Source organism: Epinephelus fuscoguttatus, linkage group LG10 (genome assembly GCF_011397635.1).
Source record: "Epinephelus fuscoguttatus linkage group LG10, E.fuscoguttatus.final_Chr_v1".
In the NCBI taxonomy this organism is placed as follows: domain Eukaryota; kingdom Metazoa; phylum Chordata; class Actinopteri; order Perciformes; family Serranidae; genus Epinephelus; species Epinephelus fuscoguttatus.
The window spans coordinates 19,859,854-19,977,647 of NC_064761.1; the positions used below are offsets into that span (position 1 = coordinate 19,859,854).

A 117,794-nucleotide genomic window follows, 5' to 3' on the forward strand; every position below is an offset into this window, starting at 1 on the left:
CTTTGTGAAGCACTTTGTGACTTTGTTGAGATAAGAGCTTTACAAATAAATATTATAATGTTATATTATCATAAATTAAAGCAGGATTCGCAAACAGGCTGGCATCTAAACAGGCAGCCGAGACCAAAGGGACAAAGCAGGCAGAAACAAGAAGACTAGTGGTTCCCAGCCTGAGGACCACTAAGTCTATTACAGATGTGAGGGGTCATCTCATGATTACAGGGGTGAAATAATTATATGTGTAAAAGTAGGTATTATTTTTCATATAGCTGCTTATTCTAACAAAGTATTGATTGCTTTCATCACTTTGGGCTTCTGAAGTTTTCTACAGGAAACCACATGAGAAGGACAAATGACTCTTTTGCTCGAGTGTTCATCATTTAAATGTTGCCGTTAGAAGATGCAGCAGCTCGCAGCACAGTTGTGGAACAGCAAGTTTTGGTTTGTTTATGAGAAACCTCGGTACAGTAGAGGTGGGTGTTATGTTGTGCAAAGTGCAACAGGTAGAGCACAGCAGCAAACATGCACACTAACAAAAGACAGATGAAGTCCGGCTTCACCTCAAAGGAGTGGGAGGCAGCAACCGTCTGCTCGTGCGATTATCTTCAGCATTAATCACACTCACAGTCGAGGCACTTACTCCTTCAAATACTGAGCTGACACATCAGATATTTATGTTATATTCTGTGAAATGGAAAAATGGATTGTGTCACAAATATTTAAGTGTCCCTTCTACTTATTGTTGCTTCGCTTGCATGTTTGACCTTCGCTGCACAGAATCATATACGTACGTGATGCTGCCTTCAAATGAAACTTGTGAGCTTGTGGTTAATACACGGAAAGTCATGCACGCTATACGCTCGCCGTTGATGTCGTGAGGACACCGCTGCTAGGCAACAGCATCTAGATGGCATCAGGGCTAACAGCTTAGCGAGCTAGCGAATGCGTAACATAATGCAGGAAATGAAAGGCGTGATGACAGAAGGAAAAGATGAGGCTGTTGAGAATATCGACATTTTCCTTAGACATATCATAAAATTATAACCATTGTTGTATAAAGCAGAAAATCATTGCACACAGCTGGTGCCTTTTTGAGTGACAGCCAGTAGTACTGCCTTGCCCTGGGCTGCTGTGTGAGTTAGTTTGTGGTCATTTTATTTACCACAAATTGGTTGAGTAATACACAGCCGTGGCTGCTTTGCCCAGTTTCTAATCCAGCCTCCTCTGTGATTACGTTGTAACCGACACGTCTTTTTGTTTCCTTTGTCAAATGACTATAGAAAGTATCAAAATAAAGGGAAGTGAGGAATTTTGGGGGGTTTACCCTTTTCTACATGTCTGAGCTGTGAGAAATGAGCTGAGAAAAATGGCTGGCCACTCATTCAGTTAGCTTTCTTCCTCTTTTTTTCCCTTACGTGGGCTGTTTATCCAGTTTTCCCATGAAATGAAACGGTCACATGCAGCTGTGCTGGTTGTTGAGTTGCGACAGGGCTGACTTCAGCCTTTTAAGGGGCTTTGTGTGAAATCGAAAGCACTAATCGTACAGACTTTGTGGTGTTCATATCTAGGTTTCAATGTATTAAATGCTGAACTAGCATCTGCACCTGGGACCTGGGCTGCACATAAAAACATGTGTGGTGGAGTTATAAGTGATTTACTTGGGCCAACCCCACAAGCGCACTAACATTAGCTCCTGCATGAGAACAACCCTGTCAGTATGGTAAATCAGTATTGCAAAGAATTGTGGTTTTTAAATGGTATTTAAACCTGGACCCTATCTTCCCATGTTTATGTGTTTAAGTGACTAATGGGAACAATCATTTTTTAAATTAGTCCAGTATTGAGTGACAAGGCTGCAGCTGCCAAACAGGCTGCAATATAACCACTTGGGGGAATTAACCATCATCAATTTACATCTAATAAAGGGCTTGTTTTGCCATTTAGGATATTGTTTTAAGTGTCTGACAACATTGTGGAAAGGAAACCTACAGAGGTGGACCAAGAGTAACTACACTTTTGTTTAACCAGAAACAGCCTTGAAATCCCCACCAGACTTAATTACACTTTATGATGTGAAAATATGCTGGCTCTATACATGCTTAGATTACTGTTTATTTAAATGGAGTGTGAGGATTTGGCAATTTCATAAAAAGAATCTTACTCCTTAACTGTGTAGGGATTCTTCTCATAATGTTGTCAGACACTTGGAATGATAATCTGGGTCCAGGGTGAAAAATACCCAAGTTGTAACACAATCGCACAGAAATAAGACATGGAAATGATGTCGTAACAACACATCACATGGTGGTGGTCACAAAATGTGTTAAAATTATGTGCTGGCAACATGAAAACAATGCCAGTGTAATGTCTGTTAGAAGCTGGCAGAGTTTTGCTATGAAACGGTTGCAGTCTGGTTAGGTTTAGGTGAGGAAAACACTTGGTTAAAGTTAGAGAATAGAAAAAAAATACTTGGTTAAGGTTAGGAAAATAAAATAAAGTGACTTAAACTACATATTTTGCAAAGTTTGGTTAAGTACCTATGTGAAGTACTTTGTGAAGTTGCGTAAGGTCTTGCTCTGCATGCCTAATTCATGTGTCTACCATGACAAAATAAATCCTCAGGGACTTTGCATTAGAATTGTTTTTCATGTTGCCAGCACTTGAAATGCTTTCACACCTGCCCTGTTTTGTTCGGTTCAATTAAACTCAAGTTCGTTTTCCCCCGAAGTGTGGTTCATTTGGGCAGGTGTGAACACAACAATCACACTCGAGTGCGCGCCAAAACAAGCAGACCAAGGTTCAATCCCAATTCTCTTCCCTTAACCTTACCCCTGGTTTCAAGTGCACTCGCCAGATAGATTCCCCTCAAAGACAAAAGGGTAGTGTTGAGGGGTAGGGAATTTTACCTACGAATTGGGACGCCACTTCATGCAAATTAGCGTAACAGACGTCTTCACCTACGTCACGCTTATCATCGACGTAGGCTTCAGCATTAAATGCTTCACGAAGAAGTCTGTAGATATTCATGTCGGCTACATCGTGAATTAGCGATTTTCAAGTGTTCATATTCTAACTCCGCGCTTACAGATTACAATGCATACACAGAAACATAACACATTCCGACATATTTTGGAATTTTTGCATGTTTATTTGCGAAAAAATTTTTGAGGGGAAGTGTGAGTATTGGGACGGACCCCAAGACCTTCTTGAAGAGGTGGTCTCGGTCCAATTACAAACGAACTTTGGTGCAGTTCGTTTGTGGTGAGAACATGTTCTGACCTCGATCCGAACCAATTACAGTCGCATTACACAGTGTTTGGGTTAAACATGAGCATGTTACAGTCCTGGAGGATTATTAATGTGCGCCTCCTCCTGTTCTGCCTTAATATGCACATTCAGCACATCCAGTGCATCAAAACATTGTTTCAAACTGTATGGTTTGACTAAAATGACCAACGACAGCAATATAATACACGATGACCAGCGCTAAAATCAACCTGTGTAGTTGTCCCTTCACTGTGACATTAGAAAGTGTCACATTTATCTTGCAAGTGTACTCTTCTTCACCGTGTTGTTTACTTCCTGGATTTTTCCTGCATGGAAATTCTGACCAATCAAGAGCAGCGTTTTTGTACAAGGCATTTTTTCTGGTCCGCTTGTAAATGCTGCCATGAGAACACAAACCAACTCTAGGCAATTATGCAGCTTTGTAACTAAATTAGTCCCTGATTCGGACCAAAGCAAGACAACTCTAGGTCTGAAAGCACCCTTAATTTTAGCGCATTTCGTGCCCACCACCACGTAATTCACTGTTAGACATCATGTCCATTTTAAGTATATCTGTGAGACCATGCTGGAAGTTAGCCTTTCAGCTCTACCTGCTTGAGGTTTAACTCAACCAGTGTAATTATGTCTGCCTGGAGAGCAACCTAACTTGGCCTTTGACACCCAGGTGCACATGCAGACAAAGACACGGGGGAATCATTATTGTGAAACATTTATTCAGGACACCAACAATTCAACAAGCTGCGCATGCAGTAAAACATTTTAATTTTACAACCAAAACACAAAGAGGTGCATGCACAATGTGTTCTTTTAAAATCACATTTAAACATGCCTTGAATATACCACCAAAACAAAATGTGTTTTCTGTTACTTACATGAAACTCATAGATTCAATACTAGTGAACTAAGGACATTTGCACACAAAAATAAAGTTTATTACTGTATTTTGACATTCACTTCTGCATTTCAAGAAAAAACAGTTGAGTAGTATGTGAAATAATAACACCAGACAGGACAAGAAACTTAGTAGATTTCAAAATGCACTTTTGCTATTTCATCAAGACATTTTTCAGAGCAGAAAAGAAAGTTAGTCTGTGTTTGGCTGCATTCCCTGTGGCCACCTTTTTAAAAAACATGTCATCATTTACCAGGCTGGCTGATTATTTTCCTTCCTACATAACAACCAACATCCGTGACAAATAAAGAACCTGCTTCTCTGCCACTGGTGAACAGATGAGTCGGTTGAGTTAATATATGGATATCACACATTAATGACACCAGCACGTGGCACTGAGAACATAAATCAAATCTTTGTCTCACAAATCAACAAGCACCTGCCAAAAGAGAACTTCAGAGACCATGCAGTGGAAAATGGCAGTGAGATAGTGTCAGATAGATTGTATGTGTTAAACTGGTGTGACAGTGTCAAACTGTCGCACCATACAGTAAATGGAAAATCACCCATGCAACCTGTGAATATACAGTACTGTTGAGCTGAGACGTCTAAACTTCAAATAAAATGTCACCATTTCCTAAGACTGTTTCATTTCACTTATTGTTCTTAGTTTTGTTTAGTTTAACAGTGGAAACACTGTGTCAAAACTGTGATAAACGCAATGATGAAAAACAAATCATTGACAGAAAAGATAAAGTGACTCAACCTGAAACCCAGAGGGAGCTTTTAAGGATATCACACCTCCTCGCTGAAGATAAGAATATTAATAAACAAGTCGTAGATGTCACTACAGCGCTGGAATGCAGATTTAATCTGGAGAGGAAAAGTTGAAGCAAAAACGGACAGAATTTTACTTGGAAAGTGAACTTGTAAAAAAACAGTTTGTGATTGCTTTTAATATCTTGTCAGTCATCTGTCATCTGTCAACACCCTCAGAAATGTTTTTCTATATTTGAGACAGTGCTAGCAACATGTACTTTAGCTTAACTGTGGCTTAAATGATAAGCCTAGCTTTTTTCTATATTTTTGTTATCAAGAAATCCAAGAAAAGACCAAAAACATCAATGTGTTCACCCAGGTTTGGGCTTGGGGGTCCTGTGCCAGAAAAAAATGTGAATCAGACATTTAATTCTCTGCATTCTGGTGAATTTTTATGTACAAATTTGTGCTTTTTCTGTTTTAATTCAAAGTGTAAATGTCTTTAATTTGATCACAATAACAGTCCTCTGCCACCTTTATGTATTTATTTGGGGGGACAATGCACCAGCCACTGAATTATAACACTTGGGCAGTGACTTCCTGCACCAGACACCAATGAAAAAAGCCGTCCTTTCACGCCAGCATGATACGCGGCTTTAAAAAACATCAATTCGCAGTGTTTTAACAATGTAGTATGTTTATTCAAAAAGAGACTATATGCAAATTTTACATTTCCTGTGTGTTTTTAAATCACCCAATGCACTTAACAGGACTGAAGCTGACACAGCGACCCAGAAGGTCAACAACAAACATATCTAAAGTACCTTGCATGTTGTATGTCGACATGGAAAGTCCATGACGAAACGTTGATATGAGTAAGAATGTGTTGATTGCACATGTGCTAAATATCAAGGGGGACATGTCCCTTACGCCTACGTGACTCTCAGTACTTTCCCACCCTGTGTGTGGCAATCAGGTGTGAGCCCATTTGATCTTACTGAAGACAAAAATATATGTAAAAAAAAAAAACAGCTCAAAATATATTGTTTAATTGTTATATATATATTACAAACACACCCAGTATTCATTAAAGAAGCTGGGCACTGTAGCTTTTAAGAAATATTACTCAAGCAGGATTATACAGTGGGTTTTTTTTGGGACTATTTTCAGTGGCGTATTAATACACATTTGGTGCTCCAGTGATTATTCGCAGCAGCAGGACAATGTTTGTGGCACCCAAAATAAACTACAGTGCCCATGTTCATCTCAACAACAGTACCTGTCACCCAGTGCATTAATGTGTAGTTTTTGGATACCAATTGAGTCTGTGGCACAGAGGAGTAACATAAATCGAGCCTGACTACACAGGACATACGTTTTAGTAGGATCAACGCATTGTTAGTTTTGGTCTTCGTATGGCATTTTTTAACGACAGCAAAAAAATCTCACCAGACTTTCCCTTTTAGGGTTTAGAGGCCAGATGACCCTTGAACAAATAAAAGCAAAGAAAAAACAAAAGTGTGTCATTATGTGCGCCAGCCTGTGGTTTGTCGCAGCAACTGTCACGACCCCAGAAACAAAGTGACACCTACGTACTTCCGACCCAAGCAGAACAATGACTCTTCCCCTCTAAACTCTTTTGTTTGAAATTATTGCAAGAAGCCTACAGGCTGTCAGGATTCATCACTGTGTTACAGAAAGCATTTATCATACTTACTAGACATATAGTTTTAGATATAAGTCATCTTGCGTACCCTTGCCCAAACCAAGAAAGACAGCTGGTTTACATTCAGCTGCGCGTCACCTTTGCTGATTTTCGGGAAGATAACTGACAGCAGCGTATTCTGTATCACTCGGATTAATCTCCAAAACTGCTGAAGGTCTTTTGGGGAAGTCCAGGACGCTGTAGACCAGAGGGGGTGCAGGGACAGTGTTGGTTGCCTCAATTGTTTCCTGCAAAGACAGTCAGAGTCAAGCTGAATAATTTCTGTAGATGATTTTAATATTTACTTTGACGTTTACATCGTAACAGACAGGAAAAGATGAGCGTGTTCTTACTTGTACTGTGGGGTTAGGGCTTGCTTCTGGTTGCCGCTGTTGAGTGTCTGTGTAAGAAGCAAATCAGGTAAAATTTTGAGTCACTCAGGCAAATAATCAACTTAATCATCGCAACACATGGATTTGAATTTACCACTAATCTAAGATTGTCAAAAGTGCTGATACTTTGATACTTTTTCAATACCACTTGCTTATAATTATAGGATCTCTTTTAATTATACATTCAACAGTATCAGTATCAGTACCTGTGCAGGACTCTGCTTCAAGTATAATGCACAGAAATGGGAGCTGATTGATCTTCTGGTCTAACTCAGGAAATGCCAATACCAGTAAATGTTTAATCAGTTTAAACGACAATAGCAGTGCAAATGCTTAATGATAAACGGCAAACATTTTGTGTCAAATTATACAGAGGTTTATTGGGCTAAACTAAGTCTGTTTTTATTTTCTTTTAACAAATATTGGTCAAAATATGTTATATTAAGGTAAAATCTATTAACTCTGCCATTTACTTTTAGCATTTATACACATCAACACTAACGGTATAACGGTCTGGTGGTGCAAAAAAAAAAAAAAAAAAGGTGCTAAGGAGCACAGATTGTCTCCACCATCTGTGAGTTTGCCAAGTTGTGACATTTGAACACTTATAGCCCTATCTGTGGACAACGGTTGGACCAGGTTAGCATGACATGATACAAGAGCGCACCGTCAGCAAAACCCTGCATTTGTACACACGTACGGGAAATCATCAGGTGTGGTTTCTGAGGTTGCAGAGGCTGTCAAAATATTTCAAAGAGGCAATGTTCCTACTCAAAGTAGGCCAGAGGGGTTTGTCTCTGAAGTGAAAGCGGTCTGGTAATAGTGAACAAGTAATGCAAGTGATATTTTTTCCACCCATTGCTTTGTGATAGTAGATATGCTCACATTTGCATGCACCGAGGGAGGATTTCTTTTCAAAAGCTGTGAATCATCATCTATCAAAAGGAACTGAAAGTGCAATCTGGTTTGCATTTTTGAGCATCTAACCACACAACTGCACTTTTTTTTCCACAGGATAACAATTATTTCTCACCTTGCTTGAAAAACACAGAAAATACCACTGACTGTAGCTGTGAAAAGGTAATTTAACGCCGACTGTTCCCATGTTTAAATGAAAACTTACACAAGATTTGATTAAAGTTTCCCAGTGTATTAAGTCAGACATAAACATTTTATTTTAGATTTTAATAATTCAGCTAACACAATACCCCTCAGGTCCCTGAATTATCAGTTCAGACAAGTAAAGCAAAGAAAGACTATTTTTCATTTCCCCTACCTTTGGCTCTCAAGAGACACCAGATCAACCAGGGAAGTACTGCAGCCATCAGCACCACAGGTGAAACCACAAGGACAGTGACGATGTGAGAGGAAAAGAAACTGGGACTTCCACGGTCTTTATTTGTTGTGATGTCATTCGGCTTTGGAGACACTGTAGGAGTTAAAAGGAATTTTTGAAAATATACACTCATATCTCTGCAGAAGATGATTTCCTCTCATCAACATATCTAAACTACATGGTTATTTATTCATATATTTGTTCAGAAGACACTGAATTACCATAAATCACAAATAAAATAACATTGTTTGACCATATTTTTACTGTACAATTAGACTTTTTTTTTTTTATTAAATACAAGATGAGCCTCTAACCAGCACAGACACTAATACACTGTGACATGTCAGATAGCACCTCTGATGTGAGCCGAACAGAAGGTGTAGCAGCTCTAAACCATTATTATTTTTCTTACTGTCAACAGCCTCCATGGTAAGACAAAAACAAGCAATCACTACTGTCACTAATTCATTAATGTCCAACCATCTCTTTGGAGGCTGATTTCTTCCCACTGAAGATGTAAACCTTTTTAAAAGGTCACAAATATATATGGTGAAAAAAGCTCAGTAATTTCATAAATCAGCTCGATATAGAGTAGCCTAGTTTTCACCATGCTAGCTGTGTGGCTCTATGGTTATACTGATCTCAGAGTACCTCTTTGGTCCACACTTAAATATCTCAACAACTGATGGATGTATTGCCATGATATTATGCTCAGACATTTATATCCCCCCTTAGGATGAACTGTAATAACTTTATTGATCCCCTGACTTTTCATCTAGAGCCATCACCAGGTCAATATTTACATTTTCCTTTGGTTTATGACCAAATGCCTGCAGAACTAAGCACATTCCCTCAGCCATAACAATAATGTGAACATGGTTAACAGTAACTTTGGGCAGACTTTAGCATTTGTGCCTCAGTACAGTCTCACAGAACCTCTAACATGGCTGCAGACTCTCAGTCTTACCAGCAAATGTTGCTCAAACAGGATGTTTGGACACTATAAAGGCCTAAAGCTGTAGATTAATACACATGTAGGTCACGAAGTGTTTACAGCAGCAGGAAGTTGTATGCAGTTGGTTGGGCTATATGCTGATGACATCATATAAATGTTTTTTAATATGGGAAGTCTTGCCATAGGCTTACAGTTTATGGCATCTATGATTTAATTGTCTCTGGTTGTTTTAGACATTTGTGTTCGATATTACAAATAAATGAGCAGGACTGCTCTATGGAAATATAGGCTAATTTTATGTACATTGTGCATCAATATGACAGAATACCATTGTTAAGTATTTAATTTGTCTGATTAGTTTTTCAGTTTTCCATAATAAGCTATACAATAGTGTTTTTTTTAATAACAATGGAGCTCTATGGAACAGAGGAATACTTAAGCTGCTATATATCAGTTTTTGTTATGTGGAAAATACTTGTTAATGGGACCAATTCATTAATGGTTTTGGTCTCTTTGTTGGTTTTCTTGATAATAACAAAATAGGGAACACTGCCAGCCTTATCCTTAAAAAGATATTGGGAGGGGTCTGGTAATATAGGAGTGGTAGACAAACAATGCAACAAACAATGTACTCTTGTAAAGGGCCTAGCCACTTTGTTTACAGTACATAGGAGGTGAAGGTGGCTGTTCATCTAGAAAAGGTCCAAAATCACCTAAGTAAATCAGCTATGTGTATAGTAACATTTAATTTTTATGTTGCATAAATCTACCGACAATAATAAAGACTACATGATAATGATCTATGCTGGTGTCACTATCCTTATCGTAGAGTCTGATCTTACCTGTGCTGTTTCTGTGCTCCTTCTCTTCAACAGTCAGCTGCACCCGAAGACTCTCTAGGGCGAGTCCTGAGTCCAACAAACTGGCCCAGTAAATTCCACTATGATTTAGTTTGAGATTTGTAATGTGGCAAAACACAGAAGTTTTGTTAGGGTAGATGATAATGTCACCATCTTCTGGAAAATGTCTTTGTTTTGAATACTCAGCAACCTTTGTTTGGGGTTCTTTATAACATGCAAGATGCTTTTCTGTGACAGTGACGTTAAATTTGAATTGAAGGGTGATGTTGTTGCCCATGAGCCCAGTGTATGCTCGGCTGAGGCCTGTATGGAGACAAAACATAGGACGCGTATGAGTAAGAGATAGCAATGAGTATTCTGACCTGTAAAGGCAAAATGCACTAAGTACAAAACAAGGCTAAAAACTGTTCTCTGGTTTATTAATCTGTAGCCTATAACCCCACACTTACTGCACTACATGCCACAGATAAACGTTATTTCAAGTGAAGCTAGCTGGCGAGATAGCCACGAACCAAAACTAAATTATTCATGAACAACCAGGGGTGTAGCATCAAATTCTGGGCTCTATGCTTACAGTAAGTGGTCTCTTTGGGGCCCCTGCCCTTCCCATCTCGAGCCGGTCTTGCTTTCTTTACTTCCCTTTTTTTTTTTTGCAACCCTGATTCTCCTTTCTTGGGCATAGGCATGACAGTGTACGTTCATGCCTCAGCAACATGAGCAGTCACTCATTTAGATTTAGCTGCGTTTGGAGAGGAAACCTTGCAGAGAAGCAGACTAAGCCATTTTGTGCCTTTAAGCATGGGAGGGGCCTCAGAGAGCTTCCACTATTTTTAGACAAAGTCCGCTCTCATTACCAATTTATGATGCCAATTTTTGATTTAGTTATGGGATTAAGTACTCAAACCACTCCAACACCCTTGTGAACAAAATTTTGGTAATTCAGTTTGTTATCCCACAAATGGGAAAAATAATGGAGGATAAAAGGAGTTCATGCAGGTCCTATGTTCCCAAGCTTAATATTCCCTTAATATAACACATAACACGTGGTTTACATCTGTCTTCCTGGTGATTCCAAAGATTTACAAATACTTATATGTATCTCTTCATATGAACTAACATCATTATAGCTTTGTAAGGGCTATCACAGTCCAAATTGGAAACGCACAGTAGGAGATATATGTTTTTAATGCAGTTAAATCCATTTCAGACACTGTGGAGAATTCAACGTCTGAAGTCAAGGAGTGAAACATCAGTCAGATATAAGCTGTAGGTGAGACCCAGGGAAACTTGAACATTTGACCCGGGGAAAAACGTAGCTGAGAATGTAAAACCCTTAATGTGTCATATTAAGAGGATATGGGAAACACAGGACCCTGGGAACGTAGACACACTCCCGATAAAAGCCTAGCTAAACTTATGCTAAAGCTAATTTGATGAACGTTAGCTTAGCAGTGTCAGTTAGTGCTATCTCAGCTCTTAACTTCAGTAGAATTCATGGGGTTTGGTGTGATTAAACTACTTTTGAATCCCAAATTAAATCGGTTAAATGTAATGAATATAAGAAATGGAGATAATTCATTGTACGTTATGTATTTCAGTATGAATATTAATAGTAGCCCAGATGTAACGTTAGCTAGCTACCCGTACTGTAGATAAACAAAGATGCATTTTATTCCTATGAAATGTGTATCAAAACTGTATCAAATGAAAGTTAATTTTCTTGAACAAACTAGTTAAGATGGACAAGAAATGTGACAGAAAGCATTATATTGAGAATTCAAAGCTAAAGTGTAGCATCTGTCTGTTTAGGTATTATGTAGCTACCTTTTTTGGGTCAAATTAGCCTAAAGGAAGCACAACGTTAAGACATTACAAACTTTACATCTGCTCACAAGTTACTGTCCAACTAAAGAACTTTAATTTGTATCATAGCGTGTTTTTTTGAGGACACACTGTATGTGATGTTCGTCGATATGTGCTGTAAGAACTGAGTTATTTGTTTAAATGTCTGCAAAACGTAGACTCTGGTAAAACATTAAGAATATTTCCTGCATATTATACCACAAAAACCATGTATCCTTTCCTGTCACTCTAGCATACACATTATGAGCCAGAGTTAGTTTTACATATCAAAGAAACGATTCAAGACTTTTCAAAAATGTGTATTACCTTATTTCACATACAATATCTCAATATCAAATTTCACGACATTTCAAAGTCATGTTCCTTCTTATTTAACCTTAAACACAAGCATTCAACAGATTTATGAGGACGATGTGATTTTAATGTTCTCAATGTGCAGTGCCAAAACAATAAAAGACACCACTCTGACAACACCTTGCCTCAGAAGCACAGTTACCAGCGAATTAAATAATGGCACAAACCATGACGGTGTGGAAACTGGAGCATCATTAGCAGCATAATAACAAGTGTTGTGAGAGCAGGCAATAACTTTTACATCAGAACGAAGAAAAAACACCAAAAAACAGGTCAAAGAAACCAGTAAAAATGAACCTCTAGCAGGTGAAAACCCACAAAAGCGTAAACCATCAACCACTAAAAAAAAGACAGCTTACCGTTGAATACCATGTGAGCTGTGATGATCAAAACTAACCCGAGAGATTTTAAAACGATGTTGTCAACCATGATAGAAGCACTGTGCTGCTTGCAGGCCTGGCGAGGTGGCCCTTGGCTCTTACTGATTAATATAAAATACCTTAGTACACTGAATCCTTTGGCTTGATATTTCTGCTAAAGTAGCAGTTTGTGTGCCTGAGAGGAGGAAACTGCAGACAGGAACTCGCACAAACACCATTTATCTACCTACAGAATCACAAGCACCTCCTGCAACGGAAGTCTTCAAAGGGGTTCATGGACATGTGGTTCAGACTGTGAGGAGCTCAGCTGAGGAGGCTGTCGCACACATAAAGTGTGGAAATTTAGGAAGATCAAATCGCTTCCTTCATGTTTAAGAAAATGGTTACGCAGAAAATGGTGTCAAAGATCACCATAGAGTGAAATTTGCTCAAGCCAGGTTTCACTTTGTTATCCAAAAAGGAAAATACTCAACATTATATGAGACAAAACTCTTAAAACACTTTTAAGAAAGTCAAGAGCAGCTTGTCTTATACGAAGCAACTTTGAGTAATCCACGGACGTCACTGTAAACACTGAATTGAAACTAAAAACATTGTCACAGTGGAAACAGTGCAGGCTTACACTCAACCTTTAACCATTCTCACTGTCTGTCCCTTTTTCTGTCACTTTACCCTTTTTAATATTACAAATTACATTTTTGCAGTCAGAGTTTTGCATTGTTGGTTCTTACATTTGTTTTTTGTTTATTCTGTAACATTAAAAAAAATACACCTTGTTTTTTACATTTTATTTATTTATTTAAAAAAATTCAGTTTGGACTGTTAATATTGCAGACAGATTTTGCTATGTCAGTGGCGATATCGGTAAAATCAGTAACATACACACACACACACACACACACACACACACACACAATACACGAGGCAACACTTTAACCACAGCAGAGGAAGTTGGGGGCTTTGATGTAACAATTTGATGACTTTAAGACAAAACAGCATGCATCATGGGGGGATTTTGTTGGTTGGATGCTTGGTTTCAGTGGTTGATGGGGTTGGTCATTTCCTTGTGCACAATCTCAGCATCACCACTTCTGACAAAGACCCTGTGGCTCGAACCACTAAAGCTGATGACTCAGCAGTAAGGGGCATAAACTTATAGAGGATGTAATCCACCTTCTGTCAGTCACAGCCATGTAGGAGGGCCTCACCTCTGAGGCAAAATGTGTTAACAGCTGAATGTGTTTGTCAAATGCAGCCCACAGCTTCACTAGTCTCTTGTGCAGACCTCCCATACAGCTGCAATATCTGTGCTAGTTTTCAATAGGCAGGAATGGTAGGGGGAAAGCTTTTGCTTATCTGAGATGAATATCTGATGGAGTTGCAGACAGTGCCTGTTGCCTGCAGCTCTTCACCTAACCAGCTGACTGTGACTGCTGCCCTGCTGCTACATTCATTACATTTAAAGTGGTCTGACAACAGAAAACACAGATAAATGTCCATGTACGAAGAGGTCTTGCTGTCTACACCAGGTGGACAAGGATAACTTTGGTTTGTGTTAGCAGTAGCTTAACATAGAAATAGGCATCTCCACTCAGTTGTTTTCCCCCAAGCAAGACCAAAAAAAATATTGGAAATGTATCAGTCAGATATGTTAAGGTGCAACTACAGTGTTCTACTCATATTCAGATCTCTCAGCTGTGCATCATCTAAAATGACATCCAGTTGTCCATAGAAGGACTAGTGAAGCTCTAGTGAAAGTTCAGTCAGGAAGAAAATACCTTTAATGCTTAGGCTGTAATTTTAATTTCTCACCCTGCCATTCACTCGTTGCATGCATGCTCACTTTCTGTCTCTAACTGTCATTGTCAGGGGCTATCAATTGAGTCATCATCATTAGCAATCAACCAACAGCACAGCTATCATCTTACTGGTTCTCGTTTTAAATATGGTTCTTTTTTTTGCCCATAGCTCTCTCATGGTGCAGCCATGCGCACCCTCCACCTCCCCATCACCACATAGTCTTCCCAGATTCATATGCCTCATCAGCCAGAGTCATCAGCCACCTCCACCAGTGTCTGGACTCCATGGGGGAATTTATCTTGCTGCCGCTTAGATATCCCTTGATCACAAAAAACTATCCCTCTGGTGTCCAAGCGCCAAAGACTTATCAGACTTACAGAATCTTAATCAGCTCAAATCATCTATTCATCTGTACACTGTATTAAATGTTATCTTTACTTGTGTCTGTCTCTCCTGATTGAAATGCATCTAGGAGAGAGAGCTAATCTCTATAAACAGATATCTGCACGTATAAGCAGAATCCGTAGGCAACAGGACAAGATTTTGCTATCTGGAGCAATCTGGTTTCTGTTTGTAGTCTGAGTAGTATTGACAAATTTAAGCAGGCTTTGGTGATCAGTCCATGTGGAGAATAAAAGCGGCGGACCATGTTGGCTGAAATGCAATCTTGAATCTAATCGGTCTGACAACACTTTCATTTTTATTAGCTTTTTCTAATTTATCTGCAATCATAAACAGGTATCTGTCTAGAGAGATGAGCCGAAATGTTGTCTGGACCTGTCACAAGTTGCTAATCGAATAGTTAACAATGAGCAGTGCGCAGAAGATGAAGTCTCCGGAAAGACTGAAATTTGTATAGCTGCAGCCACATTACATTTGAAGCCTACATGACACACCCCTACAAATCCACAAGTACAAGACAAACCCACCAACACAATGTTTTTTTAAGCACTGTTTCAACAACACTTTGTAATGATTCCATATGAGGCTAAACATTGCAAGAACCCACTTCATTCATTTACTTTCTTATTATATGTGAAGATGTGATTCATCTTACAAGTACCAAGATGTAACTGTTACCCTTGCCCTAACCCTAACACTTCACCTTACACTTCATAGCTAGCTAAATGCTAACTTAGCATTTTCCTCTGGGCTTCCGCTTCTGGATCAGCAAAGGGGGCTGATTGTGGACTGATGGTCATGTAGCTGCTCCAGCCACAGCTCAGAAAGCCGTCGTCCCCAGGCCATAGCCAACGGCTGACGGATCCCGAGACTGGGAGAGAGCCTCTTCTCACTTTGCAGTTGTTGTGGTGGAGTTTCACACAATGAAGCTTAAGAAAAGGTTTTTTTGTAAATCAAACAGGCAATTTTGTTTTGTAAGTTTAAATTGTTGTTGAAATTGTTCTCATGCAACTCATTTGATTCATTTCTTGTTATTAGTTTGTTGTGTTATTGTTGCCAGTCTCTCAAGACCACTTTGGGCAGTAAAACATCAGGCAGGATTCATCTAAAACTCAATTTAACAGCAATTTGCTGCTATTGGGTCTGCACCAGGGTTGGGCCTTTGGGACAATTTTCAGAACACTTTGATATTAAGCCAGGCACTGGACCAATAAACTAAATTCTTCCACAAGTGTTGCACTTGACTCAGCAGCTGCTCCTGAGTGGAGCATACCCTGAGGAAACATTTTACCACTTACAATAATCTTATCTCTGTCTCATCAGAAAAAATCAGCTTCATATTTGGAGATTACTAAATTCTGATCTGTGTCTCCTTTATGACACAAATCCATTCATTAAATCAGACAGTATATCAAACTGAGATCTACAGTATCAGGATTGTAAAACAGATGCACTGATGCTCCTCTGACGATATAGACATTTGCTTTATAATGACTTAAATACTATGGGCTGCACATGAGAACTCCAACACATCTCCTGACTTCTCCCACAACAACCTTATTTCTGGCAGACTGTTGTAACACTGCCGTGCTCACTGCAGCACGACCAGTGTGGCTCAAACACAACATTCCTGTGTTTTGTTTTACCGCAGAAGGCCACAGATTATATTCCTACATCCATCATGTGTCCATCAGGGGCCAATACAGGGCCGACCTTAGACTTTTGGGAGCCCTATGCAGGATTGTTATCTCATTGAAACGTGTTACTGCATCACATGGCACTGAACCAACTTGTTTATATTGTAATATTAGAAGCACATATAATGTATAAATAAGCATGTAAAGACTAAAGTGGGATCTATTAGCAGCAACCCTGTCTTTAAAGAGACTACGTTAAAAACAGTATTTGTCTGTCTACCACAGCTATTTAACCTAAATCATGGGCTGTGGGCAAACTGTCAAAGAATAGCTAGTAGAAGTCTGGTGAAGGTATTTGTCGCAGATTGTGCTGACTTTTGTATTTGGCTTTTTCATTTAATTTATTAAACTTCATCATATCTAAAACAAACATAAAATGGGATTATTTTTTCATCACAGAATCCCAGGAGTGCCTCTTTTGTAGGAGACAGTAAATTACTTTTTTCAATCTCTGCTTCTCTGAGCTTCTTGTTATTCACTTAACTTTTTTTTTGCAAAAAAAAAAAAGGCACTAAATGTTCATTTTTGTTTAGGAAGCTCAGTTTTTATCTTGTTTGTGTCTCTTGTTCATTTAAAAAAAAAAAAAAAAATCTAGTGGGCCCCCAGAGAAAAGGGGGCCCTCAACAGCTGCTTATATCGCCGAACAGGTAGTGCCGGCTCTGGGGCAATATGTCCAGTCAGAATGCTCATGAACTACAAGAGCAGTTTCTGTCTGCTCACACATTTTAGTTCAGCTAGACTGTACATCTCTGACAACAGACACCAAACACTGCTGACACTGCTGTGATTATTCCGCTCTCATTATTGTATTTTTGCGCCACCTTGTGGACTGCATAGTACAATGCAAATCCCTTACAAAGCACCAGACACGTGAGCACACAAACACCTCCCTTTTTTCCCTCTCACACTCACAGACAAAAACACACATGTTCACACTTATTGTCACTGCCTTCCCCTGTGATGTTGTTGACTCGTTTCCAGCAGCACAGTTAATTGAAATCATGTCCCTCATGTATCTCTTACACCATGTTATGTGCTGTTGTCACCTCAGTTTCCTTTGTACAGCAACAAAAATACAACCTTTTTGCGACACTCCTTTTAGTTTCATCACTGTGGTGAATATGTTTCTGTTGTTTAAATTCTGATACGTGTCATCACGTGTCGTCTTTTGTTGTTAAATAGGGTGTGATGTCATTTTCATAAGCCTTCATCTTGCTACTGTATCCTGCTGCTGCATCTATCCAACTCACTCTATTTGCAGTAAACACACCACAGACTAGGTTTCAGTGCTTTTGTAATAGCCCAGAGTCAGTGAAGAAATAAATGAAGGTCTCAGGATAAGTGCTTCCAGTGCCTCAGCTGAAGGCTGGAGCATTCGTTATGTCATCAGGGGAAGCACCTTCAGTTCACCATGCACGTACTTCTGGCATTACTGAGACACTTACTGATGTGGAGGTCCTTTCAAACCTGAGGCATCAGTTGTATGGAAGTAAAGGAGGACACAATTAAACCTGTATGCGGATGCCACAGAGCAGCGTAAACAACATGCTTTCAGGGTCAGTTGGAAGAAAAAGACGCTGGGCAGATTTTTAGTTGGCAAGCTTTGCTTGTTTTGTACATGGTGAACACTAATGCTGTTATTATCTTTGTTTAACATAGACTATTTGCATACTGTTAATCTACTCTGGTTAGCATTAATCATCTGATGGGCGCATGAGTTATTAGTCATGTTCATGGCGTCAATCTCCAGTTATAGTCTCCTCTTTTCCTCTCCTCCCATGCAGCAGCACTGGCTGAAACAATACCTCACCTCACGTTGCTCAGGTTTTGGTGCGCAGTGATAATTCCTGCCAGAGTTTTCTCTGTTGTTATTGAAGCCCTCAGTATCTGTGGGTGAGATTATGGATGTGTGTGAGCCTCACGGTTACCCAGAAAGCCTTACTCTGAGTTTCTGTGGAAACACGTTCCTCTTTTATTTTTTTATTTATTTGTTTGTGCTGTACGCATAACCACATTGATCATTGTTGGTGTATGATGTTGACAAGCATTTTTTCCCAATATTGTGCATCAAAATAGGTCTTTCTGCTCATATAAAAACATGTTTAGCATGATTTAGCATTCATTTACTTTCACTACAGTACTCCGCAGATATTTCCACTGTACCAGAAAGATGGAATATAGCACTGACTTACATTTTTGCAATCATTAACAGCATTCTCTTGTGTAAGCAGCATGGCAGACAAAAAAACATGATGTAATGGTAAAACAGTCCAGTTCACTGGATTAAAGCATATTCAACCCACAAATCTGACTGCCATTTGCTGAGGGACATTTGTTGAAACAACGTTTAGCCAAGCTTCATCTCACACAGCAGAGATGGGAGGAAGCACACACACAGACTGATGGAAAGGGAAGAGCAGGAAAGCCCTTATTGCCATGGTAACCGAGAAACCGACTCTCCTATTAAATGCTGCTCTAACAAAACAATTACCAAGCAATCAGGAATGGGAACCCCCCCCCTCCCTGTGCTCATTAGGTTCATCAGGTGGTTGCAGATGTACAGGCAAAGCCTTCGCACAATTTTCATTTTTCTAATATGTGAGCCCCAGAATGACAGATGATGTTAAGGAGCAGGCATGATACTAAGTTCTTGAACAAATACATGTATCAATTTTAAGTTGTTGTATATTGTTAAGCACAGGTAGGCTGTCACTGTCAGTTTTCTTCAACACAATCAACTGAAATTAGTTTGACTAAACTGAGATGAAAAACATGCCTCATAGTTGCAGAATCCTGCTTTTTATTTCTATGGTGTCTAAATTAAATTGTTGTCAAGGTTAAAAGCTCAGAGAGGAGGTGAGTGACTTTATTGTCACTCACATTGGTTTTTTTGGTTTGTATCTGACACTCTTAAAGCAGTTATAATTAAATACTTTTTTATCATAACAACACTATTTGATAATGATCATGTGAAAGGGTTTGCTTTTAGTAATGAAACTATATAGAGTTATCGCCTGAATCCGCAGCTCCCCCCAGCCACCACTTGTTTAACTGTCTGACCCACAACTTGACTGTTTTGCTTCACTCTCACAGCTCTCATGTTATTGTTTACAGCCTCTGTGAGCAGTTGTTTTCAGTAAAGAGGCCTCAAAAACCCACTGCACACTACCTACTTAGCACCCAACAGCAGACACAGTTAGACACTAGCTGGTAAACATAATGCTGCTTTCACAGCTAAGGAGCCAGATACTTCTGTCAGGAGTTGGTAGGGACCAAAAACAGAGCAAAAAAAGATTAATATTGGGCTTATAATCAGCATCAGGTGGCCAGAAACAAGACCTCAGATTAATAATAATATTGCTCTGTCACTGATGGATATGTAAGCAAATACCAACTGGCTAACAGGTTTATCACTGCAACTTAAAATGTCAATATTGCATTCACAACTACCCCCATGTGGCCAATTATATCAGTTATTGCAGGTTGGTGCAAGATTTGATCCTGATGACATAACTTTTCCAAAAATGTATTCTTTTTGATCCCGGTCTCACTCCAAAATCATCAAAATCCGGTACTTGGGCAGTGACTTGAGGCATCCGAAATCAACAAAAAATATTATCCTTTAACATCGGCATGATTCGCGGATGGTTGCCGTTTAAGCAATATCACACGAGAGGGAGTGATGTTGTACTGTGATATTGTCACGGCTGTGATTCGGTCGCAGGACTGTTGTATAAAAGTGTTGCTTTTATACAACAGTTCAACAGTTAAATAAGCAAGGCTGATTAAGAAACGTTGAAAAATGAGGACAAAATGCTAATTTAAGCATTTTATTTGTCTTCCGCCAACAAAAATAGTTCCCTCAGGACTCCGCTGTCACCGTTGCTATGTAACGCAGACATGGTGTGCCAGGCACTTACTCTTTATACACATTTATCTGCACGTTTCCATTAATTGTGCAGCCGGTGAAATAAGTCTCTGGTGACTGCATGGTGGACTGTCGCTTCACAGGCACAGCCGACTCTGCCTTCTGATCTGACAGTATGTTGCTTTTCTCCAAGTCATTGAGCTCCACTGATGAAACACTGACAAACCTGGATGTGTGCTCAGATGGATTCAGCTTCTCCTCTCCCTCATCTTCCTCTCATCCATTCATAGTTCATTTCAAAACTTATTTTAGGAAATAAATCCCTATTTTTGGCTGTTTGACAGTGGATGAATTAATTAGCCGTATTAGTCGTATGTGGACGTGAAAAGTCCATGACGAAATGTTAATATGTGATGAGGTCAGAGTGAGAATGTGTTGTCTTTTCAGGATGCAAAAGCTTCTCTAAATACATTGAGATAGTCACTGGACACTTAAACTACACGCTGAAACCAAAATGCTATTACTGCTAATCAGAATTTGAATATTGTGTGTGTCATAAAATTTAAAACCTACTTCATCAGAGGTTGTTAAGGATGTAAAAATCCCCACAGTAAACAAGCAGCATACTGGTGAATCTACCGAGTAAACACACCGTAGCCTGTCATTTTGATCATGCTGGAGGCAGACTGACTCTGTGTGTGTGTATGGATGTGTATTACTCACTTTGTGGGGACATAAATCTATTTACTCAGACACATTGTGGGGACCGCCTTATGAGGACAAAATGCGAGTCCCCATAAGGTACATCGTTAAATTTTAGTGTGAAGGCTTGGGTTAAGGTTAGACAAGTGGTGGTTATGGTTATGGTTAGGATAAGTCTGCGGAACATGAGTCTAAGTCAATGTAATGTCCTCCGAAGTGATGGAAACACAACTGTGTGTGTGTGTAGTGTGTGAATGCACTGGTTGATCACTGTTGCTGTCCGTGGATGAAGCTCATGTCCTAGCAACCAGGCAAAACATCACCAGCTCCCTAACAACCAGGAAGACACTGGTGTCATCGCCGTCACTAGTTGCCGTTGGAGATGCAGGCATTCCACAGAAACCAAGCTGAGGTGCAAATAGTGACCGAACACACACACACACACACACACACACACACACACACACACAGCCTACAGATTAGATACCCACAAATTGACTTTCAAGTAGGCTATGCAATTATTGGACACCACACACCCACCTGCAGGATGGATACAAGAGAACTGACTTGCAAGCATGCACTTGCGCGCACACACACAAGCTTGGGAAATACTTTAGAGCATGCTGTAAAAACGTGTAAAAACCTCATGTCCGCACGTGCGCGCACAGACCCGGGGAGCCTAGAATAAAGCAGATGCACAGAAATGTGATTTAGCTACACATGCCACGTACACACACACACACACACACACACACACACACACACACACAGTGAGAAGCGCATCATGTGTGGCAGCTGTCGCGGTTTCCAGCGGAGGTATTCCCCAGCCTCATCACGACCAGCAGCCTGCCAGTGTTCGCAGCTCTGCTGCTTCATTTTGTTCCAGCGCACAGACCGAAATAATGGGTTTATAGATGGAGCAGACATCCCATCAAACAATACAAGGGAAAACTTTTATTGTAGCGTCGTGTCATTGTGGCATTACGCGGATAAGAACTAGAAAAAAGGCACCATGACAGAAACAGTCAGTGACATTTTCTTAAGTAAATAAATATCAGTGCTCCGCTTATTTTGTAAGGACCATCAGGTTTGTGAATTACATCCAACTTCCCCCCTCGTCCTCACCCAACCTCGCATGTGTTGACTGTCACCCACCGCCCAAATTGATTTAGCCACCCCTTCCAATAGACTCCCCCCTTTTTTCTCCCTCCCTCCCTCCCCACCAGTCACATGGAGGTTAGCGGTGACCCGTCGCTCCCTCGGTTTTGTGGCAGTCGCTCTCTGGTGCGCCTTGGAGACAGACAAGAGGCGAAACGCACAAAACTGCCTGGGCGCGTCATTTCTTCTTGCATGTAGCTGCGTGTTGTTGTTTTTCAGTATCTGTTTCCCACGGAAAAAAACCTCGCCGGAATCCGCTGAAGCCGCTGCTAAACGATACTCTGTTAAACGGGTTATTTTTAGTCACCCACCGCGGCGATGAGTGGCTGGGAGCCGGCCGTGAGACCGATTGGTGCCGCGCTGTGGTAAGTGAAGCCTCCGCTTGGTGATCAGCAAGAATGAAGTCGAGGAGAGATAAACTGAAGATCCCCTCTCTGACTCTGGAGTAAGTTCTGCTTCTTATTTTCATTCTCTGTTGTTGGTGTCAAACCACAAGCTGGCATGTGAAACTGATGGTTTTTTAAGTTGTACTAAAAGGGAAATGATTGTATCTATGCGCTCATGGTGCCCATGTGTCAACAAGAGGACTTTTTCAGATCAAACCATCTGAAACCACAGCAGCTGTGAGATCAAAACAGCTGGTTGAGTCTGATGGAAATGCAAAAAATCCGTCATGTTTTCCCGCAGGATGATGACATTTGCTTGAGGCTTCATTATCTATTTATCAGCTCTCAATTTGCTCTAGTGTTTTGCATTTTGAAGACATGGCAGTATTTAGAAGATAAGAAAAGTTACAGGTGTTGCATCAGCAGTCTGTTTCTTATGACATGTAAATATTTTCAGTAAAACCCAGGCTCATAATTGGCACTTTTCCTGCCTGCCTGTTAATTTTTAAACTACATAAATCCAGTTTTCCATCCTTGAAGTGTAACTGTTTTGGCACAAACTTGTTAACAACAGTGAACTTGTGAAGAAGAGGACACTGAGTTCTTTTGTCTAAAGTTCTCAGCAAAGTTTTCTCTCAGTTTCTCCTCATTGTTCAGGTTTGATCTTTTGTTTTAATCAGATTTAATGATTAGAGGTGCAGCTCATGCTTCTCTGTGAATCCAGTCCTCATGATGTTGTGTTTTCCCTGCGCTACTGTCTCCTTTTTTTAACCTCACATGGAGTCAACGGTTCCTGCATGAATCACATGCTCCCCCTCACAGCACCAAGACAGGCAAGCGGCCCTCAGTCTTTAGGAGAACAGATATTTTATTTCCATATAATTGCCAACCTGTCTCCATCAAAGGACATGGCTGCAGTCTTATATCCACCCACTCTTCCTCCAGAGTGAATGTAGCCTTTCTTTTTTTTTTCCTGGGGAGGGAGGGGGGTACCTGCTGCCCACTGGATACTGATCCATAAGGCGTAGGAGCTCCCTGCTCACATCCCCATTCTCTGATCCATCCATCTGCCTCCTCCATGGATCATCTCAGCAGAGCATGCGCTGTGTTTGTTTCATTTTCATTTTTAGGCTTTTAGCTGCTCCCGCGCACAGATACAGAGGAGGTTTCACGCTCGGCAAGCAGGGAGGGGTTCAGGGCTTTACTGGTGGCTGTTGATCCAGGCACATCTGCTTAGAACAGATCTGTGACATATAGATTTCAGGTTGGGCTCAAAAACAACAAGCATGGCATAAAATTGTTTGTATTCTGATGTATTGCGCTTTGCAAGTATTCAGGTGCTCAGTAAACTTTTTACACGATGCACAGGCTTAGGATAGATGTCTTAAAGCAGCACTCTTGTTTTGTGAATTTAAACCTTTACGTTGAAAGTGAGGTGCAACAATATGACTAAAATGTCTTTGCCAATACAGTTCCTCGCTTGCCATGATTGTTGTTTTTGCAGTAAACACAATCCTGCTGCTGGCTTGCCACTGACAGGTTGTAGCTGCCAATGCACTTAATTTCAGTCCACCTGAACAACATGAACATCTTCTCAAATCAGAAATTCAGTGTGAATGTCACCAATGAGTCAGTTGGAGATTTTCTACTCAGTTTACACTCTGGGCAGGAGTGTCCGTGAAGTGGCGATAAAATGGAAATGCAAAATGGAAATGATTACTCACTCGAGCACCGTCGAGAGCTTTGGTTTAGGGATCTGAAAGAGAAAACGTGTTAAGATTAAACACAACGTAATGACTTGCATGTGTTATGTAATTATGAGCTGACACTACAGAATGAGTGGTCTTTGTGCAAGGAGTTGTTTTTCCTACCATCCTCCCTGCATTTCTATGACAACATGTTCATTAGTGCTTCATCAGTGCTGTGTTAAGCACTGAGAAGCCTCTGCAGCACTGAGACAATAGCAGCACTGTGGAGCCCACAAGGCAGAGCTTCCATCTGAGCAGGAAAATCAATAGACAACAGTTTCTGTGCTGGGTCAGCACCAGGGAGATGTAGACCTTAGGATGGCTGAGCATGCATATTTTGATGCTCAGACGATATTTATTTAAAAAAAAGAACAGTCTGAGGATTTTCTTTTGTGCAGGGAGCGCAGGGACCCGAAGTGTATTGTTCTTGGGCATCTAAAGACAAGCATCAACATCATAACAGACAGTGTGTTACCAGATGTCGGACACTCCCTATAAAAGGATGCAATAGATGTTGGACGGTGAAACTTCCTGTCTGATGTGCTGACACCCAGCTGTCAACTTCCTGTGGCGTAAGAGCTCACGAGAAGAAGCTGGCTAATCAGATGAACACAGTGTTGCATCCATCCATTCTGTAACAAACAGTGCTAACAGAGAGGCCGCAGCGTCTCCCTGCACACAGTTGGTGAGTGTCTGTCACCGTCGGCTGTTGATGTCTGCCAACGAATGGCAATCATCATCCTCTAACTCTCGACAGAAGCTCCGCTGCTGACTGATGACAGACGCCGGTGTGCTGAGATGCTGAGTCAGCGCACTAATCCATGCCAACATGTCTTGCCTTACAGTTTGTCACCCACTTGCCAGAGTCCGACCCTCCTGAGCCCATGCAGCCCCTGCAGCCCCTGCAGCCCCTTACAAACACTTCATCCCTGGAGGTAAGACCGCCAGGTCACGTGCAGACTGTTTCTATACACTGAACAATAGACTGTATGATGAAGATGGACGACACGATTGCTCCTCAAAGCATCTTGATTGCTACAGTATAGGTCATAAACCCCGCCCCCTTTATGTTGGCTGATGGGCTAAATTAGAAATTCAAAGTACACGTGAAATACATTTTTCCAAAAAATGTTTTCTCTCATTTTAAGTAGTTATAATAAAGCTGATGTTTTTTCAAGTGTTCATTTTTCTTATAAGTTTGGTTTTAATTAGTTATTTGATGCCATAAAAAGGGGGTTTGACATCATGATTGACAGCTGTGTGCATCAATCGGTGTGCTCACAATCAGTGGCACTGCTCGTAATTGGTTCGACTCAGGGAACTCCATACAGCAGAAATCGCTTCTGTACAGACTCTGGCTCCAAATGATGTCACCACTCAAGATGGCGACTGCCATAACCAAGATATTTTGGCTTCATTGTTGTACAGCGGTAAGAGGGGAGACATGCTGTCCATCTTTATATACAGTCATTGGACTGAAAATGCCGTTTAAAAAAGTCTCATCATTGAGTCAGTTCACCACAAAATTAACAACTGACTGAACCATCTTACACGTATTGTCTGTGTGGCTGAAGCCTGATAAAGCTAATTTCTCCAAAAACTATGAATAACACTAAAATGAGTCACACTTACATCACCATGAATGATCACAGGCACTGTAGTTTATTTTGATTAAATCCCACCTACACCGTACTACTGCTGCAAAAACTCACGAGCACCAAACATGTATTAATCCGCTGCTGAAATTAGTCCCCAACAAACAGCCCAGCTGTTTAAGAAAATTCTTTAAAAATTTAACTGATATATTCTCAGCCCATTTTGTTAACATTCACATTTTCAATAGTAGCAAATAGGCGTGGAGCTGAGAGTGGCAGACAGGTTGGAGTGGCTGAATACTTTTTGTTTTTAAATCAGATTTGTTACAAAAGCATAGACTATGACCAGATTTTGTTTTTTTTAGCCTTGTTTGTTCTTGGAAGAATTGGTCAGTGATCATCCACTAATTCCTGCTTTAAAAAAAAAAAAAACTAAATAAAAAAATACAGTGAAGTCAGAAGACTTCGGTCACATTAAATCATAGATGATGTTTCAAAATATTTTTTTATTATATGGTTATTTGTTTAAAAAGATTGCATGACAACTGGAGCAAACTCCATCTGCTGAAGAAGATAATGCAATATGATTGAAAGCTTCAGAACAGCTACTAAATAGACCATGTGGTGGGCTTGTTTTGTTCACCACATTAACACTGAAACATTTTAAAACCCAGATTAAACAATAGCAGTAAAATGAACAACTAACTTCAGTGTTTTGTGCTGAGTGGTTTCCAAAAACAGATGACACAGTAGCACTTCATGAAAATGTGTGAAATATAAATGGAGGGGGAAAAAAATATGCAGTAAGGCCGAGTTGTTTATTTGTATGTCACAGTGCTTCTGTTTCACCAGTGAAGACCCATCATTTATTAGTTGTCTCTAAGTCTATGTGGGTTGCTTGGCAACGGTACTGGGTGCTGTGGAGGAAGGCAACACTGCAAACAGAAGCGGCTGCATCCAGCATGTTTCTGGATGTGTGAGCAGTGCTAGGCTGTCACACCACACACTGTACAGTAATGAATCCCATTTGCTTTGCTGAAAAAAACGAGCACATTCCGAATGCAAAAAAACGAACGCGGCACACATTAATTCCTCGACACGACTCAGTTTTCACACAGACTTAAGTAATCTGTTGTGACAGTATAGCAGATTACACATTTTTTGGCATCATTCTTCACAGCATTTTGCATCTGAGACGCCCCTGTGTTGTTTCACCATCCAGAAACATGTTCATCTTCTTGCATCAGATGCTATATTTGCATGCAAGTAAATTGCTTCCCCGGCATCAACCTTTGATTCTGACACGCTGAATATGTCAAGGTTTGTCTTGATGGCAGTGCAGAGCCGACACAGGCATTTAATTTGACACCTGGTGCAGGTGTCACATTGAAGATATGGGGAAAGTGAGACATATATTGAATTTGAGTCATTTTATTTAATTGTGGCAGCTTAATGTAGCAGATGTCTAAGATAATAAAGGCCTGAAATGAATATTGATTTTGTTTTTTAGCCAACAGTGATAATTGATAAGAAGTGCATAACAACACCATGAAGATACTGTAAAAACAAATACAGAGAAAAAACAAAACAAGTGTTGTTTTTTTAAGATTTCCACAGTGTAGCAGCCACAACCAAAATGGTACAATCACCTTTAGGCTTAAGTGTGACATGTGACTCTCAAGCTGACCTCAGTGTCCTACAGCTGACGTGTCTACTAGCAGGTCACCATGATGTTACCTCACCATGCAGATGTGAATGCAAATGTGAGGATCGTCGGGGTTTGAGATACACTGAGTTTGCAAAATAGGAGTGAGTGAACCATTTACAATGCTAATCAAATATTAAGACCCAGTCATAAGTGACCCTGAAATTTCCATAGTTAGAAGTGACTGAAGAAAACCTTTATCACCTTTGTGACCAGGCTGTCAGGGCACAGACAAGTCTTACTGGGAGAGGAAGAGTAAAGACTTGTTTAGGAAAGACGAGACTATATTCTGTTGGAGACTGCACAAGGACAAATAGACCCAAGAACATTTTCAAACTGTAAATAATTAGAGTCTAGAATATGGATTCATACTGCTCAAAAAAATCTGTGTTCTTCTTGGAGCGATGTTGCAGGTCAGGGGAGACAATGGAGGAGTGAGGGGATCATTTGACAAAAGGACACTAGTGACAACATGGCTGGTAGCTTGAAAGAGCTAGTGAACTTCACAAATGTGCAGCGGCCTCATTATGATCATCATACCGCAGTACAGTTCTCCTCACGTTGACAATAGAGCAGCTATATGGCATACAGCACAATGTGTGCTACTTTAATTTAATCCTGATTTTAGTGTGTCTATGTCAATTCCAAAAGTAAGAGACTTGATTGTGAGAATAGGCTCCTTACAATTTGTAGTACTGACCTCCCTCAACTGAATCAACCAGCCATCTACACCACTTGATGATTAGTCTAATTTTAAGTAAATAAATAAAACATATTATTATTGTGTATGCTGCTTTGGGTTCAGCATTCCACTCACAGTATACACACTGCATGATGTTTTGTTCTGATGTAAAATAAAATGCATACATGCCCACTCTGTATAAATAGGCTGCATACAGTAGAAACACTAGACGTACTATATGCAGTGGAATGTACCACTGTTTCAAAGTTTGGCTGTGATCCTCCCTCTACCTGACTCCTCATGGTATAACCCAACAACGTTTACGCTGCTTTCAGGTTCTGTAGGAAATTGCCCAGGTGAACGCACATGAGTGACCAAAGAAAGAAACGTGAGGAGTGTTTTAAAGGCAATGGTTCTTCTTACTATTAATAACTTAGTCCAGTTAGTCTGCAGGCTTACAGAAGAATTAAACATTACATCCAAGGTTTTACCATAAAAATGACATATTCTAACATCACACTGTGAGTAAAGATTGCTCTGGCCTTAGGTAAGACATTTTTCTGAATGTATACCTTGCGCTTAAAACATTCCTCAGGGTCCCCATACCAAAAGAAAAGACTGGCAACGTCTCAAAATCAGGCAAACCCATATATTTGAGTAAGACTTACGTAATGCATTGTGTGTTACACTTGCAACCAGCAGAAAAATAACCATCCCCGCCCATCAGCTGTGTTGTCCAACTAATGCAGCCTGTGAACAGTGAAGATGTTACCCAGTGAAAAGGTTTCTTTTAGGACTGGCTATATGCAGCTTTTAGGAGGCTCAGTTTTGTAGCACCTGAGTAACGTAGGAGTTACCGTGGTACGGAGCTTAGTTTCACTCCTACAATCCTTAGCAGCCTCAACTTTGGTTTGCTCTCCTTCGTTGTGTTACAAAGTCTGTTACTATTATAGCTGCTGTAGCAGCTGAAAACTATTGCATTGCTGCTTTAAAATAGTGAGAGATTAAGCCGAAATGATTGGTTGATTAATCCCACCTTGTGTGGGTGTAATGCACATCTTTGCATCCTAAGAAACTTATAAATAAAGTGGCAGTGATCCTGAACCTTACTGCACTGTGACCAAAGTCTCTGCAGGTTTTCACATACAACTTAAGACAAAAATGTCCTACCTTAAAGGTCCAGTGTGGAGGATTTAAGTGCATCTACTGGTAGAGCTGGTATATGATATTCAAAACTATGTTTTCGTTAGTGTAGAATCACCTGAAAATAATATTATTGTGTTTTTGTTAACTTACAATGAGCCATGTACGTCTGCATACACCATATTGTTTCTACACTGGCACTAAATAGGGCCATTTGCGTTTTCACGTCAGCCACTGTAGTTCTCCCACATCATGGCACATGGGAGAAGTTTCAGCTCTACAACCTCACCTCTAGATGCCACTGAATCCTATACACTGGACCTTTAATGTTAGCTTAAGGTAAGCAATGCTTTTGTCATATATTGCACATTTTTTCTTTAAATATTACAAGTACTGCCATCTAAGTAGGCTATTATTTGGGATACTTTAACACAAAACTTAAAGGGCCAGTGTGTAAAATGGGTTGAAAACAGTGACATCAGTGGTCAAATTCTAGATCGCAGGGCTCACTCGCTCACCCCTCCCGCCGGGTAAATGACGGTGGCCTCGTAGGAACAAAAAGCCTTGCGCACGACTTTTTTCAGGAGTAGGTCCATCTAGCGATGAGGTGAATGTTTATTTAGAAATCTAAGCCATGCTACGATATTGTAATGAATCCCTCATGTGCAGGAGACCAGAGGAGCGTTCGGGAAAAAGGCCCGTTTATTTGAGCACTCCAAAAACTCCAGTAACACTCCAGGGGGTAAAATACTCTGACTCTTCTGGCGTAACAGACACACTTCATAACTTTACACACATACTCGTTTACCATACCGAGTGGGGACCCCCCTCCCCTCTCTGCTCTGCCAATCTCCAGCCCACACACTGACTGACAGCATGGCCGGTAAACAGAGCTCAGCTGTTTATTTAGCCTAGCGATATCTCCGGACTATAGTAGCTGCAATGGACAACTTTGAACGCAATTTTGAAGAGTTTCTTGTAGCGGACACAGACCCAGAGCCATACCTGTTTGAGCCGGAGCATACAGATGAGGAACTCCATGTGTTTGATGCTGAGCGGGTGAGAAGAGAGGCTGAATGCACAGAATGGGATTCGGTGCTACTGCTACCATCATTGGGGAGATATATCATCAGGAGGAAAAGCGCCACAGAGAGAGCATCACAAGGAGTGAAGTTGCGTCTTCTTTTCCTCGCAGATGACGGTTCGGGTTCATTCTCTCCTGTTGCGTGGTAAGTGTGGTCCATTCGCAAACTTTATAACTAAAAAAACTTTTCACTACTCTCTATCGACGAACTACTAACACTCTCTGCTGTTTCCTCCTCCTTCTTCCTTCCTTCCGCTGTCTTCGTTGGTTCATTTATACATGCAAAACGCTTCTCTGGTTGGCTGGATTGTCCGCTCGGGCTGCCTTACATACATGATGGCGCAAGATGGCGACCTCTCTAAAGCAAGGCCCTTGCTATATATATATATATATATATATATATATATATATATATATAAAAGCATAATTATAAGGCATTATAAGGCTACGAAAACCAAACCAATTTTATTTTATAGCGATTATACACTTGTATAAACATATTAATGGGTAGAATATTCAGATTCAGATTCAGATTGACAATAAACCATGCCAAATATTACACACGGGCCCTTTAAAACCAGTGTTGCTTTGTGGGCAAGGCATATATATTTTTTATTATCATTAAAAAACAAGTCATTTATTGAGCACAATTGCCTAAAATTTGAGGTTTTTAGGTTTTTAAATTGCAAATTGAATATTATTAGGCTTTGGACTGTTGGGCTGGCAAAACAAGCTATATGAAGTTGTCACATTGCGTTTTGGTTCATTGTGATGGCCATTCTTTTGGTAATTGATGCTAAAAGTGATGGTTAGTTGCAGCAGTGAGAAGTCGGATGTGACGAGCAGCACCTGAACGCAGCATCAGGCTCCAGCAGCTCGCTCACACGGACGCACACGCAGCGTCTGTTTGACCAAACTAAAAGTGTACCGCTGCTGCGGCTGCTGCGGCTGTGTGAACGGTCTTACACACACCAACCAAACCCGGCATGGAGGTGATGTTTTGGGGAAAGGACCGCGGACAGAGAGCCGCCCAGAGGATGTAACGGCAGCTCCAGAGCCGTTGGCAGTGCACGAGGCAGAATACAAAAGGAACCGCCGAGCAGACGAGGCGATGGTGGGGAGAGGAGCAGCAGCAAGGGGAGCGGGCTTCACATCGACCCCAGCTTCAGTTCTCTGAAACCACCACTGACTTTGAAACTGGCTTATAAATGCGAGAAAATCCTCCAGCATGTCGGATCCGAGTCACTGGTCTGCGGTGCCAAACCAGAACAAGTCCCATTTTGTTCCGGGAGCGTTGCTGAAGCGCTCGAAAAGGTACGGGAGTTGGGATACGGGGGTTAAAACTAAAGCTAGTTTAGCGGTTTATTTTGTTTCTTTGTTCTGTTAAAATGCAGCCATGTATGATTTAATTAGCTTCAGCTGGTCGTCACGTCTTACTGAATGTTTGGTAGGGGACGGTAATGTTAAAACATTACAAAAATAAGCTAGCTCCTGTCTGCTGCTGTCAGAAAGCCGATTGCTCCAGTTAACGTTAATCCTGTGTTTGTTCATCATGGGTTTGTGTTGATACACAGCTTCTGTCCAGAAAATAACCTCACTGAAAGCAGCTAATACAGTCTGCTGACAGTACATGATGATTATTCTCAGAGGTAATGTCTCAAAATTTGATACACAGCACACTTTTCTTTCTGTACTTGTTGAAATTGAATGCAGCATTACAGCACATGATGCCAGACTGTAGGTGCAGTTTACAGTTCACACATAACTTACTGTGTGGATGGACTCACAGTGTCACACCAGTGGAATAAGATAAAGACACAATAAGGTCTGTGTTTATGTTGGTGGCTATTGGTGTGGTAGTAGTTAGTGCCTGGGGGTTATAGTTAACTGTTTGTCATGTGTACTGTTGGATGAGTGGAGATAAAAGCTGCAGCTGTTCACTGTCTGATAGAGGCCAGGGCTCTGTATGAACTGACAGTCAGCCTGTGCATTATGGACCAATGGTTATTTAAATTACTGGTTTATCTGTCAGATATCACTTTGAATGCAAGTCTGTAAATGTCAGAAATTATAGGTAGTCTTCAGATAGTTTGCTTTGTTCCACCAACTGTGTAAAAGCCAAGATATTCAAATATCAAGCAAATCCTCACAGTTGAGAAGCTGGATATATTTGACATTTTTAGGGCTGCAACCAATTGTTTTCTAAATTAATCTGCCAATTATTGTCTAGATTAATCTTGTGGTCTGTAAAACGTCAGAACGTTGCAATTTCCCAGAGCCTGGGGTCTTCAGATGACTTGCTTTGTCCAACAAACAGTCCAGAACATAAAGATATACAACAAAGAGTTAAATACAAAGCTATATAACTGTCTAAAAGCCAAGGTATTCAATTTGCAATCATAGAAAAGCAGCAAATCCTCACATTTGAGAGGCTGCAAACCGCATATAATTGACATTTCCTCGGCTGCCACCAATTATATTCCAGATTAATTTGCCAATTATTTTCTAGATTCATCTTGAGGTCTATAAAACATGAGCAATCGCAACTTCCCAGAGCTAAAGGTCTTCAAATTACTTGTTTTGTCTTAAAAAAAAAAAAAAGATAGTCATGTGCTATAAACCAGAGAATAACTGCAAAAAATTGACATTTTTAGGGCTGCAACCAATTAATTTCTAGATTAATCTGATGATTATTTTCTAGATTAATCTTGTGGTCTATAAAATGTCAGAAATTTCAGTTTTTCCCAGAACCTGGGGTCTTCAAATTGCTTGTTTTGTCCAACAAACAGTCCTTAAACTTAAATATATTCAGTTTATGCATTTATAAAATATAGAAAAACTGAAAATAATTGACAATTTTTAGGGCTGCAACCAATCAATTTCAGGTTACTTGTTTTGTCCAAAAAACAGTCAAGATATTCAAGTTATGTGCTATAAAACAGAAGAAAATGCAAATATTTCAGTAGCTGTGACCAGACAAGCTAGAAGAATTTTCCTTAAATTACATACATGATTAGTTCTTCATTAAAATATTTGTTTTTCTGTCAGTCAAATCATTGATTCATGTAATATTGATATCAGAATTATTATGGACAATTCACCCTGATGTCACAGTGAAATGTGCTGAGCTCAGTGTTATTGGACAAAGTTTGCTCCTTCTTTTCAGAACCAGAGGATTATTTAATACTCCCACACTCCCACACACACACAGGCGCACAGGCACACACACAAGCGCGCGCACGCACGCACACACACACACACACACACACACACACACACACAAACAGAGTCTTGGACATCTGTAGCTCAAACTGTGCCTGCTGTTGGTCTCGGTGCACACACTCCCCTCAGCCTTGAGTCTGTTGACAGGAGGTTTCCTCTTGGTGTTTTGGCTCTCATCAGTTTTCCCTCCTCAGCTGACACGGCCATGCTGCTGTGGCCTGCTTCTGCCTGCAGATTATAGTTGTAGTTACATAAACATCTCTCAAGGCAGAGCTGCTCTGAAGGCGGAAATAATCTCATCGGTGAAGTTAAATCTCAGTGGGCAGAGACAAAGAAATCTCAGTTTTTCTTGCTAAGTATCATAAGCCCCATCTGTACCACTGCCATAAAGTGTGCATTTTTTGGTAACTGCAGTGCAGAAACGCCAAGTGTTCAAAGGATGTTCCGAAACTTTTGGACTGCTTGTGGTTGATAAATGCGTTAATGAGCACCACTAACAGGACGATGGTGTTGTTGTCTAATGCAGTATCATGGTTATGGTGGCAATAGTGTCGGCTAAGTGTACAGCAGTTTGGCATTTCTCAGATGAGACAAACTTGTGTAATAATTACATCAGACTGTCAGAGTTTAGTCACTGAGAATGATTGTGATGCGGACTGAAAAAGACAAGAAGAAAAAGAGGAGCAGGTTGATATTATGAAGCGGAGCACTCAGCTCCTGACTGAAAACCTTGAATATCACTGAGTAGAGCTGAAAAACCACCTGCAAGTACTTTGATCATCTATTCACACTCTCAGTCATTTTTCAAGCAAAAAAAGTGAAAAATGCTACATACTGCTCAGCAATATATCAATATTGTGATATGAGAGTAGATATCGTATCAGATTTTGGATATGTTAATATTGAAAGTGATGTCTTTTTCTTGTTTGAAAGGCTGCATTGCTGTGTCTGTTCTAGCTATTCTGTTATTTCCCTTTACCCACATTGGCCCCGATTACACAGAAAACTTTTGTAGGTTGCAAAGTGCAAGGTGCACCACACTGCCCTTTTTTTAAAAAAATTGAGTGCCACTTGTAAAAACAAACAAACAAACAAAAAAAACACTTGCTAAGACTTTTTATTGTTGCCAGGCAACCAACCCATCGCATCTTTACACCAACCTTCTCGTGTAATCAATCTGCCATTTTTTTTCTCACGGTAATTAGTATCTAGTTCCTAAAATGGACAGGCAGAGGGTACGTGCTGTAGGTCTGGTTGAGGGTGAGAGGTTGTCAGCAAATAGTTTGTTGGGCACAGGGGAACAGAGATCTGTGTAGGTACACGAGACCCCAAAAATGAGGGTGGATCATGGGTACCACTTGTTGGTCCAGGAGCTTCACCTCGATAATGGCCGTTCCCAGGCATATTTTAGGATGAATCAGGGGCAGTTTTACAACCTGCTGTCACTTTGGGCTTGGCAACTTGTGAAATTAAAAACTTTATTGTTTATAGAAATAATGATTAGTTGCAGTGCTACAATTGAGTAGAAATAAAGGGTATTGATAGAGTCAACACTGTGTGCCACTGTGCTATCCTGGAATTGCCAGCACTGTGTAGTTAAGGATCACTGTGCACACCCTTGTTTACCTGGTGTGTCTGTCTGAAGGTAAACTGGTTTGCACTCTTTTGAAGACCAGTCTCAGCGCTGCATTGTGCTGCAGCTGTGAAGAAGAAAGGTCTATTGAACGCACTCCCAATTATCATGTTTGTTAATTGAATTAATCATAATCAAGACTAAATCAACATAAAATGAAGTGAAACAGAACAAACATGATCTTAGTATTTCTTCCTTTTGTCTCCTTTTGTTTAATCAAGGATGTCTGTCATCAAATGATAAGCAGTTCTAAACAAAACTATGCATCTATGACACATTTTTAATAAATAAAACTAAATTATAACTGACAGTCTGAAATTATATAAACACTTAAAAGTAATGGAAAGGGTTGAAGTAAAATACATCTGAAAAGTGTTCACTAAGTGTTTTATGGACAGTTTCATTGTTATTCTGTTGATAGGGCAACATATTTGGTCCCTGTTTACTTCCTGTTAGCTTCTGCATTAACATATATTCAAACAGGAAATACAAAGGGACCCATTTAGAATGTTTATTTTGTCCAGTTTGAAATGGTCTATAGGTATATTTGTACTCAGATTCAGATTCACTTTATTGGCCATTTTCCTGAGTATTTACATCCAAAAAGAAACGAAATACTGTTTCTCATCAGCTACACAGTGCATTAAAAAGACTAGTAATAAATAACTTAAAAGGACTAAAAAAAAAAACAAAAACAAAAAAACAGACATCAACAAAAGATAAATAAATAAAAAAAACAAACTTGTGTATCAGAAGTTGAATAATGATGGCAGTCAGTAGCACAAAGAAAACTGGACATACCCGCCTATCTCCACCACTCCCAGTTTATAACCAGCGGACCAGTTACCATACAGACAGACAGACAGACAGACACGGATGTGTTTCACTGTTATTCAGGCTTATTCAGTGTAGCACAACAGCTCCAGCTTAGTGGATGACAGTCTGTTACTGAAGAGGTCAAGTGCCTTCCTAATCTGCCCAGTGTTAGACTGTCATAAAATGTCTTTTGTGTCCTGAAGCTGCTGCTCAATACACACACACACACACACACACACACACACACACACACACACACTATATAAACACACAGTGAAGCATTGCATGAGTCAAACATGTAATTATAGGTGGGAAAGCCTAAAGGATTATAGTCAGTTTAAAGGAACACACCAGGTTGTTTTCTTTCCAGATTGTGTTATTGCTCTGTTGAACTGTTAAGTGATAAAAGTAAGTGATAAAAAGTTTCAAGTAAATAGTTTCCTCCAGTGTTGACATCTGAGTATTGACACGGTGCTGTGAGTGACACTTTCAGGTTTTTCAGCTTAGCATCTCATCAACTCATCAACTTATTGTAGACATGGGAAAATGACAACCTTTAGCAAAAGTTTACCAGAGAAATGACGATGACAATTAGGGCAGTGTTGTGCAGAAACACTGCAACCCATAGGGCAAAAATAGCCTGACAGAAAATGTTAATACAACTGTGTGGCACAGTTTACCCATGTGACCAATGGGAGGATGTGTTTAAAGTAAATTTAATAGGTGTTTTTTTAATGGTTGAAATTCCACTGTTGTGTTAAAACCAATTAACTTGCTCCCAGATCATGAAAACTACTACAGACACATTTTCAGATAAGTGATGTGTAAGATCAGTCTGTTGACTTCTCTCTTTTTTTCCTGTTTGTGCTCCAGCTGTCGCAGCAGCAACAGGAAGAGCCTCGGTGTCGGGACGCCGTCACCCACACTGTCCCGGCCGCTCTCCCCGCTCTCACTCCACACTGGTAAGATCCACTGCCAATTTTGGTATCCTTTTACTCCCGACAGTTTCCGACAGGAGTGCTGCTGTAAAAAAACATGTCAGTATTGGTGTTGGCGCTATTTAAGCTGCAGTGTCATTTGTATTGCATTAGCCAATCGAATCCATGCAAGTGCAAATAGAAGCTAAAACACCTGGTACAATTGTGCTCATTTACATTTCATCTTACAAACTAATCCCGCCCACAAAATGTATCAACTGCAGTATGGTGTCTTGGCATTTAAGTCAACTTTAAACATGTCTTACTGGTTTGTATTTTAACTGTGCCCCACAAAAACATGTCCACACCAACGCAGCCCATTGCATTGTTTTTCCATACTGTGCTTGATACCCTGAATGCATTGTCAAACATCTTGTTATGTAAACTCAGCAGGTTGGACTCATACATGCTCCACTGCATGTCCATAATGTTAAAGGACTGATCGAGATATTGCTAAATATGAGTATCAGTCCAGCTCAGTGTCAGTATTTGATACTGAATGAAACTGTGAGGCTTAAACAGGCTTGATAAGAACACACGTTCAGCACAAGTATTTAGATGCAGACTTTGGCAGTGTGGAAACACACAGTTTCACAGTGTTTGATTAATGACGTCAAATGAATTTGCAAATAAACCCGTCACTGTCTCTCGTGTAGCGTGTTGTGCTGAAGTATCAGCTGCTCCTGCGTTGTTTGTAAGCTGTAGGGCACCTTGCCTCGCCTCACGCAATACAAGATTAAGCTTGATTAAGCCGCACCATAGCCAGCATGGTGCAGGTTGACACTGCAGAATATTCAGACATATTTAGATGACCTGGAGCAACCCAGCTATCAAGCAGTAGGCTTTAACTAAATTATCAACCAACTGGATATGTCAAAGACAGTGATATATAAATATTACTACACAAAAAACACAGAGTGAAATTGCAGTAATGAAGTCCAAATGTAATTTCAGTGCAGGTTTGTGTGGTGTTATAATGGTCAGGGTTAGAGGATGTGAGTGAAACTGAGGCAGGAACCGAAAGAGAGGGATTGTGATGATGCACTAAAGATGGTAAGTTATTGTTCATGAGGAAAACAGAGGTGCAATTAGGAAGAAAGATTGAATCCATAGCACTTTATTTTCATTATACAACAAGAGAATTTTTTTTAACTTTATCTACTTTTACCAAACAGTTTCCAGTCTCCAACAACTCCTACATTTTTATGACAAATGTAGTAAACATTGATATGAAATACAAGTACTTGCAATTAACTCTTCGCTAAGTCCTGCCCCCAAACGCAGACTTGCCAATCATAACGTTAGCATCAGGCCGGCTAAGACCATGGCGCGACAACAACACAGCTGTGCTCCATTGACTCTAATACAATTGTTTGAGATTTCCTTCATTTTCAGGCTGGTTTTGTGGATTTGGAGCTAAATGTTGTGCCTGGGGCACATTGTGTACTAATGATACTCTTACCTGGAAAGGTTGGAAAAAGATATACGTTTCTTCCCTGTTAGCTAGCTAGCTACCGAAGATGTAGCCTATTGAATGTATACACATGCTGCTTTTGCTTTTTGATGATTGTAACAGTGGAAAAAAGACCGACCCTGCTGTACAGGAACCAGTGAAGGGAAGCAGGGAACCTTTTTCAATATTGAACAAGCTGTGTGTCATCGCATTGTGCACAAATAAACGTTGTTTGACTTCCCCCGGAGATCCCTGCCCATCCGCCGGCAGAGGTCCGGGTGCTGGAAGGGGCATGCAAGCCAAACACTGTTCATCTGCACATACTGTGATGACTCACAGCTGGTTCGATATCAGCAAAATTTCCCTTGTCTTCTGTGGTGATCAGCAGTGATGTGGTGGTTCACTTTTACACTGTGATCTGTAGCCTATAGTTTGGCTTTAGCTTGTAACTATCACCCGACGTAGCTACCCACAACCAAATATCACGTTAGTGGCCAACTGGGCTGTTTTAAAATGATCTCAAACCTGCGATTTGTTGTTACTTATTGGCTGATATGTACGACAATATACAATGTATCTTTATTAAGCTAATATTGGCCAATATACCAGCTTGGCTGATTTATCAATTTACGTCTAATTGTGATCAGAACATTGAAAATAAAGTGTGTTCTATCATCACTCAGCCCTGGATCAGCCTATGCAGAACATGTGGACTAATCATTTGCACTGCCTCATGTCCCTAAAGGAAACTGTGTTAAAAACGTAAATGTTTTGAGGTTATCAGTTTAGACTTGACGTGTTCAGAATGAATATCAGACTGACAAAATAAAGTACGTGAAGTGTTATTTAGATTAATGCTAAGTGTCTAAATCCTTGGTGTCCTTCAGCTTTCTGAGTAAACACCAGCACAGACAGTGTTCAGCCCCTTAATGCTGTGAAGCAGCTGCACTCTATGAAAAGAGTTTTGCTCAAGAGCTCCTCATACCCAGCAGTATGTGGATGTGCTCCCTTTTGAACTCAATCATGCTGAGGATTATCTAATCACAGAGTGCAGTCAGACTCTAATTGGGTCTCTCATGTGTCCTAATTGATACTCAACCACTTGCATGTAAACGAACTAAAGTCTCTAGTGTACCCAGACCTCCAGACTGTGGTGGGACAGAGCTGGATGAGGCTTCCCCCTCAATTAAGACTGTTTGTAGATAGGTGCTATAATGTTTGGAAAAGTAATACCAAGATGATATATTGGACCTGTCTGAGGTGCCGGTTAATGCCTCTGGGTTTTGCAGTGATTGAGGGTTCCTGCATAGACATGATGTCATCCTTTCTGGAACATTTCCACTCGTAAATACAACCATGTGGTTTTCTATTTTCATGAGTTTATTATTACAGTTGCGAATAGTGTCGGTAGTAACTTTGTCTTTCCTCTTTCAGCAGCGAGCAGCCCTCTGGACAGCCCTCGAAATGTGTCAACCAGTGCCTGCCTCAACTTTCCATTTGCCCGAAGGTAATTCAACACTGATCTCTTGAATCCTTTTCCCTGTGGAGAGAATATGTAGAAGTTTCTTGGAGATAAATGTGTAATGTTACTAAGTATAGGGTGAATAGGAATTTTCTCTAAAGGAAAGCTCTGTTTAAAAGCAGTTTTCATTCATTATTCATATATAATTAGAAACTTTATTTTCCATTTGTCAAACTGTGTGCTTGCTTATCTCAAAGCTTTGCATGTTTAGCTGACCTGCTGTGCACTGACAAAACATCTCTGGGTTACACTACAGCAACAAATATTTTTAATAATTATTTGGAAATACATCAGTTAAACAGTATCTCTAGTTTCCCTCTAATACATTTGTATTTCCCCCATATATATGAATAGATAAGCTTCTAAGGTAAATAAGTCAAGATTATAACATGTTTTAAAAAATGAAGTCGGATAAAGTTTAACCTTTCACAGAGTTTCATAAAGGGATTTTAACTGAATACTTTCTTTTGCTGTTTTGAGCATTTAAAAATACGGAAGTTCAAATAGTTTTCGAACAACAGCAGCACTTAGTTTTTTTTCCACTCAAAAATGATCATGAGTGAGAGTGAGGATATCATGAACTGGAAGTACTGGCTGCCATTTTAGTTATTTATTTGTCTGGTATCCCTGCCAAAATACATTTTCAGGGCACGGTGCAAAATTGTTGGATTTGGTTTATCAAATCCTGTCAAGACTCCCAGAAAGATTTGGGCCGTACATTGTGATTAGTCGAGATGAGATGAACCACAGTTGCTTGATTCCTGAGACAATGTGGCTCTTGTTTACAAGCCCTGGATCTGTGTAATTTGACACTATCCACCCAAATGAACCTAACGCAAATTAAAAACAGTCTAAAATTAATTGAATGCGTAATCACACTCGGAGGGTTTCCTGTGAGATTCGCTGTGTGTGCTGGGACAGAGGCAGATAGTCTGGAAGCTGCAGAGAAACAGCAGCAGGGTGACTGAAGCTGACTCAGCCTGGAGCGTTCACACCTTCCCCCCCCCCGCCACGTCTCCTTTCAGCCGACTCCTCCTCAACAGGATGAGTGCAGTTAGATACAGGGTACCCCCGAAGCCCACTCATACATCATTCAACCCCGTTCCCATGGCAACACGCTTGTCTCGCTCCAGGCATGTGTAAGCCTACAAGTAAGGCGGCACCTTGAAGACACCTAAGAACAGTCGTTAAAACTCGTGAGCAGTCCAGGTGCTTCATCCTGAGATACGATGGAAACAAGAAAGGAAAATGACACCTCTGATTTTATTAGTGTAAACTGCTCAAGCACCTGCTCCTTTTCCTTCTGTCTAGACAAGTGGCCTTTTTGCAAGACAGGTTTTTTTCTGTCTTTCAAAAATATTATATTTGAATCTTTAAATTTGGCCCATGGCATCAATTCTCAATTAAAAGTGTGTTGTATGCCCGACGACTGCATTTTAGTAATGCCCCTGCCCCTCCCTGTTCAACATTCCTTGTGGCAGTCGCATGCAAATCCAGCACCCTGCAAAGCAACATCACATTTCTCTGACCTGCAGCTATGGACAGTCAGGTAACGATGATGTTTGCCCTAAGCAAAAATTAAACCACTATTAAAGCATCTCAATGCAGCTGGTCTTATTTAGGCAATAACACACCATTAAGCTTACAAACAGGTAAGCTACTCTGGCACAAAACCACACCGTCTCCCTGTGACTCTCTGGCAATTTCAGGCTCACCAACTGCCTGGTGTGAGCGGAGACAAATGCCGAATTGCTTCCTGACCTCCACGTGTCTTTATAAGCCAAAACTCGATTTGAAATAATGTTAACTTCTCTTATGTTGCATCTCTAAAAATACACTTAAACAAAAATGGCAAGCAGTTTGAGGCTGTGGTGCGTAGAGTGCACAGAGGAAGAGAGGAGGAGCGTGAAGCTGCAGGCGTCTGTTCTCTGGGATTCTTAAAGAATATTGAAAGCTTATTTATTATTAGAAGAAAGTTATAAGAATAAGCACGACTATTTAAAAAAGAAAGGAGATGAAAATTAAAAGAGGAGAGCAAAGGAAAGGAATCGAGAATAAGGAGAGCAGAGCAGAACACACTTAACCTGATTGTTGCAACTGAACAAAGGCCTACTTTAAAAAGCAATATGACAACGTGATTAACATAGTATTATGCTTGTTTGTAAGAGGACTAACACAGCTTCTAGTGTGTGACAGGTCGTGAGCAGAGACTGGTAACATGAAGGACATCAAACTTCAGTAGAGTAGTGCACGTTGTGTTTGTTTAACAGAAAGTGTGTGTTTTTTGGGGGTGACGAGAGGAGACCTGTCAGAGTTAGTCTCTTGAGAAAACTAAAACTGTGCCAATTATGCAACATTTTTAAGATGACAAAAAAGGTGTCCTATCTGAGTAATGCGGCGTGCTGTTTTTAGCTGGACTTTTGTCGGATGCCCCGTTTTGTTTTATTCCAGTCACTTGCTTAAAAAGTGCTGCAATGGAAAGGGCTGATTGAGTGAAATAAGAAATTATCTTTACGATACCTTCTTGTTTCTCTACAAACACCATACTAAAGTGGCAGCAGGCAGGAGGGAGATCGCCAGGGTGCTGTACTAATAACAACCTACTTGCTGTTGACTATATTGTGTGTCACTTCCAGTAAATATCACAGCATTAAAACATGTTTTCTGTTTAGAAAATACCAACGCAGGAGGATAGAAAGTGGGCTACTCATCCATCGTTTAAGTAGTTACCTCTCAAGCACAACAAGCTTGGTAAAATTCAGTATACTGGTCCAGTCCGGTGTTTGGCTTAATATCGAACTAGGTTGAAAATGTTTACACTGGCCCAACCCCAGAGGAAAATAACCTCAGGTATCCGTCATCTGCAGTGCTGCTGTCATAAAGACTTAATGCCTTGCAGAACAATCAGTGACACTGCTAATTAATGGCTGCTTGAAGTCTGGTTTTCCTTATTCATTTTACATGTCAGAGTTTAATGAGGCTCTTTAGTTGATATTCATGACCAAACTGAATTCATAGAGATAATCAGAGATCACTGTGGATAAGACAGTCGTTAAAATGCTGTTACAGCCTTTTAAGCTCTCACTGAGGCCTTAATTTATTGATGTGGTCTTTAAAACAACATTGTGAAGTCGTCCTGGTCCATTTAACATCACTTTTTTAATGTCTTGTTCATTTTGTCTTTCACAGCAGATGGATTTAATTCTGAATTTTTGAGCTGTTCTCTCTGTCATAACTTTATTTTTTCCTCTGCTTGCAAACAACATGCCAAATGTTACAGCACATAACCTTTAGTTGTTTTCCACTTCAGTTTTACTGTGTGTTTCATATTGTCTGCTGTTGCAAATTCAGACCAGAGAGAAGATCCTTTCTCTGGTCAAGCTTTGAAGCGAAGATTTGTTTCTCTTATGTAAACTATATCCTCAAATTAATTTAGTTTGCTTGCTACTTCTTGTGTCGGGGCAAATGAAAACTGGCAAGGAAGGCAACATTGTCAGTACTAATCCCTCAGCTGAATGCCAGGGGTCACAGGATCACTTGTGCAACATTCCCAAAACTCACTAAAATTGTTTCTTTGCTTTTTCTCTTTCTCTCTGCTGCTGTCGTGATCTCAGTCACTTGGCTCGCGCCGACAGGTAGCTTCTTTAAATATTCTTGCACCATGTCTGTTGGCTTTTAACGCTTTGGTTTCGTATCTGTTTTTCACAAACAAATGCTCCCTCTAGAAAAGGTCTGTTTCATGTTTGGGTATAGCTTGCTTACAGAGCTGTTTCGAATCAAGTGAGGACACAGAGAACCCTGTTATATATGATTTGGATAAAAAGACATTAATTTCACGCTGTTGTAGTCACAGGACTCCTCCGTCGCCTGTTATGTAAGGAGTTTCACATATGAAATGCGAACTAATGCCAGTGTGGCTGAGGCTTATGTAACATGCATGTCCGTTTCTCTCAGAGCGGAGGGCCGGAGATGGTCCCTGGCATCGCTCCCCTCATCTGGCTATGGAACCAACCCGCCGAGCTCCACTGTCTCAGTAAGTCATCCCCAAAACATGTCGTCCCCCAGTCGATAGATGGTGGCCAGGCAATTCTAACACCTCATTCAGCCCAAATAGCACTTTGGTTTATGCAATAAGGGACGGCGAATGCCAAGCCTGAGATGACAAACCGCTAATTGTTTTCCTCCATCATCTGCTTGAATTAGTCATTCTCTCAGTCTGTGGAACACAGTGTTAGAAGTATTACACACAGTCTGTGTGTATGCATGTTAATGAGAAGTGTGTGTGTGTGTGTGTGTGTGTGTGTGTGTGTGTGTGCGCCCTTGCTGTTTTAGTTAGTGGAAAGTGACAGCTTTTCAATAAAATCTCATAACATCGCATGTTTGTCAAATTAACAATTAACAGAGACACTGCGTTTTTAAATTTCTTAATCAACACCAACTGTGGCGAGCATAGTAACTTGGCCTTAAATCTGATGTTTTTTGTTCATTGGCCGAGCTAGTAAGCTGATTTCTTTAATAACTTAAAGCTTTTGAGGAGGATAAATGTCAAATTATATATGACTTTTAAGGAATACACTAAAGGAATTTAGTAAAATTTACCACAAGTCACAATCACTAAAACTATTATCAGATATCTTACTGTAGAATAAGGCTGTAATTGTATTGGTGTACAAAATGACGTAATGAAACTGTGTGTAAAAGAACAGTCTGCAGTTGAGGGGGGAGTGCGCTGAGTCTGTGGTGAAAGTCTGCCATGTGCAGCTATTATTAGGGAGTTTATGGGACAGACCCGGACATAGGCGCAGAGGTCAGTGGGAACAATAGCGCTCTTCAGGGGCCCTCACTGCCCTCTTTATACTAAGGCATTAGAACGAGACCGCACAGATGCTGTCCCTCTGGACTTCTTCTGTTCAGGACACATGGGTCACAAAATTAAGCAAATTGCAGGAAACGTACACCATGTCCCGCCCAGTTTGAAAAGTTTACTCAGCACCTCGGTCGACATTGAAAATAACTAATTTCTGTAAATACTCTAATGAGGCCTCTGTGGGCCTCATTATCATGATACCATTACCTGAAGAAATACTTCAGGTTTCACTCTTTGACTTCTGTTCTAAATTCATACACCAGCGAAGTGTGTGTACCTCATTTAAATCCACCACAGGTGAATTATCAGTTGGTTGGTTCTTGTTGTGCTGCTGTCCTCACAAACTAGAAAGTAAACATGAGCATGTGAGTGGAATATTCCCAACAGCCCAATATGGGTGTAAAGGCACTGTATGGAGTAATGTGACATTAATAAATTATTACCTCATTCATTTTAATGTTGTAAATGCAGACGCCAAGCACAGCCTTATTGCTAACTGCCCAGACCTCAGATGTGCCTGTGGTTTTCAACAGCAGTAACTCTGAAAAGGCAGGACTGAAAAATAGCAATGATCATCAGAGTTTACTGGAACTGTGATCGTGAGTTTGACAAACACAAAATGCTCCATGTAGCACCTTTTTAGATGTGTCTTTGGCTGAACTCGGTGTTGCTTATCAACTACTTTGGCAACCGAGGCTGAGTTAGTTCACTTTGGAGGGCCATTAGTCTTTTGAACATGTGTTAGATCCATTTTTTCTTTCTTCCTGTATGAGCCTTTTGAGTCTTTGTGTTTTAATGTCTGTATAAATCAATGTTCTTTAAATATAGGTGTACAGAATTATCTAATAATGAATTATGTGTCTTTTATGTGGATAATAGCTTTCTCTTGTCCACCACATGTGGCTTTTTAACCCCGCTACATCAGTTAGCCAGCAGCACCATATTAAACTCGCTAGACAAGATACAAAGGCTCAGTATGAACATTGCAGTGTGGCCTTTTTGTCTCACGTCCTCCAGAATTTACCTTAGCAGCTGTCATAATCATTCATGCAGTTATCAAACCAGCTATTTCATGTTGGCTAAATATATAAATGTAAAGATTTCAACCTACAAATGAGATCATTGTCTGGCCTGATGGATCCCTTTCTGTGTCTGCAGTCCTCCTCGTCCTCCCAGGAGCGTCTTCACCAGCTCCCCTACCAGCCGACTCAAGATGAGCTGCACTTCCTTTTCAGACACTTCCGCAGCACAGACAGCATGACAGACGAGGATGGGCGGCCCACGACAGTCATCAGACCTCGTTCTAGGAGCCTCAGGTAGCTAATCCTCATTTCACCTTCCATTTAAATTGTTTTGTCTGCTAACAGATTATTTCCCTCTGTAATGCTACGTGATAATTTTAGGGAAAAGGTGCTTACAAGGCAATTACTGCTCATTATTTCAAAGATTTCGATTATTACGTCTTCTTACGTATGGGGTAACTACTTTTCTGTTAGTGGCTCACACTTTTGTTCGCCCTTGCATATTCCTATCATAACCACTTGTTTTCCAACCCACTCTGTCAAAACATCTGTTTTATATCGTTTGTTCACACATCATCAGTCTAGTGAAAGTGATATTTTATGCAGATTAAAAACAGTAATCCTTCCTGTGGGATTACTGACCTCTTTGTCACAGAAAAAAACCCAAAACATTTTAGATTAATTATGGACAGTAATTGCACGTTTGTAGTGTTCATGAGGTCCTTGGTGTCATTACATGCTGGTAGACTGTCAGATATCAACATGTCTGTGCTCAGTATGACCAAGACATTCACAAGCAAACACACCATTTGGCATCTGAAGTGCCTCCGATAGATTACACATGCCCGTTGGCCGGCAGGCAGGTGGAGATCTGACTGTAGAGCTGTGCGCTTTTGACAACTTTTGTCTGTTGGCTCCGCTCTGTGCTTGTTTGTGCGATGCCCGAGTGCTCTGTGTTCTGGCACCATGGTGTGCTGTGCGTGGGCATGCTAGCTATCAGAGCGCCTCAGGGATCTAGCTGCTGAACTGTAGTCGAAGGGTGGGGGTGGTTTGGGGGGGTGGGGGCTTATGCGGAGAGGCACGGTGAGCTGCAGCAGTGTGTGTTGGGCAGCAGCCATCCGGTCTAACAGAGGTGTCTTTCATGACAAAAAATGGCTTAAGGAACCTGTTTGCATGTGACAGGTTTTTCCTCCATCTGTTCTGTTTGAAGCTTCAACAAGCAAGGTTTTTTTTTTTTTTGTAAAAATACAGCCATCTCATTGGCCTAAATACTGGAGTGGTGTTGCAGTAAATGACTAATGATGTGATGTTGGTGATTCACACTGTTTGGCCAGGAGAAACCTCTGCTGTCGGTGTAGAAACATCTAAACCTGACAGCGAGATCCACTCCGATTGTAGCTTCACCACCTTGAGCGCTACAGAAATCGAATGTTGGCTCGCAATATTGCTTTTGGCAGGTTGAGATCAAAAGTACAAGTGTAGATGTCAGCCTCAAGAAATCTCTTTGAAACCCAAACAAGTGAGTTAAGAGTTGATGTGTCTAAGTTTGGATGAAAGGAAATTGACTTTTGTTCATCTCTCGATAACTGTGATGACCATGATGACATAACCACTTTCACATCTCAGTCTAGCTTAGTGGCTTAGAGGAGAGTTGTATTTGATTATGTAATGGTAAAAATCAAAATGCTTTTTTTTTGTTTTGTTTTTTTTTATTAAAATGTACTAATGCTCTCTCTTTTTTTTTCTGTTGCAGCCCTGGACGTTCAAGTGTCTCCTTTGATAATGAGATTGTCATGATGAACCATGTTTACAGGGAACGTTTTCCAAAGGTAGGCAGCAGAAAACTGCATGTAGCAAAGACACTTTACATCACTCTTTTTCCTGATTGTTGAGTCACATATGACACCACCCACAGAAATATCGTGGACGTTCAGTGCTACAGAGAGTAGAAATCATAATCACTGATCCCTTAAATGCTTTAAATGTGTGTTTGTGTGCCTGTCCTCCCTTTAGGCCACAGCCCAGATGGAGGAGCGCTTGCTTGAGATTATCACCCACTGCTCTCCAGACAGCTCCCTCCCGCTGGCTGACGGGGTGCTGGGCTTCATCCAGCACCAGTTGGTCGAGCTGGTTAGAGACTGTCTGGACAAGTCCCAGAAGGGCCTGGTTACGTCCCGCTACTTTGCCGAGCTGCAGGAGAAGCTGGAGAAGCTGCTTCATGAGGTGGGCAAAACAGTCAGCTGATTTGGGTCCAGCAGGATGAGATGTAAAAATGACATGGGTCAAGATATTGTGTATTTGTGTGCTACAGCTTTAAGCATCAGCTGATAAGCCACTACATGTGAACTCTGTACACTCGGATGTGGTGAAGTTATGAAAGTGGATCGATCGAGCTGGGGTGAAATGTGCAACCAGGCACGTCACCCCATAACTGTCCAATAGATAACGGCACACACGATAGATCTGGTTGTGGAAATTGTCAGTGGTGGTGAGAGGTACTTTTGTCACAGATCCTATCTGTGTTGTGATAAAATGTTAGTTTCTATAGCAACCTCTTCCCCTGTTCCTCCACATGCTGTCAGACAGAAGGCATGGCCGACTCGCTGTACCTCCAGCTGAACTGATAAGTCTGTTCCCATGCAGTGGAACAAATGCTGCCACACACACAAACACACATAAACCTGACGACTCACTTTGTGTGCCAAGGCCACTTTGTTAATAAAATAAACAGTTTCAGTGGCGATGACATTTTCAGTCATCTAAATTCTGTGTTACTTTGATGTATGCAGTGATAAAAAATACTTTCACTTCACAAATACTGCAACATTGTTGTTGTAAACACTTATTATCTAGGAGCTGTTGCTTGGGAAGTGTCCTGTGCTGGGCAGAAAGTGACCGATTTTGTGCTTTCAGCATCAAAGATTAAAAAAAGCATTCATGCAAACAGGATTACAGGTGTACAGGTGATTTTTACTCCTTGTCAACCTCTGGTCACTGCCTGAATTCCTGCTACCTCAGGTGCTTTTTGCAAGTGTGCAACAGCTCTACTGTTTGATCTTCACATCACACAGTTTGTTTTAAGCAGAAGCACTTTTAGTTTGTTACCCTGAACAGTAAATGTGAAGGAGCACCACATACAGAAGCTCCATCAAGAGAAAATCCAAAAAGAAGGCGATCTCTTGAACAATAAAAAAACCCCCACATTTATTGTATAAACAGATTCTCCCAACTGATTTACTACTTAATAAACACGTGAGGATTCTGTGTTTTCGATAGTGCAACTCGCAGCTGTTTGAGGAATTGGCCTTGTGACTTTGTAGCAACAGGACGTGTCTTTCTCACACTTCCACATTGTGACATTCAAATTAGACAGTGGGTCTGGCATGACCACAGGGTAATGTGATAACAACATAGACTCACACATGCAGTAGATGTACCCAATCTTTATGCTAAGATAAGCTGCCAAGCTAGCTTTGCCTTACATTTAACAGACACATGAGAGTAGTATTGATCTTGTCATGGTTCAGGCTGCACATGCATATGACTTGGACGCAAATGCGTAGTATACCATACAGCCAGTGTTTCACTAGTAGACACTTGTCACTCTAGTCGACAAGAAAATGTTCATGATTCATGGAGACGACACCCACCCACCCACCTAGTGATTATTCTCATAATTCCCCTTGGTTTAAATTGATGTCTTTTCTGACACATTTCCGTCAGGCAGCGTCTGTTTTCATGTTTCTATTAATGCCGTGCCCCTCTGCTTTGAACACAGTGTGTTTAATATGTTAAATTTCCTGTTATTTCAGAGATGGGGGAAGTGGCACACTGAGTAACCACCCACACCCAATTTTGCCTTTTTTTAACCATTTTTTTTGGCTTGAAAAAAGTACACCGAAATTTCTCACTGATGTGATGTATTTCATTTTTTTTTAGAATGATAAATCTCTCGTGTTTTATCCCACATCTCAAAATGTGGCAAGGAAATCACTGTTTTCCCCCGTGCCATATTTTCTTCTTTACTTTTATTTCCCTTCATATTATCAACACTTGCTAGGTACATTTTATTTTCAGTTTGAAATGTTATTTTTTAGGAATTTTATTTTACATACACAGCACAGCAGATTGTGCAGAGTTTTATGTGTACCATATTTGGTCAGACATGTCACGATATTTAACTTCTTCAGCATCTCCTATTCCTACTTGCTTGTTTTTTGTTGTTGTTTTTTCCCCCCAGATTTTAAAGTATGATTTTTAATCTGTGTTGTTGTTCTTTTGCCCTCTTTGGGTGTTTTATAATGGGTCAACTTTTTTTGTGCTTCTGCTCCCATACTCTTTTCCAGGCCTATGACCGTTCTGAAAGCGAGGAGGTAACTGTCATCATCCAGCTGGTGAGGAAAATCCTCATCGTAATCTCTCGGCCGGCTCGCCTCCTCGAGTGTCTGGTAAGCTGAGGAGGAGAAATCTCTTCCTAATTGAAAATGGGATTACTTTGATTGAAATGAGTAGGAGTCAGTTCACGGTAAAGTTGGACCAAAATGAGATTCTGACCTTAATTCTGTATTAGAAAGTGGATGTTTGCTCCAGAACATGAAGCTGAGGATGTTTGAAGAACGACAGCTTTACTTAACTTTCACTGTGTTTTCACGTTATTAGATAAGCATTCCCGGTCGTCAGTGAGGTCAATGGATTATCCAGAGTAACTGGGTCATTGTCTCTGCGAAAATCATATAGTTGATCTTTTGAATTATTCTTTAATGCTTTGAACAAAATAAATTACACTACCATTGTATTGATGCGGTGGATACGTAGCTACCAGTTGTCTAGTTTTTCTTTGTAATGTGGGTAAATTAACCCTTTAAGTAACTCAAAGACTAACAATATAACAAGTGCATTTATGGTAGTATTTTTATGTCATCTTTACATTCATGATGATACAAATGAAATTGGGGTCAGGCTTCCACTGTGTCAGGCCTCACGTAACCTCTCAAAAACTGTGTGGTATTAAAATACTGACCCTCTTGATGCCATCGATGCCAACTTTAAAATTGGTTATCTTAAATCACCAACTCTGAATACAGGCTCAGTTAGGATTATTATTAATAATAATACATTTTATTTATAAGCGCCTTTCATGACACTCAAGGTCACCTTACAGACAAAGGTAGTGAAAGTAACAGCAGATAAAAAGTCAAAGAGGCAAGGAATAAAGTAACATAAAATAAACAAGTAAATAACAACAGCAAAACAAGTTTACAGTGACAAAAATCCTGTGAAAATGATGGATGTGTGTGGATCGGTGGATGGGAGTCATACTGAATAGGCTATTTGAAAGAGGTGAGTTTTGAGGTGGGATTTGAAAGTGGAGAGCATGTTACAGTGGGAGGGAAGGAGTTCCAGAAGCGTGGGGCAGATTGGCTGAAGGCTCTAAATCCCATGGTGGTTAGGCGGGCTGGTGGGACAGTGAGGTGGATGAAGAAGGAAGACCTGAGAGTGCAGGTGGGGATGTGGATGTGATCATACAGCTAATGGGATAACTACTAGTAGTAAATCAAAAGCTAAACATCTTGAAGTCTACAGTTGCTGTTTAGCCTGGCAGCATATTGATGTTAGCCAGTCCACGTTAATGAGACTTAAATGCTTTTGACAGGAGTTCGACCCAGAAGAGTTTTACCACTTACTGGAGGCAGCAGAGGGTCACGCCAAAGTCGGCCAGGGGATCAAGACGGACATCCCACGCTACATCATCAGCCAGCTGGGTCTGACACGGGACCCATTTGACGGTAAAGTACTTGTCTGCCAGTCTGGTCACGCCTCTGTAGCCTGAAATTCAGGTTCAGTTGGTTCAACGGCTTGTAAAAGTTTTTACTGTTACATAAACAGCCTGTTGGAACCAGTTTCTGCACAGCTAGATAATAATTACAACAAAGCTTCAGATGGTCTAACAGAATATCAAATTCACTGAACATTATCTATGGCCCTGATCAGAGAGCATGCTCTGCAGGTTGCAAAATGTAATGTGCACTGCTTTGCCTTTGTCATTGAACCCTGACCCGATCAGAATGAATACTTTTTGCAGCTTGCTGTGTCTTTATTTTTTTTTTATTGTCAGTAGGCAACCGTCAAATCACCTGTCCTTAGCTTAACAGCTATTTAACTGCAAAATAAACTCACAGGTCTGTACTTTAAAATCTGCATTAAAAAATAGTCGACAGGCACTTGCTTAGGCTCTGACTGAGGGTGAGAGCGAGTGCGAGTCCAGGAGCTGAATGATGGTTGAGTCAAGGTTTATTTTAGGTTGGTAAAACATTAGAAAGTAGATGAGGCTACAGTTTATTCAGATATGTCTTGCGAGTGAGCTAAGTGAGATAATGTTAGCCTAACACAAACCATGTATGGTACTACTTGTCATTGCCACGGCAGAAACCTCACCTCTCAATCTGTCTAACAAAGAAAAAACGCCAATGACATAAAATAAAAAATTCTATGGAGCAGCTCCAGATTTTACACCATGACATCACAAATTTGAGTTGCAGCACTTTAGTTTTTGGATTTCGGGGGAAGTTTTCATGGTTACCTATATTTTTAGACTTAGACCATAGGAGTAACATGTATGAATTTTGAAAATGGGCATAGATCCCCTTTAAGCACTTACTCTTTCTTTCTCTTGTTTCTAGACATGGTACAACTTGAACAGTATGACGCCAGTCCTACAGTGTCAGTGGAACCAGATGCTACTGTGGAGGTAAACTCACACCTTTATTATTACTAACTACCTGTGAGTGCACACAGTATTTATTGTGGAAGAGGATATGGTTTGAGATTAAAAATGTAAAGAATAGATTCAAACTTTCCAGGGACCCATTTTTAGGGTGAAAGAATACTATACATATTTAAATCAGTGTTTTAGGAAGCCAAGGCACGTCTAGGTTGAAAGTAAATCTCAAAATTGCTCTGAAATCTGTGACATGCCATTCCTGCAGCTTTATTTATTTTGCTCCAAATCCCAAATTCATATATATGGACAAAGTATGAAAACTATGTACTCAGTATTTGGACTACACGTTGGTCAATAGTATACTTCATGTAGCAGACTGCAGAATAGGTCCTAGGACATTAATTATCCTGTAGTAATCCTACTTACAGCATTGCTTTAACTGTGTTGCATTTTAAACGTGCCTGTACACAACCGCATCATTTTTCTGCTTCCTCTCTACAGACCAAGGCCCCACAGACGCTGACACCGACTCGAAGGAAACCTGTTGAGAGTGATTTTGAAACAATCAAACTCATCAGTAATGGAGCTTATGGGTAAGACAAACATTTGCTTTAGCTTTCTTTGCATTTTCTTTGCATTGTTTATTAGTCTTTCAAAAGATTTGCAGGCTTTTTTTATGCTTTTAAACCAAGAGCCACAAAAACTTTAAAGGTGAAAAACAAGTCAAAAAGCCCTTTGGGTTCCTTGCTGTATCACTACAGGATTCCTTGAAAATCTACTGCACTCTACAGGTTCCATGAAATCTCTTCAGCAAACCATAGCAGCTTCATTACATTCATTCATTATATCTAATTAACTTGTCAGAATCTAATTTCCTCCTTTTGATCAAACATCCAGAATATCGACACGGTGGTTTTCGACTAATTATGCAGCAGCATGTTGCCTAATTCTGTGACCGCAGCTTAATAAAGACGAGGAGTTTCGTGACTCCTTCAGAACAGAACGTGCTGCACTTTCCCCCAATATCCAGTGTGAGGAAGGCACAAATTTCATCCTCTTTGGCTAGAATGGTGGCCGTGGTTTTATCACGATACAGCAAAGGCAACTTCATGCAGAGATGTCTTATCTATACAGTCATGGGTTGAATAAGAATAAGGTGACAGGAATCGTAAATCTCCTAAGTAAAGTGTCACTTGTACTCAAAAGCAAGTAGCCAGTGAGAAGTTGGCCCAATGTTGCCAACTGTTTTCAATAAGAATATAGATTATAGGTTTACTGTGGCTTGTGTGGTTCTTAACAGGGCCGTGTATCTGGTCCGTCACAAGGAGACCCGCCAACGGTTTGCCATGAAAAAGATAAATCGTCAGAACCTGGTCCTGAGGAACCAGATCCAGCAGGCTTTTGTGGAGAGAGACATCCTGACTTTTGCGGAGAACCCCTTTGTTGTCTCCATGTTCTGCTCTTTTGAGACTCGACGTCACCTCTGCATGGTCATGGAGTATGTGGAAGGTAAAGTAGAAACCGAATGTGACCAAACTGAATCTTGAGCGGCTAATGTAGAACTAGAAATAATGAATAATTAGTCTGGGTAATAGAAATGAAAATGAACACAATGGTTTACTTATTTTTTGTGTTATTAAGGTGGAGATTGTGCCAATCTGCTCAAGAACATGGGCCCACTGCCTGTTGAAATGACAAGGTTGTACTTTGCTGAGACAGTCCTGGCGCTGGAGTACCTTCACAACTATGGCATCGTGCATCGGGATCTCAAACCTGACAAGTGAGAACATAAAACAACTTCACTCATGTTTCAGGGTTTTTGTTTTTGCATGGACCAGCACTGTCAGTCTCAGCACCTAGAGAGTCCAGTTTTCTTTTTCTGTCCCCTTGCCTTTATATTTCAGTCTAGGTTCTTGCATTTGCTTGCACAGTTTGGTAAAACTGCTCATATTGATCATAGATTTTGTCTTTTTACCACCCAACAGTTTGTTGATTACATCCATGGGCCACATCAAGCTGACAGACTTTGGCTTGTCTAAAATTGGCTTGATGAACATGACCACCAACCTGTATGAAGGCCACATGGAGAAAGACACAAGGGAGTTTGTAGACAAACAGGTGAGACTGTTTCGAATGAAAGAGACGAAAAGTCTTGTGTCATGTAAGACAAATTACACTACTTATTATGGAAGCAGCTTTCTCTGTTCCCCACAGCTCATCTGTGTTGGTTTGCTTGTGCAGGTGTGTGGCACTCCGGAGTACATAGCCCCAGAGGTGATCCTCAGGCAGGGCTATGGGAAGCCAGTAGACTGGTGGGCGATGGGGGTCATCCTCTATGAATTCCTGGTCGGCTGCGTTCCGTTTTTTGGAGACACACCTGAAGAGCTTTTTGGACAAGTTGTCAGTGGTGAGTGTTGAAATCACAAATGGGGGAGTCTCTTATTTTTTAATCTTGTCAGAAAATCTTAGTTGGCATCAATTCATAACTTGATATTATTGCGTCATTATGTTGATTGTCAAAGGCCAAGATATGGAAATAATTAAGTGCCAACAGAGAGTGTATTTAAAGTACATTTAGCTTTTGTTTCAAGCACTGCAACACTTCCAGAAGCTGTTGTCATTATTTTGTGCATTTATTTGTGATCATCTGTTGAGCATGTTTATCAGTTTGTTTGTTTTTTCCAGATGACATCATTTGGCCAGAGGGAGACGATGCCTTACCGAATGATGCCCAGGATCTGATCACCCGCCTGCTCAGGCAGAGTCCTTTAGAACGACTAGGAACTGGTACTGCTCAGTTTACTGCTGATTAGCACATGACGAAGCTGCAGATAGTGTTTGATACAGGCTGATACTGAAAAATGAGGGTGTTCTCTCTTAATCCTAGAACTTTGTTGCAGTAGGGAAATTAAAATGGTAGCTAACTAAAGTTTAAAGTGACATGAAGATAGTCAGTGAAAGATACAAATATCAATTACCTATTTGTCGAAAGGATTTTTTGTCGATTTTAGGCCTGAGGGATACTGAAGTCACAGTGTTTTAAAACTTTACCCAGCGTCTGATTGGCTGTGAAAATCCTGTGATTGTAGGCAGCGCTTCAGAGGTCAAACAGCACCCCTTCTTCCAGGGTTTGGACTGGAATGGACTCCTGAGGCAGAAAGCTGAATTCATCCCTCAGCTTGAGGGGGAGGATGACACCAGCTACTTTGACAGTAGGTTGCATCCTGACTTCAGGCTTTAACATCGCGTTTTCTCCCATATTAGACCAAAAGACTGTACCTACCAGTGTGACAGCAAAGAAAAGCCTTTGTGCTGCCTGATTTTGTGATGTACAAATATGTGATAAATGGGAACAGACTATATTTTATATAAAAAAAGTTCTTCCCTAAGTTTGAGTGTCCTTTCCTGTTAACTTTTTTCAGCTCGCACAGAGCGTTACCATCATTTGGCGTCTGACGAGGATGAGGAAACCAATGATGAAGAGTCTTCCTTGGAAATCAGACAGTTTGCTTCTTGGTCGCATCGCTTCAGCAAGGTAAAGGCTCCATGTGTTGAAAGTCGAGAGCTTTGTAGGTTCAAAAAGTGGTCAGTCCTTCCAATCCTTTACTCTGTGGATATTTACAATGTTTACACAAGTATTTCGGTATTCATACTACATCATCAAGTGAAGACCTCATGCTGTGACAGAATTAAGTAAAAGATAACTATTGCTAGGCTACTGTGTTATGCTATTAAGATAATGGTCATATTTTTAACAGAGTGGAGGGTCTCTAGTGTGACTATTAGACCTTCCATTACATCATCTGAAAGCTCTTCAATACTGAGCTCCAAACTCTGTTTCACACCCTCTCTCCTGTCCAACCTTTTCAGGTTTACAGCAGCACGGAACATCTGGCAACGCCGTCCAACCTGAGTTTCTCCTCTGATCGCAGCCACAGCGAGGAAAAAGAGGACCGTGTAGACGTTGGAGGACTCAGTCCCTCCCCGAGCCCAGCAGAGGGCAGCGCTGAGCGCAGACAGGCCGGACGCATGGCCAGGTAGGCATAGGTGTAAAGGCCCAGACACACCAAACCAACATCAACTAGCTGCAACAAAAGCCAACTGTTGTGTTTCCTCACATTGCCTGTGTCTCGGTTGCATATAAACACACCACATCAACCACAGGCAATGGCCAAAGAGCATGTATGTTCTGCACCTCCGTGAGACGTAATGACTCTCCATACCAGCGGATGGTGGTAGTCTTGAACTGTCATTCAAAAAGGGAAAACTGGAAGAACGTCTTGGTGCCAGTTAGCCAGTTTGCACATTAACAATACAATCTGATGTTGAAAGAACAGAGCATATTTATCATGCACCAGTGAACAATAACACAAACCGTCAGGAAATGTTTCTGCTAAAGAGCACAATGGCTTAAGAAAATAAGTCTTACCGTATGTAACAAGTTTTTTTTGGTCTCACTCCCTCTTGTCTTTAGCTCTTTGTTTACTTTCCTCACTTCCGTTTCTCTTCTCGTGCGCTGAGCTGAACTGCCAATCAGTGTGATTTCATTCACCGATGAGTTCCGCCTTCCCCGACGCCAATTCATTATGCTGAATCAGCTGAAATAAAGCCAACATGAGCCAACAAAGGCCAGTGGTGTAGGAAAAAGACGAGACAAAGATGGGGGCTACAGACACTCGCTGATGGCCAAACGTTGACAGATGGCTAGCTGTCGGACTGGTGTGTCAGAGCCTTAAGATGTGTCATACTGTACATTTGTACTCCTGTCATGCTGTAGCATTTTGAAGTGCTTTCATCATAAGACGTTGTTTTGATTTCTTTTTGTGTTTGGCCCTGTGATGCTTGGTTAAATGTCGCCAAAAACGTAAGCCTAAGCATTATCTTGTACCTGTATAAAAGTAGAAGGCAATGGAAACATCGTTGTTGGTGCAGTGTTTGGTGATCACTTGGACTCTCTTACCAGTTAAGCTCATTTCTGGCTACTTGCAGCCTTCGCCCTCGGGCCTCCTCCAGCTCCTCCCAGTCTGAGAGGAGCACCAGTCCTCTGGTGATGAGCAGCACCCACAGCCTGGAGACAATGCCACGCTTTGCCCTCTCCACTGATGATGAAGGTAAGTCCAGACTGAGATGTTTTTGACATTTCTGATCACAACATGTATCAGTGCTGCTATTAGAGGCATGAGCATATTTACATGTTGTTCACCTTTTTAACCTACATCACCTGCAGCTGAGGTAGTTGTGTCAAACCTTCGGAGGATCAGGATTCGCAGCAACAGCACGGGGGGCAAACACTCGTCCCCCAAGGAACCGGCTGGCCCTCAGCGCTTTGGTAACCAGTTGGAGACACCGGACAGACAGAGGCTTCCCTGTGGAGGGAAGGTTCCCAAGTCAGCCTCTGTCTCAGCCTTGTCTCTCATCATCACTACAGGTACAGAGGGTTATCATCAACAACTTAGTGTCCGAATTAACCAACAGGATTGGCCTAACAATAAATACTAAGATAGACTAACAAAATCAAAGCATGTCATATCTTCGAACCTGATGGGCAAGCCTTGCTTATTGTCGACTGATGGAGGATTTAGTTTTGTTTTTCTCATTGACATATATTCTCATTTGTGCCACTGGCTTCTACTTTTTCCACATTAGACATGATTTTCATAATAATTATTGTTCTGTTCTATAAACTTGTTTCTTGATTTTAGGCAGCCAAATTCACACCTGGCTAATTCTGGCATATTTACAGTTATGTATATTAATATGCACTGCCCCTGAGAAGTAAATAGATATAACAATTAAAAAGCAGCTGAAACAAACAATTAAACAACTTGACTTGGCACAAGAATTTATTTTATAATAGGACGTGTTCCATCTTTAGCTGTTTGTTGTGTGAAGGGGGCGCGCGTGTAGGTGCGGCGCTGTCCATCGCACAGAAACGAAGCGGAGGAGATCAATAGACAGACAGACAGACAGACAGACAGACCACATCACTTAGTTGGGTTTCTTCGCCTGCTTGCTTTTCATGGTTGTAAATAAAACTTTCGACCCTGAGAGAGAGATGGGGAGAGTTTCTACAGGCTTCTCGCTGATTTGACAGAATCATACATAAATTTAAACTTTCATGACCACATAATCTCACCACTGCTAGGATTAGACTCTGATATTGGCAGTCGAATCAGGCTACTTAGATGGAATTGTCAAATAGTCAAGTATACTCCCGAACACTGAACTGTATCTGAAGCTCTTTAGTAACGTATGTGAATATGTCTCTAATTTATATAGTCAGGAAAATGTTCATATTTCTATTAACACTTTATTCACAGCACAACAACTTATATTCAGAGGAGAACGCTGCTGTGTTTGTTTCAGATGACTCGCCCAGCTGCCTCCAGCCCAGTCCCATCTCTCCACGCTCTCTGTCCTCCAACCCTTCGTCCCGTGACTCCTCCCCCAACCGGGACCTGTCACTTAGCCCCGGCAGCCTGAGGCCGCCCATCGTCATCCACACCTCAGGGAAGAAACACGGTTTTACCCTGCAGGCCATCCGGGTCTACATGGGTGACAGCGATGTCTACACTGTGCATCACATGGTGTCGGTGGGTGTCACCACAAGACTTCAAACTATTGTCTGCCTAACACAGCTTTAACTAGTCCTCCAGCGTTTTAAATGTCACGTCCCCTTGTCAAGTGAAGTGCTTTATTCTGATGACAGAAGTGAGAGGTATAAAAAGCTGGTTATGTAATGCTCAACTTAAACTCCTCTCCTCACACTCACTGTGTTGCTGTTTTAACAGAGTGTGGAGGAGAGCAGCCTGGCTTACCAGGCAGGTCTCCGCACTGGAGACCTCATCACCCACGTGAATGGAGAGTCTGTCCAGGGCCTGGTCCACACTGAGATGATAGAACTGCTGCTGAAGGTACTGCAACTCTTCAGACTGCTGTCCTTCAACACTGTTGAGTTAAAGTTGCATTATTTTGGTCCTTGATAAACAAAACATTCTTTGTTCCATATGAAATGTGCAGAGTGGCAGCAAGGTGGCGCTTCAGACCATAGCACTTGAGAATACGTCCATTAAAGTGGGTCCAGCTCGAAAGACCAAACACAAAGGCAAGATGGCTCGTCGCAGCAAGAAGAGCAGGAGGAGAGACAATTACGACAGGTGAGAATCAGAGGTTTGGTTTTCTGTTGGTCCCTTCAGCTCTGCAGCATTACTCATCGTTTGTTTACTTTGTGAAGTTGGCAACTGGTGGAAGGCCTCTGAATAACCAACCTGCAGAAGTCTGTGTCTCCCTCTAGTGTTAGACACTGTGAAGTGAAATTTACTAGCAATTTAGTGTACTGCGTGGTCTCATCATGGTCTCTCCCTTAACGTTTATGTAAGTGCAGCCTTATGGACTTTACTAGTAAGTGATGTTCTTCTTCCTCCAGGAGACGAAGCATCTTGAAGAAGCTGTCCAAGCAGAGCACAGTGATGCACAGCAGTCGCAGCTTCAACTCAGGTCTCCACCACTCTGTTTCCTCCAGCGAGAGTCTTCCAGGCTCCCCGACGCACAGCCTCTCACCCGGCCCCTCCACACCCTGCCGGAGTCCTGCACCCGATCATCAGGCCTTTGGTGAGCTCAGTTTGGGTTCAGAATTATTTGCGATGAAGTTGAAGGGTTATTAATCTCATAACATCCACAGACAGTGCCATTGTGAGCATCTTTTAGAGAACTGTCAGTGTATATATGGTAAAATGCTGAGGTTTCTGCAACATGTGATGTGCGCTCTTTGAAACCAGTCTTACCTCTGCTTCACAGACAATAACTCTCCTCAGAGCACATCTCCTTGCTCCAGCTCTCCTAGTTCACCCGCTGCACACATCCGGCCGAGTTCTCTCCACGGCCTGGGGTCCAAACTCAGCACGCAGCGCTACACCAAGGTGGGCCGCCGGAAGTCAACCAGCAACATCCCCCCCTCGCCCCTGGCCTGCAACTCCTCCTCATCCTCCACCCAGCCTCTTTCTCCACAGCGCTCTCCCTCTCCTTTGTCAGGGTTTGCCAAAAGCTTTCACGGCTACCACGGCAAAACCCTGTCCCCACCCACCATTGTCAGACACATTGTCCGGCCCCGCAGCGCAGAGCCGCCTCGGTCCCCTCTCCTGAAGAGGGTACAGTCAGCTGAGAAACTGTCTGGTGTGTATCATTCTGATAAGAAATTGTACACCCCCCGCAGGCACACGCTGGAAGTGCCGTTTTACGGTGAAGGGGACCTGCTGGGTGACTCAGAGGCAGAGGGGGCCTGTGGAGGCTCCTACATCGGGGCGGATCTCAGCAGGTTAGGGGGATACATCGGCAGCCAGAGGCTGAGAGACTCTGGGATTGAGCGATCGGAGCAGCTGGTTGTGATGCGAAAGCTCAACCTATCAGAGCGGCGGGACTCCTTCAAGAAACAGGAGGCGGTGCAGGAGGTGAGCTTTGATGAGCCGGAGGAGAAAACCAGCACCACGGTTACTGTAACCACCACATCTCCAGGAGCCCAAACACAACATAAGCAGCAGCAGGACAGGATGGCCTGGATACTCACTCGACCCCAATCCAGCGTGGAGATAGAGCTGGAAGTGCCGGTGGTGAGGAGGTTCACACTGGTGCCCCAGATCGCCGTGCAGGGCTCAACTGAGAGCGAGCAGGATGAGTGGGAGCCGTGTTCAGATGGAGAGGAAACCAACGAGACACCTGAGCTAGAGGTGGACATCACTTCATCTCAGCCACAACAGGCAGGATGTCCTCTTTCTGACAACAGCTGCAGTCAAGCAGCAGAAAAAACCTCTGCTGGTCCTGCTGACGGACCACAAACAGAGAAGACTGAGTACAGAGAGGAAGCACATCAAAAAGGGCCTCTGAGAAAGTGACCTCTCACCACTGCACTCATTTCAACAGCTCATATCCTTTCTGTCAAGTCTCTCAAAAGTTAAACTCATGTATAAACTCGTCTGGCTGACAGAAAGTGGGATAAAGTTTTACTTGAATTTTTTTAATTGTAAATATTTGCCTCAAGGCGTTGCAGACAGTCTTGTCTTATTTATTACATTTGTAAACTATGATTGAGTGAGTAACAGGGAAAGAGGGAAGTTCTCATTGAGTTGAATAGCCAAGGCTCAACATTTTTGTATCCATAAAATGTGGTGATGTCTTTTGACTGGGTTGTCTTTTGTATAAATGTCTATTTTTTAAATGAATTGTCGCTGTACAGAGTAGTTTGATAATGCTAGGCGTAACTGTTGTTGGACCAAAAGGTACGAGAAGTCTTTTTTTTTTTTTCAGTGTCGACTTAGATCTGAACAGTGCAGCTTCCGGTAGTGTAATACTGCTATTATATTGATCCTCATAAACCTAAGGATGATGTTTGGTTCACACTGTGAGCACCAGGGTTGATGTGTCATCTCCTGTTGTATCTAAAATGTACAACTACAATACACATACACACACGTTTTGCTGCTTTGCTTCGGCACCACATCCTTGAGGAAAACATCAAAGCCACCAAGCACTAATTAGAACGGGGGAAAACTGCGATGCTTTGCAGAGCTGGAAATCTTCCACTTTGCACTTATCAAACACAACTATAGTTCAGGAACCAGTCACATAGGTGGGGAAAAAAGCAGCGCTGAATTAGATGGCAGACATGGATACATTAGTTGTGTGGCTCGTGTTTCTCTGGCAACTTTGTCAGATTTGTAGAATCAAAGTTCTTCCATTGATTTGTCGACTGTGTTCCTTGCAGTGTGGTTCACAGTATTGTACAGTTACATGTGGATCTGGTCAGTGCAGGGTAATGTTGCACACTGACACTGTCACTGAAGTTTGACTTACAAGTACAATCTGTTATGAAGACACAAACAAAGAAGCTGAATCAAAAAGCGTATAATGTGCCATCGTATCAGCGCAGCGTCCTCTAAGCCATATCTTTGAAGACAGTCGAAATCATTTGTGTTGGTAATCTCAACTCAACATGAACATTTTTCTGATTGTGTATTTTTCTTCCACTGGTATCGCACTCTTGACAAAGTCCTGGATGTTACAGAACATGACACACTCTGCTTTGTGACTTCTCGATGTAGATTGTGTGATACTTTCGTAGAGGTATCTCAGTTTTTTCTCTGGTCACTTTTTGACATCAGCATGGCTCCACATCTCGCTGTAATAACTCTGCTCAAAGCATGCAATTTACAGGAAAAACACTGAGCAGTCAAATTGAAGATGATGATGTCTTGATGTCTGTGTCTTCTCAAGAGCCTGGAGGGAACTATCTTTTTGGTATTTATTTTCCTTACTTAGAATAACAAGACATTTTGTACCTGGAAAAGTGTTTGAGCCTCGTGTATTTTTTGGACGTACCTTTTCCTGAAACCGTAGCTTTTGTCTTCGTTTTTTCACGAGCATGTAACAGACACAATGCCTACGAGACCTGCTCCTACTTAATTTACCGTGTAGTGATGTTTACATCGAGGGGGAAAGTGCACTAATGTATTTTGACATGAATTTTTGTAAGTGAATGTTGACGGCACAGGGAAACCCTTACATTGAATTCAAACCCAGGGCTTCTTTGAACAAATGTTTCTATGTCTTTGTATTGTACAAATATTGATGTATATTTTGATAACAAGGATGTGTATAATTCCAAATGTGTCGAAGGTTATGATATGCACAATGACAATTTGAGGCACCGGGATTTTGGGAAGTCTAGCTCAAGGGAACAGGCTGTTGTATTTCAGATGTACTTCCTGAGTTTGAAGTTTTATTGTCTTATTTGTCAGTGGTTTTTTGTACCGACTTTCTCCTCAGTCTTCTGTTTCTAAAGCATCAGTATTGTTGATGTGTTTCTTGCCCGTATGTCCCTCTTCCTCCTTAAAATCTCATGATGACGACCTTTTTACAGAATGCTTTCGTTCTGTCCGCGAACAGCTCGGGGAGACTATGTCACTGAATGGCTCAGTTATTTTTTGCAGTCTGACGGAATTGTTTACAACGAACAAACGTGTTACGTACTGTACAAACATTTTATATCCTGTGGCTGTACATGATGAAACTACCCTCTTTGATACCATGAGAGAAATCTCATAGAAGTTACATATCTGTTTTTGTTTTGTTCTTTTGAAAACGTTCACAAAGAGTCATTTAGCACCAAGCTGAGAAGCATTTAGTGTTTTACATGCAGCTAAGTAACTGGGCTGAGGGACAAAAGCACAACGAGATGCCTGCTGGGGAAAAAAACTGATTTCTTGGCCACGTGTTTTTTGTTTTGTTTTGTTTTGTTTTGTTTTTTGACATGTGCATATTTGCATAAAAAATGTCAGAGGGAAAATAATGCTGCAGAGGGATGAAATTTACTCTAGCGGTACATTTATATAAACAAAATAATGGGATACAAGTCAGGCAAAATGGCTAATTTAAAGTAAAAGTCAACATGTACGCTAAACCAGTGGTTCCCAACTGGTGGGTCGTGGTCCAAAAGGGGGTCGAATGGGACCGCAAATGACTTGCCAATGTGTCAAGTCTAATGACTAAGAACAAATCTGCACCCTGTGGCTGAACCAGTCGGAAACCGCTGCTCTAAACTGTACCGTTAAAAGGCCTCATTGTTAAAGAATACAACATGACACAAAATAAACCAGTCTTTGAATTTGATTTGGGACGAACCTTTTTGCAGTGCATGTATTCCAGAGTTCTCCAAACAACTTGGTTTCTTATGTGAATGTAGACAATGCTTGATTGATCACCACTTTTGCACCTGCAACCACACCTGAGGATGATGTGTTAGCTGTAAGGTTAAAAACAAAATCAGCCAGTGGAGGTCAGCAAAGACGAGACTCTCAGCTGGTGCTAAACGTACTCTTACAGAACAGAGTGGCAGGTCAAACTGTTGTACATGTGCATGTGTTCTCCCGTGGACTCTTCTGTTCAGTGCATGCTGCATGAGACAAGCACACGTGTAATACTTGATCGCATGGTATACCGGCGGTGTCGCCCTGTACTGTGTTTTCTTGTGCAACAAATAAAATTTGTATTTCTCTTTGACTCATCCTTAGTTTGACTCACTGCTGTTTTGTGTACTGTACCACTCAGAGTTTTGAGTCACACACAGTGCTATTACATCACTCTGTGGGACAATAATCAGGTACTGTGCACGCTGTAAGAAGTGTGAACACGTGAGCCACCTAGTGTGTTTACTTTCTGTGCAATTATGTGACTGTAAAATAAATAAATATAGTAGGGTTGCTAATATATAATATATTTTACAGGGACCTTACAACACAGTAATGTTAAAATTTCAGTAATAGAAAACTTATGAATACTGCATTTTGCCAGTAGTAATATCCTTTTACTAGTTTGTTAAATACTGGCCACACTAACACATAATGACATTTGATTATAAATAGAATAAGAATTTTCAAAACTGGGATGTTCTTTAAAGCAGCAAAAGCAAAGTCAGCAAATATTCCTGGAAAATAAAACAGTTTTGAAGCTGCTGTATGAGAATCTATTGTGCACCAGGGTGTAATGCTGCAGTTCTCCTTTAGACCGCCAGATGTCAGTCACGTGCTGAGACGCGTTTGGTCACATTTCAGAAGAAGTCTCGTGCCCTTCACAACAGCAAAGATGGCGACTGCTACCAAAATCATTCAGAGGCTCCGAAATTTTTTATCGGGGGTAAGAAACACAACCACGGACAAACTTTATATCCAGGACAGGACGGATTGTTAAAGACACACTAATTTGTCACCGAGTTATTCCTCTTAAAATTTCATACAAGCGGAACGGGCGGAAGTTGCCAATTCCAGTTAGCTTCTAAGAGCTAGCCTGTCAAGCTAGGTGGATGATAACATTATGAAGGAAGCTAGTTTGTTTCGTTATGTTTTTCAGCAACTATCAGTAATAATGTTTCCTTTACAGCGCGACCTGCAAGCCAAGCTGCAGCTGAGATATGAGGAGATTGCAAAAAGGTGAGACTTCGTGCAGAAGTGTTTACGTTACCATGTGTATGAAACCAGCAAGGTTAACGTAGCCTCCCTGTGGTGCTGTTACACACTGAACTAAAGACAGTCTCTGGTAGCACATAAAACCCAGATAACAGTGACGTGTTGATAAAGGCTGTCAGAGCAGTAACATGCACACCTACTTCGACGTCCTAGTTTGATTCTGCATCACTTAAAGATTCAGTACAGTTAGACTGAGACTCAGGTGAACGATGGCAGCCGATCAGGGGGTTTTATTTGAAACAAGGGCACTGTACTGCCATTTGTCAGGCACTCTCAGATAAATGCTTAACTGTGCTATCAGCAGTTGGTTTGACACCTGGTTTGTATGTCATCCATGTAATAATAGTAGACAAGTTATGGCATTTATGTGCCTTGAAATTTTACCTTTCAGGCAGCACCTGGCATCAGACCATGTAAAGCTTAAACCATTGTGAAGTGTTTTTGCATTCAGCCCTTAAAATCATAACTCAAACTGACCATGCAGGATCCTACTCCATCATGTCACTACTACCTGAAATTACATCCACCCACTAATGTAACAAATGCAAGGGGCTGTGATAAATGTATAACATGACAGTCCCAACAAAGGGACAGAATCTATTTGGCCTGAGAGAAAGTATAATTGCTGCTTAAACTTTGCACAATAGTCCATCAATGCTTTTTCTATAGGACACAGCCACCACCCAAACTGGCGGTAGGCCCGAGCCATAAGTATGCCGACAACTACTACTACACCAGAGATGGACGCAGAGAGTCAGTACCAGCCACAGTCATCATGTCTTCTCAGAAGGCTCTTACCGCTGGCAGGTAAATCACTCGATCTTTGCATTTTTGTAGATTGTAAAATTCAGATTGTAATTAAATAATTACATTACTCTGATTATTATAACTGTCCTATTGAGCATACCTGGATTAAGGTAAAAAAAAAACAAAAAAACAGAACAGATTACCCTCCCACTTTTAAACAACTGTGACCTGACTTCCATTTATGCTATGATCATAGAGGTTTTATGGTGACAGAGTGAACCAAGTACTGAATGGTAAATGGACTGCACTTGTATAACACTGTTCTAGTCTTCTGACCTCTCAAAGCGCTTTAACCCATTCACACACACAGTCACACACTGGTGGTCAAGGCTACCATGCATGGTGCCACCTGCTGCTCAGCCAACATTCACATGCACTCACCCACACCCATACAGTATCTTGCTCAAGGATGCTTCGGCATGTGGACTGGAGGAGCTGTGGATTGAACCCCCAATGTTTTAATAAGCGGATGACCCACTCTACCTCTGAACCTCAGCCGCCCCCTACTAATAGGTGAAGGAAATGTATTTTATCTAATGCTGCAATATGCACCTGCAGCTCCTCACCTAGCTAACCAGTTACTTGTGTAAAATTCATCAGCTATTGGAAAACAAATGTAGATTTACACCAACTTCTGACTGCCAGTAACTTACTCACTTCCTTTTGTTACTTCTGGTAAAAGCCATGGTCAGTGACCTTTGATGGAACTTTACTGGGAAATCCAACAACAGCAGACTGATAACAGAACAATATTTTTCTGACCTTTTAATAAGCCAACATAATGAACAGTAATGTGAGTGAAATGGGAACCATGTAAACAGTCATAATCCGATTATGTAAATGGTGTTATGTTCACAGTTGGAGTTTAGTGTAACTGCAGTAATATGTGGAGCACACTTATTATAGACTTTTAAAAGGTATTCTAGACATGAAACACTAACCCAACTGTGGATATGTATCAGAAATTTCTGCACATTTTTGCAACACACACAGTAATCCAGCTGTTTGATGACACCTTTCAACCATGCCCCAATGCTTAGATGTGTTGATGTGACATCTTGTAACGTGAGCAGTAACCTCTTGCTGTGTGAAATTAAACACCTTGATTACATCTACCTCCTGAAAACTTAAACATTCTGTTTTATGGTGATTGTTTACATACTTGTGATATTTTCTTGACTCTTCTGATCTCTTTTAGCCAAGTTTCTGAAGTCCAAAAGCCTCCAGTGACCCCGGGCCCTGTATACAACGGGCCACCACTCTCCACAGACCAGCCGTACCTCTGAGCAGCAGCGTTAACCTCTTCAGCATCAACAACCTAATTTCTCCATCCAGACCTGCTGCAGAGGTCTGACCTCTGCACATGTTGGTTGTATCCTGTACAATAGAAAATGTGAATAAATGTGTTCTATTTAAGATTTGTGTGGTCATATTATGAACCTTAATGTGAAATGGATTTTGAATCATGAGTGTCAACTGTGTGAGTAGACTTCTGTGTGAGAGAGAGTTGTGAAACAGTGGGTGAAAGGTGAGCCCAACAGGAGGGGGGCTAAGTAGATGTGTGCCAGTGCAGCAGCAGGATCCTCTGTGGGGCTCAGACCCATAAAGTCGAGAACCTAAAGGTCTGACTCAACCTGCGCCTTCTCACCAAATGAGACAGTCCAGTCTCACAAAGTCCAAAACTTATGATGACTCACAATGTAGACACTAGTGGTAAACTCCTATTACATGAACTGAACATTCAGGATGTCTCATGCACCATTTTTCAGTTGTCATTATGAAACCTACCAAAGCATCCATTAGGGTGCATAAGGTACTTAACCATAGTCAGTATATGACTTACAATAGATATCAGTCAGCATGCCCCCAGTTTGGACAAATGGCAGGAGTGCCAAAATGGAAGCTAAGCAATGTACAGCTGTGGATAGTGGTCATCAGCTTATGTATTTTAGCCACCTAAAAAAATCTACAACAGTTTAGGTGTACGCTGTATTGAGAGTATTTCCTCCGCTTTACCTTTCTGTCAGACAGCCTGATCCAACGGGAAAGCAGTTAACAGCTTCAGTTCAGCTATGCTCTCATCAAAGTCACCAGACTCCATTGAGAAAAACAGTAATTTTAGCTCACTAAACACAGCTGCTGGTCTACCGCTGCCTCGATCTGTTAGTTTGTTTGTGTTATTGTGTGGCTTTGGTGAATCTGAGTGAACCCTTTTAAGATATTTTGGGGGGCTTTTTTGCCCTCATTTGATATGACAGATTTAGTGTGAAATGGGGGGAGAGAGAGTGGGGATGACATGCAGCAAGGGGCTGTGGATTGGAACTGAAACCACGGCCTCTGTGGCAAGGACACAGCTTTTGTACATTGGGTGCTTGCGCTACCAGGTGAGCTAGATGGTGCCCCTGAATTAACTCTTTTAAACGGCAATGTCACACAATAACACAAAATAAAAAATAACTGGTGGAGGCAGTAGCAGACCAGCAGCTCCTGTGTTCAGCATCATTAAATCACTGTTTTTCTTAGTGGAGTCTGGCTTTAATCATAGCAATATAACGTCTTCTGTTCCCAGTCAGAAATTGCTGTCTGACAGAACAGTAAAGCAGTGAAAATGTTGCAAACACTGAAACTGATAATGTTTTAGCTGGGAGTTTTCATGGGTGTCTAAAATACACTTTATTGCTCAGCTTCTGTGTCAGTAGTCCTGCCTGCTTCCTCAACATGGGTGTTTGCCAAGTAACATCCACTGTAGGCAATACACCGACCATGGATTAGTACCTCACACAATACCACTTCAAAAAATCCGAACTATCCCTTCAAAGGACATGCTTGTTGTGTTGGTTGCAGCTCTGCTTCTGTCAGTCTGAGCCTTGATTATGTCCCAGGTAACCAGGCACACCCACAGAAATGGTCCAGTGCTCGCCTCTGTTGCAGTTGCTTACAAAAAACAAAGAAAAAGACTCATATTATTTCCAGGAGAGGGGGCTTTTATGTTATGAAACAGGCTACATTTTACTAAATTTACAAGAAAACTGTTGATTTTTTTTTTTTTATTTTAGTTTAGTTTTTTGTTTTAACAAGTAATGGTAATGGTAATATCTTGGTCCAAAATAAATGTCATATATTAATGCTTATATTTAAGACGAGCCTCCCTCCCCAGTGGCTGGGCCCCAAAAAGCTTCCCCTTTTAACCCCCATATGGGTGGCCCTGCATGTAATCAAAGAGACAAAAAGGGTACTTGGACAAAACTTTGTATTTTGAGAAGCAAAAAAAGAGAAGATTTTTAAAATGTAAATATTTGTCAGTAAGATTTTAGAAGCTGGGTTTACAATTATACTTTTAGTTTTATACTCTGCTAAAATGCAGTGGCACTTTCTCTTACCACCTGCCCAAATTATTCAAGTAACTTTAGCTAATTTATTTTATCAGCAGGGTGTGGGCATGCACAGACTGTGACATCACTTTTCTTCTTGCTTTCAGACGCCTTTCACAAGTATTTAAATCTTTGACCAAAGGGGTGTGAGTTCTTTCAAAGACATCGGAGAAAAGGCAATGAGCAAATTGGCAAGAAATGAAAAGAATATTTTTTAAAGGGGAAAATATTATTATTTTTATATGTAAAGAATATTGCAGGTTTTTTGTTTTTTTTTTGCAAATTTTTGGGGTCACTTATTTCATTGCTCATGGCCAGTTTGCTCAGGTTTCAAAGGGTTAAAAGTGGGAAGACCTGTTCAGAGTAGCCTATGGGAGCAGTGACGTAAACAAACTGTAGTTACATCAACCTGAGAAGAGGTCCAATCAGCAAACAACATCAGAAACACCTGTGCAGGTGTGCACGCTTCAAACACACCGGTAAGCTATTGGATGACAGAGCACTTCACTCTAAAAGGTCAGTATTTTTTAAGGACAAATTAGTTTTATATTCATGAATTTATATAATGTAATGGGTAATATTTAGTACCAGACAGCTGCTAGAAAAAGATTTTTAAAGCGAGAATATTTTGATTTGTGTTTTATGGCCATTCTGACATATTGAGCAGTGTTTTGGTTTTTATTTTTGAGCAATAAAAACGTACAAGAAGTTTAGGAAATGCTTTATTTAAATGACAAACATATGATATCACACTAAAGAATACTAGTCAAGCCATTTTGAACAGCTGCGAAATATTGTACGTCAAATAAATAAATAACTGAATAAAATAAAGGACAAATGAACAGCAGAGGAGATATTTGATTATTAATTTAGACTGTATCGTGACAGTAATATAATTTCGTATGCACCATTAACGTCACACATCTTTCACAGACTGAACCGACTCTTGCGTCATATTTCCGCGTCGCGGGCAGCGATGCAGCCGTGGAGGACATCGAGCATGGGACACCTTGGAAGTTTATTTCTTCTGCTCGCGCCGCTGACCTGGTGTCATATTTGGGGTGAGATGTTGGAAATATGTATGCATGTGTGTGACAGTAGAGAGCTGCTGGTGTGAGGCGTTTAATGTCTGAATGTGAGGACGCACCGAGACACATCTGTGACAGCTCACAGTCCAGCGACCTGCTGTCAGTTTGAATGAAGTCTGTTTACTATGCAAACTACAATCAGCTCGGTGTTTGACCTGGAGTGTTTTAGTGTTGCTGAACAAATATAAGGTAACCGGAAACCAGTTTAAAGCCTATTTCAGATACATTAGGATCAATGCACGTGCGGAATTTGTCAGTAAAGCAGGACAGGTTAAGAAAATGGAGGCATGCCGGGTGCTTATGACCCCTAGTTTACACTACCAGATCGTTACGTGTTTACAAATGTTTAAATTAAAAACATATTTGTGGAAATGGGTTTATTATATAAATATAATACATATCTAGATTATATATGCAATAATGTTGGTGCAGCTTCATCAGCCCAGTGAGACAGACACTTAGATGTGATGGGAATGACAGATTTTATGCAGCTTTGGTGGATTTAATTTAAGTTAAGAGCTCCAAAGTGCAGAGAAAATGTTTATTCCGTCCATAAATGAATTAAAAATAGTCTCACTTTTATAGGCTTTATGTCACTACATGACACATTACCATGTTTTATTATATGAAAACTCTCCGGTGAATACAAAAAAAATCTTTCTGTTTGGCATATTCTATTTTTATGACAACAAAATATACATATATGTTCAGCAAATATATCCAATGGAGTACTTAGCTTATAAATGAAGGGAAATCTGAAACTCATATGTGGAAAGGTTAATTAATAGAGACAGTCATCAAGGGTAGCACTTTTTTTTGTAACTCTTTTTGTATTTATCAATTTATTTTTATGTATTTTTTTTTAAACTCTCTTTGTATTTAAGTATTTATTTTTATGTATTTTTTTTAACTTTATTTTCCTTAATTTTTTTTATTTTATTTTATTTTTTTGCAGGTGTTTGTGAGTATGTGTGTGACTGAGTGCACAAGTTTGAAGTGTACATGCACACATACAGTATAATTATGTATGTGTATACTGTATGCTACTCTTTGTATTGTATTTTGTATTTTTTATATCTATTTGATTGGTAAATTGGTTGTTTGATTCATTGTTTTTTTTCTTTCTTTTTTAAATTCTTATCCTTGTTAATGTACACAAAGTTTAAAACACTGAAAGATAAAAAAAAACACATTTACAAAAACATAAAATATTGCAGGCAGAACCTTGAATATGAAATAGAATCAAAGATATTTTTCTCAGACCCCAGAATTATGATAACATACCTTAAAATTTAAACCTGTACCATGTTGTTATTTATCATTGTATATCTATATCATCAGTACATGAGCTAACAGTAAACTGTCTGATGTGTTTCAGGTGCTGCAGCTCACTCTCTGCCCGCCTGCCGCGAGCAGCTGGAGTTCAGGTGCAGCGATGGCTCGTGCATCCCGACACTGAGTGTGTGTAATGGACACAGAGACTGTGAGGACGGATCAGATGAACACCGCTGTGGTGAGCACGATGTCGACAACACGATCCCATCTCAAACTGCACGCACATGCACACAAGTATATTTTCACACGCTCTTTTTCTGGCAGCATGAACCAATCCAAAATAAAACTGATATGTCTCTGATAGTTTAGATAGTAATCTAGGAATCTGAGACAAGGAAAGGAAAGGTCGTTTATAAAGCCAGTTCAACAACGATTCAAGAGGTTTCGTAAGACCTGAAAAGGCATTCAGATCATGGGTATGTTAGATCACAATGGGCCCCCCTACCTCCCCTAGGGCAGGTGCAACATTTTCCTCCAGGTAACTGAAGGGCCTAAATTGCATAAGCACATGTGAAGTCCTGAAGCTAAACTGAAATTTATCATGATGGTTTCTTTCTTCAGAGTGAATGTTTAGGCTACTCCTTCAGTTTTCTCAGTGCAAACAACCAACTGGTCCATTACCTAAAGGGATTTTCTAAGTAGCTCTGCAGCACTTAACTTTTTAGTTGTAAGAGAGGGAGAGAGGAATGGGTGGATAGATGGATGGGTTGATTGTTTTTCACAATAATAAAGTGCTTAACCTACATTTTATACACTCAGTGCTGAGTCTACACTGTCTGCAGATCAGAGGCCATTATCAGGAAGTTCACCAGTTTTGCTCTCAGTGGCATCATCATCACAAATGGTGTCCGAGTCTACAAGGCTCGGACAGTCACTTGTGTTGGACAGTGTGTGTCCTATCCAACTTACAGTGTTGTGTAATGCAGTTTGACCTGATTCTAACCGACCTTCATCTCATTTTCTTTCACTCTGTGGGAAAATACCGATGCAGATTTTTATTTTATAATCTGGTTAAAGTCATGAGAGACGTTGATATTGAATTCTGGAGGGATTTGTTGCTCTGCATAACGTTTGCTCAGCTGGAGAAAGTGCTGTAAAAGGATTTAATGTGATTGCAGTCATTTAACAAAAACACTGTTGATGTGAGGAATGTTAGCGGGTATGAATATTGGCAGTGTTCCTTAGAGGTCACAGACGTGGACTTAGACCTGAAAGTTGCTGGTTTGAATGCTGGCCATGAAAATGAAGAAAGTCAACAAGGTTTACTTTGTTTGGCTCAGACGTGCAGCACAGTTCTTCAAAAGAAAACGGATCAGTGCATTAGGAAGTGATCTGTTGTCAGTCGTAGAGCAGCCCAACACATACCAATGCAGTTTCAGTCAGTTTAGAATTAAAGTTAAAGTTAAACTTGAAGTTATAAAGTCCTGTAAGTCTGGGTGTCTCAGGCAAATTTGGCAATGTTGCTTCATGACAATATTGAATTTCTATATTATCTTAACCTTAAGGTTAAGACTGGGTCTTTGTAAAGATAGACTCACAGAACATCTTAGACCTTAAAAGAGCTCCTAAGGTGAAAAACTGTTAGGAGCAGGGAGGAGGACTTTTAACAGGCTTAAGGGTTTCCTAAGCAGAGGTGAAGATTGCAGAGAAATAACGCTGGATGACAGTTAGTAAATTAATTGCTACAGATTAGATTATGCAGGGATAATACATGTGATTGATGTCATTAGGGTACACACACACTTCCCATCTAACACTATAACACCAGAAATAAAATGATCACAACACCAAGATATTTGGAAAACTGGAAAAATGCAACAGTGCAGCAGTGATGACTTGAGTCTGAGCCTTCCATCAGCAGTTATCACACTAACAGTGACAACACTTTCACAGTCAGCAGTTCATTTCATTTCCACTGGGTGTCCACACTTTGCAGGCTCACAAAAGGGTGTGTCTGTGACAACCAATCACATCTAAGAGTGTGTCATAACTAGCAACAGGGTCAACCACACCTCCTCAGTAAGATAAATGTTTCTGTCCTTTCCTTGCTCAGAGTCGTTCTGAGAACTATGCTAAATCACTCCTGAGCTAAGACTCCTTACTGAAGAAATTTAGGCTGAGCTAGGAGCTCTCTGAGAGATTCTCAGTTTGTGAATACGGCCCGGGAAGCCTGTATTATGAGGCAGGATTTGGGGTTAATGAGGTGACTTCAGGGCTAACCTGGGTTTTCAGTACTACAAACTACTCCTGACCTGTCAGATAACTGGAGAAAAAAAAATCCGACTTGGATAAAATGGAGATTTTAGTTGCATTTTAACTGTTTCCCAGAGTGATATATGATAATACTTACAGGTATTTTAAGCCTCTGCCTTCATTCATGGTTCTGATGCTGTTGCTCGTCATTAAGAACCCTGCCTCTTTCACATAACCAGGGCTGGATGGGAAAATCTTAGCAAGCTGCTGACCAGCTTTGTGATTCAGTTATCCAGACGTCCAATGTTGGAGTTAATGAAGCCAGATAACGAAAAGATATTCTGGCTCCTTAGTACAGGCCTCTGGATGGATGTGATGAGTAGCAGGGTTGCTTAATATGAGCTAATATGATGGATCCATTGGACAACTGAACTGATGAAAGCTGAAGTGTTTGGGGCTACATTATCTGCTCAGATTCAGCCAAATGCTTCAAAACTCATTGGACGATGCTTCACAGTGCAGTTGGACAATGACCTGAAGCATACTGCAAAAGCAACCAAAGACATTTTTAAGGCAAAGAAGTGGAATGTTCTGCAATGGCCAAGTCATATCATCTGATGTGAATCCAATTGAGCATGCGTTTCTCTTGCTGAAGCCAAAACTGAGGGCAAAACACCCAAAACACAAGCAGGAAGTGCAGACGGCTGCAGTAAAGGGCTGGCAGAGTATCACCAAGGAAGAAACCCAGCATCTGGTGATGTCTATGTGTCCAACACTTCAGGTAGTCATTGACTGTAAAGGATTTGCAACCAAGTATTAAAACTGACTGTTTAATTGATGATTATGTTAGTTTGTCCAAATACTTATGAGCCCTTAAGGTCGGTGGACTGTGTGAAGAAATGGTTGTAATTCCTACACGGTTCATACTACATTTTTGAAAAAAGCCTTAAATGAAAGCTGAGCGTCTGCACTTTAAGCAGGTATTCATTGTTTCATTTAAAACCCATTGTGGTGGTGTACAGAGCCAAAATGATGACAACTGTATCATTGTCCAAATAATTATGGACCTGACTGTATATAATTTATTAGCCTGCCTGAATCGTTTCTCTTCCAATTCTTTTTATGATTCCTTCAAGTGAGTTTACTCTGACGTCACATGACATTTGTTGCTCTCTTGAGTCGTATTGAAACTGCGTGCAGAGCTTTATTATCAACAGAAATCAGATACTAAGATGTGGGAAACCTAATGTGGCTGGTCATGTTAGTGGTCTTAAAAAAAAAAGCTGATATTTCACCAACTTCAGATATTTGTAGTGAAAGCTTTGAGACTCTGTACAGACTTAGTTACTGATATAAAGTGTGGCTCTTCACAGGTCACCTGTGGTGCAAGAAAGATGAATTTGCCTGCCACAGCAGACGGTGCATATCTCTACATTTACGTTGCAATGGCGTAGACGACTGTGGTGACGAGAGTGACGAGGCTTCCTGCCTGAACTGCACCACCGCCGGCTCCTTCTCCTGCGGCCCATCAGACTCCTGCCTGCCCAGAAACAAGCTGTGTGACGGGAGAGCTGACTGCAAAGACGGACGGGACGAGTCTCAGGAGTTGTGCGGTTTGTCTCAGCCACACCCGCAGACTTCTCCCACATGTGCAGCATCTGAGTTTCAGTGCGGAGACGGGCAGTGCATCCGCCATACCTGGAGGTGTGACCACTCCCCAGATTGCTCTGATGGCAGCGATGAGGACAACTGTGGTGAGTAATAAGGCTTCATATCCTGAAATCACAACCCAAAAGGAAATCAGTGCTGGAACACGTGTATTCACTCTCTAGCTGAAAACACACTAGCGCTGCTGCGGTGTGGCGCCGTGGCCCCCTAGCACACACACTACACAAAGTTATTACTTCTTGTACCGAAAGATCTGTACCTCTTCCACCTCTGTGTTAGCTTAAAATCATGTGTGCAGAGCTCCTTATTAAACTTGAAGCTCCAGAGCTGTGACTCACCAGGCAGTGTCTTTTTGGCCATTGTCGTTTATAATGACGGGATTGTAGGTCGTTTAGCTTGGAAGATTTCACGACTTCAACTACGAGTCGCTCATCATCCAGTCTTTGTCACACGCAAGACGGCAACAGAAACAGAGCTCTCTTTATGCATCCATTGAGAGGAGAGGAGTTGAGCTGCCACAGGAGCAGAGAAGAGCTGCTACGGGAGCTGGTATGTACAAGCAGAGAATGAGTGGGGGGGAAAATGCATTTCTTTCTGCGGCGGTAAGGCTGGAAATAGGACAGTGGCATGAAGTGCCACAGGGCAACGCGTCCAGGAGCGCTAACGTGCGTGTAGCCGCTGCCGGTGTGGGGTTGTACATTGAAAATAATAGGGCCGCATTTTTTGACACGCTGCGTTCGCTGCCGGTGTGTTTTGGCCTTCTGTCTGAGACACTCTGTTTAAGAACTTCTCTTTGAGACTAGTGTTTCAGGTCTTCTGCATCTGCGCTCTCGGGTGTGTGGTTTGGTTTTGATCAAGTTCACTTTTGAGAAAACGTGCTCACACAAGGCGTTTGAATGTGGGAAAACAAGCACATCAAGCACAAATGATGCTAAGTGCTTAATAACACTTGTTTCCCGCCCATGTCTTCCATTGTTAAGGCATTATGCCAGAAGTCATCCACATCCATCTCTTTGGAGCTGTCAGGCAGGTTTGTTAAGGCCATCTTTCGCTACTCGTTATCTATTTCCTGAACGGTGTCCCTGTTGGCTATGTCCAGAATGCGAGGCACAGGTTGCATCAGAGGGAACAGAGATGGATATAGTGATTGTGATTGTGCGTCAGTTGTGATGGCAGGAGAGAGACAGACAACAGCAGGTTGCAGCTTGTGCCTACCGAGGAGCTGCATCACACCTACACCCAGGTACATTGCGGTGGTATGATTTTTGCCTCGTCTCTCAGCTCAATCTGGGCGATGTCTTAATGGAGAACATCGCCTCTGTCCATAAAAGATAAAAGGATGTCCTTGTAAGTTTAACATATTGTTATTACTGTTGTTATTTTAACTCTCTCACTTTGAAAATGCTCACTAATGTCTGTGAACTTAGGCAGAACCCAGTCCAAGAAAAGATACAGACGCAGAGATTCATTATTCAGAGATTTGTATATGTTTTCTGCTGCATTCAATCTGGCATCCAGCCACTGGTCAGTAAAAAAATAAAAAAGCTGCAAAGCATCCCACTGCGTGCACATCTGCTTGACAACATCAATCATTTCAGATCTGTCAGGTGTTCTAATAATTTTGGCCACCACTGTAGTACTTGATGTTTCACTAAGCAGCCAGCAGAGGGCAGTATAGCACTGCTCCATATCACACACTGACTGTACAGAAAGGCAGCCAGCATCTTGTGACACACATCCTCAGGCTTCTGTCTGTTTACATGTGTGTAACAGCATTAACTAATCTGTGTCGTCTGTCAGTGGCCACCAGGAAATCCCTCAAAAACAATACTTAAATCTTCATGAAGTTTTCATTGATGGAAGTGTCATATAATTTCTGTCGGTGGGTAAAATGTAACTAAACACAGTTTGACCTTAAAATTGAGTTCAAACAGCCGAAAGTTTCAACTGGTCAAGGAGTTTCTTATTCCATCAATAAATAATTCAAAGATGGCAACTTGTTTGATCAGTTTCTGAGTCTGAGTTAGGATTGTCACAGAAAGAAAACATCTTTTCAGTCATTTCACAAGCAAAAATAATGAAAATAATAAATAAAATAAAATGAAATTCTTTGGTTGCAGCTTTTTTAAGGTGATGATTTGCTGTTTTTCTCTGTTTTACATCTTTGGACTGTTGATCCGACAGAACAAGACATTTAAAGACGTCACCTCGGACTCTGAGAAAGTCATGAATCAATAAAGTAAAATTATATAATCATTATTAATCAGTGATCAAAATCATAATCAGTTGCAGCATTAAGTGTGTAAATGTAATGCAGCTTTGTTTCACTGTAACAAGTAACTGTACAACATCTGGAATCAATCTGTAGCTCAGTGATTTGGCGCTGTGGTGCAGTTCAGAGTACTGTCCCTTTAATCGAACCAGCTGGTTCTGATTATCATAATTTATTACTCATTCCTGACGACAAAGCAAAATCTGGCAGTGTGTAAAAAGTGTCCACCCTTAAATCATTTAATAAACAATCAGCTTTCATCAAACTATGGATTTGCTTTTGGTTAATCATGAAAGGTTTTAGACAAATGTTTTTGATTGATCCAAATGATAGAAAGTGTATCGGGATATTATTTGTATATTTTATGAACACATTTATCTTTCTTTGTGATACTTTTTTTTTTATAAATGCAAACAGCATTACTTTTACCCTCATGATGCCTCAATTTTATGTTTTAATCTAAGCTCTGCTGTTGTGTAGGTTGTGTCTGTGGCTCCTTCCACTGGCCCAAAACATGACACACAACAGTGGAATTTATCAGCAACTGCTGGATAGATTGGCACAAAACTTACATATTCACAATCCCGCCAGGATGACTTGTATTTATTTGCATTTTTTTTTTCAGGTCAAATTGTTAATTCATCCAATACACTGGCCAATGACCAAAATAATAAAAGAACTTCTTTCATATTTGTCCTTAAATGCAGGCCTATGAATCCCCCATTACGCCATAGTGCAGCAAATGTTTGGCAGAAACTCATTGTTAATAATTCGAAGAGGAGGTCCATCCCCGAGGACTGCACAGTTGACAATTGTGAAACAAAAAATTTATCAGTTAAAAATGTAAAATGTAAAATTTGGTACATCAGCCCTTAAGGTCTTAATCATCTTATTCGAATCAACCCTGTTTGCCTCCTGCGAGAAACAAATCCTACAACATCATAACATCTGAAACTCAGGACTAAATGGACAGACCGCGTATTCTCTGCATCATATAGTTCTAAAAAAAGTGTTGCTATACCAAGATAAATAAAAAAAGTTAAAGATAAAAAAAAAAAGTTCCATACCAAAATAAAAATATGGTTGCAGACTCAGATAGTCGCTTTGTTGTCATCAATAAACTCATCATGAAGGTGATGATAACTGTAGCCAGCATTTGCGACGACAATTTGGGTTTGTTTCACACTGTATTCCAGTGCTCAGTTTCTTATGCAGTATATTGTGTATTAGGATGGAGGTCTTGGCAATGATTGATGATCAATGAGCCAGTCAGAAAGAGAAATCTTTTACTTCTCATCCTCCTACAAAAGTTACTCTAGCCTAGATTACTTTATAGTCAGTAATTCTGTTATATGCTAAATAGGGCTGGGCAGTGTATCGATATAATAACAATACTATCTTAGATTTTGGATATCTTAACATCTTGAGTGTTGTCTTTTCCTGGTTTGAAAGGCTGCATTTTATATATATATATATATATATATATAATATAATATAATATATATATATATATATATATATATATATCTATATATATAGATATATATATATATATATATATATATATAATCTATCTCCCTCTCATATCCCTAATCCAAATCAACACTGAAATTCATCCAGTTGTTATTGCAGACCATGGTCGGCTTCACGAGCATAAAACAGACCCCACCCCTCCAAGTAGGTGGTTTGTTAACACATCACTCCTAACAAAGATTTAATCGGTCTTCCAGAGAACAGACATCCTTCACTGAACTGAACACAGAGGGAGGAGAAAGAAATGCAACAAGATCTTGAACTCAGACATAAAACATATGAATTCCAGTTGTTTCGACTCTCTGAACTACTGTAGCCTAAACTGCAATATAAAAAAAACAAACAGCGAAGAAGCAAAAGAAGAACCGCATTTTGGTTGCAGGTTGTGAGAGGGGCCACAGGTATCTGTAACAGGCCAGCAACCATAAGAAGATTAACTATACACCGATCAGCCAAAACATTAAAACCACTGACAAACATTGATCATCTTGTTATAATGCAATGTTCTTTCTTTCTTTTTTTTTTTAAACTTATTCTTTACTAACTTTTTCACATCCCCTTTTACATCAGGAAGGGTTATTTCATCAAAGTATATTAACATTTTACAAATAACCATATTGTTTATGACCCTTCAGCTTTATCATTTATGTGTATATACTAGGGGTGTAACGATACATTGATCCACATCGATTCATTGATTAACGATCCGATTATATCAATGCAAACATCGATCCATATCATCATCTTAAAGATACACATTTATTTTGAAATTCACATAGCACGTCTGCGTCACCATTTCTGGGCGAGCGCGCCTCCGCTCAAACAACAAACAGAGCTCAGAAATAAAATGGTCAAATCATATTCTAGTTGTTTTTGTGAGTTGATGTAAATGATTGTGTTAGATGGGCATATGATATCGCGTCATATCGATCGCAGGCTCCTGAATCGAATCGACTCGAATCAAAATCGTATCGTGACAGACTTTGTGATATCGGCAAACATTGTATCGTCATCCAAACAAATCGATAGAATATCGTATCGTGATGAAGCTGGTGATTTACACCCCTAGTATATACAAAGGTAAATCAGAACAACTTAAAATATTAGATACTAAAAAGAAAAACAAAACCAAATACAAAACTGAATAAACAAAACCAACAAAAATCAAAAGTGACCAAAACACAAATAGTACCAATGTATCAGTAAAAGTAATTAAAATAAATAAATAAATAAATAAAACTCATCATGGGTTATACATGGGTTCACCTTGTATTGTCATATATGACATATATAATACATATCTTTATCCAACAACATAGATGGAAAAAGGGATCAACCGAACATTTCATAATGAAGATAACTGTCAGTTGCAGACCAACATTTCAAAAATCTTTGTGGCCAATAACAAAAATAACACTAATAATAATTGTGAAATACCACACACAGTATTGTCATCCAAAACAGTCCTCATACCATGGAAAACTCTTCCCATTGCAACCAGTTAATTAATTGTCTTTCAATTATCAATCCCATTTTCCCCTCACTACCTTAATTAATTAACTACCTCTGTAATCTCAACATGTAAGTGATTTTTTTTTTTTCCATTGTGTAAATATTTCTTAGAATTGTTAACCATTCAGCATGGGTAGGGGGATCCTGTTTACGCCACCTTAGTGTAATTGCTTTATTTGCAGCTATTAATAGTATTTGTAAGAGATAAGATACATCCTTTTCCTGCTGTAAATTCCATCCGGTTTCATCCCAAGAATTGCTATCAGAGGGTCTCTTACCAGTTCTACATCTAATATTTTGTTCACAGTGGTAAAGATTGATTTCCAAAAGTGATCTAACAGTGGACATTGCCAAAATATATTTAAATGAGTAGCTATGGTCTCTCCACATCCCCTCCAGCACATACTTGTCTGATTTGAATTCATCTTTGCCACACTTTGAGGCATTCTAAAAAAATCTGTTGACTAACTTCCATTGAAACTCCCGCCACAAATTGGCATTAGTAACTGTATATATCTGAGCACAGATCTTTAGCCACTGATCCTCACTAATTTCATAATGCAATGTTCTGTTGGGAAACCATGGGTTCTGACATTTATGTGGATGCCGCCTGACACACTCCACCCACCTAAACACCAGTGCAGACCAAGTACCCCCCCCTTATGGCAGCAGCACTCCCCAGTAGCAGTGCCCCCCCACCAGGACAATGCGCCATGCCACACTACAAAAATTGCTCAGGGGTGGCCTGAGGAACATGACAGAGGCCTCAAGGCATTGACCTGGCCTCCAAATGCCCCAAATCCCAGTCTGATCGAACATCTTTGGGACGTGCTGTTACCCCACCTCTCAACCCACAGGACCCAATGCCCTGGTGCCCGACACTATAGGACACCCCCCAGAGGTCCTGTGTTCATGCCTTGACAGGTCAGAGCCAAGTCCGGTCCAAGGAGGACCCACCGTGAATCGGGCATACCTCTGCACGTCCCGTCAAATGTTCAATCAGATTGGGATCTGAGGTATTTGGAGGCAAAGACGACACCTTGAGCTCTTTGTCCCATTCCTGGGGTCATTCCTGAGCAGTTTTTGTGGTGTGGTGTGGTGCATTGTCCTGCTGGGGAGGCACTGCCATCATCAGGTGCCATTGCCATGGGGGTTTACTTGGTCTGCAACCGTTTGGGTGGGTGGAGCGCATCAGGTAGCATTTACATGAATGCCAGGACCCAAGGTTTCCCAGCAGAACATTGCACTGTAACAAGATGATCAATGTTATTCATTTCACCCGCGACTGGTTTTAATGTTTTGGCTGATTCGTGCGTGTAACTATGAACCGGTCGAAAGAAGGTTTTGAACATTGTAGGATGGCCATGGATGGAAAGACATGAATACCATTAAGGAACAAAGTGTTTTGCTGCATTATCAACATGTAAAATACATAAAATACTTTTTTTTTAACCCATCTGAACACCATTTGTCATTTGAGACATCATTCCTGTAATTTCAACAATGTTGTGTATGTAAGCATGAATAAAAAAAGCTCCACATGTATCATGCTGGCAAATGGCAGTATTCTTTGTTTGAAACCACTGATGATGTAATGTTTTTTTGCAGATCAGGACGAGTGTAAGTTCAATAACGGAGGCTGCTCTCATGTGTGTTTGGACCAGCCAATGGGTTTCCTCTGCGAGTGCCCCGACAACATGAGGCTGGTCGGAGACAGCCAGTGTGAGGGTGAGTACAAGCTTCCATAAGTTTACATCACTAGTTAATTATTTGTCCTGACTAATTGCACAAAATGATTTTAATATGTCGACCATTTTTATTATGAAGCACTGGGAACTGGACTTTGACGTACACTGTTTTTAATACTACACTCTTAAAACTTCTTTTCAAATGTTCTTTCACCTAGAGATCGACACGTGCCTGGAGAGCGACGTGTGTGATCAGCTGTGTGTTCACATCAACGGCAGCCTCACCTGCGACTGCCATGAGGACTACCAGACGAATTTAGCAACTGGGGAGTGCAAGGCCAAAGGTGAGAGAGAAATTATCAGTGCACCTGGTAAACACAAGCAGCCACCAACAACACAAAGCTTGTTGAACTTACCTCAGAGTTCCTGGTTTGATTCCAGGATCTTCCTGATTGTAATTGTAGGGTGGAAGGATGAAAAGGATGGAGGAGGAATTTTTCAGTCAGAGTTGCTTTTAAAAACTGGAGGTTGTGTATGTATAATGGGAGGAGGCCCAGATTAAGTCTGAAGTGCCTGTGATTAAAGCTATTGAAAAGAACCACGAGGCTCACAAGGCCCTTGCAAACCTGTCAACAATGAGGCAGCATGACCTTTTTATTTCTTTGTATTTTATTACTCTGCTGTAATGAAGACTACACTGAGGATGAGGCAGCCTGGACAGGACACCATTTTATCACAGGACTAACACATTGAAGGTGCAGAGTGCAGACGGTGACATTTTTTGTCAGGCTCTCCCTTCTCTGTGTGCCCTGGAAAAAAATCAAGTGCTCATATGCAGCCCTGGCTCTGTGTAAGGGAAACAAAGAAAGTGGCTCGGACTGAGCCCAACAACACCGTTCCAGCCAACTAGCACTAGCATGCTCGTGACAGAACAAGAACAGCACAGGACAGCGGAATGGCCACAGATGTGTAAAGAGAGGCTGTTGAGGTGAGAGCTTGCAATGATTAAGGGTAGCTTAACGGCATGATGTGTAGTATTACCACCATTTTTTTGTTGTTTTTGCAAATTATTTCTTATATTCTGATTTTAGTACCTCGTAAAAAAGCTTCATTGTTAGGCTATTATGAGGTATATTGTTGATTTCTAAATGACAAAGGGGACAGTTTTATAACAAATTAAATAATTGTTCATTGTGTCTGGTTGCTATGATGCAGAATATATGTGGAAGTAAACCCGTCTGCACAGGGTAATGTACTCGCTCTGGATAAAGGGAGAGAAAACTGACCAGCTGGTCTGTGTGGCTTCAGTATTCATTTCTTCTCCGTTGTTGTTGTTTTTTAGCGACAACTAAAAAACGGTAGGCTATTTGTACTGCCACTCCTACACTATGAGCAGACAGCTGGGTAGAAAGTGACAATGACGAGCGGTTGCAGTGGTTTACCCCAATTTGAATAGTTTTCAATTCTCTGCGAGCAGGAAAAAAAACCCCAAATGTAGGCACTCAGCGCAGACTCAATGCTCAGCGCCTCATCACACTGCTGGTATTTGTAGCAGAGTGCAAATACGAGTCGTTCCCATGGAAAAAGAGAAAACATGAACATGGTGGTAATCAATCGATCAATCATTCAAATAAACATTTTATCAACATAAAACAAAATAAAACTCACAAAATAGTCTCTTGGTTCATCAGTGAATAATTGCTAACTCTGAAATAAACCCTTAATTTTCAAGACTGTATTCAAGTACCCAGGCCACTTAAAAACATTCAACAGATACAGTAAGATTAAAATGAGAGAAAGAATCTGGTCTTGTCATTTCAGAGGAGGACTGGTTGAATATGTGCTCTGTGCAGTCTTCCTCAACTAGCTCCGGCCTTTGGAGAGAATTCTGTTGGCATAATGTATTCAGATATTTTGTTACTCCAAAGTTAAAAGGTGCACAGGCAGGTGATCGGGGCAGGAGGCTGTGTTGGAGGAAATACAGGGAACAGCTTGCAGATCATTTTCATATATTCTGGAGCTTCCCAGCCATTCGGTCATACTGGTAGGAGGTAACACAAGTAATACAGAGCATTTTTGGTGATGTAATTGACTGTTCTTTTTCCACTATATACTTGGGAAATATTGCACCTCGTCTATTGGCATGAGACAAATATTTACTGAAGATATTAGTAGCAACCAGTAAGAAAGCTGTAATGCGAAGGTGGCTGCAGCCCGAGCCTCCAACAAAGACCAACTGGGTGGGCATTATGACAGTAGTCCAAACGATGGAGAGAATAACCTTTTTACTGAATCAACAGACTGACAAATTCTTGAAATTTTGGGAAAAGTGGATTGTATATATATGTCGGATTGTAGATCTGCCCCTGTAAATGACATGTATTCCCATCAGTGTCTTATCTATGAAATTACATAGGTGACCAAAGCTTTTGTTCTATGTTGTAATGTTTTTATATCTTGAAAATAAAAATAAAGTACAAAAAAAGAAGTAAACCCTTAATTCACCCCCTTCTGCTGCACCTAATATACCTAAACCATTCTGCATTAGAATTTTTACACAACTGAAATCATTTATACTAACACGTGTCCCTTAATGTGTCTCATAACATGAGGAGTATAGCGCCTGGTTTGAAGGGTTGGTTTTCATACCGGTGCAAGCTCTACTAGAAATAATGCAGTCATCAGTTCAATTCATCAGTGGCATGTTTGTTCAGGTTTGAGCCCTGATGTTTGATCAGTACACTCTCTAAAGCGCGGCTCCACCTTAATAAACTTTGACTCATTTACTGTGGAGGTGACTGTACAAACACATTAACCAACATCAGTCAGTCTAATGGAGACGTGCTAAGTGGACAAGCCTCTAGACAGCGCTCAGGAGTGGACTGCTTCTATAGTGATCCGATGTTGAGTGAGGTCCTTTCTGCTGTGTTAGAAACATTACAGTTGAGTTATGTGTTGTTGACCTTTCCTCTCTGATAACGTGTCGAAATGATATCAGAACACGAAACTGAAATTTTCCACATAGAAACTGATAACATCACAGTTTTACTTCAGTGTGGTCCCTCATGCTCACTGATGCGTTACTTGACACTGACATGGCAAACATTTTCCACTTTGAATATTTCCACATACATATACTGGCCACTTTATTAGGTACACCTTGCCAGTACTGGGTTGGACCCCTTTTGCCTTCAGAACTGCCTTAATTCTTGGTGGCATAGATTCAACGAGGTGCTGGAAACATTCCTCAGAGATTTTGGTCCATACTGACATGATAGCATCACACATCCCAAAGGTGCTCTATTGGATTGAGATCTGGTGACTGTGGAGGCCACTGGAGTACAGTGAACTCATTGTCATGTTCAAGAAACCAGTTTGAGATGATGTGAGCTTTGTGACATGGTGCGTTATCCTGCTGGAAGTAGCCATCAGAAGATGGGTACACTGTGGTCATAAAGGGATGGACACGGTCAGCAACAATACTCAGGTAGGCTGTGGTGTTTAAACCATGCTCAGTTGGTACTAAGGGGCCCAAAGTGTGCCAAGAAAATATCCCCCACACCATTACACCACCACCAGCCTGAACCGTTGATACAAGGCAGGATGGATCCATGCTTTCATGTTTACACCAAATTCTGACCCTACCATCTGAATGTTGCAGCAAAAAATCAAGACTCATCAGACGAGGCAACGTTTTTCCAGTCTTCTATTGTCCAGTTTTGGTGAGCCTGTGTGAACTGTAGCCTCAGTTTCATGTTGTTAGCTGACAGGAGTGGCACCTGGTGTGGTCTTCTGCTGCTGTAGCCCATCTGCTTCAAGGTTCAACGTGTTGTTGGTTCAGAGATGGTCTTCTGCAGACTTGGTTGTAACAAGTGGTTATTTGAGTTACTGTTGCCTTTCTATCATCTTGAACCAGTCTGGCCATTCTCCTCTGACCTCTGGCATCAACAAGGCATTTTCACCCAGAGAACTGCTGCTCACTGGATATTTTCTGTTTGTCGGACCATCCTCTGTAAACCCTAGACATGGTTGTGTGTGAAAATCCCAGTAGATCAGCAGTTTCTAAAATACCTGCCTGCCTAGCACCAACAACCATGTCACATTCAAAGTCACTTAAATCAACTTTCCTCCCCATTCTGATGCTCGGTTTGAACTTCAGCTGGTCGTCTTGACCGTGTCTACATGCCTAAATGCATTGAGTTGCTGCCAGGTGATTGGCTGACGAGCTATTTGCATCAACAAGCAGTTAAACAGGTGCACCTAATAAAGTTGTCGGTATATTTTAGCTGCTTTACTTTTCAAAACAACATGCCTCCTTGGTATACAGATGATGTTATTTGATAGCTTGGAGACAAAGGGCACTTAGCCAAAACAAGCAAGGCTTTGAATTTCAAATCAGCGCTGGACATCTTGATTTAATTGTAAATCTGTGACTGTGTTTGTGTCCTTCCAGGGGATGAGGCTCAGCTGGTTTTCACCTCATCTAAAGGAATTCAGTTGAAAAGCATGACTGGCACTGAGTACAGGGAAACGGCTCCACATATACCAGGACCAGGGCCAGTTGCAGCTTTGGCCTCTAACCGATCACTTTACTGGGCCCGACAAGGACGAGGCTCCGTATACAGGTAACCGAGTGGAGCTGTTGCCACCACACATCACTCTAGTATATTACCTTCCAAAGCCCAAACAGTGCTTGAGGACTGTGATGCAGCTGTCACATTTCTCAGGAATTTTTAAGGAATTTTTCACCCCTCCAAATCAAAACCAACTACCATTTGTATGTCGGTCAGTCATGTGGTGTTACCTTGAATTTATGAAGGAAACTTTTTCTCACATGCCTCCACAGAAAATGGTGAACATATTGATTTATTGGGGACTACGTTTAACAACAGCAAAACTATATCTTAGCATCCAACAATTCGTGCAGACCAATCCACGTCTTATGTATCCTGTCATATGTTCAGTGCTCCCTAAACACATGCATTTTCACTAAACATTCTAGTAGTGGAGTTTAGCTTTAACGAGAGCATAGATAAGTTTCACTGCCAGGGGGGACTTATGTCTTTGTCAACCTGTTTTACACAAGCGGCACGTTTTTTGATATTGCCCAACATCATAGTTTGTTTTCATTCCCCCTCGCCCCACTCCTAATACCCCGGCAAAACCAGTGTGTTAGCATGGCTACACATCAGTGTGCACTTAAAATGATGTTAGATTCAGGCGTTCACACTGATCTGTAGTGACTGGTTAGAGTAAATTGAATCCCTGTTCCCCAGGGAAATCAGTGAGAGTGGATGCAATGACAGACTAAGGGTGGAAACAGAGTTTAACGAGTTGACAGTTCTGTCTGATATCAGGCAATTTCCCACCACTCATCTGAGTCTGGATTGCTGTGGCAGGAGGATAAGCAAGATAACCCAAACCCAGATATCCTTTTCTCTCCACCTTTATCCAGCTCTTCGCAGGGCATCCAAAACTTTCTCCTGGGCGGATGCAGTATGTAATCTCCTCTGGGGTCCTCTGGGGTGTTTTGATAGCTGGACAATGGCGTACATGATATCTCCACAGGGGACATTTATTTACTTTGTTTATATTTTTTTGGTTAGTTTATTCGACATGGGCAATCAGTGTTAACCAACAGAAAAAATATGAATGAGCCAGAGTCTGATGTTTCTGGCCAGATGTTAAAAGGCCCCAAAAAAGTGCATAAGACAACACATCTTATAAAATACATATACAGCACAATAAATGCACATAATAGTACAATACACAACCACCAATAAAAAAGAGGTAAAAGAACAGGATTAGCAGATCAAGACAAACAATGAGAAGAGAAGTAATATCCTGATAACTTGTTTGATTATAAATGAGCCACATGGACCAATAAAAGCATTGTTATGAAAGATTTTGACCAACTGACAGCATTTCTTGTAGGCATCTAGGAAACACTCTGAACAGATACCCAAACCTCCTCAGCTGGTCCCTACATTTGAATTCCATTACTCCATACCCACTGAGTGCACAGTTGCTAACGTACAGTTTCACATGGTGTGTGTTTGGGATACAGGTCATAGGAAATTGCAGATTAAATAGTCAAGTGAACCCATTAAGAAGAGCAATGTATTCAGACAGAGTTTTTTTGAATTTGATAGTACGATTGCTTTATTGAAAGTACAGTAGATTGACCACGTCAGTGAGTAGAAAAACGTGGGACAGACAGAATGACTGACTGACAGAATGACACACTTACAGTTTCAGTGATTATGTACAGCATACCATACCATGACTGAGTCATACCAAAAATCAGAAAAAAAAATCAAACATCTGGCCACAGGGGGAGCCACAGTGATCGGTCGCATTTTAGCCGTTTTTAAGCATTTTTCTGTTGTTATAGCGCCACCCAGTTGCCAACTAGAGTTAAATTTCTCCAGTCACCTCGAGGCGTCCTGTTCTACATATATACCAAGTTTAGTAAAACTCGATATGGCGGTTAGGCCTAGATAAGAAATTAGCTCTCTAGCTAAATGAGATATTACTGGTGATTCTGAAGGAGCACCGACAGGAAGGTGTATTTGTTTGGAGGTAGAGTTCAGTTATCAAAAATCTCTCTCCAGATTTGCTGACTCTAACTTTAAATTGTTAAGATTAATGACTTCACTCCTCCCTCTATTATTCTGTCTGCGATACTGACGTATAAAAAGCTTTCAGACTAGGTATCTATCTCATCTTATAATCGGAGCTCCTATACAAAGAATCAGGAACTCCTGTTTCTTCGTGCCTTATTGTACTCTTTATATGTGGCTGCTAATTGTTTTGTGATAAGAATTTAAAAGCTGTGTGGTAATCCTGCTAACAGAGTGTCTCTGACAACTAATCAACGTGACATTATCATAAGTTGTCTTTGTCATGACAAGTTGACATTAAATTTGTTTGGGATGTCCTTATAATGGCAACTTAACATTAACCAGGATGACATTACCAGAAGATGTCTTTATGTTAATGTCAAGTTGTCATAATAAGGACATCCCAAACAAATTTAATGTCAACTTGTCATGACAAAGACAATTTCTGGTAATGTCACTTTGATTAATCTCAAGTTGTCATAATCAAGACAACCCAAACAATGTCAACTTGTCATTACAAAAAATGAATGACACTTAATGACAGCAGTCATAAACATTTATGACATGTACATAATGTTTATGACAAGTTCATGATGGTGTCATGTCATAGTTATGACGGTGTCATGACTCATGTCACCCTTATGTAGATACCTTCAAGTAAAGTGTTACCGAAAGTGTTTATGTTCAAAGGATGAACGAGACACAGATTACAATCATCAGACACACCATAACGTCGGTCTGTCAACAGAAAATTAATCACTGACAGTTTTCACGTTTGACGTCCCTGAGGCTGTTGTCCTGGTTTTGAATTTTATTTTTTTTTATTTTTTACTTTTTTTCAGTTTAACAGAAAACATACCGTCCAACAAGACAAAAGGAGAGCAGGGGTGGGAAACCACAGTCAAAAACCAGATTATAGAACAGGATAGTAGGAGAGTTCACACATCCATTAGGACTATTGTACACATGTAAGATGGAAGTATGTGCATTATGCCCTCGCATGTTGACCACTGGGGCTACTAGAGCATCCTGAAACTCAAATTGTTTGTCAAAAATAAACAGTTCATCAATTAGTAAACGGATGCGTTTGATCCTCGCCAATTATCTTTGTACGTCTTACCCGAGATGTTTAACACCGCAGCCATGCTAGCAGCTCTTGGAGCTTGTAAATGGGCACAGTGGGGCTTTGAGCTAAATGCTAATATCAACATGGTAATGTTTAGCAGGTATAATGTTTATCATGTCCACCATCTTAGTTTAGGGTGTTAGCATGCTGAAATTTACCTGTTAGCACAAAGTACAGAAGCTGACGTCTTTTTTTTTTCTAGGTTTATGTCCATAAATCAAAGTATTGCGCATTTAAATTTTTTACCTCATGAGAGCACTGGAGGAAAAGTCAGAGGATCACCAAAATCATCAGGCTTCATTCTCTGTCGAACATGAATATCTGTAGAAAATGTCATGTCAATCCATCCAGTAACCACTGAGAGATTTCAGTCCGGACCAAAGTGATGAACAGTCTGTTCAGCACTGCCATCCCTGGAGCCACTACCATAGTAGCACCAACCATAGTACTTGGGTTGCATTTTGCTCTCATTTGTCCTGCTTTGATAATGCTACTAGGAAGAGATGAATGAACCCACTGAAGGATGCAGCCTTGCATCGTCACAGTCGGGATTTGGATGGATTGGGTGAAACGTAACTTTGACTAAACACCATGTTTGTTGTATCAGTTATACACTGTGTTCCTTTCCCCCTCGATGTGTGTCAGGGTCTCCATGGATGGAAAACCACAGGATTCGGTGTTGTTGCTGAAAGTTCAAGATTCAGTGTCGGGCCTGGCGGTGGACTGGATCCACCACCTCCTCTACTGGACCAGTTTGGAGAGCGGGTCTGTTAACGTTGGCCTGCTGAACGGTTCAGCTCAGCGTCAGCTTATTACAGGACTGGACAAACCTTCTGCAGTGGCTGTGGATCCTCTCCAAGGGTAGGAGGACCCAGGCATTTCCAATTTATGAGTCTACTCAAGTCAGCGGGGCCGTTTGAAGCTAGCTGTGATGATGTTGTGTCACAAGCTTCAAATGACAGATAATGTTTCATTGTTAAATACCCCAAAGTATAACGCTTACACAGACAGTTCTTCAGGACTTTTATGGCGTCATCAGAGCACATGAGGGCCATATAGCAGAAACATAAGCATGTTTGTTTGACATGGCCAGAATACATTGGTAAAATCTAGATGTTTGTCCTGAAGATCTGCATGTGTGCCACCTTTTTACCTTTTGAGTATTCAGCGTGGAACCTGGAACTTTGGGTTAGCGCCACAAACAAATGATGGGAAGGCACTTCCTCTCAAAGAGTTAATATAACAGATAATATTTGTTTTCAAAGCTGTTCCCCAGGTTTTTATTAGCATAACACCACTTAACGTAAGAGGTGGTTAAACACACAAATCTTATCTCCGCAAGGCGTAAACCTGGAGGAGATCATGTATTTGGTCGTGTGTGTATGTATTGTCTGTCTGCAGCTAATCACGCATACTACCAGAACCAATCAGCCTCATATCTTGTGTGCACATTTATGACTGTATGCTCAATGACCTCTCGTGGTCACGGTGATTCACAATTGTTGAAAAACCTGTTTTTATTGACTGTTTTACACCATCATTGACTGCTGACTGCTGACCCCTCACTCCTCGTAACCAGCCGGTAGGGGCTGCAAGTCATCAACAAAGTCAAATAGCAACTTTTACACAAGGCTGTGTCCTTGCTGCAGTGGCCCTAAGATTCAATGGCCCTTTGCTGCATGTCATTCCCCCTCCCTCTCTCCCTTTCACACTATAGCTGTCCTATCAAATATTTAAAAAAACAAAACAAAATAATGCCAGCTGTACAATGAAGTTACCTGCACATTTTTCAGTTCAAATATTGCCTATTGTCTTTTTTTCCTCAATCTGTCATCTTTTTTGCTCAGCTATATTTTGGTCCCACTACATGGGTTTATGTTAGCGAAAGACAACGGAACTTACAGAAGAACATTTGAACACTGGATGAAGCAAGAATCTTGTCCCCCCTAACCACTGTTGCAATTCTCATCAGCTGCTTCTGTTCTCTCAGATTTCTCTTCTGGGCTCAGTGTGGCAACTTCCCAAAGATTGAGAGAGCTAGTTTGGATGGTTGGGACAGGAGAGTTCTGGTCATTTCCTCAATTCGTCACCCTGTTGCTCTCTCTCTGGGTATGTTCTCACCTTTCACAGAGACAAAGATGGAGTGAGTTTTTTATCTTTGTTGAACTTCCTGAAAGCAGGGTCTCTGAAGGTCCTTTAAAAACTCTTAAAGCATCTTCAGTTTTATTATTGTTAGGCTTTCAAAGGCCTTGAATATTGTTAATTTTGAATTTGTGAGGTCTTAAGTGCCACAAACTTGTCTGCCTGTTGGCAAAATGTAGATTAACCTAACTCACTTTAATAGCTATATTCCCATATAAAACCAACCTCTGCACAAGACAACATATACACTACTTACCTTTATACTTAACATGCAACACTTGAGTAAAAAATAGATTGTTGGTCCAAAAATTTGTCTTAAGTTTTGTTAGAAAATATTTTGAAAAGGTCTTCAAACGTCTGATACCTGTAGACACTTTGAGAAAGAGTTAAAATCTCATTCATAGTCGAATCTTGGTGGATTGTTTGGACTAGAAGAGAGAAGTTTAAAGAAGGGGGAAAACCTCAGCTTCCACTTTAAAATGGGAAGTGTGTGTGTGTGTGTGTGTGCGCGTGCGTGCGTGCCCACATTGTGTATGCATTTCCGCAGAAGTCAGACAGTGTTGCTTAATATTGCCACTCATTTTTGAGAGTCATGCTTTCATGTGACCTTTTTTCCTAGATATGCCTCGTCAGCTGCTGTACTGGGTGGATCGGGGAATGAGAAGCATCTCCAGAGTAAATCTGGATGGCCGTCACCGTAAAACAGTGATAGAGTCGAACGGTTATCTGGACCGTCCATTTGGACTGGCTGTGTTTGAGGTAAATAAAAAAATAAGAAAATAAAAACATTTCAAATTCCATTAGGCCTGCATGTAAAATTGACCAGTGATGCTGGCAAATGAAACTTGCATTTACCTCAAAGATTTGCTGTCTTTCAAATAAAGGGGTTTCACAACATAGTTTGCTGATCTGGCAGGTAGTCAGAACAGTCAGCTGGCTGACTTTGAGTTGCTTCAGCTGCTAACTGAAGGTCCATCTCTGGAGCTGCTGCCTGCTCTCCTCCCAGCGAAATGGTCTCCTAGCAGCAGGGACTGAGGCGTAGGGAAAACCTCAGCGTGGGTGGTCTGATCCTGGACCACTCCGACTACCTGCCAGATGAGCAAACTTAGAGGATAATAATATTAATAATAATGCATACATTACATTAAAATAAAAATAATGAGAAGAAAGGAAAAATATCTATTTAAAAGATAAAACTAGCAAATAGGGTATAAGGACTATGACCCAGTAGATGTGCTTTGTCAATAAGGGAGGCCCAGGCACCAATGTTTGACTGTGGCATCTCCATATATATTATATCCAGTAGGGATTGTAGCCATTGATTTTGGGAGAGAGAATAAGGAGGCTGCCAGCAAACTGCTGACATTTTTGTTTGCTGATGTAAGGCCAACAAAAAGTGCAAGCTCCTGATGCGACAAGAGCTCTAAAAAGGAGGTATCTTTCAATAGGAGACAACATGGCACTTGAATATTAAGTAAATTGGTTAAGGCTGCGGATACCATTTTCCAAAAACACACTACCCAGGGCAAGTCCACTATATGTGCAGAAAAGACCCTGTGTCACCATTAGGGCAGAGCTTGTGCCCCGATCAGAAAACTTTCTGTTGCTGCCGTCACACAGGTAAGACCTGGCGCTACTGCTGGCCATCAGCCTTCTGTGACCCTGATGCTGGGGTTAGCACTGGCTGAATTAAAGTTAAAAAAACAAACTGTTTTCTCCTGTTTTCTCATTTCTGCCACTGTCTGTTTTGGTTTTGCATCTATAATTTAGAGGAGGACCAGAGTTCTGTGAATCTGTATTCATTTACTCTTCTTCAGCGAACAGATGCGTGTCTCATTAAACTGAAACTGAATTCTGAGAACTGAATGTGGATGTATGTTATGTATGTTATGTATGTGTGTATGTACCGCAGTATGTGTGTGTATGTGAATTTTTATAGAGTTGTAGAGGTGGATACAAATACAGGAGCGTTTTCAAGTTACAGCTGGTACGCAGGCAAGAAAAATAACAAGATGGATGGAATCAAATTTGTTATAAATTAGTGAGAGGTGACCAGATGATGGAGTGTGGTTCTGTTGCAGTGTTTATGACAGAGGGGGATGCATTTTCCAGAGATGTAATCTACAAGTAAATTTTTTTTTCCAGTGTGTGTTACATTCCTTGATTTCCTGTTCGTGAGGATAGTTTTCTAAACTCAGCCTCCAGCTGATGCTCTAATTTTTGCAATTAAAACCGTTCTGTTCTGAATTCTGCTTCAGGGTTTTGTGTATTGGAGTGAAGAAGTGACGCAATCCATCTGCCGAGCCAACAAACACAACGGTGGCAACTTCCAAGTACTCCTGTCAAACGTCACTTCACCGGGTGGTGTGGTTATCATTCAGCCTGTTCTCCAACCAAAGGGTATGACCAGTGAAATAAATTTAACATATGCTGTATGTCTGTGTGGTGATTTGGGGGTCTAAAGTTGTGTTTTAGTAAAAAGGTCAGGGGTTCCTTCAAGTGTAGACTGAGAAAAATGGATACCCAGTTGGAGCTTCTGGCCTTTGACCTTTTCATCACAGTAATGCCACCTTGCAGTCGTCGATTCCTCTCACCTGATTGTACTTTCGCCTTGTTCTTAGGGCCATCTGTATGCGGACATACCAGGACAGTGTGCCAGCACAAGTGCGTAGTCAACCTCCTGTCTAAGAGTCCAGAGTTCAGCTGCACTCCTCCAGAAAAAGGACAAAGAAAATCTCAAGAAATTCCTGCCATTTCCCGCAGAGTTCCTGCACCAAGTGTATCTGACCCTGCGTTTGCTGGGATCCTCTCTGTTATCAGTAAGAAACTTTTTATCTCCTAAAATGGCACAGAAAGGCACTATTGTTAAAAATAGCCAATGTTTTTGTCACACAGCGAGGGTAGATGAAAGTCTGTCAAATGAAATGGTGAAACAAAAATGTAGGGGCATTCTGGCGTTTGTTACTGGCATGTTTTTGCTGTAACCATGACTCATAATCAAATATTGATTGTAGAAGATAAATACTGATGTAGTTTTGTCCTCAGATTATCTTTTAGTTGCAGTTTCCCAGCTGCATTAGTTTGATGTAACTTAACTTTTTGTGATGTGAGACAGAGGATATCAACGTGACGCCACCATACACTGAAGTCGACATGGTCACTCCCTGTTGAGTCATGAACATGCAACTGTCATGAATTCTCATGGGTAAAGGGTTGTTGAGTAACTGCTTCCACGTACAGATTTTTTAAGAACTCAGGCACATTTATAAAGACCATGATAATTTATGCTTATTTTCAGGTCCATACTTGTATTTTGGGTTTCATCTAGAACATTTTAACCTGCTTCAGTGTTCAAAAAACACTTTATTTTCCTCATACTGTCTGTGCAGTAACACCTAATGTAATGCTCTGTCTGAGCCGGGTGTGGGTCTCCCACATTTGCGCTCAGCGTCTTATCATCATTGCAGCCAGGAATGACTGTACTGCAACGTTTTACCTCTATAGACCGTTTCACAGGAATTGCATTGCTAGGCAACAGCTTGAGTCCATATATACTTCCTGTCAGTTGATGCTATTCACATAGGCAGAATCCAAGAATGTGTCTCAGTTCAGGGGCTGCAGCCTTCGAAGACTGCATTTGAAGACCGATCGGCGAAACCCAGGCTGTCCCATTTGGAAGGTCCCTTTTTAAATGCAGCCGAGAAACGCAGCCCTCTTTCCCAGAATTTGGAGGATGCCACAGATGAATCCTTCGTGGCCCAGCAGGCTCACAATATGCATTGCTTGCTGGTGACAACCTTAATTTAATAAGTTTACCTGAATACAGTCCTCCATCAGCCTGAAATATATCAAACAGTGGCGTCTCCAGTGGTTTATCATCTCAAGTATTAAATAACAAATATATATAATAACTCTGGGTCCATGATTTAGGGCTAACTAACTTACTAGCTGATGCCTTCTTTTGTCAAGTACAGCTGGTTGCTAGGTAACAGGAAAGCCAATGGGTCGGGACGAGAACAACTGGTGATACAACCAGGAAATCCCCCACAGACCAGACCGTTTGGTTTTGCTGATGTGGTCTGCAAAGGATGTGGCCGATGTCAATTGCGAAGCCCGTGTCCTTCAAAGGCTGCAGCCTTCTAATTGAGACACAGCTCAAATGTCCAGACTTCACCACACTTGCAGTGTTTGTGAGTGCGTTCTCGGGACGTCTGGGGGTACTTAGGGCTGTCCAAATCCACAAATCAACCAGTCCACAAAGGTGCTAAAGTGGACTTTCTGCAGACTTCCAGGGAGTCCACTTGGGGTGCATACTTTAGCAGACTTCATTGTTTTAATAACCCACAATTCATTGCAATACGGACGTGAGGTTGGGATTTTCTCAATTGCCAAAAAAACAAAACAATGAATGTGTAAAATAGTTAGGCCTAATAAAATGCTACTTGCTACATATGTACAAGTCTAGCCTGTAGAGGGACTGAAATGGCATTTTATTATTGCAGCCTATCAGACTGTGCAGTGAAATAGGCTTAACAAAAATGTCCGAAAAACAACAAACAGAAGGTCTTATGTAAGTAATACCAAATTTATTGAGTTATAGTCCTGTCCTGTTTTTGAACGTGTGTAGCCTGTATGTTTTATAGAGATGTATTAATAGCCTGCATTTATGTTCAGTCACAAAAAAGCCTGTACATGACATTTACATCTTGTTATCTGCAGGGACAGATGAGTAGGCACTGTTCATCAACTTATATGACATAATTATTAATATGACAGCAGTGATAGTTGATTGTTTCCATGGCAGGGCATAAAACAGTCTCGAGTGCTGCCTATCAGCCGCTTGCCGTCTCTGCCCTCACAGACTTTATGTGATGACAGTAAATGCATCACACTACCTACAACTGAATCTGCGAAGTCTCAGTCCACAAGTCCAGAGGGTGGACATTTGGATTCAGTTACACTGTAAAACATTCCAACAGGAAATAGAAAGGGACCCATCTTACTATATAATGACAAAAACTCTGTCTGTCTGTGGGTGTGTCTGTTCCACGTTTTTCTCCTCACTGACTTGGTCAATCCATGTGAAATTTGGCACAGTGATAGAGGGTCATGGGAGGATGTGAATGAAGCAATATTACATCATTTGGCATAAGGGGGGCCCTATAGCAACCGATTGACATTGCAAACTTTGAATGATCATATCTCATGCCCCGTATGCCATAGAGACATGAAACTTTGCACAGAGATGCCTCTCCTCATGAGGAACAAATTTGCCCAAGAATCCATAACTTCTGGTTATATAGATTTTCCGCCATCTTGAATTTTTTTGTAAAACCCTTAAAATCGATCTCTTCCTAGGAAGTTTGACCGATCTGCATGAAACTCAGTGAGCATAATCTAGGGACCAATATCTAAAGTTCCCTCTTGGCAAAAGTTGGAAAACTTACTAAAACTGAGCTTCTATAAGGCAATGAATATTGCGGAGGGCGTGGCTCATCACATAAAGGTGTATAACATCTCAAGGGTTTCACCGATCACCACGCAACTTTGTAGGCATATGACCACACATAATCTCAGGGGACCCCTCCATTATTGACCCCATCAAACAAAATGGGGGCGCTAGAGAGCTAATTTCTTATCTAGGCCTAACCGCTATATCGATTTTAACTAAACTTGGTAAATATGTAGAACAGGGCGCCTCAAGGTGACTGGAGAAATTTAACTCTAATTGGCAACTGGGTGGCGCTATAACAACATAAAAATGCTTAAAAATGGCTAAAATGCGACCGATCGCTGTGGCTCCCCCTGTGGCCAGATGTTTGGTTTTTTTTCTGATTTTTGGTATGACTAAGTCATGGTATGGTATACTGTACATAATCACGGAAACTGTCAGCGTGTCATTCTGTCAGTCAGTCATTCTGTCTGTCCCATGTTTTTCTACTCACTGACGTGGTCAATCTATGTGAAACTGCACATAGGCATTGAGGATTGGCATAGGTAGAAGGTGACTCCAGGAAGGGCCATACACATTTTCTTGTCAGCCACTGTAGTTGTGCTACACACTTGGAGAAGTTTCAGTTCTGCAATCTCAGTGCTAGATGCCACTACATCTTACACACTGGACCTTTTAAGTAGCTCTCTAGCCACTGAGCTGGAGGACTTAAGGCTTTCACACAGACTTTTATTTGAGAGGAATAAACAACACAAATATTTTGCATCAAAATTATTCATACTGGCGGCGATTGCATTCTCTGTCATTGTCATGATGTTGTGATGTGACGTTTGTTCTGCTGTTCTAATTTTTAGTATGACTAAGTCATGGTATGGTATGCTGTACTCAATGGGTATGACTAGTTTAGAGTGTTTATGTTTGAATTTTGACAGTCTATCACAACCTCACAGAGATCCTAACAGCTCAATTAAAAGCACAGTGTCTGAATATGGACTGTTAATTCTCTGCAGACTGAATGTCTTGATACTTTTATAGCACCTTTATCTGCTTTATATCAAAAAAGACATGGAAATTGGACTTTTTGCAATACAGGACCTTTAAAATATTATACTATGTTATACTAATATGTCAATATGTTACAGATTTGTTGTGTCATATTCTGTATTTATATTAAATCTCTATTACTACAGACAGACACCAAGTACCATGACTTAATCATATGATCAGTCTGGTCCACACTGTTAACACACACCTGCTGTCTCTGCTGCTGTTATATTATATCTCACACTGCTGTCGCTTTAAACACACCACTGTCACTTTACCTGCAGTTTTTGTCTCCTCATGCTCTGTGTAGTTTTTTAATTTGTAGTTTTATTATTTTAGTTTTCCATGTAACCATTATAGTTAATTTCTTTTTCTTTAAGTATTTATTCAAATGTCTTGTATGTGCACATACTGTACATACTGTAAAGAAGAGGAGCAATGGTTGCAAAAGTTGCCTCATTTAACAGTCTACAAATGTAAATAAAACATGGTGTTTACATTACAAGTCTGTCCACAGACAAACACAGTCCTTAAGATTTTAAAATTTTAAAATAGGACCAGTCTGTGTGTCTTCAGGCTTTTTTTAGTGTGTCAATACGTCCTTGGTTTCAAGCTACATGTGTGTTTACTTACGGAGTTTATCATGTAAAGTGTCTTTGAGTAGCTAGAGAAGTAATAATGTGTTATCATTATTCCATTTATTTGTCAGGAAAACGTATCCTAAATGTCTGGCAGCTTCTAATGAATCATTGGTGATTCTGATGGACTTAACATATTCATATGTGCGTGTGTGTTTCCCAGTGTTTCTCAGTGTGCTGGTGGTGGGAATGGCTCTGTGGTGGTGGAGAGAGGAGTTCAGTACGTCCAGGTCTCTCACTGAGCAGAGCTTCTCCCTCAAAGAGTCCCAGGACCCACTCATCATCCAGGAGCCGCATGTGGGTCCACACATATGTCTCGTCAAGGCAAGAAACACACACACATTAAAAAAAAAAAAAAAAAAAAAAAGCAGTCACAGACACCCTCATTCACCTGCAGAGAGAAGATACCATTCATTCAGCTGCACATGTGTACACTTGAGATATATATATAACGGTTTTAAAGAGGTGTAGATTTTTCACGTCATGGTTATTTTGGAGGCTGTGTTTATGATGTGACAAACTTTAGACAGAACACAACCAGCACATTTAACGATGAGAAAAGAAGAGCTCGTGATGATGTTTCTAGAATGTCTTTGCTTTCAAAGACCCTGAAAACATACTGTCTCAGCCAGCTTCTTACTATGACACTAAACTTTTTGTCAAAGTTGAAACAGTTATTTAACATGAGAGAATCACACCTCACCTACACAGCTGAGATGAAGCAGGTGACTTGAGTTTAAGTGTGTAAGTCAAAGTGAAATGAAAGTTTACAGCGTATTTAGCTTCAGTAATGTGACAGGCTACATGTGGACAGGGTTTAGTTCATGAAAGACGTTTAAATTAAATCCTTGACATTGATTGGATTAGACAGGTGTAGGCAGGTCAAAGTTTTTGCCAGCTGATATCTAAACATACATAATGCTCTACAAGCTGAACACTAGCTAATGGTAAAGTGCCAGTAATTAAAAATATTTCCATTTTTCATTTAATGTAAAAATTATCCTTCTTTTTCATACATATTTAGCATCTCACAAGAGAAGTGAATAATCAACACATAGAGACAGGATTGAAACTTGGAATAATGTCTTGTATTTGACATTTAACTGTGTTATTATATTCTTAATAATGCCCAGTGGTGCTGATTGTTGGACACTGATGACTCTCTAATATTGTAGGGACATATGTAAGTTTTCAGGGGTGCTAAGAAACATTCTGAGGGAAACTCGAAGTAGACAAATGTATAGCTTTTGAACTTTGGCACAAACAATATTTGATATAGGCAATTTTCTGACAGTGTTTTATGAACGAGCAGTCTGTAGAATCCCATCCTGGTTAAAACCAGTGCAGTTATCCCAGTCAGAGGCAGAAAGTCTGCTGTTTTCATCCTTCTATGCTGTAAGGGTTAATGTTAGTGTGGTCATTGTTTCTGCCACAGTGCTTAAAGGGATAGTTCAGATGTTTTGAAGTGGGGTTTATGAGGTACTTATCCAGTGTATTACCTACTGAAGTACAGTAGATGGCAGTCGGAGTGCCCCCGCTTTGGAAAAGCAGGCAGGAGTACTGCCACAGAAGCGATCCAATGTACTGCCGTAGATGAGGGCAGCAGCAAAACATATTAGCCACCTATAAAAAATAAGGCCCACCAAAAAATATAGAGATACTGTATATCTGTGTAGGAGGGTTTTTTAAGGTGGCTAAAATCTACTTTACTGCTGCCCTCATTCACAACAGTAGGTACTCCTGCCTGCCCCAAACTGGGCACATGCAGGCCACCATCTACTGTGTGTTATACACTGACTATGGTTAAGTAGGCTACCTCACATAACCCACTTTAAAAAGTCTGTGCCTTTTTATCAAAAGCTGCTGCTCCCACAGCCACAGGATCCACAGGTGTTTCCTCCCCAGGAAATGATGCTTTTCCCAATTTTTTGAGCCGACAGTTCCTCCACTGTGACCATGCTGAGAGTCAAACATCATTCTCAAAATCTGTTGAACATGACAGAGATTACATGAAACGGTTGTAAATGAGACTTAACAGAGCAGTAAGTGCTGTTTCATTTTTCACACGTTTTCAAAAAACAAAATGTTGCTTTTTGGGTTCACTGCTTTCTACCTAAACAAGCCAAAAAAACTCACATTTCAGTAATGACATAAAGCCGTAGAGGAGCTGGAGCACTGCAGGTTCAGGAACAGCAACAACAACTGCAAAAAAATCTGAGACATCCATCAGTCAGGCAAAGATAAGCCTGAACATAAAACTTTTAGTGCTGTAATATGTTCTTAATTAAAAAAAGAAAACATTTCAAAAAGCACCACAAAAACACTCCAGAAGCTAAATGAAATTAGTTTTTGACACCTAAAAGAAGACTTAGAGTCAACAGCCATGCTAACACTGGGTCACCGTAGTAGGAAGAATCCATAATCTGGCAACCATGACATGTACAAAATTGTGTCCCAAACCTGCTGGTGGCACTCGAGGGAAGATCAGTTACCAAAGTCATGAGTCACCTACAAGGCAAAATCAGTTGTCTGTTTAAAAAAAAAAAAAAAAAAAGAAATGTCAGGCAGTTACCCAGAAATTGTCAATATATTTCAGTAAAAACCAGAAATATCAACCTGTCAGTGGGTCACCAGCATCATTAGTTTTTGTCCTCTGGAGAACATGAATGTCTTCAAATTTCATGGTGATCCAGCGAATAGTTAATGAGAACTTTTAGACCAAAGTTGTGGACGGACAGACTGACATTGCTTCTGGCATGACTGAAAATGTCTGTTTCTGGAGTGGAGTCAGTTTACTAGAGTTGGTGAGACAACATCACTGTAGCCAGTGACCCCTACTTTTCCTATCTTCCTGTCCTCTTTCACATTTCCTGCCTTTGTCTCCTCAAGGGAAGCTTCTGTCAGCAGAGGAGGAGGGGTGAAATGTTTGGAGATGCACCGACTGTGTCAGGCTTTTAAAATGATATTCAGGGGTCTCGTGTGCTTATATAGGTTGAGGTCATTGTGAGAAGTGCTGAATCTTCCTCCGTCAAGTCTAATTGACACAAACTTGCTGTGTAAATGCAGCTGTGTTCACAAGGAACAATGATCAACTGAACTGTAACTGCTACATAACTTATATAAGTTGGATGTTTGTAATGACGGAATATTTCAAAGGGGATCATATGTTGTTTATTGGTAATTAGAAAATGATTGCTAGGAGAAAATGACTGGTCAATTGTAGTTCAGTAAATGATAAGAAGTAGAAGTTGTAATACAGAAATGTCATAGGTGAAGTGCTGGTTCTTGATAACTGATTCATTGTTGAAGTCATATTTTAATTTAAAAAAAATAAAAAATGCAAGTTCCTGCTTTTTAAATGTGAACAGTTAAAATGTTAAGATCCCTTTTGTTTAAACAGAAACGGTGTCAAAATCACTGTCACCAAACCCACCAGACTCCATTTAAATAAACAGTAATTTTAGCGTGTATGGAGGCAACACACTTTGACATCTGACTTGGTGAGGATTATTTCAGCCAAACCAGAGGTAGTCATTATTGGAACATTAAAAAGACTGATGAACCAAAATGGTTTTTGTAAGTTTTATTTTGTTTTTATCAACTTTGAGTGAACTTTGTTTTACGAGGCAAAAATTACCGTTTATTTGAGTCTAAGAAAAAAAAGAAAAAAAAAGAAAGGGGGGGGGGGGGGGGGGAGAAAAAAAAGAAGAAAAAAGAAAAAAGGGGAAAACGAAAAGAGAAGAAAAAAAGAGAAAAAAGGGGAAAACGAAAAGAGAAGAAAAAAGAGAAAAAAGGGAAAAAAGGGGTAAAAGAAAAGAAAAAAGAAGAAAAAAGGAAAAGAGAAAAAAAAGAAGAAAAAAGGGGAAAAAAGAAAAGAGAAGAAAAAAAAGAAAAAAAAAGACTGATGAACCAAAATGGTTTTTGTAAGTTTTATTTTGTTTTTATCAACTTTGAGTGAACTTTGTTTTACGAGGCAAAAATTACCGTTTATTTGAGTCTAGCAGGTTTTCACGGCTGTTTCTGGTTAAACAAAAAGAATCCTACTCTTGAACCAAAAAGTCCATCTCTGTCGAGCATGTCAGTACCTGTTGTGCTCATAAGTCTTTTAGACATGGTACAAATGGTAAAATAAGGGTCCAGGTTAAAAAATACGGAACTTAACCTTTAAGATGTCACTATGAAAATGTGATGAGCAATTAGCTTTCTGCTGACATCCTGTCTGAGTGTCTCAGGAAAATAATCAGTAGATTAATCAGTAATGAAATTGATAATAGTTGTAGCCCCCAAGGAGAATTAGTCACTGATGGTCAGCTATTTAACCACCAGAAATTAAGTTAATTTTATGTTCTTCTCCACACGTCATATTTTTTTTACAGTCCAGGATAATTTGTTGTTTTTGGCTGCATTTTTATTTTATTTTATTTTATTTGTTATTTCATTTCATTTCATTTCATTTTTATTTTACTTTATTTTATTTTTATTTTATGTTATATTATTTATTTATTGCATATTTTTTGTAATTGTATTTTTTGTAAAAAAAAAAATAAATAAATAAATAAATAAAATAAATAAATAAATAATAATGTAAATTTACTGTTAAATTTCTGGTACAGTAAGTGTTGTGTTAGTTTATTTTTTAACTGTAAAATGAATGCCCAATTCAGAACATATTGTGATCACTACTCTTAAGTAATTTTACTCAGTAAAACTGGATTATATGTTATCTGATGACTAAACTCACAAATATAAACACTGTAGTAGCTTCAAAAAGCCAATATCAGTTGGACTTTATCTTAATTAGCTTCGTTTGATTGAAATGTCTCATAGTATTTGTTTAAAAAGCACTCTGTAGCGTCCCAGATAAACACAACTTGACTGGCACCCATCAGGTCAAAGGCTTATTGTGGTGCAGTATGTCAACTAAGCCGTGTGTTTTTCTGCCGCCAGGAAACTCTGCTTAAGCTGGACTTGGACGGTGAATGAAAAAGGTGCGACACAGATGGCCATGTGATGACCGGGCTTCACCTGGTGCTGTCTCACCCCCACAGTGACCTCAGGGCTGACAGGAGGACAAGACAACAAACTCAGCTCAGCAGCCTGTCGTGTCCCAACTCCCTCTGCAGGTTAAAATCCCTCTAGACATGACCCGGTGGTAAATATCAGAGTTCAGACGAGGAAAAGGCTTTACCAACAGTAACTTCTGTTTTCAAGAAGTGTAACTTTCAGCCCTCGTGGCGTCAGAATTCCTGTTTGTTGTTGATGATGATGTTTGTTTATATTGTATTGAACAAGCGTAGCTTTGAATCTCAGCACGGATGAACTCGTATATTTTGCCTTATTTTCCAAACCACGTTATCAAGCATTTTCCTCAGCAGGATACGAGTTAGAACTGTAGGTCAGTGGAAATGTCATCTGTTTAACAATTAGTTGATTAATTGCTTAGTCGATCGACAGAAAGTTAATTAGCAACTTTTGATAATTGATTTATCATTTGTCAAAATGACAAACATTCTGCTTTTACTTTTCCTCTATGACTGTAAACTAAATATCTGGGTTTGTGACAGCTGATGAGACAAAACGAGCACTTAGGAGTTTTTTTCCACTACTTTCAGTAATTTTACAGACCAAGCGATTAATCGATTGATTGAAAATAATTACTTGCGGTCCTACTGTAGATTTTTAATTTATTGTGTAGTTGCACTTCCTCTCTCAATGTTTATTTCATCTTATTACAATCAAAACAGTACTTTTGCATTATCAATGATGGTTTTTACTCTCTGTAACATCAGCCGGTGTTCCACTGGTTTGTTGTGGCCTTCAGGCATGTCACACTCAGTGGCAGTGAGAGAGATGCATTACTGCATTGTCAATTCAAGTTTTGTTCAAAGAGCAGTTTTAAAAAATATTTTAAAACCTCTATTTGCATCAGTCATCTCAAATACAGACTGATTTACAACTTTACAGCCGGTATTCTACCAACTAACAATGTCAAAGATGCAACATTTCACTTGAGAGAGAGATGGAAAAAACTTGAAGTTCTAAAATATGCAGATAGAGTGGAGTAAGTTGAGCCGATCACAAGCAGACAGAGAAGTTTGGTGACTCTGGACTGTGAGAGGAACTTCACTCCTCTTCACCTCTACAGGCTTGTGCTGTCTGATTGGTTGAGAAGTGTGAACCTGTTCTTGCCACAGTCTGGCGATCATCTCCTTCTCTCCCCACTCCTCCTCTTGTCTCCTTTCCTCCTCCATGAACATACCGAAAGCCTCCTCGTCACTGACCAGCTACTTGTTCTCTTGCCGCTCCCGGGCCCGATGCTGCATCGACAGCTCAAAAGCCTCCACAGCCACTGTAGCCCGACTCCCTTTTTTTTGGCAGGAAAGGCTCTTTATGAGTGACTGTGTTGGGTCTGGCTTTGAATCCTGCTGCTTCCTCCCATTTCTGTTCTTCTGTCATCTTCTGTTCCCAGCATCTGCTCCTCACAGCTCCTCGTTCATCCAAGAGCAGTTGGAACAGCTCAGGCTTTGTGGACTCTAGTGTCCTCTTCTCATGGAGAAGTCTGGCAGTGTCTGGGTCATAAAATGTGGTACCTCTTCATTTCTTTTCCACCTCTAGCCTCTTGTCTTTCAGTGCCATCCTTTCTTGTTCCCTCTCTTCAAAGGAAAAGGGACAGACTTCCATGTGGTGGTTCTGTGGTCGTCGGGGCTAGATAGGGAGGTCATTGATGGGGCTTTGATTTATGAGGGCCGTGTTACTCCAGACAAACTCCCCTTAAGGGCAAAAGCTGAAGGTGTTGCACAACTTTGTTCTCTGGCAAACCCACCATGCCTTCCAGGATCTTTTTGGGCAAAGGCTGAGCTTTAAAGTTATTCAAAGAACAGTTTAATCAGAAAACTTCCCATCAGAAAATTTCCCTTTCTTGCCAAGAGTCAGATGAGAAGATGAATACCACTCTCAGGCAATTAGAGTTTTATCGATTTTCTCATCTAATTCTCTGTAATAAAGTGAATAAGCAGGTTTACTAAGATGTCTAAATATTCCTTTTAATACTCCCAAAACTATTCAGTCTGAAAAAGGGAAACATTTTTAAACGTGTGACTTGTTGGTGGCACTCTGAGAAAAAGTCAGTGGATCACCAAGTTAAGTCAAAGGCGGTAGGGTTCGTCCTCTGAGGCCCTTGAATGTCTGTACAAAATTTCATGGTGATGCCGATCGAATGACATTGTAGTCCTGAGACTGTTGAATGTTACCTTTTTTCAGACCAGTTTTGGGAGCTTTGATTCAGTATTTTTCCTTCATATAGTCTGTTATCCTGTCCCTTACTTTACCCACAGTAAATACAGAACAGGATGTGCGCACAACTACCTGTTACATGTACTGTACGTATCATAAGATTATTGCACCAATTCAGTGTCTTTATACTGTTTAAAAGTTCATTTAAAGTGGCCTTTTAGAGTTTAATCAATGGATCAATACAGTAAGTTTGATTCTCACAGGGACATCTGCAATTAACACGTGGAATTGTGGCATTGTAGCATCATTTATAATTAAATCATCTATTAAATAGCTATAAGGTGCAGATGTCCTCATTGTTAGACTTAAACTTCTACCGTTTGTTGACTCCATCAGCAAAAGGAGATGCAGCACAATCTAGATTTACCCTCTTTTTTTTCTCCTTGAATGTCGGAAGAAATGATCTGACGCTTCAGTGGGAACAAGTGTTTTGATTGTCCTGCCTTGTTTGAATCCTTTTCCTTTTTTGCGGGGGGGGGATTTTGTTATTTCAGTGTCAAAGAATAACAAAATTGGATCTGTTGGATTGAAAAACCCATCAGCATTAATTGGGAGATGATTCTGTAAGTGTGCTCAAACTGCTGAGTTGTGTGGTTGGTATTTATTTTAAAGGAAGGGTTTTATTTATTTTGGGCTGCATTGTAGTAAGCGTGGTACTGTATGTGCAACATGCATCAAGTCTGTAAATGATTCAAATAAAGTATTTTGTTTTCCTACATATGTATGTGGCCATAATTCATTATTACAGATTGAGTCCTTGCCCCTTTACATCTGAGACTATAAAATTTCAGCATGTCACATTAACAGGAGCAGAAGTCTGGAGTTGATTAACCACTGTGTAAACGTGCTTCTGCATGGGAAAATAATCTGGATCTTTATCAGTTTTCATTTCTGAGACTTACTACAGCAGGTTGTCTTTGATTAATCATCATTTTGGAGTTTAACAGGTGAAACAATCACAAAAGGTTGTGATAAGACAGAGAATGATGATTAAGTATTTTTAAGTTTTAGTTTCCTTCTCCTGACAATTAAAACAGACTGATATAAAAAATATAGTAAAGATTGTGTCAACCCTTAACTTAAATCCCCCAATTTAGGAGCTATACGCAGGTTAATATGCTAGAATGTAAACCAATACATGTGTTAATGTATTTGTCAACAGCTATAACTCATCCATCCATGAGTGGAGAGGCTGGTGTATAAACAGAAATAAATGACATTATATTAAAATACAGTTGTATCGTAAAAAGACTTAAAAATGTCATCTGCATATGGCTTTATAGTATGTTCTAAACTTTTAAATGTTTGCATGCTGGTTGTAAATGCTAAATAGGGGGACTTAATGCAAGGAGTTAAAAAATGGTGGGAGATAATATGAGATGATAATTTAGACACTTAAACCAAATTATAAATAGTTTGGAGAAACACATTGTCGTATGTAAAAAATAAATAGTTTCGGAGCCCCACAGCCTGAAACTTGATTGTGAATCACCTGAGGGCCTCTGCCAGATTAGTTATGACCAAAGACTGAAAGGAATGTCATCGGATTTACAGGTATGGAGTGCTGCGGCGCCTTGGTTCCTTCCTCAAAAAGCCTATGGGATTTTTCCATTAGCTTTTGGATTATTGCAAAAAAAAAAAAAAGCTCTGTGGCAAACAAAAAGTTTATGATACACTTTTTGTTTAGCAAGATAATCCTCACAAAGGAACACCACTTGTATGACTTTTGAAGTGTAAATGTAATCGCCAGAAGTAAAAAGCTAACGTTAGGCTATAAAGAAACTACAGTACAGTCACACAACTTCAATGTTCCCACCGTAGTGACACACTGTAGTCTCATCTAGCAATTTATTAGCAACCATCTTTTTTTTAAGACACCTAAGAGCTTCAAAATTCACAAGTGAGGTATTCACTGATGTGGTTTATGTCGCAAAATAAAGCTTGCGTTAACCACAGACCTTATTTAAGGCATCTAACCAAAAACTCATTTAAAAAAAAAAACCATCAACTACGAGATGAGGGAACCAGGGGTAAGTCTGACTAATTGATGGGGTTTTAGGACTCATTCATGCACCACTCTGTTTGGCCATAAACTGACCACAAAGTGACAAGTGTGAATTCACAATAGCTGTGACCTCAGTGCAAAATTTCAGTTTTGCAGGGCAAAAACTGTAGCTGCCAAAGAATGGGGAAATTTTCATGGGTTGACCAATCAACTGTCAAAGCAAGCTATGGAGCTGCTGATCATTTGACCTGATGATGGCACTAGAGGAAATTTCAAGATCACCAAAGTGAATACGCTTCATCCTTAGGGGGACAAGAATGTGTGTCCCAAATGCTGTGCCAATCCAAGTATCTGGTAAGATATTTCACAGGAGAAGTATTGACATTGACTTGCTGGCACTGGTGTAGTCCTGGGTTTACGCATGTATATACAGGATATACCCACCTCTTTTTCTGGCTATTTACATTATAACAACCTATCGGCCAAATAGCAACTGGAACATAAAAGGGATTATACCCAGTTCCTCCTTGGTAACCTACCAATCTATCTAGGGGCACACCTGCCTCATCAACTACCACTACACCTACTGGTGACACTGCAGGAAGTCACGGGATCACCAAAGTCGGCAGGATGTATCCTCTCAGCATTGTGTGTATCAGTAGCAAATTTTACAGCAATCCATCCAGTAGTTGTTGAGATATTTGACTCAGGACTAAAATGGTGACTGGTTGGTATTGCCATCTCTAGAGCCGTGCTGGTAGCTAAGAATGCATCACAGTAATGAAGCCTGGGGCAGATAAAAGCACGGACCACATGCAAAGCTGTAATTTGGGTGAACCATAAGTTTGTCTTGCAAATTAGAACAAAAGATTTTTGTTGAGGTAGATGGTAGGGCTGTGGCATTCAGTGTTTAGTTGTGACCTGATAGTCATTTCATCTTTGTTTAGAGTTTGTGAGTAAGACCATTTAATGTATTGCTATTTTTAAATCCAGTTGAACAGAAAACTGTGTTGTGGATCTAAATAAATGTACTAAAGCATGTCTTTGATAAAAAGAAAATCTAAAATCTGATCACTGTTACATCTTAATACTGAAAAAGAGAACTAGACAAAATAAACTGTGATTTATCCAGCTGGTTTTTCATGTGGAACAGATGTCAGAGACCCAACACTGTGGACAAGATGAACACAGATAAGGTCATCATCATAAGTAGCATCTTATCTTGACATTTTCAGCTTGATTGAAGAATTTTCAGACAAACATATTCATTTTCTAGACTCAAGGCATTGTGAATAAAGTAAATGAGTAAATAAATAATTCTGTTTCTATCCTCAACTTCCAGAAAGAGCTGCACAGTTATTTGAAATACTGACATTGCGATGTGCCCAAGTGCAATATTCAGGTCGCAGGAGCTGCAATTTTTGGATAAAGGTAAAATGTGTCATAACATACCATTACAAATGAAGCTATGTGGTGCTGCAGAGATTCCCTTGCCTACAAATCATATTCTAGACATATGGAAACATGCTTGTTTGATACAGACCAGAAAAAAATCACATCATAATTATTTCTATATTTTTTTAACTTGAAAATGATAAACAAAAATCACCATTCCCACTAAAATTGGGACTTATTTCACAATCACAATATCTGTCACAGTAAGCACAATATGATTTTTTTGCAGCCCTAGTTTCAGGTAAAATTTGCAGATTACACAAAGTGTTGTTAAGTGATGCTACTCCTCACCACTATCTTAGTGTAACGTTGATTCCTTTTAAGCCTCTGGGAGACTATAGCACATTTGACAGTTGTCCAAACAGGTCAGCGCCATATCTATCAATCCTTTGACTTTTGATCTGCTGGCACTTCTGACTGTACAGACCGTGTTAATGTGTACACTCTGTAATATGAGTTTAAGTTTTCCATTAAGTCTGGCCGGTCACTCTGTCCCTGGCAGCTGTAATCTGATGATCAATTGTGAGGCTGGTCAAGTAGGTTAGCAGGAGAGGATCACACTCAGTCGATTAAGCTGAGAGGAATCACCTGGTTGATTTTTGTCAAATGTAAACAGTCAGAATCAGCGTAGTCCAAAGGACAGCTGATGCTTTCCAGGAATGACCAAACTGTGTGTGTTGCTTCCCTGATTGTGATTGTGAATTAACATTATGCTGGTTCATTTGTTTACAAGATAGATGCTCTTCATTCCCAGGAATAATTTTTGCTGATAGATCCCAGAGTCTGCACTGAACTGGGTGAAAGTAAAATCTAAATCACTGCTGCATAAACTGGGTGCTCACTCAACTGGCTGCTGTTTCTCTTCTAGTTTTCTTTGTTATCTTGAGGTTTAACACAGCTTTGGGGCAGTTTCCATTGTTTTTAAGATGAAATCTTTAACATGATTGTATTAGAAATGTTATTCATGATTTGTGTCTTTTTTAGTGTTATTTCTGGTTTTACTGTAGCCCCATCCACAGCAGTATGTGCTTAGCTTTCATACGGGTATATTTGGTTTATTAAAGATGCTAGCAAAGCAGCACAGTGCATGAAATAACCACAGCACAAACATTGGATAGGTTGGACCAGTGGGTTTATCTATATATCTTTAAATGTTACAGTTAATGGACAAAAAAGACAACAGAAATAAACAAATTCATGGTGATTTGGTCCACTTTAGCTGCACGGTATTTCCTCACCAGTGACATTTCTATCAGTCTCAGCTCTATTCGAAATGTTAGCATTAAGCTAACACTTAAACATAAAATACTGAAAGCTTAAAGGACTGTCTCCACCACAACTGTAAAACTACACTGCCCATGTCCCATGGTTGAACCTAATTGTCAATATGTTGATGTACAAATACATGTTTAAATTACCTCAGGCAGTGGGGAAACTGCTTCCCCTTCAACAAGACTGAAATGTTCATTCAGAATGATTTCTTAAAACAGGTTAGGACTTATGAAAATAAGTATGAGGAACTGAAAAAGAGGAATAACAAAAAAAAGCCAATTCAACATATAGCCTGTCAGTTGGTCCTTTATCTCGTCACTTCAAAATCCTTAAATCAACTTTGTTTCCTAATCCCGCCTCCCCCCTATATTTATAACTTCTTAAGGAAACTTGGAAGGGCACCAATGAGATTAAATGCAAGAAATCCTTTGCTGCTCACCCTTGATCTCTCAGTCTGAGTCAAATGCCCATGTGTTGTCTGCACAGTAACAGTCGGAGAGGGGAATCTCTTCCTCTCTCCACGACCCTCTGGACTACAATCTCAACTACAAGTGAGCCAGAAAAAACAGGAAGAGCTGCTATTCACTGGGATATCAGTTCCTGCAGGACCAGACGCAGTCTTTCTGATGATTCAGTAAAATACCATGTGTTGTTAGAGCCATTTTCTTGCAGTGTTTCCTGTTATGCTTTTTTTGCCCTTTACTTCTGTTTCATTGGCTTCCTGTCTTGAACATCAGTTGCCATGTATTCAAAGAATGCTACACTGCAGAGATGTTTGCAGAATCGCCGCTCGACTATCAACTGTCTGCCAAAGACTGTAGATGACAACGAAACATTCCCATTTTCCCAAGAGAAAACAGTCAAAGCATGGACATCTTTGGAGGATCTGGACAGTCCTGGCATCGAAGCAGAGGAGAGACCAAAAGAACAACAGAGTATCAGTGTTAATATTGGAGGGAAATTGTTTCTTATCCCCCGAGAGTGTGCCCTTAAATACCCTCAAACCCGTATAGGCTCACTGGCTCTCTGCAAGGACCAAGTGAAACTCCTCACGCTGTGCGACGACTATTGCGTGCGCAAGGATGAGTTCTTCTTTGACCGTGACCCTGCCTTCTTCCACCACATCTGCCATTTCTACACAAGTGGAGTGCTGTGGGTCATACGGGAAATGTGCCCCATTAATTTTGAGGAGGAGATTGCATACTGGGGCCTAAGCCTGAAGGACACCCAGCGCTGCTGCTGGATGATGTTCGAAGAGAAGGTGGATGAGGTGAAGGAGACCCTGAAGGTGGAGAAGGAGCTGATGGCTGAGATCGAGGTGAAGTACGACAATGAGTGTTTCAAGGACATGGCCTTTGGGAGTGTGAGGAAGACTTTATGGAACCTTGTGGAGAATCCGTACTCTTCGCCTCAGGCGAAGGCTTTCACTGTGATCTCCAACCTTTTAGTGCTCTTCTCCATCGTTGCAATGAGTCTCAACACTGTTGAGGAACTTAAAATTTATCAAATCAATGGCAAAACACACATGGAATGGGTGGAGATCATCACTATTGTGTTCTTCACCTTTGAATATTTAACTCGCCTTGTCACCACTCCTAATATCAGACTATTTATGAAGAGTGGACTCAACTTCGTGGACATGGTGGCGGTCATGCCTTATTTCTTCCAGATCATCTTTGAAACTTTTTCTGATTCTGAGAATGTGAGTGCACAGGAAGACCTTAAGGCCATGGCCAGGGTCAGCAAGCTTAGCCATGTCCTCAAGGTCATCAAGCTGCTGCGAATCTTTCGGATTTTGAAACTGGCTCGACATTCCACTGGTATGAGAGCATTTGGGTTCACCCTGCGGCAGTGTTACCAGCAGGCCTCTTGCATTTTCCTCTTCATTGCCATGGGAATCTTCACTTTCTCTGCTCTCCTTCATTCAGCTGAGAGGGAAACTGAGGGATCTCCTATCAGCAGTATTCCATATGCCTGGTGGTGGGCTGCAGTGAGTATTGTTTGCTGATTAACTTAATTTTATCCTAATCCATAAACATCTGCCCCTTACCTGTGTTCTTCCTCTGCATACACCTGCTTTAGAAGACAAGAGTGTGATATAGTCGACAATAGTACCACTAAGAAAAGGAAACTAAGAGGGAAGTAATAGTTTCTACCCCAACCTGATGAAGTAAATGAAGTATCCATCCTCCACTCTCTTGCTCTTTAGAGAAGAAAAAGCATTAAATGCAATAAATTGTGATGCCCCAAACCAGTTTTCATGTTTGTTACAAGTCATTAAAGGTAGCTGTCCACCAGTAGATCCTGCTGTTTGTTGTTAAAAAACATGGATCAAAACAGCTGTTTGAAGCCATGTAAATCAACTGCTGGGATTTTAAGCCCCAGTGATGAAAGTCTGTTTCTCAATAGCTCTGAATTGGCAATGGCAACAAAAAACTTTGGCTGGGAATGGTACCTCAGTCGTACAGCATATAGTCTCAGAAGTTTTCTTGTTTGTTTGAAGATATTTAGTTCAGAACAGAACAAGTGGATTTGATTTACTTCCCCCACTAAACAATTGATGAAATCCCTCCAGCTACACCAGTTTAACAGCATTTCAACTGTATGTTGACTATAGAGAAATATTCTCAGGAGTTGGCGAAGCCTCTTTTGTTGGCCAACAGGACTCTGTATTACCTTGAACTAATCTCGGAGCCTATAGGTTATTGGTCTGATGATGATTAGCTTCTAGCGGCAGCTGGCAATATTTCAGGACATCCAGTATGTGGGCGAAGACTTCCTCCTCTGTGTGCCAGTCATTTTGGCTGATCTGAATGCAGATATAAAAATAAAAAGGATGGTAAAAAGCTAAATCGTTGTCAGACAATAACTGATGGGTTACAAGGTTGCCTTCTGGCGTATGCATTTTGTCTCTTTTGCTTTCCACATGGACTGTTTTACTGCCACTCATACATGATTGGTCAATACTATTAGACTACAAATGGACTGCAAACGGAAAGCAGAATGTATCTGATAGCAAAATCTTTTGCAGTTATCTATTTAAAGAGATTAAGTTTAAACAAATTGAATTCACTTTTAGCTCATTCTTCTATTCTTCGTGAACAGTCATACTGTAGAGATGAAAATGTTAATGAAAACTGAATAACATGGTGACTGTTCACTTTTCTCTCCTAGGTCAGCATCTCCACTGTGGGCTACGGGGATGTGGTTCCTGTAACTATCGTGGGCCGTTTTGTGGCTTTTGGCTGCATCTCATTTGGTATCATCCTCAACGGCATGCCAATCTCTTTCCTCTTTAACAAATTCTCAGATTACTACGCCAAGCTAAAAGCAGAGGAGTACAACACTAAGATAGTGCAGCGCCGCTTTCATCTTAAAAAGCGCCTCCAACGCAAAATAGACATGTGTTTGCATCACTCAGAGGAAGACAACAGTACAGATGACCGTTGCGAGTGACCAGCACTGATTGAAACATAAACTATGGGGGTGTGTTAAGTGGAACTATGTTGCCTGGTAAACCTGTAACTCCTCAAGTTTAACAAACAGCGTTAGCCACAGATAAAATAATACTTTGCACTGATGCAGTTTCGCCTTGGCTCCTTTGCATTGACCACTGACTCAGACCATCAAATGATTTTAAGCCATTTTATTTACAGTTTCGATTCAAATAACTTGTGAAAGACGGCTGAGTGCGAGGAAGAGGGCCAAACTAATACACACTCAAGTTCCATAAAAGTTACATCCACCCTGACTCTTGACTCAACTTGAACTCAAAACATGTGAATTGTAAACGAGTGCCTGTAAATGAATAGAAGCTCTTCACCAAAGTGAATGTCGCAAGTCTTGAAGTGTTATAAGCTGTAAAAAGCTGTGTATGGCGTATCAGCTGATAAATATACACTCATGTTTCCTATGCTGTCATGTATGTTTGGAGATGATCACTTTCTGTATGACAATGAAGCCAGATTTTGCATTAAATCACTTGTGGGTATCAAACAGTTAACACAGCTGTCATTGTGTGAAGTTTCTTCATTATTACACTGCAAAAAATCGGCAGTACAGATACCAAAATACAAAAGTTTCCTTATGTAACGGTAATTATCAAAGGTTGTGTTTGAATTGGCATACTAACACACTGCATACTATATACTCAGTCAGTATATACTGCATACTGTCTACTAAATAAATGATCAAATTTGCCATTGCCTGCAGACTGTTCACACTGAAGTATGCTGCAGCACAATGGTTCTCAAATGGTGTGCTGCGTGTGCCATGGGATTTTATGGTAACCACACATTATTATTACAATATTCAGTTGGGCCTATACAAAAAATTATGCATGGATTTTTAATTGACTGTATCAGTATGTTATGCACACCCATTTCCTAATAAGAGGCAAACTCCAACTAAAAAATGTAATTTATTTTAATTCAGTTTAGAAAACCTTCATGGGGGACCTATTTGTTGCCGCTTGGCTTGCCTACGGGAATTATTAGTGTGTGACACATCAAAAGCCCTGATTGGCAGCAAGTGTTCAAGGTTCAAGGTAACTTTATTAATACCCGAAGGTAGATTTGGTTGCTGTTCCGGGAGAGGGCATCTCAACATACAGACAATTACATACATACAGTACATACTTCAGTGACAACACAGTTAAACACCACAAAAACAGACATGGGCAGGTGCTCACAAGGCTAACTGATCAGGATTAAAAAGTGAGATAAGATAAAAGACCACTAAAATGCCAATAAGTTAAAGTCAGGTCCAATTTCCAATAAGTAGAAATAAATAAGGTAGACCTTAAAAGTCTGTGGGATGATAACATTTAAAAGGAGGAAGCTGTGAGTGGGACAATGGTTTGCTTTACTGTATGGAACACCAGTGAAGACGACCTACCACCGAAAGAAAAGAGTCTTATTTGTCTTATTTTTTTCTTAGTTTTATTGTTTTATGTGGTGGTAAGAATGATACCACATGTTATAGAAGCTATTGTGCACAGATATAGAAAAAGGTGTGCCTTGGACTTGGGTGTGGGCTTGTCCTTTGGCGATCCTTGGGCACAAAAAGTTTGAAAACCACTGCTCCACCAATACGTCTTCTCTGCATCACATGACTGGATTGATTACTACGTTGCCAGTCCGAGCTACTGTTGAACAAAAATTGTTGCTCCTTTCTTTTCAGCAATTAGATTTAAACAAATTTGTGGCAAAGACCAACTTAACCCCTTTGTGCAAAACATCAGATTTCCTTGAGTTGTATCCCTTTCAAGGAAGCACG

General features: G+C 40.6%; 5 protein-coding genes across 13 annotated transcripts; 4 read left to right on the forward strand and 1 right to left on the reverse strand.

Annotated features, from left to right (window-relative positions):
• Positions 1-4,001: 4,001 nt before the first annotated feature.
• Positions 4,002-12,989, reverse strand: LOC125895685 (uncharacterized). 3 transcript variants are annotated; one of them, XM_049587735.1, is made up of 6 exons: positions 10,762-10,929; positions 10,378-10,490; positions 10,170-10,267; positions 8,313-8,465; positions 6,998-7,044; positions 4,002-6,892 (listed from the first exon to the last, which is right to left on the reverse strand). In XM_049587735.1, exons 1-6 carry the CDS (start codon positions 10,795-10,797, stop codon positions 6,740-6,742), a joined length of 600 nt encoding a protein of 199 aa, XP_049443692.1. In that variant the 5' UTR covers positions 10,798-10,929; the 3' UTR covers positions 4,002-6,739. The 3 variants fall into 3 exon arrangements, with proteins under 3 accessions (XP_049443692.1, XP_049443691.1, XP_049443690.1); XM_049587734.1 differs by lacking the exon at positions 10,762-10,929 and adding an exon at positions 12,764-12,989 and having other exon boundaries at positions 10,170-10,490; XM_049587733.1 differs by having other exon boundaries at positions 10,170-10,490.
• A 9,499-nt stretch (positions 12,990-22,488) lies between these two features.
• mast3b (microtubule associated serine/threonine kinase 3b) lies at positions 22,489-65,038 on the forward strand. 7 transcript variants are annotated; one of them, XM_049587658.1, is made up of 28 exons: positions 22,489-22,856; positions 25,391-25,480; positions 37,299-37,387; positions 40,293-40,362; positions 43,992-44,012; positions 44,332-44,410; positions 46,403-46,560; positions 48,020-48,095; positions 48,280-48,489; positions 50,613-50,714; positions 51,920-52,052; positions 52,947-53,014; positions 53,489-53,580; positions 54,288-54,496; positions 54,629-54,767; positions 54,973-55,105; positions 55,229-55,394; positions 55,673-55,774; positions 56,077-56,199; positions 56,410-56,522; positions 56,858-57,024; positions 57,977-58,098; positions 58,215-58,415; positions 59,354-59,580; positions 59,779-59,901; positions 60,008-60,144; positions 60,414-60,598; positions 60,785-65,038. In XM_049587658.1, the coding sequence occupies exons 1-28, from the start codon at positions 22,810-22,812 to the stop codon at positions 61,873-61,875; spliced, it is 4,473 nt and encodes a 1,490-aa protein (XP_049443615.1). In that variant the 5' UTR covers positions 22,489-22,809; the 3' UTR covers positions 61,876-65,038. The 7 variants fall into 7 exon arrangements, with proteins under 7 accessions (XP_049443615.1, XP_049443617.1, XP_049443614.1 ...); XM_049587657.1 differs by having other exon boundaries at positions 22,490-22,856; positions 40,290-40,362; XM_049587660.1 differs by lacking the exon at positions 43,992-44,012.
• Positions 65,039-65,578: 540 nt separating this feature from the next.
• On the forward strand, positions 65,579-68,223 carry ndufa7 (NADH:ubiquinone oxidoreductase subunit A7). The gene is made up of 4 exons (XM_049587722.1): positions 65,579-65,671; positions 65,915-65,964; positions 66,670-66,807; positions 68,006-68,223. The coding sequence occupies exons 1-4, from the start codon at positions 65,621-65,623 to the stop codon at positions 68,091-68,093; spliced, it is 327 nt and encodes a 108-aa protein (XP_049443679.1). The 5' UTR covers positions 65,579-65,620; the 3' UTR covers positions 68,094-68,223.
• Positions 68,224-70,588: 2,365 nt separating this feature from the next.
• LOC125896233 (low-density lipoprotein receptor-like) lies at positions 70,589-108,498 on the forward strand. Its single transcript, XM_049588638.1, has 14 exons — positions 70,589-70,694; positions 71,112-71,239; positions 72,645-72,779; positions 76,168-76,548; positions 83,388-83,507; positions 83,686-83,811; positions 87,921-88,092; positions 91,862-92,077; positions 93,207-93,325; positions 93,978-94,117; positions 95,617-95,758; positions 95,980-96,177; positions 100,656-100,816; positions 105,440-108,498. Exons 2-14 carry the CDS (start codon positions 71,155-71,157, stop codon positions 105,473-105,475), a joined length of 2,031 nt encoding a protein of 676 aa, XP_049444595.1. The 5' UTR covers positions 70,589-70,694; positions 71,112-71,154; the 3' UTR covers positions 105,476-108,498.
• A 4,558-nt stretch (positions 108,499-113,056) lies between these two features.
• On the forward strand, positions 113,057-116,515 carry LOC125895757 (potassium voltage-gated channel subfamily V member 2-like). The gene is made up of 2 exons (XM_049587847.1): positions 113,057-114,507; positions 115,692-116,515. Exons 1-2 carry the CDS (start codon positions 113,260-113,262, stop codon positions 115,971-115,973), a joined length of 1,530 nt encoding a protein of 509 aa, XP_049443804.1. The 5' UTR covers positions 113,057-113,259; the 3' UTR covers positions 115,974-116,515.
• Positions 116,516-117,794: the final 1,279 nt, after the last annotated feature.

Bases quoted from the DNA above. Each gene is read 5' to 3' on its own strand.
- LOC125895685 (XM_049587733.1), bottom strand. From the start codon at position 10,873: ATGCCTATGCCCAAGAAAGGAGAATCAGGGTTGCAAAAAAAAAAAAGG. The intron at 8,466-10,169 runs GTAAGATCAGAC...TAACTCCTACAG, and splicing joins GGAGCACAGAAACAGCACAG to TGTCTCCAAAGCCGAATGAC. The intron at 7,045-8,312 runs GTAGGGGAAATG...CTTCTTACACAG, and splicing joins GTGTCTCTTGAGAGCCAAAG to ACACTCAACAGCGGCAACCA.
- mast3b (XM_049587657.1), top strand. From the start codon at position 22,810: ATGAAGTCGAGGAGAGATAAACTGAAGATCCCCTCTCTGACTCTGGA. The intron at 40,363-43,991 runs GTAATTCAACAC...TCGTGATCTCAG, and splicing joins AACTTTCCATTTGCCCGAAG to TCACTTGGCTCGCGCCGACA. The intron at 56,523-56,857 runs GTAAAGGCTCCA...CAACCTTTTCAG, and splicing joins GGTCGCATCGCTTCAGCAAG to GTTTACAGCAGCACGGAACA.
- ndufa7 (XM_049587722.1), top strand. From the start codon at position 65,621: ATGGCGACTGCTACCAAAATCATTCAGAGGCTCCGAAATTTTTTATCG. The intron at 65,672-65,914 runs GTAAGAAACACA...TTTCCTTTACAG, and splicing joins TCCGAAATTTTTTATCGGGG to CGCGACCTGCAAGCCAAGCT. The intron at 65,965-66,669 runs GTGAGACTTCGT...CTTTTTCTATAG, and splicing joins TATGAGGAGATTGCAAAAAG to GACACAGCCACCACCCAAAC.
- LOC125896233 (XM_049588638.1), top strand. From the start codon at position 71,155: ATGCAGCCGTGGAGGACATCGAGCATGGGACACCTTGGAAGTTTATTT. The intron at 76,549-83,387 runs GTGAGTAATAAG...GTTTTTTTGCAG, and splicing joins CAGCGATGAGGACAACTGTG to ATCAGGACGAGTGTAAGTTC. The intron at 95,759-95,979 runs GTATGACCAGTG...CCTTGTTCTTAG, and splicing joins GCCTGTTCTCCAACCAAAGG to GGCCATCTGTATGCGGACAT.
- LOC125895757 (XM_049587847.1), top strand. From the start codon at position 113,260: ATGTATTCAAAGAATGCTACACTGCAGAGATGTTTGCAGAATCGCCGC. The intron at 114,508-115,691 runs GTGAGTATTGTT...TTTCTCTCCTAG, and splicing joins ATGCCTGGTGGTGGGCTGCA to GTCAGCATCTCCACTGTGGG.